At 38.3% G+C, this 123,623-nt stretch overlaps 1 pseudogene; it reads right to left on the reverse strand.

The window, feature by feature from the left end:
• Positions 1–13,681: 13,681 nt before the first annotated feature.
• Positions 13,682–80,132, reverse strand: LOC131400949 (guanylate-binding protein 4-like; annotated as a pseudogene).
• Positions 80,133–123,623: the final 43,491 nt, after the last annotated feature.

Here is a 123,623-nt window from a genome sequence, read left to right on the forward strand (position 1 = left end):
TGTTAATCTCTTCTATTCTTCTCCTATTCTTTATTCATTTATTTCTGCTCTACTGTTTATTAGATTAATGTTTATCCTTCTTTCTGTTAACTTCTGGCTCAGTATGTTCTTCTTACTTGGTATTACTTTTTTTTTTTGACATGTATGTTAGGTTATTTATTTGAGATTTATCTTTTTTTAATGTATGTGTTTATAGTTATGAACTTTCCCTTTATAATGCTTTTTCTGCATCTCTTAAGTATTGGTTAGTTGTGTTTCCATTTTCATTTGTCTTAAGATTTTCATATTCTCTTATATTTCATCTTTGATCCATTGGTTATTCAGCCCTGTGCTGTTTAATTTCCATGTATTTGTGAATTTTCCTGCTTTACTCCTGTCATCGGTTTCTATTTTCATAACATTGTTGTTAGAAAGATGCTTGACATAATTTCTGTCTTCTTGAATTTGTCGATACTTGATTTGTGCTCTAACATATTATCTATCCTGTAAATTTTTTCACGTGCACTTGAGAATGATGTGTATTCTTGTTCTGTTGGATGGAATGCTCTGTATATGTTTCTTAGGTCCATTTGGTCTGTGGTGGTGTTCTTTGTGAGTCTCTGCCCGCATGATCTGTCCTTATTGAGAGTGGAGTATTAAAGTCACCAACCACTAATTTTCTTGTTTTTTATTTCCTTTTTTAGTTCTGTTAGTACTGACTTTATAAATTTAGGTGCTCTGATGTCAGGTGTATAAATATTTACAATTGTTACATCTTCTTGAAGAATTCATCCCTTTCTCATTATATAATGCCCTTCTTTGTCTCTTGTCACCATTTTTAGCTTAAAGTCTATTTTCTCTAATGTAAGTACAGCTACCTCTGCTTTCTTTTGGTTAACATTTTCTACAAATATCTTTTTATACTTCTTTTCTCTCGTTTTATGTGTGTCCTTAAAGCTATACTTAATCTCTTGTAGGCAGCATATCATTGGATCTTCTTTTCATTTTTCCCCTTCAGCCATTCTATGTGTTTTGATATTAGAATTTCATTCATGTAGGTTTAAAGATTTTACATACAGGTTATGACTTACTATTGCCATTTTGTAATTGTTTTCTGGTTGTTTTGTAGTTCTTTTGTTCTTTCTTCCCCCCTGCTGCTTTTGTTTGTGATTTGATGACTTTTTGCAGTGGTACACTTTGATTCTTGTATCAAAATCTTTTGTGTATCTATTACCTGTTTTTCCTTTGTGTTTACCATGAGGCTTACATAAAATTTCTTATAGTTTTGCACGCTTTTTAAAGCTGATAACAACTTAACTTCAATAGCATACAGAAAATTTATACTTTTACTTCCCTTCCCCTCACGTTTTAGGTTATGATTGTTATAATTTTCATCTTTTCTATACTGATTACTCAATACAAATTATTGTAGTTATAGTTATTTTTAATATGTTTGTTTTTAACTTTTAAAGTAGAGTGAAATTGATTTGTGCTCCACCATTACAATATTACAGAATGTGACTTTGAATCTATATTTTTCTTTAGTGGTGAGTTTTACTCCCCCGTATACATATTTTTGAAGTTAAGTAGCATCCTTTCATTTCAGGTTGAATAACATCTTTTGGCATTTCTTGTGAGGAACGTGAAGTGGTGGTGAACTCTCCTAGTTTTGGTTTGTTTGGGAAAATTTTGATTTCTTCTTCATTTCTGAAGGACAGCTTTGCTGGGTATAGTATTCTTGGTTGACAGGTTTTTTCCTTTAAATATTGTGAAAATGTCATCTTGGTCTCTCCTGGCTTGCAATGTTTCTGTTGAGAAATGTGCTGATAGTCACACTTGTGTGTGGCAAGTCACTTTCTCTTGCTGCTGTCAAAATTCTGTCTTTGACTTTTGACAATTTAACTATAATGTCTCTCAGTGTAGCCCTTTTCAGGCTCAACCTACTTGGGGTCCTTAGCATTATGAATCTGGATGTCCATTTTTCTTCCTAAGTTTGGGAAGAATTCACCCATTATTTTCTAATAGACTTTCTGTCCCTTTCTCTTTCTCTTCTACTTCCATGATTCTCATAATGTGTATATTGTTCCCTCTATTTGGTCCCATCAGTCCTGTAGGCTTTCTTCACTATTTTTCATTTCTCCAATGACTGGGTAATTTCACATGACCTGTCTTTGAGTTCACTGATTGTTTCTTTTTCTTAGTCGAGTCTGTCATCAATGATTTCTATTTAATTCTTCAGTTCAGTCACTACATCCCTCAGTTTTAGGTTTTCTTTTTTTTTAATGGTTTCTTTTCCTTTGTTTAACTTCTCAATCTTTTTCATGCATAGTTTTCCTATTGGTTTGTTTTTCTATCTGTTTTTGCTCGTAGTTCACTGAACATCTTTAAGAGGATTAATGTGAATTCTCAGCCATAGTGTACACAGATTTCCATTCCTTCAGGGTCAGTTATTGGATATTTATTACTTTCCTTTGGTAGTGTCATGTTTACCTGATTTTTAACGATCCTTGTATGCTTATGCTGGTATATGCTCATTTAAGGAGGTGTTCTCCTCTCCCAGACTTTATAGGTTTGCTTCTGCAGGGAAAGACCTTCACCAGTCAATTCCATTTGGAGTACTAGAAAGGTCAGCTGGTAGCATCTGCAGGCAGTTGGGTCTTGTTATTGGGGTCTTTGGTTGGCCGAGGCCACTGGGGTCAGAGGAGGTGCCAATGGCTGGGCTCCATGTAGTGTGTTCCTGTTGGCTGTCCTCCAGTTTCAAGTGGGACTACTGGGTAGGCTCCCTGGTCTGGCAGGACTGCTGGTTATGTTCCACAGTCAGGTATGGTCACTAGCTGGACTGTGCAACAATATCAGATTGTGTGGGATTGTATGAACTGTTCTCTGGCAGGGAAATGACACTAGATGGACTACATGATTGGGCAGAGCTGTCGGCTGGACTCCAAAATTGCTCCTGGTTGGGTAGAGCCTCAGTCTATGCTCCTCAATTGGATGGTTGTACTTAATGGACTTCATTTTCAGATGGGGCTGTAAGCAGGGCTTTGCAGTTGGACAGGGCCTCAGGCTGTGCTCTGTGATCTGGAGGCTGGTTACTGAAGTTGGGTGGGGCCACACACTGGGCTTTGCATTTGAGTAGGTTGCTGGCTGTGGCCCTCTGTTGAGTCAGGTCACTGAACATGGCTCTAGTTGGTTGGGGTTTCCAGCTGTATCCTGCAGTTGCTTTGGATTGAAGAATATTCTCTGTAGTTGCGCTGGGTTGATGTCAATGTTTAAAGGTCAGTTGGGGCTGCAGGCTTTTCTCTGATTAGTGGGGTCACTGGCTGGCTCACTTCCTGGGCAAGACTGCAGGGTGTGTTCAGCAACAGGCAGGGCTGTAGGTTAGGCCATGCTGGTGTGTAGGGTTGTAGGCTGGGTTATGTGTTTGGGTGGTATTGTAGGCTAGGATCCAAGGCTGCCCAGATTCCTTTTTCAGGCTTCCTGGTCATGTGGGGCTAGAGGCTATGCTGAACAGTGGGCAAGTTTGCTGGCTAGATTCCCTGCCTTAGTGGTGCTGTAGGATGGGCTCCATGGCTGCCAAAGTTCTCTGGCCAGTGTCCTGGTTTGGCAGGACGAGAGGCTATGCTCAGAAGTTAGATGGGGCTGCTGCCTTGTTTCCCTTCCCTGGTAGGCCATAGAATATGCTCTGGGGTTGTCTGACATCTCAAGCCAGGCTTCTTGTTCAAACAGGGATGGAGGCTCTGCTCAGCAGTTGTGCAGGGCTTCAAATTTGCTTCCCTGCCTGGATGGGCCGTGGGCTGTACTTCACTGGGCCCAGGCTGCTGGGCATCTGTGGCCACACTTTCCAGTGGGGCAGGACTGGAGATTATAACCAGTGGCTTGGTAGGGCGTTAAATTTGATTCCCTTGCCTTATAGGGACATAGAATGGGCTCATCAGCTGGTACAGCCCAATGGTTGGGGACCCAAATCAGGCAGAACTGCCAACAAAGCTCCTTGGTCAGATGGGGGCCACCGGCTTGCCTCTGCATATGGGCAGGCCCACTGGCTGGGATCTCTGCTCAGACAGCACTGCAAGCAGGAAAATGGTCCCTCAAGATCTGAGTGCTGGTTGCTGTAAGCCCTACCCCTTTCTCCCTCTCTATCTGATGCTAGTTGTCAAACCTCCCAGGTTCCCTAGTGATCTCTGGAAAGCCAGACTCAATTGGGCTCCCCAGGAATCATCTCACATATTTGAGGAAGCTGGATGTCACCTGGGCTCTCTTTTTCCTACTGGAGAAACTGTAGACCCAGGGGGACCCTATTGATGTGGCTCTGTGCTGCCTGTGTGGGGGGGATGGAGTCAGGGTGTAGCTGCTACTCTTACTCTTCTAAGGTAGTCCTTCTTAGTCTTTGTGGTTCAAGGGCGTGCTTCATCCTTACCCCCAGGTTCTGAGATTTTCACAATAGTGTCTTTACTATATATAGCTGCTAGTTGGTCGTCATGTAAGGGAGACAGAGGTTTGGAACCAAGTATGTCACCATCTTGATGACATCACTCCTGGTTTATTTCTCTTACCATAATGTCCTCAAGATTCATCTATGTTGTTACATATGGTAGGATTTCCTTCTTTTTTAAGACTGAATAATATTCCATTGTCTGGAATATTTTCTTTTATCCATTCATTAGTCACTTGATATTTAGGTTATTTCCACCTCTTGGCTATTGTTTAATGTAAATAATGGTATAGTGAACATAGGAGTACAAATCATTCTTCAGGATCCTGATTCAATTCTTTTGGCTAAACACCCAGAAGTGGGATTGCTGGACCAAATGGTCCAGTTCAATTTTTAATTTTTCTTTGTAGAAACCTCCATACTGTTTTCCATAGTGGCTGCCCCATTTTACATTCCCAACAAAAGTTCACATTGGTTCCAGTTTCTTCATATCCTTGCCAACACTCATCATTTGTTTTCTTGATAACAGCCATCCCAATAGGTGTGACGTGTTATCTCATTTTGGTGTTGACTGCATTTCCCTCGTTATTAGTGATGTTGAGCATGTTGTCGTATACCTGTTGGTTATTTGTATGTCTTTGGAGAAATGTCTGTTCATGTCCTTTGTGTATTTTGCAATAGGATTATTTGTTTTTTGGCATTGAGTTGTGGGGGGCATTGAATTCCTTGTATATTCTGGAAATTAACTCTGTATCAGATATACGGTTTGCAGATACTTTCTTCCAATCTGTAGCATGCCTATTCACTCTGTTGATTATTTCCTTTGCTGCACAGAAGTTTTTTAGTTTGATGAAGTTCCACCAGTCTAGTTTTTCTTTTATTGCCTATGATAGAACATTTATTGAAACAGGATTTTAGCATTAGTATAATACTATTAACAAATCCATATACCTTATTTGCATTTCACCACTTTTCCCAATAATGTACTTTACTGCTCCAGGAGCCAATCCAGGATCCCTCATTGCATTTAGTCATTATGCTTCCTTAGTCTCCTCTCATCTTTATAGTTCTCAGTTTTACATTGTCTTTCACGACCTTGAAATTTTAAGAGTACTTGTCAATCACCTCGTAGAATATCTCTGAATTTGGGTATTTCTGATGTTTCCTCACGATTAGATGGAAGTTTTGCACTTTTGGCAAAAATAACACAGAAATGCATTGTCAGTGCATCATACAGTGGATTTTTGATGTTGATATGACTTATCCTGAAGTTATGACTTTAACTTTGATAATTTGGTTAAGATAGTGTCTGCTAGATTTCTCCACTATAAAGTTTCTTTTTACGTCTTTTTAATTAACAAGTACCATTTGGAGAGATACTTTTGAAACTACGGAAATAGAGTCTCATTAGACTTTCATATGCTTTTTTTCAGCTCCTCTATTAGCATGCATCGATGATTTGTTAGTAATAATTATTACTGTGATGTTTATTTAAAGATGATTTTCTATTTTCACCATTCCTTCAACATTTATTAATTTGACTTCTAATGTAAGCAAGAGCTGTCCTTTCTCCTCCACTTATTTATTTATGCATTCAGTTACTTGCTTGTATCAGTATGGACTCATAAATATTTGTTTTTATCTTGGACTTTAATACTCTACTATCATTATTTATTTTTTTCTCCACTTATCCTATATTTGTTCATTTAGTGCTCCTTCAAGCTGGCTCCTGGTTCTCTTTGGCATTTCCTTATATTACAGCAGAATAAGATATTCCTGATTTATTTTGCATTTTTCGGCTTCAACGCTAATAATGACCATTTCTCCAGTTAGCCTTGGTTGCCTTTATTGGATAACAGTACTTAGACCCCAAGATAGCACACTACGTGTGTGCATTACTTCTAGCCCTTTCAAGTGGCACAGCTAAGACATATATGGTATACGAGCACGTGCATAAACACATCTGCTTTTATTTCTTTATCCATTTCTATATATTACCATGATTTCCTGCTGATATTTCCAATTCCAATCCAACCCAACAGGATTAGAATGTATACATATTCTAATATGAAATTTATTCAATCTCCCCCCCATCATTTTTTTATCTCCTTCTCTGATTATGAGAGACCTGCCTCTCATTATCCATAATAAATTTACTTATTTGTTCAATCCCAGTATATGCATAAAGTAGTTTAAAATTGCTAATCCATACTCTGTGATAAATAAATTTACAAACAGGAGTACAATATTAGTGTCCAGTTTTTTTTTTGTCTTTAGCCTTATGTATATAGTCAGAACACTGTATTCCAAAGTTGCTTATTAGTTCTTTCTTTCCCCACCCTCTCCAGTGTAGTTAAATTACTCATTTGTCATAGAGTTAGGTTCATTTGTTTCTGCTTGTGTTCCATTTTGTCCTCCATCACATCTTGATTGGTTTTAAGTGTGTATTTATATTTTGAGTATGTGAAACATTATGTGGTTCTAAGACTCAGAGCTTTTCTAAAAGGTGTACTCAGAGAAATATCCCTTCTCCTTCATCTCGCGACTCCATTCTTGCTCTACCTTTCATTCTTTTCTCTCCGTATCATTCCCACTCATGATCTGTAGGTCCTCAATCTTCATAGTTTCTAGTTTATCCCTCTTGTATTTCCTTTTCACAAATGAGCAGCTCCATGTATATTTTCTTATATACATATTATAACATGAAATGTCACATAGCATAGATACATGGAAATCACTGCGTATTATGTCATAGAAAGCTTTCATGTTGTTTTTCAGCTGCCTACACCATTGTGTGGCTACACCATGGTTTATTCACACTCTCCTGTGTGTAGGTGTTTAGATTGTTTCCAATATTTTGCAATTTCAAACAATGCTGCAATGAATAACCTTGCCAATTTTGACCGTATTTATTTTCCTATTGTTACAGGTGTTTCTTTAGGGTAGATTCCTAGAAATGGGACTGCTATGTCGAGACAAGAACACATACTTTTGTTATGTATTTTCAATCCCTTTCCAGAAGTCTGTGCCAGACTGTAATCCCGGCAGTTTATTTTGTGTATCATTTCCCAGAAAATGAAAGTTTTTTTCTAGATGCCTCACATCATCTGACTTCAATACAAAAGTTCCCAGTAATCCTTTCACCTTCACATTTAGATCTTTGGAAAGGACAAGCACAGACACTATCTTAACTCAGGCTTGGACCTCATTTCTCCCAAGTTGCTTCTGGGCGGGATCTGGATCAGATGGAGGGATTCAGATTCACCAGTGACTTCCTCGTCTCACACTAGAGGAAGTATGGGAGCTGCCACAGCCCATCCCGCATACCCACTCACTGATTCTTAATCTTTGCTTTGCATCTGCATTCACATATTTTTCACCCAAGATTGATATCTCAAATCTGACTCTTACTCTGTTGATTTGACATATTTGTTACTAAATTTTGACCTTCCCGAGTTTCTAGATTGCTTCTTTATTATCTCCATTATATCAGCCTGTGTATTGCTTTAAATTCTTTCGGATAGTGGATCTACTGTCATGAATATTCTCTGAGGAATCATGATTGTTTTTTCTGTGTATTCTGCTTTACATAGTGTATTTATTTACACAAATGTAGGCATGGCCTCCTTAGCCAGGGCTTGATGATTTGATAATTTTGATAATTTTGGAGATTTAAAAGGAGTGAGAAGACCTCCTTTAATAATGTCTTCACTTTGTGCTTTTAACTTCAAAGTCTCAATCCCTATAACTTGAGGTGATCACGAGGTAACATTTGTTAGCTCTTTGAGATACAAACAACACAGACCATAGGCACCCTAGTTTTCAGTCTTATCCTATAATAAAGCACAATTTGATAGCTTTAGAGCTAATTGCTTCTGACTTATTCTTGCTGAGAACTTACATCTAATAGGATGCCAGTGCTGCCCCCTACTTGGCTTCCCAATTCGCCAGAGGAAGATGGCAAAAAAGCCATTTTTTTTTTCTATAGTCAGGACCCATTTCCACTTACAAGAGTTTCACAGAATCTGCTGGCCAAACTGAAAGTCTGTTCGATTTTACAGCATGAGAGATACCACAATAAGATTGGAATCAATGAATGATAGACTCAGAAATTGTGGGTTAGACTACTGAATGATGAAAGTCCAGGTGAAGACAAGTGTCAGAGTCTTCCAGCCATTCCCAGATAGTGGTGGAGGTTGTGCAATGTCCACCATCTCCTGTGAATTCACCAGTAGAATACAGCCACGTGAGTGAGGTCAGGCGAGACTAGGAAAAAAGCCACCTACCCGACTCTCACAACATTGAGAGTGAGAAATAAAGTAATTGTTGCTTTAAGCCAGTGGATATTGAATGTTTGCTAGGCAGCAACAGATAATGGAGTCAACCACTTTGGAAAACTGTTGGGCAGTATGTACTAAAGTTTAATATAGGTACTCCATGACTTGGTCATTTCATTCCCAAACATATTATTACCAGAAATGTATGCACATGCACAACAAAGAGAACGGAGAATGATCGCATCAGCAATACTTATTATACTTCAACACTGAAAATAACCCAGATGTCCATCAACAGTAAATGGATAAATAAATTGTGACGTATTTGTATAAAGGAAAGACTTATAACAGTGAAAATGACCAAATTACGCTTATATCCCACAACATCGATGAAATTCCCAGTCACAATGTAGAGTGAAAGGAAACAGACTCAATAGAATACGTATTGTTTAATTCCATTTATCTAAGGTTTTGATGTAAAGCAAATCTAATCTATGAGGTTAAAAGTCAGATAGTAATTATTTTTGAATTGGAGGGACGGGTTATTAATGAGAAGGGGATACAACAAAGTTTCTGGGGTATTGGGAGTGTTTTTTTTTTAGTCTTAACCTGGGTAGTAATTACAGGCCTATGTTTGGTTTGTGATATTTCATCTACTGTACACTTTTGAGCTGAGCATTTTCCTGTTCCTATGTCATATATTAATTACAAATTCATAAAACACCTTTGAGAGAAGCCCTTACACTCACAGAAGGGTCAGATGAGGCCTATAAATATCAGCGCTTTGTCTCAAAAACACAGAAAACTAAAACATCCCCTGAACTGCTGCTGCTTCTGTGTCACAGTCATTTAACAGAATTTGGACTCTTCTGCACAATCACTGAACAATTTAAGCCTGACGAAATTAAGATTCTTACCAAAGCTTTCAAGAAAATACAGTCAGAGACTAAAATGACAGGTCAGTGTGTCTATAGAGTTCAAGGCTATATTTAACTTTAATCTGAGAGAAATTGGGCAAGAATGCGCCCATTCTGCCTATCTCCCCCCTGGATTCACCTAACTTTCTCTGTCTGTCTGATTAATATCTTGTAAACGATAATGTCTAAATGTCACCCCCACCTTTCTTCACGAATGTAAAGTACTGATGTCAATTCAGGACTAAATCTGAAACCTATTTATGCTAAATATAAGTGAGATTGAAAGTGAAAATACAGCAGGAAGAGGATTAATGCTAAGAAATCAGCTGCTTATTATTCTGATCAATAAGGTTAATTGTTTATATCAGGGAACCAAAAAATGATTACAAGGGTAGTTGAATCTTTCCGTGATTTGTGTAAAATGTAAGGGTAAATAAAGGTGAATTCTTTATGTTGAAGTAAGCCCATTTCCCCGTCTCCTTTTTAGAGTATTTCTTTGGAGACAAGTGGGCCAGAGTCCTTTCTCTAAATTTTGAATGTCGATAAAACTCTGCAGGGGCCACAGAAAGGCAGTGGCACCTTTATACCCCAGAGATGTCTCCAAGTGTCTGGGCTCCATCCATTTTGGAATGTGAACACCCAGAAAGCCAGAGCTCCAGGCTCCCTGACACCTTGGGAGCTTAAACTGGGATCTATCTTGGCTGTAACCATTTCCTCTCAGGGAGATGAGAGAAGTTTGATTATTCTTTCAGATGAGGGCAATTAACCAAACAATGGCTACCTCACTTCCCAGGTCTACCTATATGCATGTACTAGTTTCTGCTTATTCAATAATATAACAAAATTCTTGTGTTTTTTTCTATTTTTTACATTTTTAAGGAGAGGACTTTCTCTGTTGACAACACTTAATTCACCACTAAGTTTAAGGAATGAATTTCCTGCCTATACTTGAAACCTCATTCCAGATGAACAAAGTCATCGTCTGCTGATAAATTTGGGCATGTTGGTTGAGGATAATTCAGTTAATTATAGGTACAAAATTACTCTATTTATGAAAACACGGAGAAATCCATAATAAATAGATAGGAAGCTTGAACATTATATACTCCAATATTAACCGCATTTCTACCTCATTAATAGGATTGTAGTTTACTTTTTATTTTTATACTTTTCTGTGAATAGTGAACTTTTTTAATGAATGTGGATTATTTTAAAATCATTGAAAAACAGATACACAATAAAATACTTTCTCTTTTCATAATCAAAAATCGTTTATTTCAAGGTACATTTTCTGCTGGGCATTGGGTATTGCAGTTCATGGTCATTCATTTGTTGGACAGGTATTTAGTAATTAATGATGATATACAAAGTCTGTCACATGTTGGTGTTCATTTGTGCACAGATGAGTTATTATATTAAGGTAGGTCAGATAGGAAAGGTGGCTGCAAAGGGATTTTACTAGTCCTCTTTGTATGGACAGAAACCAGGGGCAACTAATAAGTTGCAGGGTGCAATAAAATGGTATTTATCCTGATAAGCAAATAAGCAGACAAAACTTAGGACAATAGAGGTTGGAACTGGAGAAAATTAATTTATGGATGTTGTAATTATCTTTAAAATATTTCAGAATAAACAGTGTGCTGTGTTTGTTTAGATGCTGAGTCCAATATACATCCATGGGGTGTTTAAAGAGTGTGTGAATTGCCCTAAACTAGAATAATCACCTGAAGATTTGGTAATTTAATACAGGAAGCATTCTTTTCTGAATTTACAACAAAGAGTTTGTTAATTGGCATGAGAATCAGTAGGAATAATGGGGTGAGTGGGGTTTGAAATATGGGATGGGAGGCCGACCCCGTGGCGTAGCGGTTAAGTGCGTGCGTTCCGCTGTTGGTGGCCTGGGTTCGGATCCCGGGCGCACACTGATGCACTGCTTGTCAGGCCACGCTGTGGCGGCGTCCCATATAAAGTGGAGGAAGATGGGCACGGATGTTAGCCCAGGGCCAGTCTTCCTCGGCACAAAAACAAAAAAGAAAAAGAAAAAGAGGGAGTTTGGCATGGATGTTAGCTTAGGTCTGATCTTCCTCACAAAAACAAACAAACAAAAATATGGGATGGGTTACGAGAATCGAACAGGTCCCAGTATCCTGGTATGAACAAGACATACTGTATGGCAGGCCAGGTCACCTGCCCCTGCCAGCTGTGCGTGTTCCAGGGCTTGCACCTGTTGCTCTGCTTCTCCCCACTTCAGAGAGGACCCAGTCCTTGATATAACTTCAGGGTCAGAGAACCTGCCACAGAAGCTCCTGCAGCCACCATGGAGCGAGCCTTGCCTCATAGAGAAGGACATCTGCAGGCTGCAGACTGGTTGTTTCAACGTTCTTGCTCTTTGTTATAGTCAATGTACACATAACTGGCAGAATTTAACCTGAGTCTGAAGAGGCCAGAGGAGACCACCTGACACTGTCTTGTCAGTCTTCTTGCTTCCTTAACCTATGTCCTGTGTTCTTGGAGAGAACTCTTCTATATTTTTCTTTGCATTTCTAACAAGTTCCTGCATCCCATCCTCTCTGTACACTGAAGAGTTTCCTACATAAATAAATTCTGTGAGGACTATACAATACTAAGCTAACAGGTGAGAGAGTAACACACATGAGAGATGCTATAGACAAATCTAAGGGAGTGGAGAAAGGGGTGCAGAGATGACCAAAGCAGCTCACTTCTTACTGTACCAAATACTACATGAAAGAATGGTTGTGAAACTGCCTTCCTACAGAATTATTGAAAAAAGACTTGTATAAATCTTTGATTCTTATAATTTAATAATTATTTATCAATTTTCAAGGTTTGGAGGAAACTTTTTCCTGGAGCCTTATCTTGAGATGTCTACAAACTTTATTCCAACAGATGACAACTTATAAGGGAACTTGAAAGTGAGTTTTACTCTGCTTTTATTGTCCTTTACTCACCCTGGTCCCTTTTTTTGGTCTAAACTATGATTATTTCATGTCAACAGTCTCGTGTTCACTGTTTCTTTTTTGCATGGCTGGTCACGTGTGTTGGGGAGATTTGATGGAGTACCAGTACTCATCGTTGCCCCCTCATCCTCTTTAGTAGACCATCCAGACATACAGTATTCAGAGCACTCCTCTGGTGACACCACGGGGTCTTTGGGAACCGGGTCAGCGGCAGGACCTCTCATTCCCGTTCCCGTGGCTTTGGCTGGGAAAAATGTAAGACAACTGAGAATGAACTCACAGTCCCCAAGGAGGCAGAGCTGTGCCTATAGATTTCATCACTCGGTCAGCCTGTGGGTATGATGTTCAATGAGAAATTGGCCCTCATATCAAAAGCATAGTTTTATTTACAGAAGCTCCTTGAATGAATAGACGAATTATGGTGGAAACGAAAGGTCTGCAAGATAATGGCTCTTTTCTTACTATTTTAAATATCACAATTTTGCTGTAAGCCAAAGATGTTCACTTCCTTGCTGGGTAACTGTCACGGGAGAGAAGCTTGAGGAACCAGAGCACATGGAGTGTCTAGCCCCCAGAGAGAACAGGGCAGCAGGTTTAGGTGAGCGTGCATGTCCTTTCTGCCTCAATGAGTCCCTTCTGCACTAGTTCCTACGACTGACTCCTTTATTATGAGAACCTAGAGAACAGTTAATATCATGAGGACATGGTAATTTATGGTCCTCTAGGATGGTAGCTCATGTATAATCAACCACATTTTTTGAACATCTGTTTAATCTGACTTAAAAAGTGGTGGACTTGGTGGTAGATGCTAAAGATAAGACGACGAAGATCAAGTAGTTGAGATCGTGAGGCTGTAGGGGAGACAGCTGTAACTGGTCATTTCAATTTTACAATTATATAAAAAGTGCTATGGTAGGAGGGACAACATGGCACACTGGCGGGACAGAGGAGGGACACCTCATCCAATCTCAGAAAGTCAGGAAATAGGAGACCGTAAGGAGGAATGGAGGTGAGCGAATCAAGGGTCCAGGGTGAGGAGCTGGGATGGTTAAAGAAGTTTGTGTCCTGTGTGCAAATACCCAGAGTCAAGAGGCTATGTCCAGCTTGTGGAATCATAAGAAGCCTTTTATACTGTACTTCACAGGGATTTTCAGCATATTTAGGGGAGAAATTTCATCATTACAGTCATAATGCAAGAAGTCTCAGGTATACCATACACATCACAGTTATAGGAAGGATCACTAAAAGCACTAAAGAGCGATTGTTTCTACCATTTCCATTCTCTTTTTTTCGTCGATTTCCGTTGCTATTGAACTGAGATTTCTTTTTAAATCCTTCACTTTGGTCCTGTAAAAAGAAGAGTCTACTTTTGAAAATCCACAATTGTCAGGGCTTTGTATTTAACAACCTCAGCAGCTAAGCACGTGTGTCTATTTCTCTATCTCCTTAGATGCTCTTTGATGAGTCTGTCCAATATTTCCACATGTTTGGAGCTGAATAGTGGGAGTACCCACGGTTTACACCTTCCTATGATCCCTCAGCAACATCTCACTGGAGGAGGAAAGGAGTTGTGCCTACGTCACACCTGACAACTCTTCTAGTAATGTGTTCCAGCTCTAAGGATGAACTTTGAGGTGTAATATAGGTTTAATTCTAATGAATTCTCAGTTCTACCGAGGTAGCGTGACCACACATTTCTAACGATGGAAATTGCTGACTCTCTATAGAACACTGGTTATCAAGCTCAATGTTGGGACAAAGAATGCATTTTACTCTGGGTGTACACAATGAGTCCAGCAGACCTGGAAGCAAGTGCATCCAGTTTTAGAGCTTTCAGCATCCCATCTTTCCTATCAGGCACAATACGATACTCTCAAGACCATATGGATCTATTTCAGGTCTCTTTGATGATTGTATCAAGCATGCTAAGGACTAGAGGACTAAGGTCCTATTCACTTGGGGACACAATGAGACCCTATCACACAAACAGCAGTCTGGGAGCCTGGGGCATGTTATTTGTACCTCCCAAACTCTAACGCTACAGAAGGTGTTGGAGTTTTTTCGATTTAGAGCTTCAGCATAATCCAAATTTATCTGAAATTTCAGTGAATCATATGCTTTTTGGATTTCCCCCCAGGATCATGACTTTGGTTAAAATCTTTGCTCTTCCCTTCCTGAGGAACTAGGGTTTCTCCATCAGGCACTGCCCAGGCTCTGTGCAGACTTACCTTCCACTTGTTCCGCGTCCCTTCCCGCTGTCTCTGATGCTTTTCTCTTTCCTTCTCCTTCTCTTTCTGTTGGGCTATACATTCTTTGAAGATTCTCTTTTGATCGTCCATTTTTTGCTGCCGTTTCCTCAGTTCCTGTCTTAGCTGCTCTAGTTCCTTCCCAGCTGCCTGATTCTTGGCACGCTCAGCTGTTCCACAACGGTTTTACAAAGGGAAGCATATAACAGTTATGCCGAGCTGTACCCACCTGAGCTCAGAAACTAAAATTACTTTAAAATGGCAGGGTGGAATCTCTGAATTCTCCTAGGAGCCACACCAGGAAATGCACATTTCAGAATGTGATGGAAAGGCACTGATTGGCTGTAGGAGCGACCCAAACTCCCTTGGTGATTTTCAGATATAGCAGAGGGTGCGTTGCAGAGGAGAGGAAGCTCCTTGTTTCAGGAGGGTTTTGCTCTCACATATGTCAGAGGGCACTGCAGGAACCTACCCACCCCGCTGTGAGCCAAGCCCTCAACCTGTACCTGCCATGACCTTCTCTGCCTCAGTGAGGGCTCTGTCTGCCTGCAGGATGGATTCCTCTATTGCTGCCAGTGACTGCAGGAAGCTCTGGAGGACCTCGTTCGCCTGAGGAAACAACAGGGAGTGAAGACTTGTCAGGCAACAAAGATCTTGTCTCTTGCTGGGGAAATTATCGTTCAATAAAATCACAAATCAAACCCTGTAAGTTCTTTACCCTTCTTAGGATCCCACAGTGGTTCCTTTTCTTTAGTGGCCTAAACTAAGTCCAAGCTTTTTAGTGAGTTATGAAAACTCTCTACAGCAGCCTCTTTCCTAGCTCTCTAGCTGCCTCTCCTAATGAGGCCACCTGCCACCACCCCAGGTTACAGACAACCACATTCAAGTGCAGTTCTACCGACACATACCCTCCATCGCTTGCAAGATGTGCACATTCTTTTTCTCCTGACTAGATGCCCATCTACCCTTTCTTGACTAGAATATCATTTATTGATACTTCAACTTGTAACTCCTACCTCCTCTTCCAGGAAGCTTTCCTAAACTTTCTTCTGAGTTTTGAATGGCTGCCAAGTACACAGAGCTGCCCTACCAGCTCTACCATTTGATGGCTGTGTGTTCTCAGGCAACTTATTTACTTCTCAGAGCATCATATACCTGAATTTTATAATGGGTAAGACAGTAATACCTAATTAATATTATTCTGAGAATTAAATTGATAATCCCCACACCGGATCTAACAATACACTTAATTTAGGAAGTGAATGCTCTGTATACGTCAGCCATCAGCATTACAATGACCATCATCACCATCATCTTGAATGTATACCTGTATGATAACCATTATCTCACCATATCCAATTGACTATTTGTGCTTCTCAGCTAAGATCAAAAGCTTCTGGAGAACAACACTGTTTCTTTAATTATGTATCCCCTATACTTAGCACAAAAACTATTACATTATCTGCTAAATGACAGAAATGTTATATTTCATCTGGGGTTCTATAATAAATTCTATCTTTGGGAAGAAACATTTCTGGTTCATTTAAGAGATTCTAGGTAATTGTGGATATAAAAGCTAAAAATGTAGAAATATTGCCATGCTCTACTTTCTCTCCACAAATGGTGCTGTGGTCTGAGATTTTCAAAAGAACCACCAAAGACCCTCTGACTCCCTCTGCTGTTTGTCCCCACTCCCCTTATTTCTCACCTTGACTCCTTTCCTGGGCACCAGCTCATAGTCCTGTTCAATCTTCTTCCTTGCTTTTAAGTAAAGACTGTGTCCTCCAGGCACACAGAAAGTTCCTCTGGAAATATTTTCCAGCAGGGGCTTTGAAAACTGCCTAAGCTCAGCTTGGCAATATTTGACAGATGCCTCTTCATTCTGCAGCAAGAAATCCTTCTTTTTCTCTATGGTACACTGCCAGGGAAATATGGAGAAATCCAATAGAAAGAAGCTGTTAGAAGGGAAGGTCCAACTGTGTTCCTCTTAGAAGAAGCAGTCTGATATCATCAGGAACTACTAGGACCCAGAATAATAGACTGGGAGTCAGGAGGCTTGTTTTAGTTCTAGTTCAGACCAACTCTCTATGTGACCTGTGGAAAGTCCCTTAATTCCATTGGGCTCAGGCTATTGGTTGGTGGACGTTAACTCCATGGTTCCTTTTCACTTTTTTTTTTTTTTTTTGGTGAGGAAGATTAGCCCTGAGCTAATATCTGTTGCCTATCCTCCTCTTTTTGCTGAGGAAGACTGGCCTTGGGCTAACATCCATGCCCATCTTCCTCTACTTTATATGTGGGATGCCTGCCACAGCATGGCTTGATAAGTGGTGTTTAGGTCCGCGTCCAGGATCAAAATCTGCGAATCCCGGGCCGCCAAAGCAGAGCACGCGATCTTAACCACTACACTACTGGGCTGGCCCCACTTTTCACTTTTTTAATTGAGGTATAGTTGACTTATAACATTAGATCAGTTTCAGGTGTACAACATACTGATTTGATATTTGTATTTACTGCCAAAGGATCACCATAATAAGTCTGGTCAACATGTTTCCTTACATTGTTACAAAAAATGTTTTTTCTTTTGATGAGAACTTTTAAGAACTACTCTCTTAACACCTTTCAAATATGAAATACAATATTATCCATGGTTACTTTAATAGTAGTACGATTAACAGTGATCCATCTATCGACAATGAGCAACGGAAAGTTCAATATGACTAGAAGTTGACTTTGCTCTGCAAACTTTGGTTGCTATGGATAAAGATATAGACATAGCAAATCACCAAGCCAGCCCTGGTTGTCTGTGGTTAAGGTTCGGGGTTCTCACTGCTGTGGCCTGGGTTCGTTTCCCAGTCAGGGAAACACAGCACACATCTGTTGGTTGTCATGCTGCGGCGGTTGTGTGTTGCTATGACGCTGAAAGCTATGCCACTGGTATTTCAAATACCAGCAGGGTCACCCATGGTGGACAGGATTCAGTGGAACATCCAGACTAGACAGACTAGGAAGAAGGACCTGGCCACCACTTCTGAAGAAATTAGCCATGAAAACCCTATGAATAGCAGCGGAGCATTGTCTGATATAGCGCTGGAAGGTGAGAGGATGGTGCAAAAAAACAGACAGAGTTCTGCTCCGCTGTACATAACGTTGCTGGGAGTCAGAATTGACTCCACCACACTAACAACAGAGCAAATCACCTGCCGCTAATGAATTAAGTGGTCTTTCAACAGAGTTTTGAATCTTTCATGAATTTTTTCTAGTGAGGTGAGTGTGCAAAAATATAAAAGCAGAATTTTTTTGCTGTACTTGTAAATTACAAGCCAGTTGGCTTTCTTTCACACAAATGGAGAGATTTTTGTAACTTGTATGATGGTCAAAAGCAGACTCAAAGACAAACTTTTGGTGAAGGTGCCTATGGTGAGTAGAGTTATGATGTCCTTCAAGAGTTCTCTCCCCTGGTGTCCACACTCTACATAGTCCCTGGGTCTGTGAATACCATGAATATTAATCCCATGATTAGATTATGTTATATGGCACAGGGTGTCTTTAAGAAATAGAGATTACCCAGGTGGGCATGACCTAATCACATGAGCCCTTTAAAGCAGTATTCTCCAGTTGGTGGCAGAGAAGGTAGTCAGAGCGATTAGAAACAAGAGAAGGATACAACACACCATTGCTGGCTTGAAGGTGAAGAGAGTGCTCCCCAGAGCCTCCATATGATAATATAAGCCCATCTGAACCTTGTTTTCAGCTTGTGGTACACTGAGCAGAGCACCCATACACCTTGTGCTGGGATATGACCTGAAGAACTGTGAGCTAATGTGTGTGTTGTTGCTTGCACTGCTTGCCCTAAGGTAGACTACAAAGAAGGACCTGGCCACCCACATCCAAAAAAAAATTGGTCTTCTTCCAGAGGACTGAAAATATCCTTAAGTAAAGCTGAGCAGCGATCTGATGATAATTTCATGTTCTGTTTACAAAAGTCATCCCACTTTTTTTCTAGCTGGTCCTTTAATGTAAAAAGAGGAAGTAAAAAGGATAGGGAAAAGATGTTAGCTTGACCTCAGAATTTCTTAAAAGGCTTCTCAAAAAAAAGCGTTTATGACTCCTAGGCAAACTTAGAGGCACCTAGCAGGACCATATCCCTCTTCCTGATCCTGACTTTCTTCTGAAGTCCCTTTCTACTTGGAGGTGAAGTTCAGAGCAGAGATTACTAGTTTTATGCTACACCTTTAGAGATAAACTTCTGCTTTTCAGATTGGACCAAGGATTGCCTATGGAATAAAGGTGGCTCAACATAAGCCTGCTCAAGATAACTATGACTATAATTTTCTTGCTTTTGGCTAGAATGTCAAATCAATTTGATAACAGTGGGCATGTAACTTGATTAGAAGCTCTCACTGTTACTTATATGCATTAATTGAATTATGGGGAAGATTATTAGTTTATTTGTGAAAGAAAAAATGTTTTAAAACTTGGAGTCTATCATAATAAAATTGTTTCTTGTTATTATGATAATAACAAATAGTGGTTATCCTCATTTTAAAGACTAGTCAGAATTGCTTCTCTCAAAATAAATATCCATTTCATTTTCTAGTAGTACTTTGCTTTCTGAGACCCTATCCATATAAACTTGAGAAAAAAGTTACCACTAATTCCTCTTGAAATAAATGGTCTTCATCTTTGAAGGAACTCCTGAAGAAGACTTCGATGGTCTCTTTCTCACTGGCCCTGTGCAGGTCCAGCAGCTCCTGGAGGGTTTCCATGGGCAGCTGCACCTTCTGGCTCATCTGCTGGTCATAGTGGGCCACGGCCTTTTGCACTGCGGCCCAGTTCTCTATCTGGGCCAAGGTCAAGACTGCATTCTCCATGCAGGGCAGATCCCCACTTTGGTGGCATCAACAAAGGTCAGCACCAGGTTCTCCAGACCTACAAGTGGAAAAAAATGATGATGTTTGTTGTAGGTGGGGTGAGGAAACATTCTATTGTGTGTAATTCTGATGATGTCCATTACCACCCATTTGCCTCACAGCATCAATGTCTTTAGCATCACCTGAAAGCTTGCTAGAAATGCAGACTCTCAGCCTCTGCCCCAGATCAACTGAATTAGAACCTCTTTGGCAAGATCCTCAAGTGATATGTATGCACATCAAAGGTTGAGAACCTCTGTTGTAGATAGCATAGGCCTGTGTTCATTGAGTGTATCCACTTTATCCCTAAGCACCGTTAGGACAGGAACCGTACTTCTCTCATCTATGTCTATATCAACCCTGGTCCATGGTAAGCATTTGATCAATATTTGTGGAACAAACAAAAGGAGTCCTCCATTTTGTTTATTCTGGCAGAGCATTGTCCCAGAGAACTTTCTGTGATGATGAAAGTGTTGTATATGTACTGGCCCTTATAAACCCATTCCCACTTCTGCCTCAATCTTATCATAGGCTCCATTTCCCAGAGCAGAACTCCTTTAGTGCTCCATAGAAAGCTGCTTTGTGAGAAAATAGTAAGAATTCTTACCTGTTTTCTCCCCTCAGTTGATGTGGAGTGGTTATGCAATTTCTCTGTCTCTCACTGGAACGTTGGACTTTTATTTCAATCGTCCAATGTTGTCAGGTTTCTGGATTTCCTTTAGAGAACAGATACTTACAAGCAAAGCAACTTTTATAACAGATATAGAGGAATATGAAACTGAAAGCACTAAGTACAAACCAATAATTCAACAACCATAAAAGGAATTTATGGAAATTGTGTACAAGGGTTTAACACGATTTCTCAACTAGAATCTTTATATGTTTTTTTGAAAGAGATCTTAGAGATCATTTGCTATTAAAAAAATGTCCATTAGATGTTTAAATGTAGTAGAATGTATTTCAAGATTGGGGGTCAGTTTGAGAAGCCTAGAATGAGGAAGCATCATATTAATTTTTAGGTCTAATTTCCTTTAATAATGGTCACACTCAGAGTGGAACTGGTTCCTTATTTACACACGCAGTAAGTGAGGACAAGGACATGTCTTACACACTATGTCATAAACACCCAGCACCTAGCCCAGCACCTGGTACTGAATATCCAGTGCACAGGTAGGAGGGGCCTCCATGATTTACACACATGTTCCAGGCTCGGTACTGACTTCTTCACATGGCTTGTATAACCCATATCTCATAACAAACATTTCCCCATGATTTTTTAGAATCTGAAGCACAGAATGATTTAACGTCTTGTCTAAAATCATAGGACAAAAGTAATCTGAAGCGAATCGTTCTTGATCCCAAACCCTCCTGTTAAGCCACTTCACTATACGTTCTGCCTTTCTGTGTTTGCTGAGTGAATAGCAATAGTAGAAACAGCTTTATTTCCTGATTGTTTCCCAAGAGCTAGAGATGTTACAGGTCTAATTCTATCCTGACTATAGTCATGTGAAATAAGTGGCCTTGTCTCCATTTTACCTTGAAAACAGGGAAGCTGAGAGAGGGAGAACCAGAAATTGTAAGTAAGAAAGTTAATATAACAATCCCTAATAAATTTATTCTTTTTCCTTCAGCTTCCTTAAAAGACATAAAGTTATATAAATCAATAATTATAGCAACAGTATAGTATAACTCCAGTATAGTATTACTAGAGTTGTAACATATATATATATATGTCAGCACAAAAAGGGAGAAGAGGGGATAGAGTTATGGAGTTACAGGAGTAACAATTCTGTGTCTTACTGGAATTAATTTAGCATAAATTTGAGACATATTCTGAGAAGTTATATATATATATAAATGGTTAGCCCTGGAGCAACCACTAACAAAACAAGGGATCTCAAACTAATATCCATTCACTTTAAGACTCTGGTAAAAGAAGAGCAAACTAAATCTAAAGCAAGCAGAAGAAAGAAAATAATAAAGATTTTTGTAAATGAATGTAGTGAAATTAACAAAATAGAGATAGAGAAAAATCAATGAAACCTAAAGCAGGTTCTTTGAAAAGACCAACAAAATTGACAAACTTTTAGCTAAACTGGCCAAGCAAAAAAGAAGACTCAAATTAGGAATGAAATAGAGGACATTACTGTTGACTTTACAGAAATAAAAAAGATTATAAGGCAATACTGTGAACAACTGTATGCCAAAAACTGTATGCCAACAAATTAGTTTAAAAAAGTGGACAAATTCCTAGGAAGACACAAACTACCAAAACTGTCTCTAGAAGAAATAGCCCATCTGAATAGACATAACAAGTAAAGAGATTGAATTACTAATCAAAAAACTACCACCCAGAAATGTTCAGGCCCAAATGGCTTCACTGGTGAATTCCACCAAACATTTGAAGAAGAATTAATACCAATTCCTCACAAACTTGGCAAAAAATAGAAGAGGAATGTACCCCAATCCCCAAACTCTATCTTACCACGTTTACTTTCACTCTGGATGAACTATTTGAGAGTTAGTTAGTGACATATTCCATCTTTACTCCTAAATAATCCAGCATGTATTTTCTAAAAAAAAATTATTTTACAGAAGCATACTATATTTATGCAATGTTCTTCTGAGATCATACACTTTTTTGTAGGTGCTTTTGTAAAAAGCTGGAATTCTGCCCCTTCCCCTTGGGAAGGGACACCAAATGTCTGAACAGACATTTTAGACCTGTCATTGCAAATGTAAAATGGGCATGCAGCTCTAAGAAGTGAGTAGTTAATATCTTTTATCTATATGCCTATCTATGTTATTGTGAAATGATGAATGTTTGAATCAAGACTTGTAGCATCCTTTGGTATCCTTCTTTAAGCTTCTAAGTCGAGGGATTGGAGTCATTCTGTTAGGACTACTTACGTCTACATTTGTCCCTGAGCTAATAAACAATATTCAACTATTAAAAACTTTTCGAATGATTATGAGATCCTAGCTAGCCTATTCCAGAAGTAAAATTTTGCATATGGTGTTCAGTTAGTAAATTATTTTCACCAGGACAGGCGTTACTTATACGATGGTTCTCAACCTGGGTGAATATATCAAGAACCCTCAAATATGTTGAAGACTCTACAGGCTTGAGTTTACTTGAAAACCATGTAAACCAAATATAAAAGCATTTACCAGTGTCTTAAAATTCACTATTATTTTGAATGCGTTGTTGCAATTATTACATTTTAAAATGAGGTTTGCTCTACTGGAGACCATGATGAAAAGTGATGTTCTTCAAATAATGGAAATTTCATGGGAATCGTCAAACTACTTGCTGAATTTGATCCATTTATGCATGACTACTTGAAAAAAATGCCAAAATTAAAATAAACAAGTGTAGTACTTGTATCTAAAATAGATTATGATGAATTAGTCAAAATAAAAGGAAAACATGTATAAGGTGAAGTGTTAGAGTCCCAATACGACTCCATTGTTGTAGATTTTTCATGATTTTGAAAAATACTCATCAATTGGTGATTATTGTGTGTTTAAGTATTTTCAGAAAACCCTAAAAATTTTGTGTTTTCCCAACTGAAATAATTTATCTGTGACTTTATTCAGCAAAACGAAGCATCTTCTGGATAATGTAACTTGCCATTGAACAATATTTGTGGGCGTTAGTATGACTATGTCATATGACAATGCAGCTACTATGAAAAGCAAGGACAAAGGGCTGCATGCACTTTTTATACACAATAATAAATAGGTAGAATGTGCTATGTGGAGCTCACTAACTTTATCAGAGAATAAGCTAGACTTCTAGTACCTGAAGTTACTAAATCTTTAAGTATCTTTCCAGTTATGTTTTCTCCTTGGGTTAGTCTTGTGTTGTAGAAGGAATGTTTTAAGCACACAGCTCAACTTCTTTTCAATACCTTAAGTGGGATGAATGCTTACTTTTGGCTCTGACGAGGAAAATCTAGAATGGGTGGTGGAGGAGGGAGATGAAGGACATCAATTATAGCCTTGTGACAAATTGCAGGAGCAAAGTGTATGACATGTACCACTAGTTCATGTGTATTAAGTCCTTTATAGAATTGCAGATGGTCACCAACTTGAAGATGTAGTGATGGATTGAATTTAACACAGGGCACAGTGATCAGAGTGGTGCAAGGGGTGAACCATTTTAGAAGCATCTGGAGCACTGACTCACATCCTCTCAGTCTCACCTCTGATCCCAGCTGTGTCTGTAGTGGACAGTGCAGAGAAGGGCTGAACTCAGCTCAGGCTGACAGCATCTTGCTTTAGGATGTGTAACACCCATATCCTCACAAGAGATTACAGGGGTTATGAGATTGCAGTTTCCCACCCTCTAACTTCCCTCTCCTGAGAACATGCTAGGCATGAACTTTCCCTGGGTCCTTTGCACTTGGTGTTTCTTCTGTGACTTATGCTGTTTCCCCAGGTATCCAAGTGACCCATTCTCTTACAGCTTTAGGTCTTTGCTAGAATGTCAATTCATTGATGCTATTTCTGACCCCCTATATAAAAACTGGCGTACTCCAAATTGTCAGCACTTGCTCTCTTCTATCCCTGCTTCACTGTTCTGTATAGCAGTTGTCATCTGACACTCTGCATGTTTTACGTTTTAGTTTATTGCCTGCTAGAATGTTATCTCCATGAAGGCAGAGATTTTTGTCTCTTTTTGACCGCTGAATCCCTACTAATTCAAAACAGTGTCTGACACATAATAAGCCTTCAGTAAGTATTTGTTGATTGAATGAATCAAAACTGTGGAAGTGAACATATTGGTTAAAGGTTATATTCCTTTTTTTTTTTTTTTTCCTGAGGAAGATTCACCATGGGCTAACATCTGTCGCCAATCTCCCTTTTTTTGCTTGAGGAAGATTAGCCCTGGGCTAACATCTATTGCCAATCTTCTTCTACTTTGTATGTAGGTCGCTGCCACAACATGGCCACTGACGAGTGGTGTAGGTCCACACCTGGGAACCAAACCCAGGCTGCCAAAGCAGAGCATGCAGAACTTAACCACTAGGCTATGGGGACACCCTCAAGGTTCTGTTCCTTTTAAAGACTTTTGAGACAAATGAAATTTACCTCTGGGAATATTTACATCCCTCCTACTTCTCCAAGTGTGTATAAAAGCGTCTGTGCTCTCATATCCTCCTGAAGAGGTGGAATCACACTTTTTTCGTGTGTGTGCATGAGGAAGATCAGCCCTGAGCTAACATCCGATACCAATCCTCTTCTTTTTCTTTTTGCTGAGGAAGATTGGCCCTGGGCTAAGTCCCGTGCACATCTTCCTCTACTTTATATGGGACACTGCCACAACACAGCTTGACAAGCGGTGCATGGGTCCACGACCTGGAATGCGAACCCCCAGGCTGCTGAAGCGGAGTGCGTGAACTTAACTGCTATGCCACCGGGCCAGCCCCAGGACTTTTTCTTTTAAACGTTGGGTATAAGGAAGCTATATTTCCTCACTTTCCAGTGTACTTGGATTTGCAGTCTCGAGAATATTTATGTTATTCTAAAAGATAGTCACAGATCAAATTAATTTTCATGTTAGTATTATTACATTGAATATCCCTATATGTATACACGTTTAGTGGTTTCAAATGTCCAGAATTCTAGGTCCCAAGAACAGACTCTGAATTTCAAGTGTGGAATGTTTTTATATTAAGCTGCTTTTCATGTGAATAACTCCATGGAGCAGCTTCCAGGGTACTCAGCAGCAGGGACTCATTTATTCAACTGGGGTCACTGACTCACATTCAATGGAGGCAAGACCAGCAAGTTAGAAAAACAATCTGCAATAAGTGTATGTGTACAAAGAGTGTATGTATTGTGTGCACAGCACTGTGCTAGGTACTGAGGGATATATGAAGATTAGTTACATATAGTCATTGCCCTAGATATGACTTAATCTAGTGGGCGAGATTGACTTGCACTCAAATAATAAAAGCAAAGGAATGGATGGGAGAAGGAGGGAAGGGCAATGATGACTGAAGCAGCTAGTCTCAAGATCTCAAAATGGAACATTTGAAACTTTTACTTATGAAGAATTTACTTGGATGTCAGTTATATGAATTGGATTGAATTTTAATTTTTTAAAAAATGGATGACAGTGGTTCTTATTGATATTTAAATTTATTTCTCAATTATCTATTTTGTTCTGTTGTCTGTCTATCCTAGTAAACTCAGTACACACTTTATTTTTTTATTATTTTATTTTTTTTTATTGCAGTAACATTGGTTTATAACATTGTATAAATTTCAGGTGTACATTATTATATTTCTATTTCTGCATAGATTACGTCATGTTCACCACCCAAATACTGATTACAACCCATCACCCCACACATGTGCCGAATTATCCCTTTCGCCCTCCTCCCTCCCCGCTTCCCCTCTGGTAACCAGCAATCCAATCTCTGTCTCTGTGTGTTTGTTTGTTGTTGTTATTATCTACTACTTAATGAGGGAAATCATACGGTATTCAGTACACACTTTAAATGACTATCATTTATATTTTGTTTTAATAACAAAGTGGATTCTTTTCCAATGCATTGTTTTGGCTCCTCTTGCCAACCAATTTTTCCCCGTGAAAATTAGGATCACTTTGTGCAGTTCCTCCAGAATTGGGATTATATTGGATACAACAGGCAAATAAGAACTGATTGAGAGATATTATATTTAGTTAATTGCTTTCATTTTGAAATATGGATAATTGCTCTATTTATTTAAAACCCTTTTTTAGTCTTTCAGTATTATTCGGTAGTTTTCTATATTTCTATTCAAATTCAAATTATTTAAGTATATTGCTGCATTATTTTTCCTTTTCTCTAATTGTAGTTAAAAAACAAATAACATAAAATTTACCACCTTGAGTTTTCAAAACACGCTGGCTAGTGCCAGACACCAGAGGATGCAAGAATGAGCAACAAAAACAGACTCTCCCAGCTTTGCCTCTGCTCACCCCCAGCAGTGGCAGGTGGAACCTGCAACCAGAGGATTCAAGAACCACAGCAGAACTGGTGACCCCACCCCCACTGGTGGCACTCCCAACATCAGCTCCACCAGCAGCAGGTGCTGCAAACAAGCCCCCATGCCCCTGGGCCCCTGGCAGTGACAGTGACACCTGTGAAACCTGTGTCCCTGGCAGTGGTGCAATCAGCACCTCCAGACAACCTGAGAGAAGCAGCGCAGTTGGTGCATGGGGCCACAGCATCCAAGCCCATGGAGGACCAATGGAGAGCCAGCAGAGGAACAAGAGACCGAGGTGACCCTTGAAGCAGGAGAAGTGCTCACAGCCTGGTGACCCTGGAGGCAATACCTGAGACTGCAGTGATATCATAAGCAGCAAGTCCGCAGCAATCTCAGAGGCACAAACAGCACAAGGAGGGCACTGATGATGCCTCTAGCAGATGCAGTGGAGAGAGGAAAGTGCAGGCTCTCAAATACAACCAGAAGCAGCTCAGAAACAAAGTAACCAAAGCCATACCCAAAGAAAGGTGGTTACTACCACAAATGCCCCAGCAGAGGATCAATTCATCAAATACCATGAAGAAATACAGTGACATGGCAGAACAAAAAGAGAATGACAACTCTCTAGGAACCAAACTTGAAGTCACAGAAGACTACAATCTGACAGAGAATTCAAAATAGCTGTCATAAAGAAACTCAACAAGTTACAAGTAAACTCAGAAAGACAGTTCAATGAGCTCAGGAATAAAATTAATGAACAGAAGGAGTACTTCATCAAAGAGATTGAAACTCTAATAAAAAACCAATGAGAAATTCTGGAGATAAAGAAAACAAATAACGAGATGGGAAAGAATGTAGAAAGCATTAAAAATAAAGCAGACGATATGGAGGAGAGAATTAGTGAGCTCAAAGATAGACATCTAGAAAGGATTCAGTTGGAGGACGAGAGAGAACTAAGATTTTTTTAAAAAATGGAGAAATTCTTCAAGAAATATCTGACTCAATTAGGAAAAGTAACATAAGGATAATAGGTATACCAGAAGGAGAAGAGAGGGAGAAAGGAGCAGAGAGCTTATTTAGGGAAATAATAGCTGAGAACTTCCCAAACCTGGGGAAGGAATTAGACATGCAAGTACATGACGCTAATAGAACTCCTAATTACCTTAATGCAAAAAGACCTTCTCCAAGACATTCAATATTAAAACTATCAAAAGCCAATGACAAAGAAAAAATATTAAGGGCAGCAAGAGAGAAAAAAATAGACTACAAAAGAGCTCCCATTAGGCTTTTAGCAGATTTCTCAGCAGAAACCTTACAGGCTAGGAGAGAGTGGAATAACATATTTGAAAGACTGAAAGACAAAAACTATCAGCAAAGAATACTCTACTCAGTGAATTTGTCTTTCAGGTATGATGGAGAAATAAAAGCTTTCCCAGACAAATAAAAGCTGAGGGAGTTCATTGCCACCAGACCTGCCTTATAAGAATTGTTGAAAGGAGCCCTCGTACCCAAAACAAAAAGGCAAAGGTTTACAAAGCTTTGAGTAAGGGGATAAATAGACCGAATCAGAAAATTGAAGCTCTATCAGAATAGGTTAGTAAACACTTAATTATAACATAAAAGATAAAGGAAAAGAAATCATCAAAAATAACTATAGCCACTTTAATCCTGTCACAAACTCACAACACAAAAAAGGATAATTTGTGGCAACAAAAGCATAGAAGGGGGAGAGGGAAAGGACGGAACCTGCATAGGCTAATAGAGATAAGAGGATATCAGAAAAAGGACTATCTCATCTATGAGATCTTTTATACAAACCTCAGGGTAACAACAAAACAAAAATCACAGCAGAGTCACAAATCATAAATAAAAAGAGAACTGAGAAAAGCATCACAGAAAACCACCAAACTGAAACGGTAGTCAGAAATACAAGGGGAAATAAACAACGGAAATATAGAACAACTGGAAAACAAAAGATAAAATGGCAGTATTATGCCCTCATTTATCAATAATCACTCTAAATGTAAATAGATTGAATCCACCAATCAAAAGACACAGAGAGGCTGCATGGATTGAAAAACAAGATCCAATATATGCTACCTCCATGAAACACAGCTCAGCTCTAAAGACAAACATAGGCTCAGCGTGAAGGGATGGAAGATGATACTCCAAGCAAATGGCAAGCAAAAGAAAGCAGGTGTAGTCATAAATATATCAGACAAAACAGACTTCAAGACAAAAAAGATAACAAGAGATGAAGGTGGGAATTATATAATGATAAAAGGTAAATTCCATCAAGAAGATATAACACATCTTAATATATATGCAGCTAACACAGGGATACAAAAGTATATAAAACAACTATTAACAGACCAAAAAGGAAAAATTGACAGCAACACAATAATTGTAGGGGCCCTTACACCCCACTTACATCAATGGATAGATATTCCAGACAGAGAGACAATAAGGAAACAGTGGCCTTAAATGAAACACTAAACCAGATGAACTTAATAGATATATATAGAGTATGCCATCCCAAAAGAGCAGAATACACATTCTTCTGTAGTGCACATGGAACGTTCTCAAAGATAGACCATATGTTGGGAAACAAAGCAAGCCTCAATAAATTTAAGAAGATTGAAATCATATCAAGCATCTTTTCTGACAACAATGCTATGAAACAAGAAATCAACTATGAAAAAAGCTGGAAAAGTCACAAATATGTGGAGACTAAACAACATGCTACAGACCAACTATTGGATCAATGAAGAAAACAAAGGAGAAATAAAAAAATATCTAGCAACAAATGAAAATGAAAACACAACATACCAACTCTTAGGGGATGCAGCAAAAGTGGTCTTAAGAGGGAAGTTTATAGCAGTACAGGCCTACCTGAAGAAATAAGAAAAATTTAAAATAAGCAATCTTACACTATATCTAAAAGAAATAGAAAAGGAAGAATAAAAAAAGCCCAAAGTCGGTAGAAGGAAGGAAATAATAAAAATCAGAGCAGAAGTAAATGTAAAGAGACTAAAAAAACAGTAGAAAGAATCAATGAAACTACGAGCTGGTTCTTTGAAAAGATAAAAAAAATGATAAACCCTCATTCAGAGTCACTAAGAAAAAACTAGAGGAGACTCGAGTAAATAAAATCAGAAATGAAAGAGGAGAAATTACAATGGATATCATGGAAATGCAAAGGATTATAAAAGGATACTATGAAAAGCTATTTGCCAACAAATTGGATAACCTAGAAGAAATGGATAAATTCTTAGACTCATACAACCTCCCAAAACTAAATCAAGAAATAGAGAATCTGAATAGACCAATCACAAGTAAAGAGATTGATACAGTAATCAAAAACCTCCCAAAAAACAAAAGTCCAGGACCAGATGGCTTCTCTGATGAATTCTACCAAACAATAAAAGAAGATTTAATACCTATCTTTCTCAAACTCTTCCAGAAAATTGAAGAGCACAGGATGCTTCCTAACTCGTTTTATGAGGCCAACAGTATCCTGATACCAAAACCAGACAAGGACAACACAAAAAAGGAAAATTACAGGCCAATATTGCTGATGAACATAGATGCAAAAATTCTCAACAAAATGTGAGCAAATCAAATATAACAATACAGTAAAAAGATCATCCACCATGATCAACTGGGTCTTATTCCAGGGATGCAGGGATGGTTCAACATCCACAAATCAATCAATATGATACACCACATTAACAAAGTGAGGAAGAAAAGTCACATGATTATCTCAATAAATGCAGAGAAAGCATTTGACAGGATCCAACATCCTTTTATGATAAAAACTCTCAATAAAATGGGTGTATAAGGAAAGTACCTGAATATAATAAAGGCCGTATATCACAAACCCACTGCCAACATCATACTCAATGTTGAAAAACTGAAAACTATTCCTCAGAGAACAGGAATAAGACAAGGATGCCCATTATTGCCGCTCTTATTCAACATAGTACTAGAAGTTCTATCTGGAGAAATTAGGCAAGAAAAAGAAATAAAAGGATCCAAATTGGAAAGGAAGAAGTGAAACTGTGACTATTTGTGGATGACATGATTCTATATGAAGAAAACCCTAAGGAATCAACGAAAAAACTAGTAGAAATAATCAACAACTCCAGCAAAGTTGCAGGGGAAAATCAACATAAAAAATCAGTTGTATTCCTATACACTAACAATGAACTATCAGAAAGAGAAATCAAGAATATGATCCCATTTATAATCATAACAAAAAGAATAAAATATCTAGGAATAAATTTAACCAAGGAGATAAAAGACATATATTCTGAAAACTATAGGACATTATTGAAAGAAATTGAAGATGACATAAAGAAATGGAATGATATTTTGTGCTCATGGATTGGAAGAATAAACATAGTCAAAATTTCCATTTTACCTAAAGCAATGTACAGATTCAATGCAGTCCAAATCAGAATACCAGTGACATTCTTCACAGAAATAGAACAAGGAATCCTAAAGTTTATATGGAACAACAAAAGAGCCTAACAGCCAAAGCAATCCTGAGAAAAAGAAACAAAGTTGGAAGTATCACACTCCCTGAATTCAAAATATACTACAAAGCTATAGTAATCAAAACAGCATGGTACTGGCCCCAAAACAGGCACAGATCAATGGAACAGAATCAAGAGCCCCAAAATAAAACCACACATTTATGGATAGCTAATCTTTGACAAAGGAGCCAAGAATATACAACGGAGAAAGGAAAGTCTGCTCAATAAATTGTGTTGGAAAAACTGGACAACGGTGTGCAAAAGAATAAAAGTAGATCATTGTGTTACATCATACACAAAAATTACCTCAAAATGGATTAAAGCCTTGACTGTAAGACCTGAAACCATAAAACTCATAGAAGAAAATATAGGCAGTACACTTTTTGACATTGGTCTTAACAGTATCTTTTTGAATACCATATCTGATTGGGCAAGGGAGACAAAATAAAAAATAGACAAATGGGACTACATCAGATTGAAAAGATTCTGCATGGCAAAGAAAACCATCAAGAAAATGAAAAGACAACCCACCAACTGGGATAAAATATTTGCAAATCATATATCTGACAAGGGGTTAATTTCCAAAATAGATAAAGAACTCATACAACACACCAACAAAAAAACAACTTGATCAAAAAATGGGCAGAGGATATGAACAGACATTTTTCCAAAGAAGATATACATATGGCCAACAGGCACATGAAAAGATGTTCAACATCACTAATTATTAGGGAAATACAGATCAAAATTACAATGAGATATCACCTCACACTTGTCAGAATGGCTATAATTAACAAGACAAGAAACAAAAAGTGTTGGAGAGGATGTGGAGAAAAGGGAGCCCTCATACACTGCTGGTGGGAATGCAAACTGGTGAAGCCACTATGGGAAACAGTATAGAGATTTCTCAAAAGATTAAAAATAGAAATACGATATGATCCAGCTATCCTACTACTGGGTATCTATCCAAAGAACATGAAATCAGTAATTCAAAGAGATTTATGCATCCCTATGTTCATCGCAGCATTATTTACATTAGACAAGACGTGGAAGCAAGCCAAGTGTCCCTCAATGGACGAATGTATAAAGAAGATGTGGTATATATATATATATATATACATACACTGGAATACTACTCAGCCATAAAAAAGACAAAATTGTGTCATTTGCAACTACATGGATGGACCTTGAGGGTATTATGCTAAGTGAAATAAGTCACACAGACAAACACCACATGATTTCACTCATATATGGAAGATAAACAAACACATGGATAAAAACAACAGGTTAGTGGTTACCAAAGGGAGGGGGATGGGGAGAGGACATAAGGGGTAAGGCACATACGTATGGTGATGGACAAAAACTAGACTATTGGTGGTGAACATGACGCTGTCTATACAGAAGCTGAAATATAATAACATACACCTGAAACTTACACAATGTAATAAGCCAATATGACCTCCATAATATAAAATAATAATAATAATCAAAAAAGGAGAATGATGAAGTACAAAATAAATATTAGTGAGACAGAAAACTGGTCAAAACAAAACAGAAAAACAAATTTAAAAAATGGTCATATATTTTCAAAAGTTATGAAACTAAATACAATAATAAAACTAATTGTTAAAAAGTGAACTTTGCCATGTTGTCAAAGTTTAAAAACAATCTATAAGTCATAAAATATATCCATCAAACTAGAAAATGGGAGAAAGCAAGAAAACAGGCTAGACTTATGTTACATAGGGGATGGGTAGGCTATAGATATTTTGACACTAAAATTGAGAAAATAGGTTTAAATATGTGTTGTGTATATATGTAATATGCACATGAAATGAAATTCCTAATGGAACAAAAATTGGATATTTAACTTCCAAATTATTAGAGCAACTATGATAGATTCACCTATGTGGTTCATATAGCAAATGAGAGGGAAGTAAAAGAAATAGCAAGGATATATCTATCTCTTCTTCCAGAAACAAGGCCCTTCATGTTTTGGGCAGATCACTTCTATTCATTGCTGCATTGTATTTTATTCGGTACACCTGAAATTTACACAGTCTTATAAGCCAATATGACCTCAAGAAAATAATTTTAAAAATGTACAGCACGTTCATTTATGTACATAATACTTGATAATGATAATAAATGACCTGGTTAGAGGTTTATGCATTTACTATATTATACTTTTTATTGTTATATTAGAATGTACTTTATCTTATTTATAACACATGGACAGAGAGAACTGTTTGGTGGTTACCAGGGCCAAGGGAGTTGGGGGGTTGGCACAAGGGGTGAAGGGATACATTTTTATGGTGACTGACAAACAATAATGTACAACAAAAATTTCACAATAAAGAAAAAAGTTCATTGTAAAACATTATGCTGTGTTATGCTGGCAGAAGCCTCATACATCTCATGTTTACCATGTCTCTTGATTGCATCATTCTGTCTTGTGCTTGATTTAATCTAATGTTGTTATGTTCATCATGGCCCCTAAGTGTACAAACTCCACTGCTAATGTTGTCAGTCAGAGGCCACATTGAGTGATTGATCTGGAAATGAAATTAAAAGTGATGAAGGACTACAAAGTTGGAAAATCAGTGATGGTTATTGCTCATCAGATCCAGTCCACCATAGCTACGATCTTGAAGAATAAGAACAAAGTGATGGAAGCTCTTAAAGGATCTGCTTCACTGAAGGCAACGGACCAAGAAAAATTTGAGAAGGGCCGGAAGAGGAATGCATAGCTAAAGAAGAGGCAAGAGAAAAGGCAACAGCAGAAGAAAAAGAACTCCTAAGAAAATTCACAGTGAAGGGTTTAGCAGAAGCTTTTGCAGACCTCAACAAGATCCTTAAAAAGTTTGAAAACATGGACTTCCCATACTGAAAGGTTTTCATTAAAAGAGAGGAATGTTCATGGTGCATTATCTGCTTAGAAGCAAATCTATGATGAAAAAAAGAAACAAACCAAGCAAACCGCTATGGACATATTTCTAAAAAGAGTGACACCTCCTCAAGAAGAGCCTCAGGCTGGATCTTCAGGAGCTATTCCAGAAGAAGGCATTGTTATCATAGGAGATGACAGCTTTATGAGTGTTATTGCCCCTGAAGACCTTCCAGTAGGGGGGCAAGATGTGGAGGTGGGAGACAGTGATATTGATGTTCCTGACCCTGTGTAGGCCTAGGCTAATGTGCATGCTTGTGTCTTAGTTTTTAATTAAAAGGTTTAAAAAGTAAAAGAAATAAAAATTTTAGAAATAGAAAAAAACCTTATGAAATAAGGATACAGAGAAAGAAAATAGGGGCCGGCCTGGTGGAGCAAGCGGTTAAGTGCGCGTGCTCCACTGCGGCTGCCCGGGGTTCGCCGGTTCAGATCCTGGGCGGGCACCGACGCACCGCTTGTTAAGCCATGCTGTGGCAGCGTCACACGTAGAGTAGAGGAAGATGTTGAAGATGTAGAGTAGAGGGCATGGATGTTGGCCCGGGGCCAGTCTTCCTCAGCATAAATGAGGAGGATTGGCATTGGATTTTAGCTCAGGGCTGATCTTCCTCACAAAAAAAAAGAAAAGAAAGAAAATATTTTTGTAGAGCCTTACAATGTGTGTTTTACGCTAAGTGTTATGACAAAAGAGTCAAAAGGTAAAAAAATTTAAAGGTTTATAAAGTAAAAATTATAGTAAGCTAAGGTTAATGTTGAGATATAAAAAAATATATATATTTTTCATAAATTCAGTGTAGCCTTAGTGTACAGTGTTTATAAAGTCTACAATAGTATACAATAATGTCCTAAGGCCTTCATATTCACTCACCACTCGACTCACTGACTCACTCAGAGCAACTTCCAGTTCTGTAAGCTCCATAGATGGTAAATGTCCTATACAGGTGTACCATTTTTTAATCTTTTATACCATATTTTTACTGTACCATTTCTATGTTTAGGTATGCTTAGATACACAAATACGTACCATTGTGTTACATTTACTTACAGTATTCAGTACAGTAACATGGTATACAAGTTTATAGGCTAGGAGCAATTGGCTATATAGCCTAGGTGTGTAGCAGGCTATACCATCTAGGGGTGTGTAAGTACATTCTATGATGTTTGCACAACGATGAAATCACCTAATGCAACATTTCTCACAACATATCCCTGTAGTTAAGCAATGCATGACTGTATCTGTGCCTGATTTGGTATCAGGTAATTCTTGCCTCATAGAATGAATTTGGAAGTGATCTCTCCTTTTCAATTTTTTGGGAGAGTTTGCGAGAGATTCCTGTTAATTGTTCTTTAAATGTTTGGTAGATTTCACCCATGAAGCCACATGGTGCTGGGCTTTTCTTTGTTGGGAGGTTTTGATTGCTAATTCAATCTCCTTACTAGTTATTGGTCTGTTCAGGCTACTATTTCTTCTTGATTCAGTCTTGATAGGTTGTATCTTTCTAGGAGTTTATCCATTTATTTTAGGCTACCCAATTTTTTGATATAATTGTTCATAATTGCCTCTTATAATCCTTTTAATTTCTGTGGCATCAGTTGTAATATCTCCTCTTCCCTTTCTCATGTTAGTTATTTGAGTTTTCTATCTTTTTTCTTAGTTTAGCTAAGGGTTTGTTAATTTTCTTGATCTTTCAATAAAACACAGTTTTGTTGATTTTTCTATTGCTTTTCTACTTCTATTTTGCTTATCTCTGCTCACATCTTTATTCTATTCTTTATTCTGCTAACTTTGGGCTTAGTTTATTCTTCTTTTTCTAGCTCCTTGATGTATAAAATTTAGTTGTTGATTTGAGCTTTAATCTAAGCATTTACCACTCTAAAATCCCTTTTAGTACTGCTTTCACTAAATCCCATAGTTTTTGGTATGTTATGTTTTCCTTTTTGTCTCAAGATATTTTTTAATTTCTCTTGTGATTTCTTCTTTGACCATTGGTGTTTAAGAGTATGTTATTAGGGCCGGCCCCATGGCTTAGTGGTTAAGTGCACGCCCTCCGCTGCTGGCGGCCTGGGTTCGGATCCCGGGCACGCACCGACGCACCCCTTCTCTGGCCATGCTGAGGCCGCGTCCCACATACAGCAACTAGAAGGATGTGCAGCTATGACATACAACTATCTACTGGGGCGTTGGGGGAAAAAATAAATAAACAAATAAAATTGTAAAAAAAAAAGAGTATGTTGTTAAATTCCATAGTTGTTGATTTTCCAGTCTTTCTTGGAGGCTTATCCCTGTGTACTTGAAAAGAATGTATTCTGTTGTTGGGTGGAGTGTTCTATATGTCTGTTAGGTCCAATTAGTCTATAGTGTTGTTCAAGTCCTATCTTTTCTTATGGATCTCTGTCTAATTGCTATTTACATTTTTAAAAGTAAAGTGTTGATGTCATCTACTATTATTGTGTTGCTGTCTACTTCTCCCTTCAATTTTGTCAATGTTTGCTTCCTATATTTGGGAGCTCTGTTGTAAGGCATACATATATTTACAACTGTTATATCTTCTTGGTGAATTGACTTTTTACAATTATATAATTTCCTTCTTTGTCCAGTTTTTGATTTAAAGGGTATTTTGTCTGATACAAATATAGCCACTCCTGCTCTCTTTTGGTTACTATTTGCATGGAGCATCTTTTTCCATCCTTTTTCTTTTAGCCTATATGTATTCGTAGATCTAAAATGAGTCTTTTATAGCCAGCATATAGTTGGATCTTGCTTTTTTTAATCCATTAAGCCAATCTATGTCTTTTTATTGAAGAGTTTAATCAATTTCCATTTAAAGTAATTACTTACAGGGAAGGATTTACTATTGCCATTTAGTTGTTTTCTGTATGTCTTCTAACTAGTTTATCTCTCTTTTCCTCTCTGATTATGGTCTTTTTTGTTTCATTGGTTTTTTTGTTGTGGCATACTTTGATTCCCTTCTCATTTCCTTTGTGTATCTTCTACAGATATTTTCTTTGTGGTACCATGGAGAGTACATAAAACATCTTAAAGTTATAACAATCTATTTGAAACTGATATCAAGTTAACTTCAATTGCATATGAAAACTCTACTCCTTTTTATCTCTACTCCCCCATTTTATGTTATTAATGTGATAAATTACATCTTTTTGTATTATGTATCTGTATACATAGATTTACAGTTATTCTTATATTTTTGTCTTTTAAATTCTATACAAGAATTAAAAGAGCTTTATGCAGCAACATTACAATATTACAAGATTCTATATTTGTCCATATATTTACTTTTAGCAGAGATCTTTATATTTTCATGTTGTTTTGTGTTGCTATGTAGTTTCCTTTTGTTTCACTTTGAAGGACTTCCTCTAGCAGTTCTCATAAGGAAGGTCCAGTGGTGATGAACTCCCTCAGGTTTTATTTATCTGGGAAAGTCTTAATTTCTCCTTCATTTTTGAAGGATGTATTTTCTGAGTATATTATTCTTGATTTGCAATTTTTTAGTTTTAGTCCTTTGAATATATTTTGTATATATATACATATATATATATTTATTGCTTGTGGTTTTGGTGTTATACAAGACATTAGGGTTCACTCAGTTTTGTATGTTCTATTGGTTTGGACAAATATATAAGTGACATGTTTCTACCATTATAGTATCATACTGAATAGTTTCACTGCTCTAAAAGTCCTCTGTGCTCTGCCTATTCATCTCTCCCTAACTCTAACCCATGGCAACCACTGATGTTTTTACTTCTCACATAGTTTTGCTTTTCCGGAATGTCATATAGTTGGAATCATACTTTATGTAGCCTTTTATTATTGTCTTCTTTCACTCGCGTGCATTTAAGTTTCCTCCATGTCTATTCAAGGCTTGATAGCTCATCTGTTTTTGGTGCTCAATAACATTCCATCATCTGGACATATCACCGTTTATTTACCCACTCACTTCCTGGAGGACATCTTGGCTTCTTCCAAGTTTTGGAAATTATCAAGAAATCTGCCATAAATATCTGTGTGCAAGTTTTTGTGTATATGTAAGTCTTCAACTCCTTTGGGTAAATAGCAAAAAGCATGATAGCTGGATTGCATGTTAAGAGTAAGTTTAGTTTTGTAAGAAACTGCCAAGCTGTATCCAAAGTGGCTGTACCATTTTGCATTCCCACTAGCAATGGATGAAAGTTCCTCCTGCTCCACTGCCTCACCAGCATTTGGTATTGTCAATGTTTTGGTTTTTGGCCATTCTAGCATGAGTGTTTGTACCTCATTGTTGTTTTTAACTTGCATTTTCCTAATGACATGTGATGTGGAGCACCCTTTCATATGCATATTTACCATCTATCTATCTTCTTTGGTGAGGATTCTCTTTGGGTTTTGGGACTATTTTTTAAATTGAGTTGTTTTCTTATCATTGAATTTTAAGAGTTCTTTGCATATTTTGGATATCAGATATGCTTTTTGCAAATAATTTCTCCCTGTATTTTTCATTTCATTTTCTTGACAGTGTCTTTTGCAAAGCAGGTATTTTTAATCTTAATAAATTCAGCTTAATTCTTTCTTTCATGGATTGTGCCTTTGGTGTTTATCTAAAAATCCACTGTCGTACCCAAGGTCATCTAGGTTTTTCCTATATTATCATTTAGGAGTTTCTTATTTTTGCATTTTACATTTAGGTCCGTGATCCATTTTGAGTTACTTTTTGTGAAGGATTCAAGGTCTGTGCATAGGTTTATTTTTTTTGCACGTGGATGTTCAGTTGTTTCAGCACCATCTGTTGAAATGACCATCTTTGCTCCATTGTTTTGCCTTTGCTCATAATGGGAGAAATAGACAGCAAAGTGATAATATTAGGACACTTTTATCAATGGATAGGTCATCCAGGCAGAAAATCAATAAGAAAACATTGGCCCTAAACAACACATTAGACCCGAAGGATTAACAGACATATACAGAAAATTTGATCCAAAAGCAGCATAATACACATTCTTCTCAAGATACATGGAACATTCTCCAGGATAGATCATATGTTAGGCCACAAAGGAAATCTTAACAAACTTAAGAAGATTGAAATCATATCAAACATCTTTTTTTTTCATAGTCACATTTATTTTTGATACAAATGTACGTAACACATGTCTTGACAGTAGGTCCACCCACCACCACACAGGTAGAGCCTGGCCCACTGGCACAGAAGCAGGATGTGGAAAAGAGCTGGTAGGCACTGTCATCTGCATCTCCAGCCTTTGGAGGCTGCAGCCTAGGTTCCAGGTACCCAGAGACTGCAGGTGCTGGCATCTCAAAGGTTTCAGGGAGGAGGCTCTCGGTTGAGTTTCGGACTCTGGGGAGCCAGCCCCATGCTCAGGTGCTCTCAAGCATCTTTTGTAACCACAATGATATGAAACTAGAAACCACTTACAAGAAGACAACTGGAAAATTCACAGGTATGTGGATATTAAGCAACATGCTACTGGACAACCAATGAGTCAAACAAAAAATCAAAAGAAAAATAAAAAAATATCTTGAGACAAATGAAACATATCAAAAGTTATGGGATGCTGCCAAAGCAGTTCTAAGAGGGACGTTTATAGCAATAAATGCCTACATCAAAAAAAGAGACAGATCTCAAATAAACAACCTAACTTTACAACTCAAGGAACTAGAAAAAGTAGAACAAATTAAACCCAAAATTAGCCAAAGAAAGGAAATAACAAAGGTCAGAGCAGAAATAAATGAAATAGAGACTAAAAAGACAATAGAAAATATCAATTAAACTAAGAGCCAGTGTTTTCAATAGATATACAAAATAGACAAACCTTTAGTTAGATTCACCAGGAAAAAATGAGAGAAGATTCAAATAAATAAAATCAGAAATGAAAGAGGATACATTACAACTGATACCACAGAAATATAAAAGATCCTAGAGACTATGAACAATTATATGCCAACAAACTGGACAACCTAGAATAAATGGATAAATTCTTAGAAACATACAACCTATCAAGACTGAATCATGTAGAAATAGAAAATCTGAATAGACTGATTACTAGTAAGGAGATTGAATCAGTAATCAAAAACCTTCCAATGAGCAAAAGTCCAGGACCAGACGTCTTCACTGGTGACTTCTACCAAACATTTGAAAAAGAATTAATGCCAATCCTTCTCAAACTCTTCCAAAAATAAAATAGGAAGGAACACTTCCAACTCATTTTACGGGGCCAGCGTTACTGATACCAAAGCCAGATAAGGACACTACAAGAAAACTATAGACCAACATCCCTGATGAATACAGATGCAAAAATTCTCATCAAAATATTCACAAACCAAATTCAACAACACATTAAGAGGATCATACACCACGACCAAGTGGAATTTATTTCCAGGATGCAAGGATGCTTCAATATATGCAAATCAATCACTGTGACACATGACTTTAATAGAATGAAAAATAAAAATTGTATGATCATCTCAATGGATGCAGGAAAAGCATTTGACAAAATACATACTTTAACATAAGAAAGGCTTTATAGACAACAACCCACAGTTAAAATCACAGTCGATGGTGAAAATTGAAAGCTTTTCCTTTAAGATCGAGAACAAGACAAGGGTGCTTACTCTCATCACTCTTATTCAACATAGAACTGGAAGTCCTATCCTTGCCTTTTCGAGGCAAGACAAAGAAACAAAGACATACAAATTGGAAAGGAAGTAAAATTTATGTTATTTGCAAATAATACAATCCTACATATAGAAAATCCTAAAGACTCGACCAAAAATCTATTGGAATTATTCAATGGATTCAGTAAAGTTGCAAGATATAATATCAACATACAGAAATCTTAGATACAGGTGTACCTCAGAGATATTGTGGGTTTGGTTCCAGACCTTTGCAATAAAGCAATATTGCAATAAAGCAATATAGCAATAAAGTGAGTCATAAGAATTTTTTGGTTTCCCAGTGCATATAAAAGTTATGTTTACACTCTACTGTAGTTTATTAAGTGTATAATAGCATTATACCTGAAAAAAAATGTTCATGCCTTAATTTAAAAATGCTTTATTGCTAAAAAATGCTAACCATCATCTGAGCCTTCAGTGAGTTGTAATCCTTTTTGCTGGTGGAGGATCTTGCCTCAATGTTGATGGCTGCTGACTGATCAGGGTGCTGGCTGCTGAAAGTTCAGAAGGCTGTGGCAATTTCTTAAAGTAAGACAATAATGAAGTTTGCTGTATTGCTTGACTCTTCGTTTCATGAATGACTTCTCTGTAGCATGTGATGCTGTTTGATAGCATTTTACCCGCGGTAGAACTTCTTTCAAAATGGGAGTCAATCCTCTCCAACCCTTTATCAAGTAAGGTTATGTTATATTATAAATCTTTTGTTGTCACTTCAAGACTCTTCACAGCATCTTCACCAGGAGTAGATTCCATCTCAAGAAACCACTTTCTTTGCTCATCCATAAAAAGCAATTCCTTATCTGTTAAAATTTTATCATGATATTGCAACAATTTAGTCACATTTTCAGAGTCCACTTCTAATTCTAGCTCTCTTGCTAGTTCTACCATATCTATAGTTACTTCCTCCACTGAAGTCTTGAACCCTTCAAAGTCATCCATGAGGATTGAATTCAACTTTTTCCAAACTCCTGATAATGTTGATATTTTGATCTCTTCCCATGAATCATGAATGTTCTTAATGGCATCTAGAATGGTGAAACTTTCCAGAAGGTTTTCTATTTGCTCTGTCCAGATCCATCAGTGGAATTACTATCTATGGAAGCTATAGCCTTATGAAATGTATTTCTTAAGTAAGAAGACTTGAAAGCAAAAATTGCTCCTTGATCCATGGACTGCAGAATAGATGTTGTGTTAGCAGGCATGAAAACAACATTAATCTCATTGTGCATCTCTATCTGAGCTCTTGGGTGACCAGGTGCATTTCAAAGAGCAGTAATATTTTGAAATAAATCGTTTTATTCTGAGCAGTAGTTCTCAACAGTGGGCTTAAAATATTCAGTACACCGTGTTGTAAACAGATGAGTCATCCAGATTTTGTTGCTCCATTTATAAAGCACAGGCAGAATAGATTTAGCATAATTCCTAAGGCCCCTAGGATTTTTGGAATGAGCAATGACTTCAACTTAAAGTCACCAGCTACATTAGTTGCTATCAAGAGAGTCAGTGTGTCCTTTGAAGCTTTGAAGCCAGGCATTGTCTTCTCCTCTCTAGCTATGAAAGTCCTACATGGCATTTTCTTCCAATATAAGGCTGTTTTGTCTACACTGAAAATTTGTTGTTTGGTGTAGCCACCTTCATTAATTATCTTAGCTAGATCTTCTGGATAACTCGCTGCAACTTCTACATAAGCACTGGCCACTTCTCTTTGCACTTTTATGTTTTGGAGATGGCTTCTTTCCTTAAACCTTATGAATCCACCTCTGCTAGCATCACACTTTTCTTCTGTAGCTTTCTCACCTCTCTCAGCCCTTGTATAATTGAAGAGAGTTAGAGTCTTGCTCTGGATTAGTCTCTGGATTAAGGGAATGTTGTTGGCTGGTTTGATTGTCTATCCAGACCACTAAAACTTTCTCCATATCATCAAGGAGGCTGTTTCCCTTTCTCATCATTTGTGTGTTCACTGGAGTAGCACTTTTAATTTCCTTCAAGAACTTTTGTATTCACAACTTGGCTAACTGTTTGGCACAAGAGGCCTAGCTTTCAACCTGTCTTGGCTTTCACCATGCCTTCCTTACTAAGCCTAATTATTTCTGGCTTTTGATTTAAAGTGAGAGATGTGCGATTCTTCCGTTCACTTGAACACCTAGACACCATTGTAGGGTTATTAATTGGCCTAATTTAAATATTGTTGTTTCTCAGGGAATAGGGAAGCCTAAGGAGAGGGAGAGAGATGGGGGAAGAGCCAGTTGGCAGAGAAGTCATAATGCACACAGCATTTATCAATTAAGTTCACCATCTCATCTGGATGCAGCTCATGGTGCCCGAAAACAATTACAATAGTGACATCAAACATAATTGGTCACAGATTACCAAATAAATATAGTAATAAGGAAAAATTTGAAATATTGTAAGAATTACCAAAATATGACACAGAAATATGAAGTGAGAAAATGCCGTTTGCAAAATGACACCAATAGACTTGCTCAATGCAGGGTTGCCACAAATCTTCAATTTGTGAAAAAAACACAGTATCTGCAAAGTGCAATAAAATAAAGTGCACTAAAATGAGGTATGGGTGTATGTCATCAAATGGTGAGAGCCAAAAATAATAATTTTTGACCATGCCATTCCCCTTGGCAATAGGTTCACCTGCAGCTTCATAAAATGACTGGCTCTCTGTAGAAAGATGTAAGAGAATTGACTGCCTTGTAGTTGCTCTTGAAAAAGAACAACAGCAAAAGGAAGGCGCTGGAACTCTCAAATATGCTGTTTCTCCCATGGACCCCTCCAAATTGCATATACTTCCTTTCCTTATGTTTTACAACGGTCTTATATAAAGGGTTTCCAGCCAGAGAAACAATCTCTTAGTTGAATTCAAGGCTACTGGAAATGGTATTTCCTATAATTGTAATTCTGTTTGAAACTGAAAGCAATGAAGAGCTGCTTATACAATAGGCTCATTTATAAGATCTGCTCCTTTTCTGTTGTAGTAAAACTAGAATTTAATTTTTAAAAATATAAACTCATAGCGACTGCATGAGAAGCATCCAATGAGAACTAAATAAACCATTGTTCCTGAAGATGTCTTCAGATCTGGCATCCTTCTTGCACTGAGTTCTACCTCCATTTCATGGTCCATGACAGTTGAATGGCATGTGCAGCCGCTGCTTGCTTGGAAATTCACCAAAGCCTCAGAGCCTCAAAGTGCCTAATTTACTTTAGGCTGTGTGCCTCTGTCTGCTTGTGACATATTTTGCCATGGAGTTTCCAAAGCAATATTGCCTGTGCACTATTTGCGACTCTTAACAGTTTTTACACACAGCCTTCTTGTCACTTGTAGGAGAACAGCTATTGGGATAACATATAAAAAGGTAAAACAATGATTTATTATGTTAATATCTGGCCCTAAAGTCATTGATGGAGAGGGAAATGTGTGTGTTTGTAAACATACTTTGAAATACTTTTTGAAGCGGAGAGGTGACTCCAAGGATATAAGTACAGATCTTCCTCCACTTACAATGGGGTTACATCCTGATAAACTCACTGTAAGTTGGAAATATCATAAGTTGAAAATGCATTTAATACCCCTAACCTACCAAACATCATAGCTTAGCCTAGCCTACCTTAAACGTGCTCAGAACACTTACATTAGCCTACGGTTGGGCAAAGTCATCTAACACAAAGCCTATTTTATAATAAAGTGTTGAATATCCCATGTAATTTATTGAATACTGAACTGAAAGTGAAAAACAGAATGGGTGTATGGGTACAGAACGGTCGTTAAGTGTATTGGTTGTTTACCCCCGTGATCGTGTGGCTAACAGGGAGCTGTGGCTTGCTGCCACTGCCTAGCATCACAAGAGAGCATCATAGCGCATATTTCTAGCCCAGGGAAAGACCAAAATTCACAATTCAAAGTACAGTTTCTATGGAATGCATATTGCTTTTGCACCATGGGAAGTCGGGGACCATCTGTATCAGCCCAAAATCAAGCAATAAAAAAAGGACGGTTAAATAACCTTGTTAGAGAAATTTTGCTTATAAAAGCAAAGTAGTGAGAAGAGGAAAGAAAACCGAATATGGTATAGGTGAGAGTAGAGTCAGCAAGGCAGAAAAAGGCATTATGGGTTTTTGCGGACTGAACAGCTGTGGTTTCCCTCCAAGTTTTGCCAGGCAAAGAAATCTTAGGACAAAGATATCTTCCCCCACCCACAGCTTCAATAAAATTTAGTACACTCATACTTGCTTTATGGATTGTCTTGCATTTGTGAGTGGGCATTATAGGAGGACCTACATACAGCTCTGTCTCAGATTAAATTACCAACATTCACCATGATTGGCAAAAGTCATGCGGCAAGGGATCAGACAATGACCCAGCATGGTCTCAGCTAGCCCTTGAAAACACCCAAATGTCACAGGGAAACAATGAAAATTACTCCTTGATCTGCTTTCTGTTTTGGGAAGGCATGCAGTTTAGATGTTATGTTTGAGTTAGAGAAATGTGTGTTTGTTCCAATAGGTGATCCTAGGAGAGCAAAGAAATCTGTCAGGAACCAGCGCATGAAAGAGAGCTCTGAAAGTGAATTTCCAGGGAAAGGAATTGAGGTCCATGCCAGATATTCATGGACTGCTCTAAGTTCTTCACTCTGTCTCATGCATCAAAACAGAATGTACTTGATATTGGGTTCATTGTATGAGATTTCCTCTGAAATCAGACAATATTGGAGGATAAGCTCTAGCCAAAAATGAAAGGTTGTCGTAAGTAGATATTTTTGTGTATATATATATACAAACACACACACACAAACACATGCAGATATAAAGATCTCCCCCCAAGAAATGATTACATGAAAAAGGATGTAGAAAACAGATACATACATAAATGACATCATTTTCTTAACAAAAATAACAAAAGGTAATATCAAAGTGGCCAGTACATGATTATTGAGTCATAAAAATGGTTCAATTATATGAATCATTAAAAACCACAACATGCAACTATCACACATCTGCAAGATGGAAAAAAAGTCAGACAATATTGAGATTTTAGGAGCTGGTGGAGCACTTGGAATGCTCATACGTTAATGATATGAATATAAATTAGTACAACTCTAAAACTGATGGTCAGTATCCATATGTGGTCAACACATGCCTTTTATAGCAACCCATTCCCGTAAATATAAACACAAAGAATATGCACGTATGTGAACCAAAAAATATATACAAGAATGTTCATAACAGTGCTATTCATAATAGCCATAAAAATGAAAGCAGTCAAATGTTCATCACCAGTCGAGTGGATAAATAATTTATGAGATATTCATACAATAAATACTATAAATGATCTACAGCTACATGCAAAAATGTAGACTAATGTCACAAGTATAATATCGAGTAAAAGTTACTAGATACTGAAGAGTACATACCTTAGGATTCCATTTATATAATGAAGAAGTAGGGTAGTGGTTACTCTTGACGGGACAGGGGAAGTGTTAGAGGCTGGTTGGGAGCAAGAAAAGGGCTTTAGGGAAACTATCATGTTCTGATTTTTTATTTGGCTGTTGGCAATGTGAATATGTCTACTTTGTGAAAATTCATAGACCTGTACATTTAGGAAGTGTGCAGTTTTTAATATGTATATTTACGCTGCAAAGAAGTTTATTTAAAAACATATCTAGGAATAAATCTAACAAAATATGCGAGGAATGTATGCTGAAAAATATAAAATATTACTGAAAGATTTAAAAGGGCAAATAAATTGTGGGACATATCATGCTCATGAATTGAAACTATTTTTTGTGTGTCATTTCTTCAAATATTTATCTATGGAATTAATACAATTCCTAGATTCACACATGTAAGGAGAATTGACTCATGACAACTGTAGCAAAAGAATAGTCTTCCCAATAAATGCTGCTAGGCCAATATTACATACACATGAAAAAGAATTAAACTTGATCCTTATCTTCTGACATTAAAAAATTAATTCTGGGTGGACTGTAAATCCCAATGTGGAAGACAAAACTATAAAGCGTTTAGAAGGAAAACAAAGAGATTATTTTCATGTCCTCCAGGTCACGAAATAGGACAAAAAAATCAATAACTTGAAAACAAATAATTGAGAAATTTAATGTGTTAATTTTAATAATTCCTGTTCATTCTAAGACACCATTAAGAGAATAAAAGAGAAAATTAAATATTAGCAGAAAAAATGATAGAATACAGGATATATAAAGCAGTCTCCAAATCAAGGGAAAAAAAAGACAACCCATTAGAAATATAAGCAAGAGTACTGAATAGACACATCAAAAGAAAGATATGCAAAAAGCAGTAGACATGAAAAGGTATTCAACCTCCCTCATTATCACAAATTAATAAAGAAAAGAAAATTAATCCTGCAATTAAAACTACACACCAGAATGACTAAAACTTACAAGTCTAGCATTTCTAAGTCATGAGAATGTGGAGTATTGGGAATTCTTACGCATTGCTCCTGAGTGTATAAATTTGGACAGTCACATTGAAAAACAGATATTACCAACCATAAAATGAACAAATACTTACCTTATGACCAAATAATTTCACTCACAGTTATATGGGGAAATATTGTTACTAAACCCAAGAACTTGGGTGAATCTAAAAATATAATGCCAAAATAAGATGACTCATCCTGTATAATTCAATTTATGTAAAGACAAAAAGAGACAATAGCAATCTATGGTGTTAGAAGTCAGATAAACGTTTCTGTACGAGTTATGTTACCGCATAACAAATTTCCTCAAATCTTAGCAGCTTGAAATAATATTTATAATCTCAAAGCTTCCTTAGGTCACAAGAATCTGGGTGTGGTTCAGCTGGGTCCTCTGCTTCAGTGTCATTTACAGACTGTAATCAGGGTGCCTACTGGGACTGCAGTCATCTCAAGGCTCAATGGGGAAGGATCCGCTTCCCGAGGTCACTGATGTGGTTGTTGGCAGGGCTCATTTCATTATGGGTTGTTGAACCTCAATTTCTTGCAGAGTGTTGCCTGAAGGCCACCCTCAATTCATTACCAAGTGGGCCTCTCCACCGTGGTAACTTGCTTCCTCCATGTGAGCAAGCCAAGAAAGAGAGAGCATGAGAGAGAGAGAGAGAGAAAAGAGAAAGAGCAGGGGGAGAGAGAGAAAGAGAGGCAGCAAGAGAGAGAGTGTGTTATCAATATGGAAGTCGAGTGTTATCAATATGTTACTAGTCATAGAAGTAACATCTCATACTGTTTATGATATTCTAGTCATTAGAGGCAATTCACTAGGTTGAGCTCACACTCAAGGGGGAGGCGACTGCACAAGCGTGTGAATAATAGGAGGCAGGGAACACTGGGAACCAGTGTCAGAAATCGCACACTACAGTTTCTTTGTGGAAGGGAAGGAGTTCAAGCTTCTGGGAGTATTTATAAAATCTTATTCCTTGACTGATATGATGGCAAGGACACGTCTACTTTTGAAAATCATCTACTGTAATAGTATAATTTGGCTACTCTTTATACATGTGAAATTTTGATTAATGATTTAGAAAAAAAAATGCTAAGAGTAGATAAGATCTAAGAGGGTAAGAGTGAACATCATTGGCAAGTTCGGAGTCTAGTATAGAATTCCAGGTGAGTGATGATATGGACTTGAACTAGAAACAGTGAGATTTTTGTCTGACTTTAGATGTGTGTCAAATTTAGAGTTGACAGGACTTGCTGTTGGACTGAATTTGAGGCCTGAGAGAAAAATGGGAATCAAGGATGAACTGAAGTAGTTATTATTCACCAAGATGGGGGAAACTGTGAGGATTAGATTTAGGATCACAGGAGACAATCAAAAGTTTTAGTTTGGATATGTTAAGCTTGAGATACTTATAGGACAAGATGTGGGGACGTCAAACAGGGAATTGAATTTAAATGCTTGAAACACAGGAGTGAATTTAGAGCCGAAAATATAAATTCAGGCATCATTTTTACAGATTTACTCCAGCCCTGGAACTGGAGGACTGGATTAAAGAAAAAAAGCCTCAAAACAGAAGAGCCACAAAATTTGGAGATCAAGAAGTAGAGTAAATCCAGAAAAGGAAACTGAAAAAGAATGTCCAGTGAAATGGAGAAACAAAAGAGTATATGATAGAAAAGCAGCCAGAAAAATAAGATGCACCAAGAAGGAAGTGATTAATATCTTCACCAAATGTGGCTAAAATATAAAATAAGATGAGGACTGGCAAATCGATAATTTGATGTAGCAACCTGGAGGAGGTGTGGAGCGGGGCTGATTGTGGGGGATGCTCCACACTGAGATTATGAAGGAGTTGTGGTTACTGGCAAGGAAAATGTCCAGGCTGAGATAAAATGATGGAAAGACTTTGTTTTTTTGTTTTTGTTTTTTTTCCGGTTCTTCGTTGTTTATTAGCATCCCTGCACAGAGCAACGTGCAGGAGCCGGCCCCTTGCTGGGGTGGGGCACAGTGCCCAGGGGACCCGGGGAGACAGACAGACGCAGCCCCCAGCCCCATGTGGGAGGGGACAGGCTGCTTTGGCAGCAGACTTTAGACGGTTGCGTTTTGGCTGATCGGCTGCTGGGGACCTTGCGGGGGCTCGTGGTCCACACAGAACAGAGCCCCGGAGGACACACAGCACAGCCTGCCTCTGCCCAGCGAGCCGCGAGGGGAGGGCGCGGACGGCCTGAGGGACACTGCACACTCCCTGAAGACAGCAGCACCCTCTCGGCGCTGAGAGGTTTTGGAGAAACTCTTTGTTAAAGCAGCTGGGGTTTGGGTGGCCGCGGGGAGGGGCGGGCGGGGCGGTTTGGGGGGCTTGCCCCACAAACCCTCCTGGGCACTCAAATTCTGCACCTGCGTCATTTGTTCACTGGATGGGAGCTGTGGGGGGCACGGCTATCTTTGAGAATGTTGTAAAAGCGTTAGTCCCTCTCCTAAGATCAAAAGTGCACGTGCACACACAAAATTTGGTGAGCAACGCTAGGGGTCCACACTCCGCTACTCTGCCACCCAAGTCCTCGATGGAAGCTGCTGGAAGACTATGCTGTGGGCCTGGAGCAGCTGCTCACTGAAAGGATGAAACCTCGGAGGGCTGGAGGAGAAAGAACAGGAGACTCGAGAAAGACTAGACAGGCTGCCCCTCCCACCTGCAGTGTTAACTGCCTGCTCGCGGAGCGGAGAGAAAACCAACCCGGGCCTGGACACCTGCCCTCCAGGATTGTACTTCTAATATGCATGTCACTGTATTTAATGTAAAATTTAGAAAATTAATGTAATATAATATATAAATTATAGACATATATAACGTAATTATACAACATAAGTTAATATATAATTATATATAATTGTTTATTAATTATGGCATACTTTTCGGTAATATATAACATAGTAGTATTTTTATTTAAATATATAGTATATATACACTATAATCATATATATAATTTTTAAAAATTATATAATTTTAAATAATTACATGATATGTAATTATATAGTATATATAATTTTTATATAATACATAATATAGATGTATTACTTATATATACATAATATAGATGTATTATAATATATATAAGTAAATGCCCAGGCCGAGATGAAATGATGGAAAATATGAGGAGGTTGAGGAACTGAGAGGTGAGGGTATTCGATGATTGTGTACGGGATGCTAAATGCCCCAAGATTTACACTAAGAGATACGGTGAAGAGAGAACAGCCAGGGGCTAAAATCTGCAGTGAACGAAGGGGTTGGGAGATCCAGGATACCTGGAATAAGGAGTAAGAAGTAGTATAGTCCAGTGATATGTGCTGTGAAGACACTTTGTATGTTTTGTTCTTGTTGTTTTGTGTTGGTTTTTTGAGGGGGGGATGGAGAGATTAAAGAAAGAGGATTAATGATCTGGAAGCCAAAATGAGGAGCAAGAAGGGCATCTAATCTACTTCGCTTCCAGCTCTGTCAAATTAGGAATGTGGAGAAAAAACACTTGAGGGAGCTGTGGGTAAACCAAGTCTGCAAACCCATTCTGCTCCGCATCAGCCTCATCAGTTCTCTATGCATTACTTCACCATCTTCTCAATGGGTATATTAATATCCAATTCATAATGATTTGTGAGAGATAATTGAGATAATGTGTATAAAACTCTTATCACATTGTTATGGTCATTAGCGTTTAAAAATTACCTCTTAATTAACAATTAAATAACAAAGATATTTCCTCGATTTGATACTTAAGTTTTCAGGTTACAAATTTGTAATAATTCATGATCCTTTATGTTGTTATTATTAATTCTTTGATTAATTTCTCTTTTCATAATTCATACACTTGTAAAATGTCTAATTAGGATTAGAGGATACACAGTGATCTTACTATATAGCTTTACTTCTCTGTTAAATAAAAGTGAATTAAATAAAATTGTCACAGCTTCTGAAAGTTGTACTCTTTAACTCCCCTCCTCCCTCATGTGTTTGATATCATATCTAACCTCTTTGTTGTGCATTTGTATCCATTACGTTCTAATCATGGAAATAGATAATTTTTCCTATTTGTGGTCTTTTCTTTTCCCCTTAAATGAGTCCCTTTAACATTTCTTGTAGCACTGGTTTCTTGGTGACAAACTCCTTTAATTTTTGCTTATCTGGGAAAATTTTGATCTCTCCTTCCATTTTGAATGATAACCTTGCTGGGTAGAGTATTCTTGGCTGTAAGTTTTTTCCTTTTAGCACTTTAAATATATCGTGCCATTCTTACATACACAATGGAATACTACTCAGTCATAAGAAACGATGAAATCCAGCCATTTGTGACATCATGGATGGACATTGAGGGTATAATGCAAAGTGAAAAAAGTCAGAGGGAGAAGGTCAAATACCGCATGATTTCCTTCATTATGTAGTAGATAATAACAACAATAAACAAACACATAGGGACAGAGATTGGATTGGTGGTTACCAGAGGGGGAGGGGGGAGGGAGGAGGGTGAAAGAGATAATTCGGTACATGTGTGTGGTGATGAGCTGTAATTAGTATTTTGGTGGTGAACATGATGTAATCTATGCAGAAATAGAAGTACAATGATGTACACCTGAAATTTTTACAATGTTATAAACCAATGTTACTGCAATAAACAAAAAATTAAAAAAAAATAAAATAAAATTAAAAATAAATAAATACATATTACATATGTATATACTTATACATATGTATATTAATCCTGTAAAAAAATAAAAAATAAAATTATCAGATCCATGGCTTGACAAACACCATATTCTAATCAAATGACTTCTCTGTTTTTGTCCAGTGCTCACACTGTGTGAACAGTGTAGGGGCACAGGGCAGTGAAGACTTCAAAAATGTTGAAATTATCCTTTATTAGAATTTTATCCTCGTACAATGTTGGGTGATCAGTCTGGATTTGGTCGGGAAAACAGGGTCACTACCAAGCATTACAGCAGGAATTATGTGAATATAGGGCTAACTTAAATGACAAAGGGATCCAGGGGTATGAAGTTCTGGAAAGAGGAGATTCGGGGGAGGATAAAGAAATGATTACTAACCAGTACAGCCTGAAGCATTAATGAGGATAGACAGTTGTAGTTTGTGGAGAAGTCTGAATATTGTGCCATCTGGTGCCAAAGGGAGCCTGGAAAGGTCTGCTGAAACATGGCATCTGACTGCCGCTGTGTATGAAGCCACAACTGCTCAAGAATAACTGTGCTGTCTCTACTTCCATCTTCCAACTCTCCTTTGATGCTTTTGTGTAGAATGTATAAAGAACTCTTACAACTTAATAATAAAATACAAATAACCCAACTAAAAAATGAGCAAAGGATCGGAATAGACATTATTCCAAAAATATATATATATATAAATGCCAATAAGCACATGAAAAGATGCTCAAAATCATTGCTCGAGAGGGAAATGTAAATCAAAACCACAATGAGATACCATTTTATACCCACTAAGATGGATATAAGCACAACGACAGATTAGGAAAAGTGCTGGCAAGGATGTGGAGAAATCAGAACCTTCATACACTGCTGGTGGGAATATAAAATGATATAGCCACTTTGAAAAGCAGTCTGGCAGTTTCTCAAAAGTTCAAACATGAGAGTTACTATATGACCCAGTAATTCTGCTCCTAGGTATATACCCTTGAGAAATGAAGCCAGTTACAAAAGACCTATGTATAATTATAAAGACCTATAATTCTATTTTAATATGAAATGTCCAAAGTAGGCAAATCCACAGAGAGTGAAAGCTGATTAGTGGTTGCCCAGGGCTGGAGGTTGAGGAGAACTTCTGGTAATAGGATACTAGGTTTGTTTTTGGGGTGATGAAAATTTCTATAACTGACTATAGTGATGGTTGCACAACTCGATGCATATACTAAAAACCATTGAATTGTACCTTTTGAGTTTGTGTTATGCGATTTATATCCCAACAAAGCTGTTACTTTTTTAAAAGGTCATGTAAACTGCAATCATACATACTGCTACCTCTTTCCACTCCTCTCCGTCTCGTTTTTCCTTGTGTCATATGGCATTGGATTGGCTTTGGAATTTTTGTGTATTTGCTAAGGACAGTTGAGGTTAAGATACGTTTCGTTTGGGTTCAGTGGGATGTATTTTTTGGGTTTGCAATTACTTTCATAAATAGTGAAATCTTTTCTAGCTGTCCCAGTGTAGTAATGGTTTGCAGGAATTTTCCTACTGCTGATTGTGTATTATGATGTGAAGGTGCAAGGCCAGAGGCCACCTATGGGACCACAACTTAAGGTACTCAGCACTAGTGATATGTGAGTAGTGGATGCAAAACAAGGTTTGAAATGTAAAGAACCACAGCCAGGCTGTGCAAAAATTTTCCAATCCTAAGTTTTATAACCTCTTAAATGAGGAAATCAGTTCTTCTTACCAATGTTTGATCAAAAATGGAAATTTGGTAAAAAATGGACGTTTCTTATCAGGAATACATTCAATAATGCAGTATATACAAATGTAGGTTCACCACATATTATTCCTTTGTGAATGGCAACTGTAGACTAGAACTCACCCTAATTCCTGTGTTTATAGTTCACAGACCTCTGCTAGTTCTATGAAAGCAAGTATGCTTGTGTGTAAAGTAGTTTTTATTCTTCCCAACCAAATTGGATTCTGTCCGTTGCACACGTAAAACTCGCAGCAGAGCAGCAAAACCATCTGCCAAAGAAATGTTCCTAAGATAAGGTTTCTACACATACCTTTGGGAAAATACTGAGGAGCGTGATTGCTGGATTACCTTGTAGTGTATGTTGAGTTTTATAACAAACTGCCTTCCAAAGTGCCTGTATCATTTTGCATTCCCGCTAGCAATGGATGAGAGTTCTTGTTATGCCACATCCTTGCTGTCATTTGGTGAAATCGGTGTTTTAGATTTTGTGCATTCTAGTAGGTGTTAGTGGTATCTCATTTTTTTAATTTGCAATTTGCTAATGACATATGATGTTAAGTATCTTTTCATATGCTTATTTGCTATCTGTATACCTTCTTTGGTGAGGTGTCTCTTTGGGTCTTTTGCCCAGTTTTGAATTGGGTTGTTCATCATCTTATTGTTGAGTTTTGAGAGTTCTTTGTATATTTTGGAAAATAGTCTTTTATCAGATATATCTTTTGCAAATATTTTCTTCCAGTCTGTGGCTTGTCTTCTCATTTTCTTGAAGCAATATCTTTTTTTTTTATCATGCTGTGGCCAACTTCTTTTAAATTTTTGTAAGAATTTTTAAATGTGTTTAGCCTTTGTCTTGAAAGAAATTTTTATGTATAAAAATAATGCAAGCACAAGCAAAATTTAATAATTTGGGAAATAAAATTAGAAGACTACTTAAAATGGCCTGTTATAGGATATCTATAACACAATCCTCAAGAAATCTAAAGGTAGGGGCTGGCCTGGTGGCGTAGTGGTTATGTTTGTGTGCTCTGCTTCAGCGGCCCAGGGTTTGTGGGTTCGGATGCCAGGCGCAGATCTATACATCGCTCATCAAGCCACGGTGTAGCGGCATCCCACATACAAAAAATAGAGGAAGATTGGCACAGATTTAGCTCAGGGATTTAGCACCCCCACCCCCCAAAAAAAAGAAATCTGAAAGTAGGTCATTAAAGGTAGTCGTTACATGTGCAGCTCAAAGAGCCTCGTTAATGATCCAGCTTTATTTTTACTTTATTCTCTGACTACCTCATTTTTATTTTCCTGACTCAGCTCCCTGCATGTTCCCAAAATGATAGCTATAGTTCTAGGCATCACATTTTCACTCAACATACTGAGAATGAAAAGGTACTGTTTTTCCCAAGTTTTCATTATTCTCCTTGAAGAAAATATTTCCCCAGAAGCCTTCCAACAGGCCTGGGCCCCAGTGCAGAGGAATAAAATGACTACAATAGACATCAACTGAATCCAATTTGTTATTTTCTGTGTGTCTTTTCACTTTAATAAAAACAAATTTGGACTTAGACAAGGTGAGACTTCATTCAGATGAAAGACTGTTAAAATCAAGAGAACACTTTGATCTCAGGAATCTGCAAATTTCTCAATATCAAACAGACAAAGGCTTTTCTTTTTTAGGGTAGGGAGGGGTAAGGCATGCTTTACAGAAACTTTTAGGGAATTGGGCAAGCAAGAGGAAATGACCAGCAAAGTCTGGTTCTGCTGTGATTCTCAGGACATGCTGATAAGGGAGCATTTTTCAGTTCTTAGTATTTGCTCAGGGTTGGGGGAAAGCAGAGTTCAGGGACCTGTAGGGAGGAGAAACGGCTGACTAAAATTAGGTTAAGACAAAGCAGAGGGTAAAAAATGGGTAATTTTGAACCGTTGGTCAACTTCCTGCTTTATTGAGTGAGGAAACTAGTACCTCCATACATTCCTCCTGTAGGGCAGCAGAATTTGCTACTGCCAAATGTGTTTCTTTGGCTTGATTATTTTTAAGAACAAAAGACTCAGGGAAAAACTTTGACCTCTCCCCTAACTATGTAAAAGAATTTAAGATAAAAGGCCTGTTCCAGAAAGGAGCTAATACCATAGATAATTATAGTATAATATGAACTAGGTGTGGTAGACAGGGAGGAACTTAGCAAGGCCCATACCAAATATTTTCTTTTGCATCTCCTGTGAATTGCCTTTCTCCCCTTTGAAGTCCCAAACCACTAACCTTCACATCCTCCTTTGTCTTTAGGTGAAGATGATGGATTCAGCCATTTTGGCCAGTTACTCAGTTTTCCCGGGTTTCTCCCATGTATACATGATATTAAATTCATTTGATTTTCTCCTGTTATTCTGTCTCATTGTCAGTTTAATTCTTAGACCAGCCAGAAGAGCCTAGAAGGGCAGAGGAATATTTCTTCCTTCCCTACACTCCCCTGCCTTTCTCTTGATGCCAAAACTCAGCTTCACAATCAAAGAATATTACATTATGAAAATGGGTTTATTCTTTTATTTTGAGAAGGAAAGACCAAAGTCTTTAAATCATCACTTTGTAAGGCCTGATTAAATTCTGAAAGAATTGAAGATATACCTCTAGCTCATTCCCTGAGTGGGTAGGATGGGGTCTTTGTCCAGTTATATCTAAAAGCATCCATGATCAACGTTGTCTCCACTTGATTTTCTCAGCATGTTTTGCTGTTTGAGTAGAAACTGGTCACTGCCTGACCATAACCTCCTTTATACCTACAGGCAGGATTCTCGATATATTCTAGTAGACTGATCACTGTGTAACAATGGCTTTACACTGAGTTTTATCTCTTATTTTTTTTATCTCAGCGAGTCATATGCTCTTCTAAACTGCATCATATAAGCTTCTCAGCCCAACTTCCACTTTTGTCAAAATTGACCTTATTGGAGCCATTTTAGAATGGAGTCAGAGCTACCTTTCCAGAGAAACTGCCTTGCTGTCTTGGACCTTGAGCTGGGCCAAACCTTTAGACTGGGCTAAAATGGCAATTATTTTAAAAGCAATTGTTTGAGATGTTAGTAGGAGAATGGATATCCTGATAACAAAGGCTGAGGATTGTGGACTTTCTGAAGATAGAATCAATATTCAATCAATGTTTAGCCAAGACTAGCTCTATCTTTGTAATACCACATCTCTTATTATCCCTTAAAAGCCCCTGAATTTTCCTCCCTAGCAGGACAGTATTTGGGTTTCTACCTGAATCTGTGCTCCCAGAATTGCAATTCTTTGATCCCAGATAAACACTTTGGCTCTTAAACTGGCTTCTGTTTCTGCAGGTTGACACTTTGATAGGCATGGTCACACAGATATGAGTGCTTAGTTCTAGCAAAAGTAAATTTGATTTGTGGATCTCTATTGGGCAGTAGACCTATGAAGGGTTCGTTCATCTTTGTACGAACGATTGACAGAGAAACTCAAAGGTAAGATGTAAGAATTAGAGAGGACTTTTTACTCTCTCCGAGACATGAGACTTGAGTCTCCTGCATATTGATTTCTCCACCCTGGATGTGACCTGCCACCACAGCTCCCCTTTTACCCCTTTTTCCCAGCTTGTACACCATCCTAATTCCTTCTTCTGGAGTTCCACTTAAATAGGACAGTTGTGTTTAAGTTTAAACTTTACTCAAAGTTTTGGTGGTGGTGGGTGATTTTGTCAATCTAGTCATCTTTTGAGGCCTCTTTTTTCTCTCTAAGGCCATTCTTTTCTCTACCTCCAATCTCCAAATTACTATTCACTTTTTATGTGCAGCAGTTTAGGTGGTCAGTAGGTGACTAGTCCATTACTCCAAACCAGGCTCCTGTCCTACCTTTTTATATTCAACAACTCATTAATGTATTCTAGTAAACAAAAGGTCATCTTCTCTAAATCATCATGCTTTATACAAAATCTTCCCAAATTAGCACACCTCTGCTTGCACAGTATAAGTCTCATCCTTGAAGTCACTGCGGGATTCGATCAGATTCCATGGTGAACTATTTGAGTATAATGAATGGGGCTGGTTCTGTACCTAAATGTATTCACCCACGAAATCCATTTGCGTATTGCAATTTGTATCTCTCTCACAATTTGCATATTGCATATTGTGTCTCTTCTAGTAGAAAGAGAGTGTAACTACATGACCAGGTACATTACTGTTGCTCCAAAGCCAAGGAATTAAGAGACTACTTATTCTCTATACATTGGCACAAGTAAGAAACCATCTTCCTTACTTTCATTCCTTTTTTCAACTTATTTTGTCTACTTGCATTTGATAATCAGACTTTAAATAATGGCAGGGTAGATATAGGGAAAAACCTTTCCCCTACAAAACATCCATAAATGCCAAAAGAAATGTTACTAACATTTTGAAATGTATAGCTGAGTTCACAAGAACATAAATGAAGGTCCCAGAAATCAAATATAAAAAATAAGAAGAAAACCATGGTAGTAAGTGGAATCAGATGCTGTGACCGCCCTGAGGTCATGTGCCAATCTAGATGTTAGTATCCTTGACTCTTTTTTTTTTTAATTTTATTTATTTATTTTTCCCCCAAAGCCCCAGTAGATAGTTGTATGTCATAGCTGCACATCCTTCTAGTTGCTGTATGTGGGACGTGGCCTCAGCATGGCGGGAGAAGTGCTGCGTCGGTGCGCGCCCGAGATCCAAACCCGGGGCCACCAGCAGCGGAGCGTGCGCACTTAACTGCTAAGCCACAGGGCCAGCCCTCCTTGACTCTTAATGACCATAAAAAAAGCAGATGATGCAGTCTTGGAGCAGAGATAGGTAGATTTTGGTAATTGGAAATTTAGAATAATTTGGGGATCTTTAAGGACTTCCAGGAAAGGATCAGTCAATAAATATCTATCTATAGCAGAGGGCTATTTTGGCCTACCTTAGAATTTAAAAATGAAAGCCTTCCCTCATGGTTTTGGACTGAATTTACGCTACCAGTGTGGTTTAGGAAACTACTTAGATTGGGCTGAAGTTGCTGGGGCTCCAGGGCTCCTGACAGCAGCACGTCCTGTTTGTAAGGCTGTCTTCAACTTGGACTCCTAGGATTCCCACAGATACTGTCCAGAGAAACATGGGGTCAACGTGAAAACTAACAAGGCAGGCATCCCCCATAAGCAATAGTTATTGAGAGCAACAAACAGCAGAAACATCCACAGGATTCTGCACACTAATTTTGAACTCACATTATAAAATAAACTGTTTACACTGTTTAAAAATATGACAAAGCAGAAAAATAAGCAAGAAACAAGATATCATAAAATACTACTAGACAGATTTTGAAAAAGAAGTAAAATTTTCTCTTAAGTGAATAATAGAGTTAATGTTGACAGTTAAATGAGAAAATAAGATAATTCTGGAAATAACAATTGTGAAAATGGTTCTCAATAAATTATCAAGAATGCAGTACAGAGTCAAAGATCTGGTAAATGTGAAAGGGTAGGGAGACTGGATCAGAAGATCTAAGTAGCATTCCAAAGAGAAAGGGAGGAAAAGTATTCAAAGAAATAATAACTGGAATTTTCCAGAATTGGCTAATGACATGAATATTCAGCTTAAAAAGTTACTGTGAATCCTAAAAACAAATGAAAAGAAATCCATACCTAGATACATCACAGAGAAACAAGGACAATGATATGATGTCAAAGCAGCCACAGACAAATGATACATTCCTTAAAAGAGTGAATCATACTTTAATGAGATTTTCAACAAAAATTGTGAGGTCGGAGTATTTTTGAAGTGTTGGGAAAAAATAACTGTCAACCTGGATTTCATACCCAGGCAAACTAAACCATCAAGGAGCTGTTAGGGTAAAATAAAGACATTCCCAGATATGCAAAAACAGAGGCAGTTATTCCTGTTAAGAAATTCTCAGGTGCTTTCAAAAGACAAATTTCAAGATCAAGTAGATGATGCTAACAGGAAGGCTTGAGGTGTAGTAAGTAACCAAGAAGAAAGATAACAGCAAATATATGGGTACATGTAAACATATGTAATAGGACTTTAAGAGCAATTTTTTTCTCATTTCTTGGAGTTTTAACAGACGGAAGCTCCAAAGAATGTAAGCCATGGACGCAATATCACTATGCTTAATCTTCTAAGATTGCGAAACATTTTTGTATCCCTGTGAGATAATAGAAAATATATATTGGTCTCTGCCCTTGGCTCCCGAAACGCTTGTAATTTCCTGGGTGATACGAGTGTCTTTTTTTTCTAATGAGGCAACTCTGGTGGGCTCACAGATGGCTCCTGGATGAGGGCTGGTCACTGGAAAGGCCAAGCTATGATTAGAAGCTTGAATTTCTCAGCCCTGCCCCCCATTCTCTTGAGAAGAGTCAAGGGCTGAAAGTGGAATTAATGATCCATCATGACTATATGATGAATCCTCCCTAAACATCCCAAAATTACAGGGTTCAGAGAGCTTCCAGGTTAATGAACAAGTGGAGATACCGGGAGAGTGGCGCACCCGGAGAGTGCATGGAAGCTCTGTGCCCCTTTCCACATACCTTTCCCTATGCATCTCTTCCATCTGGATGTTCATCTGTATTCTTTATCATATCTTTTTATAATAAACTGGTAAATGGAAGTAAATGTTTTCCTGAGTTCTGTGAGCCACTCCAGCAAGTTAAGCAAATCCCAGAAGGAGGTCATTGGAACCTCCAATCTATGGCCAGTTGGTCAGAGGCACAGGTGATAACTGGGCTTGCGACCAGCATGTGGAGTGTGTATGTGTGGTGGGGAGTGGGGGAAGGGAGAGAAATCTTGTGGGACTGAGCCCTTCACCTGTGGGGCCTTACGCTATCTGTGGGTAGATAGTGTCGGAATTGAGTTAAATTGTAGGACACTCAGCTAGTGTCACAGAGAATTGCTTGGTGTGGGGAAAATCCTCCATACATTTGGTGACTAGAAGTGTCAGAAATGAAGTGTTCTATGTGAAAGTAAAGGACACACACAGGGAGGAAACACACAGTAGGAAAGAACCGGGTTTGTTCATACACAGGAAAAGGAAAAAACTGAGTTTTCTCACATTAATCTTTTAGACCAAATTCCAACTTTGGTGTATGTGAACAGAGCTGAAGAGACTAATCAAAAGTAATTAGTAGTGGAGAATTCCACTGAAGAGAGTTATTGGTGTATTTGCTACCCAATCCCCCCCCCTTTCTCCTTATACCTTCCGAATGGCATGTTGAGGGATATTGCTTTCCCTCCCTCTCCATTGCTAAGTAGAGTTGGAACTTCAAAGATCCTCTTGAAAGCTGACACGTGCTCCCTGGAGTGTATAGACACTGAGAGTTGTGCCTGAGTCATGTCTAAAATCATCTAAAGATCAGAGGCTGGCTGAAGTGGTTTGTGGCAACAGAAGGAAGGGAGAGGGTGAGAGCTGGGAGTAGCCTGCCTTTCCAGGCTAGGTCAGTGTGCATACATTTTTCTCCTGGGTGGATCACTGGGGATTCTCTAGACTTGAGTCATCTTTTTTTTCTTTTAATAAGATTGGTTTTTATTAAAGTCTGCAATTGTTCTTATACTGGCAATGGCATAAGCACTGAATTAGGGTCATATCCTAGAATAATAGCATTTCTGAAATCCTTGGATTTTTTCTTTACCTCCTCAGTTTTATTGAGATACATTGGTATATAATGTTATATTAATTTTATGTATAACATAATGATTTGACACATATATATTGTGAAATTATCACCACAATAAGTCTAGGTAACATCCATCACCTCATATAGTTACAATTTTCTTTTCTTGTGATAAGAACTTTTAAGAGCTATTCTCTTAGCAACTTTCAAATATACAATACATATTGTTAACTATAATCACCATGCTGTACATTACATCCTCAGACCTTATTTATCTTGTAACTGGAAGTTTGTACCTTTTGACTCCCTTCACTTTTTTGCCCATCGCCCTAGACATGCATCATCTTGAAAAGAACTCTGCCCTATACATCTACATGGCAAGGTGCATTGACCTCAACATAGAGAGTGCATGGGATGAGCGGATCCCTAGAAGTCAGGGTTTGAGGAAAGGAGTCAAAGTGGACCACAGTAGGAAACTGCTGGTGGAAGGACCCAGCAGGGGGATCTGCAAAGAACTCATTAATCGTTTCATAGAGGGAGAGGACCTAAGTCACCACCAGAGGGCTCCAACATCATATTGCTAATGTGTCATGTTAGGGGGTCTCCTTTCCCCTGATTTCTTGCACATCATGGACACAATGGAAGGTATCATGAACAGGAGCTAGTGTGCCCAGGGGGAAGGAGAGCTGGGAACGAGAAGATAAAACCATTCCTCTTCCTCATTGTGTGCCTGTAAAGCTGAGTCAGGCCTCGACTGTATGAAAGAGTGGGATGGCGGTAGCAGGCAAGGCAGAAGCATGGAGGGTGGGTCAAATCTAAGAGGGAGATTTTTTATTTTAATTAGATAGAAAATGTCTTTTTTATTTTGAAAAAGACACTGTTCGTTTTCCTTGAATTACTAATGAACTATGGAGGAGAGGCTGATCCTATAATTTAAATTAAAGGGGCAGTTATTGAGAAAGGATAAAGTTGCTTTCTGCTTAGATATAAGAAGATACAGAATATTAACTTCATAAAAAGTGAGAAAAATGCCCAATTTGAAGAGTAGAAATAAGATGATAGCTAAATGCAGAGCAAAATAATATGTTAGACAGGGACAGGAGTGTACTTGTATAAATGTTAAAAGTCAAGAGTAATCTAAAGGACGTAATGATGTGTTTACCTTACAAACCAATACAGGGAAAAATTAGAAGTATTATAGAGATACCATGGCAAAGAGAAAAAGTAAAAAAAAAGAGTGCTGTATGTGATGTGCATTAAAATATTAAAAAGACCCTTATATTATTCCCAATTTAAAGTGGACATCCCAACTCAGTGGTCTACATGGGCAGAGTGGATGACCTTAATGTGGATGAAAATTTTCCCCATTATCAGTCTTTATTTCCAAAAATAGATGACAGACAACTCTCATTCCTAGACGCTCCCATGGGGAGGCATATGATTTAGATTCTGCCTAGCGGATCCACTTCCGTGAGACTTAGATGCAGATATGAGTCACCCAGAGATGGTATTTTTCATGGGGTAGCTGGTTTTCTACAAATGTGAAGATGCAAGAGTCCAGTTCCTCAGAGCTGACCCTGGTAGAGCTTCTGGCATTTGATATGGAGATCATGGTGCCAGGTGGCAGGTTCTGTGGTGTTTTCTCTTGAGATGCCTTCATTGTATGGAGTGTATTGCTCCTTGCTGAAGAGCTATATAGTCTGACTTTCTCCCCATCCTGGAGAATCTGTGTACTAGTTAACAGTCTTAAATTCTTTTTTACTTAAAAATCAGTGCCAATTTTGTTTGCACCAAAGAATTCTGAGTGATATACATCCTTAAATAGTGGGGTTTACTAATAGTTTTGTATTAATAAATTGTTCTTGTTTTTTCCTTCTATTGTCTTGTACTTCTTACCCAGGCATTTTGTTCTCAATGGCTTCCAGGAAATAATGTCATAACAGAAATGCAGAGAGAAAATGGAGTCAAATAATAGGATTTTAGGAGTTCATAATATTCCAATCCCATTCCATGACAAGAGTAAAAATTTTAGTTAGAGCATGGGCTGAGGATATCTGAAAAGGTGATGTGGATGAGGAAGAAAATGTCTACCCTGAATAAAACCTGTCTGATCCATCTCCATTGTAAAATGCATCCCAATGACACAATTAACAATCTCTCCAGAGTAAATGTGAACGATTTAAAATATATAGTCTTAATGAATTTAAGAAGAGAAATTATATCAAGCATTAACCATAAGGTATGAAACTAGAAATCAACTGCAAGAAGAAAACTGGAAAATTCACAAACATGTAGAGATTAAAAAACAACCTACTGAAAAACCATTGGGTCAAAGGAAAAAATCAAAAGAGAAATCGAAAAATACTGTGAGATAAATCAAAATGGAAATAAAACACATCAAGACATATGGGATGATGCAAAAATGGTTCTAAGAGTGAAGTTCATAGAGATAATTGCCTACATCAAGGAACAGGGAAGATCTCAAGTAAATAATCTAACTTTACAGCTCAAGGAACTAGAAAAAGAAGAACAAATGAGCCCAAAGTTAGTAGATGAAGGAAATAACAAAGAGCAGAGTGGAAAGAAATGAAATAGAAACTAAAAAGATAATAGAAAAGATCAATGAAACTAAGAGCTGGTTTTTGAAAAGATAAACAAAATTGACAAACCTTTAGCTAGACTCACCAGGAAAAAAAGAGAGAGGACTCAAATAAATCAAATCAGAAATGAAAGAGAAGACATTACAACTGATGCCACAGAATACAAAGGATCATAAGAGACTACTGTGGACAACTATATGTCAACAAATTGGACAACATGGAAGAAATTCCTAGAAACACAACCTACGAAGACTCAATCAGGAAGAAATAAAAAATCGGAACAGACTGACTATTAGTAAAGAGATTGAATTGGTAATCAAAAACTTCCCAACAATCCGGTTTACAATTGCATCAAAAAGAATAAAATGCCTAGGAATAAATTTAACCAAAGAGAGGAAAGACTTGTACACTGAAAACTATAAGACATTGATGAAAGTAATTGAAGAAGACACAACTAAATGGAAATTATCCAATGTGCATGGACTGGAAGAATTAATATTGTCAAAATGTTCGCACTACCCAAAGGAATCTACAGTTTCAATGTGACCCCTATCAAAATTCCAATGGCATTTTTCACAGAAATAGAACAATTTAAAAATTTGTATGGAACTGCAAAAGACCAAAGCAATCCTGTGAAAGAAGAACAAAACTGGAGACTCCACACTACCTGATGTCAAAGCTCCTTTATATTACAAAGCTGTAGTAATCAAAATGGCATGGTATTGGCATAAAAACAGACACACAGAGCAACAAAACAGAATAGAGAGCCCAGAATTAAACCTATGCATATGTGGTCAACTAATTTATGACAAAGAATCCAAGAATATACAATGGGCAAAGGGCACTCTCTCCAATAACTGGTATTGAAAAAACTGGACAGCCACATACAAGAGAATAAAATTGGACCAGTATCTTAGACCATAAACAAAAATTAACTCAAAATGGATTAAAGACTTGAATGTAAGATCTGACATCATAAAACTTCTAGAAGAAAACATAGGTGATAAGCTCCTTGACATCAGTTTTGGCGATGATTTTTTGGATTTGACACCAAAAGCAAATGCAACAAAAGCAAAAATAAATTGGACTACAAACTAAAAAGCTTCTGCACAGCAAAAGAAACCATCAACACAATGAAAAGGCAACCTATGGAATGGGAGAAAATATTTACAAATCATATATCTGATAATATATAAAGAACTCATACAACTCAATAGCAAAGAAACAAACTATCTGATTAGAAAACGGGCAGAGGGTCTGAATAGACATTATTCCACAGAACACATACAAATGATCAAAGATACATGGAAAGGTGCTCAACATCACTAATCATCAGGAAAATGCAATTCAGAAGTCACAAGGTTCAGGTAGCACAGGTAGCTAACACTCTGCTAGCTGCATCCAGGATCTGTGAATGTCTTGAAGGCCCATTGTTTTAGTTCTTTCAATCTCTTCTTTTAGTTCATTTATCTCTTTACTTAACTCTTCAGATTTCTTTTTAAATCCTTCAGTAAGTAGTTCTTTTGGGACCTGTAAAAAGAAGAGAGCCTACTTTTGAAAATCCCCAATTATCAGCGTTTTGTATTTAACAACCTCAGCAGCTAAGCACCTGTGTCTATTTCTCTATCACCCTGGAACACTCTTTGAGGAGTCTGTCCAATATTTCCACCTGAGTAGTGGGAGCATCTATGGTTTACATTTTCCTATGATCCCTCAGCACCATATCACTGGAGGAAGAGAGGAGTTGGCACTAGGTGAGGCCCGACAGCTCTTTCAGTAATGTGTTCCAGCTCTAAGGATGCACTTGGAGGTGGAATATAGATTGAATTCTAATGAATTCTCAGTTCCACCGAGGTAGAAAGACCACACATTTCTAACGATGGAAACTGTTGACTCTCTATAGAACACTGGTCATCAAGCTTAAAGTTGGAACAAACAATGCATTTTACTGTAGGTGTATACAATGAATCAGGCAGACCTGGAAGCAAGTGCATCAAGTTTTAGAGCTTTCAGCACCCCACATTTCCCATCAGGCACAATATGATACTCTCAAGACCATATGGATCTATTTCAGGTCTCTTTGAAGATTGTACTAAGCATGTTAAGGACTATAGGACTAAGGTCCTATTCACTTGGGGGCACAAAGAGACCCTATGTCACCACAAACAGCAGTCCGGGAGCCTGAGGCGTGTTATTTGTGCCCTCCAAACTCTAAAGCTACAGAAGGTGCTGGAGTCTTATAGATTTAGGGCTTCAGCACAATCCACGTTTATTTGACGTTTCAGTGAATCACATGCCTTTGGATTTCCCTCCAGGATCATGAGGGTTAAAATTTTGATTTGGTTAAAATTTTTCTTCTTCTCTTCCTGAGGAACTAGTGTTTCTCAATCAGGCACTGCCCAGGCTCTGTGTAGACTTATCTTCAGCTTCTGTTCCAGTATCCTTTCCTGCTCACTCAGAAGGTTTTCTCTTTCCCTCTCCATCTTCTCTTGCAGTTGGGCTATGTTTTCTTGGAAGGTTCTATTTTGAGCCTCCATTATTTGCTGCAGTTCCTTCAGTTTCTGTCTTAGCAGCTCCTGCTCCTTCTCAGTTGCCTGATTCTTGGCATGCTCAGCTGTTCCACAATGGTGTTACAGAGGGAAGCAAATAACAGTTATGTAGAGCTGTACCCTCCTGAGATCAGAGACTAAAATGACTTTAAATTGGCAGAGAGGAATCTCTGAATTCTCCTAGGAGCCACACCAGTAAAGCACATTTTAGAATGTGATGGAAAGGCACTGATTGACTGTATGAACAACCCAAACTCCCCGGGTTATTTTCAGATACAGCAGAGTGTGCATTGCAAGGTAGAGGAAGCCTCTTGTTTCAGGAAGGTTTTGCTCTCACACCTGTCGGGGGGAATGCAGGAACCTACCCACCCTGCTGTGAGCCAAGCCCTAACGCTGTACCTGCTATGACATTCTCCCCATCAGTGAGGGCTTTGTCTGCCTGCAGGATGGATTCCTTTATTGCTGCCAGTGACTGCAGGAAGCTCTGGAGGACCTTGTTCACCTGAGGAAACAACAAGGAACAAAGACTCATCAGACAACAAAGATCTAGTCTCTTGCTGGGGAAATTGTTGTTCAATAAAATGGCAAATTGGACCCTGTAAATTCTTCATCCTTCTTACTATCCCACTGTGGATCCTTTGCTTCAGTGGTCTAAACTAATTCCAACCTTTTTAGAGCTGTGAAAACTCTCTAGAGCAGCCTCTCTCCTAGCTCTCTAGCTTCATCTCCTAATGAGACCACCTACCACCCTCCCCAAGTTACGGACAACCACATATATGTGCAGTTCTAGAGCTGCCCTACCAGCCCTGCCACTTGATGGTTGTGTGTTCTTAGGCAATTTATTAACTTCTCAGTGCATCACATCTCTCAATTTTATAATGAGGATGACAGTTGTACCTAACTCAGGGTTAAATTGATAACCCAAACACAGCATCTAAGAATATACTTAATTTAGGATGTGAAAGCCCAGTATATGTCAGCCATCACCATTTACCATCACTGTCATCACCACCATCATCATCATCATGACCATCACTACCAGTGTGTATCTGTATGATAACCATTATCCCGCCATATCCAATTGATTATTCACCTGTCCTTCTCAGGTAAGATCATAAGCTTCTTGAGAACAACGTTGTTTCTTTAATTATGTACCCCCTATACTTGGCACAAAAACTATTGTGTTGTTTGCTAAATGAAAGGAATATTTCTTTCTTCTGGATTCCTGATAATAAATCCTATATTTGGAAAGAAATATTTCTCGTTTATTAAGAGTATCTAACTAATTGTGGATATAAAAGCTAAAAATGTAGTGATGTCACCATGCTGTGCTTTCTCTCCACAAATGGTGCTCTGGTCTGAGATTTTCAAAAGAACCAACAAAGACCATCTGACTCCACTGTGCTGTTCTTTCCCATTTCCCTTATTTCTCACCTTAACTCCTTTCCTGGACACCAGCTCATAGTCCCATTCAACCTTGTTTTTGGCTTCCATGTAGAGATTGTGCCCTCCAGGCACAGAGAAAGTTCCTCTCAAAATGCTTTCCACCAGGGGCCCTGAAATCTGCCTAAGTTCAGCCTGGCAATATTTGACAGGTGCCTCTGCATTCTGCAGGAAGAAATTCTCCTTCTTTTTCTATATGGTGCCCTGCCAGGGAAATGTGGAGAAATCCAATAGGAAGAAGCTGTTAGAAGGGAAGGTCTGGGTGTGATTGTCTTGGAAGACGCAATCTGATGGTATCAGGGGAGACTGGGACCTTGAATAATAGACAGGGAGTCAAGAGGCTTGTTTTAGCCCCAGTTTAGTTCAATTCTCTGTGTGACCTGTGGAAAGTCCCTGAATTCCCTTGGGCTCAGGCTCAAGATCTTGAAATGATGGGGTTGATAGACATGAACTCCATGGTTCCTTTTAATTTTATAATTGAGGTGCAATTGACATACAACATTATGTTAGTTTCAGACTAAGAAGAAGGACTTGGCGACCCACTTCTGAAAACAAAAATTGGTTGTGAAAACTCTGTGAATAGCAGTGGAGCATTGTCTGATACAGTGGTGGAAGATGAGAGGATGGTGCAAGAAGACGAGGCAGGGTTCCGCTTTGTTGCACACAGTGTTGCCAGGAGTCAGAATCGACTTGATGGCACAAACAAGGAAACAAATGGCACATAGTAATTTGTTTTGCCATATTAGAAAATAAGAGCCAATTTTTTAGAAAAAGGATGAACTGTAGCCTGTAGAGACCTGTCACTCATAAGAATCCAAGCTCTTTTTATAGGGAGAAGCACATGCATCATGAGGTCAAAAAAGGGGAGTCAAGGATCATTCTAGAAGGACAGGAATCAGAAAGGATATATGCTAAGGCACATTACCATGAGCTTCTTCTGGTGCTCTCGCTTGTTATTGTTGAAAGAGTGCTCCATGAAGGTTGCAATGGCTTCCCCCTCACAGGCCGCATGCACAGCCAGCAGCTCCTGGAGTGTGTCTGTGGGGAACCTCACTTGCTGGGCCCTCTGCTCCCTGTAGTGCTCAGCTGCCTTCTGCACAGCTGCTGAGTTCTCTCACTTGGCCAGAGTTATCACTGCATTTTCCACACAAGGAACTGCTCCACCGTTGATGGCCTCTACGTAGGTCACCACCAGAGTCGCTAGTTCTGAATGACACACAATATTAGGGAATAGACCGAAAGTTGTCACTCATTATTTTATAAGCTATAAAGATCCACATTCTAAAATTCACCAAAATGTTATTGAAATGAAGTTTTGCATTTTCTCTTTCTTCTTCTCCTCTTTATCTTCCTCCTTTTCCTCCTCCTGGTCTCTTCCTCCTTCCTGTTCCACGAATCCACTTCCTTGTAATAACATCACTCTGTAGTCTACTCACTCTCTCTTTTATGGCTTTAAAATTCATCACATTATAAATTAATAATCTCAACTAATATGTTCAAGGGTTTCCCAGAACAGTTTTGCATTGTAACAAAATAAAAAAGAGCTTATTACACAAGTAAATAAATTACAGAATTTTTGAGCATGATTTCTAAATGAAAATATGGGTCCCCAAGTAAAAAATTCATCAAAAATTTCAGGACAGTGACACAAACATTAAACCAAGCTTGGGTCCACCTCCGCACAGGGCACTGTGTGACTACTGAGGTCAGATGTCCACGAAGCCATCCCTATACATAAGATTAAATTTAAATTTTTTCCTCAAACTTTCAACGAGCTAGCTGAGATTCATGGCATATGATTTATTTTCTAACTGGTGTAAATTCACAAAATATCTTGTGTATTTTCACAGAGGAACATTTATCCCATTGGATTTCTCATCACCATGCAAATTTCTATCCTTAGTAGCTGCTTGTGCTTATGTTATTAGTCTATTAGTTTCATGAGATATACAGTAGGCTGCAGTAAACCTTCATATAGGGAAACTTTAATGAAGGAACATGTATTTATATATGTGGCATGAATATCTGCTTCTCCACACATACAGAAGGAAACAAAATTACTGACAAACCCAGACAGTAATCAAGCTTCATCACACACGCTGAACCCCAGAGAGGCATGCTGTAACAAAAGAGACTCACCATTCCCAGTGACAATGATTCCCTCTCCTAGGGTCTCGATTTTTGCCTTGGTGAAGATACATGAATAGAAATTTTTTGATTGAACCTGGAAGTCCCATTCCATTTGGTTTTCTGATTCTTCCTCGATATGGAGTAATAGTTTTCCAGCACTTGTAGGCCGGTCAAAGACAAAAAACTTTGTTCTGGAAAGAACTTCCTGATACACTCTCTAGACATGCCGGAATTTTGGATTTGGGGATTGTCACCTGCAGAGATGGAAAAAGATCATTAAAGAGACAGCCTTCAGTCAAGGGGGCTGAGGACTTTCATTTCCAGGGATCTTTGCCTCATTGTAACTCCTGTGCCTGTAAATCTACTTTTTTTAAATCATGCAAATCAACCTTATGATCATCTACTCAAGGCATGGAAAACCCTGATTTGGTACAGAGTCAAGGTGAAGAAATTACTTCTGGGGAGGAAAGGGAGGCATCCATCCCAAGTGAAGAAACTTATGATCGTTTCCCTAGCCCTTGCGTGGTGTGCAGTGCATCGACCAGGTATTAGATGTTTGTTGAATGATAGATTAATCCAAGAAATTGTCAGAAATACTGTTCTGATATTACAGTTCTCACATCAGAAATGAAATATGGGCTCTAAAGTAAAGTAATGGTAGAAATAAGGATTTAGAGCAATACAGGCCTATCTCAACAACAAGAAAAATCTCAAATAAACAATCTAACAATGCACCTAAAGGAACTGGAAAAAGAAGGACAAACAAAGCCCAAAATCAGTAGAAGAAGGCAAATCATAAAAATCAGAGCAGAAATAAATGAAATAGAGACCTAAAAAACAATAGAAAAAATTAATAAAACCAAGAGCTGGTTCTTTGAAAAGATCAACAAAATTGACAAACCTTTAGCTAGACTCACCAAGAAAAAAAGAGAGAAGGCACAAATAAGTAAAATCAGAAATGAAAGAGGAGAGGTTACAACAGACAACTCAGAAATACAAAAGATTATAAGAGAATACTATGAAAAGCTATATGCCAACCAATTCGACAATCTGGAACAAATGGATAAATTCTTAGAATCATACAACCTTCCAAAACTGGATCAAGAAGAAGTAGAGAATTTCAATAGACCAATCACCAGTAAGGAGATCGAAACTGTAATCACAAACCTCCCCAAAAATCAAAGTCCAGGACCAGACGGCTTCCCTGGTGAATTCTACCAAACATTCAAAGAAGACTTAATACCTATCCTTCTCAAACTCTTCCAAAAAATTGAGTAGGGGGGAAGCTCCCTAACTCATTCTACGAAGCCGACATTACCCTGATACCAAAACCAGACAAGGACAACACAAAAAAAGAAAATTACAGGACAATATCACTGATGAACATCGATGCAAAAATCCTCAACAAAATACTAGCAAATCGCATACGACAATACGTTAAAAAGGTTATACACCATGATCAAGTGGGATTTATTCCAGGGATGCAGGGATGGTTTAACATTTGCAAATCAATCAACGTGATACACCACATTAATAAAATGAAGACTAAAGATCACATGATCATCTCAATAGATGCAGAGAAAGCATTAGACAAGATACAGCATCCATTTGTGATAAAAACTCTGAATAAAATGGCTATAGAAGGAAAGTACCTCAACATAATAAAGACCATATATGAGAAACCCACAGCTAATATCATCCTCAATGGTGAAAAACTCAAAGCTGTCCCTCTAAGAACAGGAACCAGACAAGGATGCCCACTGTCACCACTCCTATTTAACATAGTACTGGAAGTCCTAGCCAGAGCAATCAGGCAAGAGAAAGAAATAAAAGGGATCCAAATTGGAAAGGAAGAAGTGAAACTGTCACTATTTGCAGATGACATGATTTTATATACAGAAAACCCTAAAGAATCCACCAGAAAACTTTTAGAAGTAATAAACAAATATGGTAAAGTTGCAAGATACAAAATCAACATACAAAAATCAGTTGCATTTCTGTACACCAACAACGAAGTAGCAGAAAGAGAAATTCAGAATACCATCCCATTTACAATTGCAACAAAAAGAATAAAATACCTAGGAATAAACTTAACCAAAGAGGTGAAAGATCTGTACACCGAAAACTATAAAACATTTCTGAAAGAAATTGAAGAAGACACAAAGAAATGGAAAGATATTCCGTGCTCTTGGATTGGAAGAATTAACATAGTTAAAATGTCCATACTTCCTAAAGCCATCTATAGATTCAATGCAATCCCTATCAAAGTTCCAACAACATTTTTCACAGAAATAGAACAAAGAATCCTAAAATTTATATGGAACAACAAAAGACCCCGAACAGCTAAAGGAATCCTGAGAAAAAAGAACAAAGCTGGAGGTATCACACTTCCTGATTTCAAAATATACTACAAAGCTATAGTAACCAAAACAGCATGGTACTGGCACAAAAACAGACACACAGATCAATGGAATAGAATCGAAAGCCCAGAAATAAACCCACACATCTATGGACAGCTAATCTTTGACAAAGGAGCCAAGAACATACAATGGGGAAAAGAAAGTCTCTTCAACACATGGTGTTGGGAAAACTGGACAGCCACGTGCCAAAAAATGAAAGTAGACCCTTACCTTACACCATACACAAAAATTAACTCCAAGTGGATTAAAGACTTGAATGTAAGACCTGAAACTGTGAAACTTCTAGAAGAAAACATAGGCAGTACGCTCTTCGACATAGGTCTTAGCAACATCTTTTCAAACACCATGTCTGACCGGGCAAGAGAAACAATGGAAAAAATAAACAAATGGGACTACATCAAACTAAAAAGCTTCTGCACAGCAAAGGAAACCTTCAACAAACGAAAAGACAACCTAACAATTGGGAGAAGATATTTGCAAGCCATACATCTGATAAGGGCTTAATCTCCAAAATATACAAAGAACTCATGCATCTCAACAACAAAAAAACTACCAACCCAATTAAAAAATGGGCAAAAGACCTGAACAGACATTTCTCCAAAGAAGATATACTGATGGCCAACAAGCACATGAAAAGATGTTCAAAATCACTAACTATCAGGGAAATAAAATCAAACTACAATGAGCTATCACCTCACACCCCTCAGAATGGCTATAATTAACAAGACAGGAAAACAACATGTGTTGGAGAGGATGTGGAGAGAAGGGAACTCTCATACACTGCTGGTGGGAGTGCAAACTGGTGCAGCCACTGTGGAAAACAGTATGGAGATTCCTCAAAAAATCAAGGATAGAACTACCATATGATCCAGCTATTCCACTGTTGGGTATTTATCCAAAGAACTTGAAAACACCGATGCGTAAAGATACATGCACCTCTGTGTTCATTGCAGCGTTATTCACAATAGCCAAGACTTGGAAGCAGCCTAAGTGCTCACCAAGGGACGAATGGCTAAAGAAGATGTGGTATATATACACAATGGAATACTACTCAGCCATAAGAAACAATCAAATCCAGCCGTTTGTGACAACATGGATGGAGATTGAGTATATTATGCAAAGTGAAATAAGTCAGAGGGGGAAGGTCAAATACCATATGATTTCCTTCATTAAGTAGTAGATAACAACAACAATAAACAAACACATAGAGACAGAGATTGGATTGATGGTTACCAGAGGGAAAGGGGGGAGGGAGGAGGGCGAAAGGGATAATTCGGCACATGTGTGTGGTGATGGGTTGTAATTAGTATATGGGTGGTGAGCATGATGCAATCGATGCAGAAATAGAAGTTTAATGATGTACACCTGAAATTTATACAATGTTATAAACCAATGTTACTGCAATAAACAAAATATTTTAAAAAAAAAAGAAATAAGGATATTTATGATATTGCTGGGGACAATACCATGTAGAGGACAGATGATACTGAGTAAGTAAAGAAAAGCTTTATAAAATCAGAGTGAAAAATCATACATACACACATTAGAAATATGTTTAGAGATTCCTTTAGCAGACATCACAAAACAATAAGGTTAACCTAAATGTACCTTGCAGACCTCACCAGTTCTCTATATCAGATTATATCAGACATGACAATGTCACACAGAGGGGTTCTGGGCATATTCTAGCTGTTCAGTAAATATTTGTGGAAAGAATAAATAAATGATTAAATAAACAAAAAAAAACTTTGCTTCTAGGTATGACTCATTATCCTCTCTGCTGAATATAATCCATGTAATGAATTTATTATATGAACATGACGATACTGTGTAAGGCTGTAGAACGAAGAGGGTGATGTTACGAGAATGAGCAAATGAAGGATTTGACAGTCGTACTGGAAGGACATGTCAATGCCTTTCTTTCTTTTTTTTTTTTTAACTATTTAGAGTATAAATATCCTGTCTATGAAGGCTGTAACTGTGTGGGTTAGAGAAATATACTGTGTGAAATATATTTCAAAAATATATTTACCTTGTGATTCTGTGTTTACCAAGTTCCAATCTGATAGGTTATTTTGCTTGAAATAGAAGAGGAAGAACACTTAATATATAGTACAAGTATGTGAGCCTTTTTCTACATGGTATCAATTTTTCTAAAATCATTTGGTCCTATATTGCATCCTAAGTTTCCTCAGTGATCTTAAACTCAATTTGCTAGAGTTTTTCAAGTAATAATAATGACTGAAACCATACCCTCTCGTCAATCACCAATAACTTTAGCATGGGTCTCAATCCAATCTAATGTAAAGGTTGACATCGAGTGCTGAACGACAGGGCTTAGTTGATCCTATCCCCTTCTGAGCCTTCCGCCACCCAGGCCATGCTCTGATACCTGGAATCAACTTCAAGGTATTCTCCAGGTACTCATCAGAAGTGATGGGGTGTCCGTGTAACTCCAGCTCCAGCATGAAATCCCACACGAGTCCAAACAAAGTCTGGAAAAAAACTCACAAACTTGGCTGAGTCATCTACTTCACCAGAGCTGGGAGAGGATCTTGTCTTAATTAGCTTTGTTAGTTCAGTCACATAGCTGGGATCTTAGCAAAGGAATGAGAAGTGCTCTACACCACAATTTCCAGATCACACCCAGAAACAAGTTTAAAAACATTCCCATTTGCCCTGTGTCCTCTTCTCCTCCACCAGGAGAAATGAGTCACAAGAAGGAAGAAACTGTCTCAGTTGCCATTCCCGGAAACTCAAAAAAATACAGTGGTTAGTTTCTGGAAGGATACTGCCGCTGCTCCAGGGCCTGGTGGTTGATGGTGCTCATGCTGTTGTAGACAAATGGCTCAGAAGCACGGCCAGTGAAAAGATCCACATGTCATTCTTAGAGTCACCCTAAAAAGTACATTACAGCAGGGACTTGGGAGTCTACTCTTCGTTCACTCATTCAGTTGTTCACTCATTATGTCGGCTGTACTACAATAGTAGGACAAATAACATAAATTTTGAAGACAATGCTAAATTCAAACCTCATTTTGGGTATTGACATTGACCACTCTCAGGACTTCAGTTTCTTTAGCTATTACAGAAGTGAATGACACTGGAAATGTATGTCAAATATTTAATACAGCATAGAACAAGGAAAGTGTGCAATAATAAGTGGGCAATGATTCCTTTGCAAATATTTCTTGATTATGGGCTGTATTAGGGACACAAATGCTATTCACTTAAATTCACCAACTATTCCTTGTGTATGTACAAAATGCCATAAACTGGCATTGCTTGTGTGGATATAAAGTTCCATATGACAGTCCCTGCTCTCGAGAGATGACTTTCTGGAGGGGCAGATATACATGTCAACATATAAATGCCTCCAAGATGATAAACTCTGCCAGGAATGGAATCAAATGTCATGCCATAAAAGACAAAGGTGGAATGACAATAAACCAGAAAAGTATTATATGAATTCAGAGCAACAAGTGATTATGTCTGACAGCAATACGATGACATTAGGTTGAAAACAGCTAGGCTTTAAATAATTGATGGAATGTGGAATTGTGGAGATAAATGGATCATAGGTGGAAGGACAACAGAGGCCAATCAGAATTGTCAGACAGTGTATTCATTTAAAGGTATTACAGGGTTATTTTACCTGACTGAAGTAGTGGTTATATGTGTGGGAATAGATGAGTCTTAAAAGGAGAGTCAGGGCAAGTCGTGAGGGACATGGTAACAGCGTTAGAGAAGACCTGAATACGCTACAGGTGTAAGGGCAGCAAGTAGTTCTGCTGCCACCACTTTACAATTTGTTGTGTTTTGGTTCCCTGGCCAATAAAATTAGACAAAAAGGAGAAGGTTTATGCAAACTATAGTTTACTGGGAATCCATAAGCCATTTCGGCTTTACACTGAGGGGATTACTGAATACTTTAACCTGAATTTTTAAATTCAGAATTTCTGAATTCATGCCCCAACTCTTTTTGCAGTAATGGAAGCCAAAGATCCACTGCTGTTCCTTTCAATTTAGACTCAGACTAATAAAAATAAGGAGAAAAGACTGATTGCAACTAACACTACGAAGGTAAAATATCTAAAATTAGGCCGTTTACAATGCTTTTGGTAGGTCTAGCTCATGTTTTTATAGATGTCAATGAAGAATTATTCTCTGATGCTCAGAGACTTGAACTAAAACTTTAGTGAATGTTCCTGTTGTAGCTGAAGCTTTTCTGGAGATTATTTAAATAGATTATTTCACTGAAACTCTATTTTCATGGTTCCTACCTCCAACCCCATCAACTCCACACACCTTAACTATTAGAGCCCATTTATCTCAAGGGTTAAAACTTCCTCCAAGATGTTTTTCTTAACCTGAATGACTGGGTTACATTCTCACTTTTTGTATCCATGGTACCCTATACTGATGACACTGCTAATTTCTTTATCCCCAGGTAGGCTCTGGGCCTTATCACATTCACTGCAATATCATAGGATGGTACACAAAGCCCTGGAATTCAGCTGCACAATGAGTACTTGTTAACTTGTATCTTTCACTCCAGTGTTAAAAATAAGAAGATATAGCTCTAATTACCAAAGTATTAAGCTTGAAAAGGAAGTAAATTCAAGGAACAGAATTTAGCCTCATTATTCAGAAATGGATTTGCAGTTTACAGGATATGTCATAAAAGTTGAACTGAGGTGGCAAATTAAAATGTAAGGGAAATATCAAGAGCAAAGGAGCCTTTCTGTCTTGCCTTTTCCATGTTGCTCAGGCCCTCGTGTCCAGAAGGACCAGGGCGTGGTTTGGCTTGGAGGGGTGGGTTACACACCACACCCAGATGCCCTTGGTTTCAGACCTCACAGTGGAGCCCAGACGGAAACATGCAAAGAAAGAAGAGAAAGCAACATACAGTCACAGCAGATAGTCCAGGCTGTCGACAGGTTATAGTTATCCAACATGTCAGAATGTAAGTGCCTGTCTGGGAGGAGGGTTGCTCCATTTCAGCAAGGACGGCTGATCCAAACTTTATGCATATTAACAACTTTCTCAAGAAATACTTTGTGTCCTCTATTCATCTCCTACCATCAATGGCTCAAACTATGTCACCCTGCAGACCTAATGTAAACTCCATTAACCTTTCTATTTTTCCCTGACACTGAAGAGCTCCCTTGTACTCCAATTTCTGATGGAGTTCAACGAGTGGGAGGCACCAGCAGGAGACCAGAAGTGGGTGTGTGTTCCCCTAGGTTCCACCCTGGTGAGCGACAGTGTCCCAGTGCCTCTGCTCCACTACCTTGGGTCACAGCTCCTCTCATTTAGCTCCACCCAATAGCTCTGCTCTTTGCCACGTTCTGGTGTCCACTCATTGCTTGCCTCTTCTGGCTGTAGGATTTATAATAGCTACCTGCCGTTTTTATTGCCACTCTTTGGGTGCTTCCTCATTCCTCATTGGTTCCCTTTGCCCTGCTTATGCCCTTGTAAATAGTCCCTGCGTTAGACACTCTTAAATTGCCCCTTGAGTAGGTCGTCTGTGTCCTGCCGGGACCTGGTCTGATACATCAGCTTTTGTTGGAATCTTTCCTTCATTTTTTCCCTGTATTTTCCTCATTTCTTTTCTCCTTTTTAAGCAAATCATGAATTTCTTGTTCTTTGCCTCGGATGGGCATATAACAGAAGGGAAAGCAGAGAAGACTTGTGAGACTTGCTTGCCCCTCTTTCCAAAGGCTTAAACCCACAGGAGGAGAGGATATGAAGTATATGCCCAGAAATCTGCCAGTGATATATCTTGTCCAACAGTCCAAGATTTTGACCCTCTGCCATATGCTGACGCTTCCTTCAACCGAGGATAGAAATGGACTTGATAAATTACCAATGGGAACATGGTTCTGCATGACTCAGGCCATTCAATTTCCACACCCTGTGTGTTCTCCACAGAGAGGGTATAAAGCCTGAGATGGTCTGTACTCCTCTATATCGTGGTAGTATTTGATTGCTTGCTGATTAATACAGAGTAATCTGAACTCCTAGTTCCCCCAGCGAAATAGGACATGGTATAATTGGATGTTATCACTTTCAGTCATGAGTCATGAAAACATGCAAAGCAAGTCATCACGCAGGAGAGAGAGTAGTGGCCTGGCTCTGCTCATGGACCTTGACTGGACACCAGTCTCTTTCTTTTTGTTATTCCTATGATATGAGTGCAGTGGTAGAGTCACAATTCAGGTGTTTTAAAACATTTTGAGGGTAGGGACATTATCAACAACGAGAAATCACCTCGTTATAACCTGATATTATCTTGAGTAGAATAAAACAGGACATTGTTGAGGTTCCTTGAATCATATCTCCCTTAGGGTCCTCAATCTTTAATCCTTCAAAATTGAGTTATTAATTAATTTAGGCAAGGCAAGGAAAGTGTGTTTCCTGACTGCTGGTCAGAAATTCCCTAAAAGAAAGAAAAAGACAATGATTTGGGCTTTTGGGTGTTGGTAATATTTTATTTCTTGATCTGGGCAGTGATTACACAGATGATCACTTTATTAACTTAATTGTACATGTATGTTCTATGAACTCTTCTGAATGTTTAATAGTTAACTTATTAGAAAGACTAAATAGAGAAAGAAAATGAGGTATAATTTATCAAAGTTTTGCTATGAATTGAAGCAAAAATATTGGATAGTAGCCCCATTGAGATATGAGATATACAGGGGTGGTGCTCCTCTTCTTCCTTCTACCCCTTTTTAAAAACAGAACATATTAAACAGTATTTGAGTGCCGCATGAAATGACCCTGTAGTATAGGTCAAAAGTGATGTAGGAGAAAGGAAGGGAATAGTTGCTGGAGCTGAGCTCCTGAGCAGATGAGAGTGGTTGGGGGTCAAGACCGATGTGGTGGGGGGCCGGCCCGGTGGCTCAAGCGGTTAAGTGCTCGTGCTCCGCTACGGCAGCCCGGGGTTCGCTGGTTCGGATCTCGGCCGTGCACCGACGCACCACTTGGCAAGCCACGCTGTGGCGGCGTCCCAAACAAAGTGGAGGAAGATGGGCACGGATGTTAGCCCAGGGCCAGTCTTTCTCAGCAAAAAAAGAGGAGGATTGGCAGATGTTAGCACAGGGCTAATCTTCCTCACACACACACACACAAAAACCAATGTAGTGGATCTTTTGATAGCATTGGGGAACTCTTCATTACTGGGCAGAAGGGTGAAATTTTATGGACAGATGGGGTTGAAGTTATAAATTTTGCAGTGAGAATTAGAAGTTTTCTTCCATGGGAGGAGTTTTCTTCATCTCTTGCTGAAGATGACCCTAAAGGAGGTGTGATCAGCCTGTGCTATTACTGCTTCCAAGCATATGGCCCAGCCCCAGGACAACACTCACTATGGCTCTGTCCTGCCAGGCAGTTCATTAGGTAGGATTTCCCTGTCTGATAGAGCCCAGCAATGGCCACCACCACCACCACAGGCTGTGATATGTCGTCAAGAATCTTTAGTGCTTCTCGATTTATTGTCAGCTGATTTTTCTGGTTTTGCACAAGACAAATGGGGCTCATCATGGCGTATCCAGATGCCACGGTAAGCTACAACCCAGAGGAAGAACTCAGTAGAATACAGGATCCCCAAATCGTCTCTAATTGTTATACAAGTAACCTGCATGTCAGCTTTTTGCTTATGGAAATTATTTATCAATTTTCTCTATTTTGTATGTTTCTAAAAGATAAGTATTTAGCCTCGAGTGTCACGACCTGGTACAGACACCTAATGTACCTTGTCTTATTGATCCTCAAATGAATCCTAAAACAACCTTGCCCACTTCATGCATAAAATGAATAGAATGAGAAAAACAAACCGCTGATGATGGAGCCTTGAGTACGTTAACATTTTGGGGGTAAGGAGAAGCAGAATGGGACGTGAAGGAGACGAAGAATGCCAGAGAAGTTTTCAGGAGTTCCAGAATGATTTGGTCCCTCATCAATTGCACAAATATTTATTGACTACCTACCACGTGCTGCACACTGCTCTAGGTGCTCAGTATCAAGCAGTGAACAAAGTGGATAGAAACCCCTGCCTCACAGAGCTCTATTCTAGTGGGAGGAGACAGATACTAAAGAAAGCAAAGAAGCAAAATACACATCTGTATATTAGATGATGGTAAATGCTCAGAAGAAAATAAGCGGGGAGTGGGGATAGGGAGTGTTGGGGGTTGAATTTACATAGAGGGTAGTCAGGGAAGACCTCTCTGAGAAACAGAACGTGAATGTGATCAGCAACCTTGATGAGGACAGGTTAGTGAATGGTGGGAGCAGGAGCAGGCTGGAGGAGGAGTGACTGTAGAGAAAGAAGAGATGAAGAATGTAGCTCTCTCCAAACACAACAGGACAGATCCTTACAGAACCGAGACAAAATTATGGGTGCAGAAGTTAATTTATTTAACTGGAATAAAACAATATTTCTTATAGGCTGCCAGGGAAGAGAGGCAGTAGCCAGGGTGTTTTAGGGTCTGCCCAGAACTGCCAGAGTCCCTCACCCAGCTGAGGCTCTACTTTCAATATTTTCATCGCAATGATTGGGCGTCTCATGAAATCAAAAACAGGACAGCAGTCAAAGAGCTTTGACTGTCCCTTTATTTTCTCAAAGCCAATGCTAAGCAGCGTTCACAGGTTCCCATACTCTATAAGCTGTGTGATCAATGGAAAGATTATTAATTTCTCTGTGCCTCAGTTTTTTCTTCTTTAAAGTGGCAACACTAACAGTAACAATGTATTGATCATTAAAGTCATCAGGAAGATTACATATCTCATAATATTTATAATGCTCTTAAAATCTTGCCGGTACATAGTAAATCCTATGTAAGTGTTGATTAAAAACTGAGTGTTTTAGAAGAAGAAGGCAGGGTGGGTAATTTCTAAATGAAGGTGAAGGATCGGCTTTGGACTGAAACAGTAACGCTTCTCTCCCAGGTTGCAAGCAAGCGGGAGGACACATCCCATGAGGAGGATGAGCAGGCAGGAGACCAGCAGTAACAGCTGAGCAGGGGGACACTGATGGAGGATGCATCAGACTGGATGAACCCAGAGCTGCCCTGGGATGTCAGGGCACAGATTCTGGAGTCAGGCTGCCAGGATCCAAAGCTGAGGGTTCAAGTCACTTATTTTCTGTGAGACCTTGAAAAAGGAACTACCTCTGTAAGCCTCCATTGTCTTATCAGTAATATAGGTAAAACAATAATTCCTGCCTGACACAGGCTGGTAAGAAACTCTTAATACTGTACTTTAATTGTCCTGGGTTAATATACTGTTTCAACAATGAGCAAGTTAGGCAATGTGTTAAAATGTGTCAATAGGTTCTGTTAGCTGCAAATTGCCAAGAAATATAAGGTATTAAAATCCTTGTGTCAGAAAATAACATCAATGTAACAGACTTCCTCTGTACAATTTCTCTTCTTTTTCTATACTTGATTGCGAGCAGAGTTGGGGGACTAAAACATGACCCTTTTAGTGTGGTGTTATTAGCAGGAGGAATTGTACAGTTTATTTCTTAGACTGAATAATTAAAAAGGTTTAGGTAGGAATAGATGAGTTTTTAACTTTTTTTCAATGATTCTTTATTACTTTTTTTCCAGTTTTATTGAGATATAATTGATGTACAGCACTGTATAAGTTTAAGGTGTACAGGACAATGATTTAACTTACACATATTATGAAATGGTTACCACAATAAGTTTAGTTAACATCAATTATTTCACATAGATACCGAAAAAAAGAAAAAGAAGAAAAGTGCCTTTTTTCCCTTGTGAAGAGAACTCTTTGGATCTACTCTCTTAACAACTTTCAAATATACCATACAGCAGTGATAACCAAAGTCAGCATGTTATACATTACATCTCTAGTACTTATTTATCTGTTTTTCACTTATACTTCTGGAAATATTTCTTTTTTATCTTACTCTATTTTTGAGGTAACATTGGTTTATAACATTATATAAATTTCAGGTGTACATCATTATATTTCAATATCTGTGTAGACACCATGTTCACCAGCCAAAGACTAATTACCATTTATCACCGTACATAGGTTCCGTGTCACCTCTTTTACCCTCCCACCTCTCCCTCTGGTAACCAATCTAATCTCTGATTCTATGTGTTTGTTTGTTGTTGTTTTTCTCTTCTACTTATGAGTGAGATCATACAGTAGTTGACTTTCTCTGTCTGACTTACTTCACTTAGCATAATACCCACAAGGTCCATCCATGTTGTTGCAAATGGCAAGACTTCATCTTTTTTTATGGCTGAGTGGTATTCCATTGTGTATATATACCACATCTTCTTTATCCATTCTTCCGTTGGTGGGCACTTAGGTTGTTTCCACGTCTTGGCTATTGTGAATAATGCTGCAATGAACATAGAGGTGCATATATCTTTACACATTCATGTTTTCATGTTCTTTGGATAAATACCTAGTGGTGGAATAGCTGGATCATATGGTCATTCTATTCTTAATTTTTTGAGGAATCTCCATACTGTTTTCCATAATGGCTGTACCAGTTTACATTCCCACCAGTGATGTATGAGAGTTCCCTTTTTTTCACAACCTCTCCAACACTTGTTATTTCTTGTCTTGTTAATTATAGCCATTCTATGGGCATGAGGTGATATCTCATCGTAGTTTTGATTTGCATTTCCCTGATAATTAGTGATGTTGAATATCTTTTCATATGCCTATTGGCCATCTGTATATCCTCTTTGGAAAAATGTCTGTTCAGATCTTTTGCCCATTTTTTAATTGGGTTGTTTGTTTCTGGTTGTTGAGATGTATGTGTTCTTTATATATTTTGGATATTAACCCCTTATCAGACACATGGTTTGCAAATATCTTCTCCCAATTGTTAGGTTGTCTTTTCGTTTTGTTGATGGTTTCCTTTTGCTGTGCAGAAGCTTTTTAGTTTGATAAAGTCCCATTTGTTTATTTTCTCCTTTGTTGCCCTCGCCTGGTCAGACATGATGTTTGAAAATATGCTGCTAAGACCCATGTTGAAGAGCGTACTGCCTATGTTTTCTTTTAGAAGTTTTATATTTGCAAGTCTTACATTCAAATCTTTAATCCATTTTGAGTTAATTTTTGTGTATGGTATAGGGCAATGGGCTGCTTTCATTCTTTTGGATGTGGCTATTCAGGTTTCCAAACACCATTTACTGAAGAGATTTTTCCTTTCTCCATTGTATGTTCTTGGCTCCCTTGTGGAAAATTACCTGTCCATAAATGTGTGCGTTTATTTCTGGGCTCTCAATTCTGCTCCACTGTTCTGTGTGTCTGTTTTTGTGCTACTACCATGCTATTTTGGTTATTGTATCTTTGTAGTATATTTTGAAATCAGGGAGTGTGATATCTCCAGCTTTGTTCTTTTTTCTCAGGATTCCTTTGGCCATTTGGGGTCTTTTGTTGTTCCATATAAATTTTAGCATCCTTTGTTCTATATCTGTGAAAAATGTTTTTAGAACTTTGGTAGAGATTGCATTGAATCTGTAGATTGCTTTAGGAAGTATGGATAGTTTAATTACGTCAATTTTTCCAGTCCAAGAGCACAGAATATTTTTCGATTTCTTTGTGTCGTCTTCAATTTCTTTCAATAATGTTTTATAGTTTTAAGCATACAAGTCCTGTATGAGTCTAAGAATTTATCCATTTATTTTCGATTATCCAATTTGTTGGCATATAGCTTTCCATAGTATTCTCTTATCATCTTTTGTATTTCTGAGGTGTCCATTGTAATTACTCCTCTTTAATTTCTGATTTTATTCATTTGAGCCATCTCTCTTTTTTGCTTGGTGAGTCTAGCTGAAGTTTTGTCAATTTTGTTTATCTTTTCAAAGAACCAGCTCTTAGTTTCATTGATTTTTTTCTATTGTCATTTTTTTAAATTGATGTCATCATAGTTTATAACATTGTGATATTTTAGTTGTACATTATTGTTTTTCACTCACCATATAAATGTGTCGCTTCACCCCAGGTGCCCACCTCCCAACCCCCTTCCCCCTGGTAACCACCAAACTGTTCTCTCTGTCCTGTCTGTGTTAGTTTATCTTCCACATATGAGTGAAATCACATGGTATTTGTCTTTCTCTGTCTGGCTTATTTTGCGCAACATAATACCATCCAGGTCCATCCATGTTGTTGCAAACGGGATGATTTTGTCTTTTTTTTATGGCTGAGTGGTATTCCATTGTATATATATACCACATCTTCTTTATCCAATCATCAGCCGAGGGATGCTTAGGTTGCTTTCACTTCTTGGCTATGGTGAATAATGCTGCAATGAACATAGCGGTGCATAAGCCTCTTTGGGTTGTTGATTTCAGGTTCTTTGGATAGATACCCAGTAGTGGGATAGCTGGATCATAAGGTCTTTCTATTTCTAATTTTTTGAGGAATCTCCATACTGCTTTCCATACAGGCTGTATGAGTTTGCATTCCCACCAGCAGTGAATGAGGGTTCCCTTTTCTCCATAACTTCTCCAACATTTGTTATTTTTTGTCTTGGTGATTATAGCCATTCTCAGGGTGTAAGGTGATATCTTAGTGTTGTTTTGATTTGCATTTCCCTGATGATTAGTGATGTTGAACATCTCTTCATGTGCCTATTGGCCATCTGTATATCTTCCTTGGAAAAATGTCTGTTCATATCCTCTCCCCATTTGTTGATTGGGTTATTTGTTTTTTTGTTGTTCAGTTGTGTGAGTTCTTTATATATTATGGAGATTAACCCCTTGTTGGATATATGGTTTACAAATACTTTCTCCCAGCTTGTGGGTTGTTTTTTCATTTTCATTCTGGTTTCATTTGCCTTGCAGAAGCTCTTTAGTCTGATGAAGTCCCATTTGTTTATTTTTTCTTTTGTTTCCCTTGTCCGTGTAGACACGGAATTCGAAAAGATCCCTCTATGACCCATGTCAAAGAGTGTACTGCTTATACTTTCTTTCAAGAGTTTTGTAGTTTCAGGTCTTACCTTCAAGTCTTAGGCCCATTTTGAGTTAATTTTTGTGTATGGTGAAAGAAGATGGTCTACTTTCTCTCTTTTGCATGTGGCTGTCCAGTTTTCCCAGCACCATTTATTGAAGAGACTTTGCTTTCTCTCCATTGTATGTTCTTATCTCCTTTGCCGAAGATTAGCTGCCCATATTTCTGGGCTTTCAATTCTGTTCCACTGATCTGTGTGTCTGTTTTTGTACCAGTATCACCCTGTTTTAATTATTATAGCTTTGTAGTATATTTTGAAGTCAGGGACTGTGATACCTCCAGCTTTTTTGTTTTTTTTTCATTTTTTAGGTTTTTTTTCCCTTTTTTTGTTTTTGTTTTTTTTTGAGGAAGATTGGCCCTGAGCTATCTGTTGCCAATCTTCCTCTTTCCTTCTTTTTTCTCCCCAAAGCCCCCAGTACATACTATGTAGTTGTATATCCCAGTTGTAGGTTCTTCTAGTTCTTCTATGTGGGACGCCACCTCAGCATGGTTTGATGACTGGTGAATAGGTAAGCACCCAGGATCCAAAGTAGCAAACCCCAGGCCACTGAAGCAGAATGCGTGAACTTAACCGCTACACCACCAGGCTGGCCCCATGATGTCTCCAGCTTTTGTTCTTTTTGCTTAGGATTGCTTTGGCTATTCGGGATCTTTTGTTGCTCCATATGAATTTTAGTATTCTTTGGTCTATTTCCGTGAAGAATGCCATTGAGATTCTGATTGAGATTGCATTGAATCTGTAGATTGCTTTAGGTAGTATGGACATTTTCACTATGTTTATTCTGATCCATGTGCATGGGATGTCGTTCCATTTCTCTCTGTTATCATCCATTTCTTCCAATAATATCTTATAGTTTTCATTGTATAGGTCTTTCACCTCCATGTTTAAATATATTCCTAGATATTTAATTCTTTTTGTTGCAATTCTAAGTGGGATTGTCTTCTTGAGTTGCCTTTCTGTTAGTTTGTTATTAGAGTATAGAAATGCAATTGATTTTTGTAAGTTGATGTTGTACCCTACAACTTTGCTGTAGTTGTTGATTATTTCTAATAGTTTTCCAATGGATTCTTTAGGGTTTTCTATATATAAAAATCATGTCATCTGCAAACAGTGAGATTTCACTTCTTCGTTGCCTATTTGGATTCCTTTTGATTCCTTTCTCTTGCCTAATTGTTATGGCCAAAACTTCCAGTACTTTGCTGAATAAGAGCGGCGCGAGTGGACACCCTTGTCTTCTTCCTGTTCTCAGAAATTGGCTTTCGGTTTTTTCCTGTTGAGTATGATGTTTGCTGTGGGTTTGTCATATATGGCCTTTATTATGTTGAGGTACTTTCCCTCTATACCCGTATTGTTGAGAGTTTTTATCATAAATGGATGTTGTATCTTGTCAAATGCCTTTTCTGCATCTATTGAGATGATCATGTGGTTTTTATTCCTTGTTCTGTTAATGTGGTGTATCACATTGATTGATTTGCAGATGTTGAACCATCCCTGTGTCCCTGGTATAAATCCCACTTGGTCATGGTGTGTGATCTTTTTAATGTATTGTTGTATTTGGTTTGCCAATGTTTTGTTGAGGATTTTTTGCATCTACGTTCATCAGGGATATTGGCTTGTAATTTTACTTCTTTGTATTGTCCTTGTCCGGCTTTGGTATCAAGGTGATGTTGGCTTCATAGAATGTGTCAGGAAGATTTCCATCTTCCTCTATTTGCGGAATAGTTTGAGAAGGATATGTATTAAATATTCTTTAAATGTTTGGTAAAATTCTCCACAGAAGCCATCTGGTACCGGACTTTTATTTTTTGGCAGGATTTTGATTACTGTTTCAACCTCTTTCCTTGTGATTGGTCTGTTCAGGTTCTCTATTTCTTCTTGACTCAGTTTTGGGAGGTTGTATGAGTCTAAGAATTTATCCTTTTCCTCTAGATTGTCCAATTTGTTGGAATATAGTTTTTCACAGTAGTCTCTTATAATCCTTTGCATTTCTGTGGTGTCTGTTGTAATTTCTCCTCTTTCATTTCTAATTTTATTTATTTGAGCCTTTTTTCTTTTTTCTTAGTGAGTCTGGCTAAGGGTTTGTCAATTTCATTTATCTTCTCAAAGAACCAGCTCTTTGTTTCATCGATCTTTTCTACTGTCCTTTTGGTTTCAATTTCATTTATTTATGCTCTAATTTTTATTATTTCCCTCCTTTTGCTGACTTTAGGCTTTGTTTGGTCTTCCTTTTCTACTTCGGTTAGGTGTAGTTTAAGGTTGGTTATTTGGGATTTTTCTTGTTTGTTGAGGTGGGCCTGTATTGCTACGAGTTTCCCTCTCAGGACCACTTTAACTGCATCCCATATGAGTTGGTATGGTGTATTTACATTTTCATTTGTCACCAGATATTCTTTGATTTCTCCTTTAATTTTTTCAGTGATCCATTGGTTGTTCAGTAGCATGTGGTTTAGTCTCCACATCTTTGTCACTTTCCCAATTTTTTTTATTGTAGTTGATTTCAAGTTTCATAGCGTTATGGAGAGAAAAGATGTTTGTTAAGATTTTGATTTTCTTAAATTTATAGAGGCTTGCCTTGTTTCCCAACATATGGTCTATCCCTGAGAATGATATTTACGCACTTGAGAAGAATGTGTAATCTGCTGTGTTTGGATGGAGTGCTCTGTATATATCTATCAAGTCCATCTTGTCTAGTTTTTCATTTAAGTCCACTATTTCCTTACTGACTTTCTGTCTGGATGATCTACCCATTGATTAAGTGGGATGTTAAGATCCCCTACTATTATTGTGTTGTTGTTAATATTTCCTTTCAGGTTTGTTAATAGATGCTTTATGTACTTTGGTGCTCCTATGTTGGGTGCATATATATTTATAAGTGATATGTCTTCTTGGTGGAGTGTCCCTTTTATCATCATACATTGCCCCTCTTTGTCTCTCATTAGCTGTTTTATCTTGAAGTCTACTTTGTCTGATATAAGTATGGCAACACCTGCTTTCTTTTGTTTGCCATTAGGTTGGAACATTGTCTTCCCTCCTTTCACTCTGAGCCTGTGTTTATGTGTAGAGCTGAGATGTGTTTCCTGGAGGCAGCATATTTTTGGATCTTATTTTTTAATCCAGCCAGCCACTCTGTGTCTTTTGATTGGAGAATTCAATCCATTTGCATTTAGAGTGATTTTTGATATATGAGGACTTAATGTTGCTATTTTATCACTCATTTTCCAGTTCTTTTGCATTTGCTTTGTTTCTCGTCCTGTGTGTTTCAGACTAACAATTCAGTTTGGTAGTTCTGTATGATGGTTTTCTTAGCTTTCTATTTATTTATTGTATGTGTCTCTATTCTGTTTGTTTGTTTAGTGGTTACCATGAGGTTTGTATAAAAAATCTCATAGATGAGATAGTCCATTTTCTGATGGCCTATTTCCTTAGACTAAGTCAATTCGATCCTTTTCCTCTTCTCCTTCTAAGTTATTATTGTCACAAATTATCCCATCTTGTGTTGTGAATTTGTGTTTAAAGTGATGAGGTTATATTTACTTTTAGGATTTTCCTTCCCTTAATCTTTGATGTTATAATTAAGTGTTTGCTAACCTCTCCTGATAGAGAGCTGCAATTTTTCTGATTTTGTCTACCTGTTTTTCTCCTTGCTCAAAGCTTTGTATCTCTTTTCCATTTTTTTTTTCAGGCATGAGGACCTTCTTGAGCATTTCGTGTAGGGGGGTCTTGTGGCAAAGAACTCCCTTAGCTTTTGTTTATCTGGGATAGTTATTACTTCTCCATCATATCTGAAGGATATTTTTGCTGGATTGAGTATTCTTGGCAGAAAGTTTTTGTCTTTCAGAATTTTGAATATATCATTCCACTCTCTCCTAGCCTGTAGAGTTTCTGCCAAGAAATTGGCTGACAGCCTGATTGGGATTCCTTTTTACATTATTTTTTTTGTCTTTCTGACCTAAATTTCTTTTCCTTGTCATTGACTTTTGCCAGTTTTACTACTATATGCCTTTGAGAGGGTCTTTTCATGTTGATATATTTTGGAGATCTATTGCCTTAATTCACTTGTATTTCCAGCTCCTTCTCCAGGTTTGGGAAGTTCTCATCTATTATTTCTTTGCACAAGCTCTCTGCTCCTTTTTCCCTTTCTTCTCTCTCTGAAATGCCTATAATCCTTAAGTTGCATGTCCGAATTGAGTCGGATATTTCTCAGAGAATTTCTTCATTTCTTTTTAGTAACAATTCTCTCTCCTCCTCCATCTGGAGCATTTCTGCATTCCTATCCTCAATAAAGCTCATTCTTTCCTCCATATTGTCAGCTCTATTCTTTAAAGGTTCCAGATTTTTCTTTATCTCCTCCATTGTGTTTTTCATCTTCAACATTTCTGATTGGTTTTCCTGTATAGTTTCAATCTCTTTTGTGAAGAAGTTCCTTATTTCATTAAATTGTCTATCTGTAGTTTCTTGTAATTCATTGAGCTTTTTTGTGATAGCTATTTTGAATTCTCTGTCATTTAGGTTACAAATTTCTGTGCCTTCAGGATTGATTTCTGGGTGCTTGTCATTTTCCTTATGGTCTGGAGATTTAATATATTTTTGCATACTGCTTGAGGGTGTGGGGCTTATTTTTCCTCATTCTGAAAATATCTAGTCATAGCTGCCACCTGCCGCCACTAGGTGGGGGTCAAGAGCTATGTATTCTGAGCCTGCTGCAATCTGAAGGCTCTGCAGCCAACCTGTTGTGCTGGGGTGCTGGGCGGGGGGAGGCCTCTTTCTTTTGCCTGCGCGATCCATGGGGTTCTTGTGCTTCCCTCGCTATCTGCACTCCTGCAGTGCTTGCTTGATGAAGGCACCCCCGTAACAGTTCAGTCCCCTCCATATGGAACTTTCCCACAGGCTGTGAGAGAACTTAGAGAGAGAGAGTTTTCCCGTGTAGAGCTTCCCCCCCCCCCGCCCCCCGGAAGGGCCGCATCGACCTGGTCCCAGGGTTGCTGTCATTCAGGAAAGAGAAGAGTTCTCCTTACCTCCTTCCACTTCCTCTGGGGGTTCCAGCACCTCCACCTTCAGACGTATGGCTGTGTGGGCCTCTCAGGTATCTTTTTTGTTGTGTGAATGTCCTCTGTTGGTATATGAATGTCCTTTTTGTTGTATCTTAGAGAGGAGAGTCTACAGGGAAAGCTCACTCTGCCATGATACTGACGTCACTCAATTCCTTCTGTTTTCTTTTTAGTCTCTATTTCATTTATTTCCACTCTGATTTTTATTATTTCCTTCCCTTTACCGATTTTGGGCTTTGTTTGTTCTCCTTTGTCCAGTTCCTTTAGCTGCACTGTGAGATTGTTTATTTGAGATTTTTCTTGTTCGTTGAGGTAGGCCTGTATTGCTATAGACTTCCCTCTTAGAACTGCTTTTCTTGTATCACATAAATTTTGGCATGTCATATTTTCATTTTCATTTGTCTCCAGGTACTTTTTGATTTCTCCTTTGATTTCTTCATTGACCCAATAGTTGTTCAGTAACATTTTGTTTAATCTCCACATACTTGTGCCTTTTCCAGTTTTCTTTCATACAGTTGATTTCTAGTTTCATACCATTGTGGTCACAAAAGCAAGATTTTTTTTTTTTTACTGCACACGTACTGAGCTACACAAAGCCAGAAGCTATTAACTCCAAATAAACAAGTGGAATGAAATAGGTCTATTAGGTGGAGACATGATCAACAATTTCCAAAGTTTACTGTTCATGAGAATAATTTGGAATGATGGTTAAAAATACTTCAAATTGCTGGGAAGATGGCGGTGTAGGAGGACTCTGAACTCCCCTCCTCCCAGGGACACCACAAATTTACAACTACATGTGGGACAATTACCCCTGAGAGAGAACCAGAAGCTGGATAAAAAGAACCCCAAGAAGGGACAGAACTGACTGAGGTGGAAGAGGCAGAAATACTTTTCTGGAGAGGAAAAAGCCACATTGCAGCTGCACCACTTCACAGCTAGGAGCAATCTTAAGGTATGAAGCTTTTCCTGGAGGAGCAGGAGATCTGAGATGGAGAACTTTGCCACAACATGCAGCTTTTGAACTCAGCACAACTGAGATGAGTGTCATAATATTTGGCTTTGCTGGCTGTTAAAAACAACAAGGAATACCCCCAGAAAAGCTGTTGAACATAAGCGAAAGAAGAGCCTGCACTTAAAGGGTCCAGGCACAAATTCACCTGTTCTGGAAAGCAACATAAAATCACCAGGAAGAAAGGAACACAGTCCTTTGGTGAAAGAGACTCACTTGATAGGCTCTAGGCACATCTCAGGGAGGCAGGAGGTGCCTGGAACCACGTCCTCAGGGACTGGGACACTGGTGAGCCATTATTGTGACCTAGTACAGGCATGCTGACACAGAGGCTGGCAGATGCCATTAGATTACTTCCCCTGGCCTGTTAGCCCAGGGATTTGCCCAGCCCACTAGGGCACTGATTTAATCCAGTTCAGCCAGGGCAGGCAGCATGCCCTAGAACTGGCACCACCAATCAGCAAGCCCACAGGCAACGTGTGGGCCCACAGAGATGGGATGTGTGGGACCTCTGCAGCAGGTGAGTGGGTCTGTCCCTATGGGGCAGGGCATGTACAAGGGGTGAGCCTGTTTTGGCTGTGTGTGGGGGGCTTCTGCAGTGGGCCAAGTTGGTCCCCTTCAGCTGCATGGGGCATGTGCATGGGACATGACTGTGTTGACGTTGACAGAGTGTGTAGGCCTCAGGAGGTGAGACTTGTGAGCTGCAGCAGACTTGTGCTTTCCAGTTCCTTCTCCAGGTTTGGGAAATTCTCAGCTATTATTTCTTTGAACAAGCTCTCTGATCCTTTCTCCCTCACATCTCCCTCTGGAATACCTATAATATTTATGTTGCATTTTCTTGGAGAATTTCTTCATTTCTTTTTAGTCTTAGTTCTCTCTCCTCCTCTATCTGAAGCATTTCTATATTTCTGTCTTCCAAATTACTAATTCTGTCCTCCATAATATCAGCTCTGTTATTTAAGGATTTCAGATTTTTCTTTATCTCATCCATTGTGTTTTTCATCTCCAACATTTCGGATTGTTTTTTTTTTTATAGTTCCAATCTCTTTTGTGAAGAATTCCCTCTGTTCATTAATTTTATTCCTGATTCCATTGAACCGTCTTTCTGGGTTTTCTTGTAACTTGTTGAGTTTCTTTATGATAACTATTTTGAATTCTCTATCATTTAGATTGTAAATTTCTGTGACTTCAGGATTGATTTCTGGGTCTTGTCATTTTCCTCCTGGTCTGGAGTGTTAATATACCTCTTCATGTTATTTGACGGAGTGGATTTGTGCCATCACATAGTGGTAGTATCTGGTAACAGATTCCACTTGCCAGCACTTGAGGCGGGGAGGAGCTGTGTATTCTGAACATGCTGTGATACCTGGCAGCTGTTCCTGTCCTTTAGAAGCTGGCTGACTGGGGCCTGTCTGCGCTTGCCTGCTGGCGAGTGTTGTGTTACACATGTACATGCACAGGCACTCTGGCGGGGTTCCCCTGCTCTGGCCTAGGGCAGAGCTGGTGCACCATCCGGGGGGGGCGGTGCTTTCTTTCACATGTGTGATCCCAGGAGTGCTTCCACTCTGCACCCACTGTCTGCCCTCCTGGGCTACTCAGCTTGGTGAAGACGCCCCCATGAATGCTTAACCTCCTTGGAATGTTCCCATGGGCAGGGAGGCAGCTTTGAGAGCAAAGTATTCCAGCAGAGGGCTTCCCTTTTCCCCCTCTCCTCTCAGAGTCATGTGCTGGCTGCCGTGCACACGATCCTGTGCCCTGGATTGCTGCCACTTTGGGAGGGAGAGGAAATCCCTTTACCTACTTCCACTGCCTCCCAGAGGGTCCAGCACCTCCACCTTCAGATGTATGGCTGCGTGGATCTCTCAGACATCTATTGTGTTCTGTGAATATCCTCTGTTGGCTTATGAATGTCATTTCTGTCGTATCTTAGGGTGGAGAGACTAAAGGAAGAGCTCACTCAGCCATATGCTGACATCACTCTCCCAGACTTGTGCTTCTCAAACAGCCACATAAGGGATCTGCCCCACCCTCCAGAGACTGAAATAATTGTGTGCTGCCGTGCCTGGGGCCAGCCCCACCCAGCTGTGCTCCTGAGAAAGCTGACAACAGCTTCACAGGCCAGAGTCCTACAACAATTGTGAGCCCCTGAGCCTAGCAACCAGCCATGCTGGGGGCCTGCTCACTTAACAACCAAACAGCAGCCAGTATGTGCTATTAGACCTTGCAGCCAGCTGTACTGGGGCTCCCCATGCCCAGTAAAGTGACAAAAGGGACCATAGCAGCTGCTCACAGTGGAGCTTTATGACCAGCTGGCCAGGGGGACAGTGTAGCCTTCCCGTGCACCTGTAGTAAGAGCAACCCTGACACAACAGAAAGGCACATGTATCCCACACACGATACACAGGGGACACTCCTGGAACATTTGGAACTGGTGACAAGAGGGAAGCACGTTCCTGGGCCTCATAAGGCATCTCTTACATAAGCCCACTTTTCCAATATCAGGAGATGTAGCTGATCTGCCTAATACATAGATATAAGCACAGAGAAATTGGCAAAATGAGGAGACAAAGGAATATGTTCCAAATAACAAAACAGGACAAATTCTCAGAAAAAGAACTAAATGAAACAGATAAACAATTTACCTGATAAACAAATATAAACTAACAGTTATAAGGATGCTCACTGATCTTGGCATAATAGACAAACACAGTGAGAACTTCAACAAAGAATTGGAAAGTATAAAAAAGAACCAATCAGAACTGAAGAATACAATAATAGAAATGAAAAATTCACTAGAGGGAATCAATAGCAGAGTAGATGACAAAGAAGAACGGACTAGTGAGCTGGGTGAAAGAGTAGAGGAAATCACCCAAGCTGAACAGAAAAAAGAAAAAAGAATTATAAAGGACGAGGACAGTCTAAGGGATCTCTGGGACAACATCAAGCATACTAACATCCGTATTATAGGTGTCCCAGAAGGAGAAGAGAGAGAAAGGGACAGAGAACATATTTTAAGAAATAATAGCTTTCTTCAAAAACTTTCCCAATCTAAAGAAGGAAACAGACATCCAGGTACAGAAAGCACAGAGAGCACCAAACAAGATGAACCCCAGGAGGCCCACACTAAGACACATCAAAATTAAAATGTCAAGAATTAAAGATAAAGAGAGAATCCTAAAAGCTGCAAGAGAAAGACAACAAGTTACATAAAAAGCACTAACCTTACAGGCTAGAAGGCAGTGGCATGATACATTTAAGGTGCCGAAAGGAAAAAAACCTACAGCCAAGAATACTTTCCCTGGCAAGGTTATCATTCAGAATGGAAGGAGAGAGAAAAAGTTTTCCAGACAAGAAAAAACTAAAGGAGTTTATCACCAAGAAACCAGCCTTACAAGAAATGCTAAAGGGACTTATCTAAGTGTAAAAGAAAAGACCACAAATAGGAATAAGATAATTATAAAAAAAAAATTCACTGGTAAAGGTAGATATACAATAAATGTAGCAGATCAATCACCTATGAAGCTAATATGAAAGTCAAAAGACAAAAGAACTAAAATTATCTATTTCCATGATAAGAAGTTAATGGATACACACACACAAGGAAGAAGTTAAATATGATATCAAAAACACAAAATGTGAGGGGAGGGGAGTAAAAGAGTAGAGCTTTTTGCAAGAGGTCAAACTTAAGAGACCATCAACTTAACATAGATTGTTATTTACATAGGTTATTATATATGAACCTCATGGTAATCACAAACCAGAAACCTGTAATAAATACAGAAAAAAATTAACAGAAAGAAACCTAAACATAATACTAAAGAAAGCCATCAAACCAGAAGGCAAGAGAGCAAGAAAAGAAGAAAGAAACAGAGAAGAACTACTAAAATACCCAGAAAAAAAGTAACAAAATGGCAATAAGTACATACTTATCAAGAGCTACTTTAAATGTCAATGGACTAAAGGCTCCAATCCAAAGACATACAATGGCTGAGTGGATAAAGAAACATGACCCATATATATGCTGCATATAAGAGACACACTTCAGACCTAAAGACATTCACAAACTGAAAGTGGAGTGATGGAAAAAGATACTTCATGCAAATAGCAATGAAAATAAAGCTGGGGTAGCAATACTTATATCAGACAAAATAGACTTTAAAACAAAAACTGTAACAAGAGACAAAGAAGGGCACTACATAATAATAAAGGGACCAATCCATGAAGAGGACAGAATATTTATAGAAATTTTCTATTGTACTTTTTGATTTATTTGTGTCTTCTTCAATTTCTTCCATCAATATCTTGTAGTTTTCAATGTAAAGATCTTTCACCTTCTTGTTAAATTTATTCCTAAGTATTTTGTTGTTTTTGATGCCATTGTAAATTGCATTGTTTTCTTTATTTTTTTTTCAGATGTTTCATTGCTAGTGTATAGAAATGCTACTGTTATTTGTATGTTAATTTTTTATCCTGCAACTTTACTGAATGTGTTGATTAGATCTAAGAGTTTTTGGGGGGAATCTTTAGGATTTTCTCTACGTAAAATTGTGTCACCTGCAAATAGAGACATCTTTTCTTCTTCCTTTCTAATTGTGATGTATTGTATTTCTTTTTCTTGCCTGATTGCTCTGGCTACTTCCAGTACCATGATGACTAGGAGTAGTGATAGTGGGCTACCTTGTCTTGTTCCTGATCTTAGAGGGAAAGCTTTCGATATTTTATAATAAGTATAACGCTAGCTGTGGGCTTGTCATAAATGGCCTTTATTATGTTGTGGTATGTTTCTTCTCTACCTAATTTGTTAAGAGTTTCTATCATGAACGCATGTTGAATTTTGTCAAATGCTTTTTTTTGCATCTCTTGAGAAGATTGTATCATTTTTTTCTTTCATTCTATAATGTTGTGTATCACACTGATCGATTTGCTGAATACATATGCTCAACTAATATGTTGAACTATCCTTGCAGCCACTTGATCATAGTGAATGATCGTGGTATATAAAACCCACTTGATCTTGGTGGATGATTCTTTTAATGTGCTGCTGAATACAGTTTGCTAGTATTTTATTCAGAATTTTTGTATCTATATTCATTATGGACTTTGGCCTGCAGGTTTTTTTTCTTGTAGTGTCTTTTCCTGTCTTTGGTATCAGGGTAATGCTGGCCTCATAAAATGAGTTTGGGAGTTTTACCTCCTCTTCGACTTTTTTGGAAAAATTTGAGAAGGATTGGCATTAATTCTTTTTTAAACGTTTGGTAAAATTCACCAGGGAAGGCATCTGGTCCTGGGCTTTTCTTCGTTTGGAGATTTTTGATTACTGATTCAGTTTCCTTACTAATAATTGGTTGTTCATACTTACTATTTCTTCCTGATTCAGTTTTGGTAGGTTGTGTGTTTTTCAGAAGTTTTCCATTTCCTTTAGGTTGTTCGTTTTATTGGTGTATAGTTATTCTTAGCAGCTTTTTATAATTCCTTCCATTTCCGTGGTATCCATTGTGATATCTCCTCTTCCATTTATAATTTTGTTGACTTGGGATGTCTCCCTTTTTTCCTTGGTTAGTCTAGTAAAGGCTGTTTATTATGTTAATCTCTTCAAAGAAACAACTCCTAGTTTTGTTAATGTTTGCTATTGTTTTCCTATTCTCTAATTCATTTGTTTCTGCTCTAATCTTTATTAACTTTTTACATCTGCTTACTTTTGGCTCAGTTTGTTCTTTTTCTAGTTCCTTGAGGTATAGAGTTAGGTAGTTTTTTTGAGATCTTTCCTGTTTCTTAATGTGGACATTTGTTGCTGTAAAATTCCCTTTTAGACCTACTTTTGCTGCAACCCATAAGTTTTGGTATGTTGTGTTTCAAAATTCGTTTTTCTAATTATACTTTTTAATTCCCCTTCAATTTCTTCTTTGATCCATTGATTGTTCAGGAGAGTGTTTTTTAATTTCCTTGTACTCATGAGTTTTCCTCCTGTTTTTGATTTCTAGTTTCATACCAATGTGGACAAAGTAGATACCTGATTTGATTTCAATCTCCTTGAATTGTTAAGACTTATTCTGTGGATGAACACGTGGTCTGCTCTAGAAAGTGTTCCATGTATGCTTGTGAAAAATGTGTATTCTGCTATTTTTGGATAGAGTGTTCTGTATATGTCTTTTGATATGTCCATTTGGTCTATTTGTTGTTAGTGCCTTTGGGTCAATTCATACTCCTAGCAACCCTGTGTACAGCAGAGCAGAAGCCTGCCTTGTCTTTTTGTGCCATTTCTTGTCTTCTGGCTCTGTGTCAGACGATGCTCTGCTGCTGTTGTAGGGTTTTCATGGCCATTTGTTTTCAGAAGTGGGTGGCTAGGTCCTTCTTCTTAGCCTTAGTCTGGAAGCTCTACTGAAACCTGTCCACCATGGGTGACCCTGCTGATATTTGAAACACTGGTAGCATAGCTTTCAGCATCACAGCTACATGCAGCCACCAGAGTATGGCAACCGATGGATGGTGTGCTTCCCTGACTGGGAAACAAACCTGGGCTTCAGTGGTGAAAGCGGCAAATCTTAACTACTAGACCACCAGGGCTGGGTATACACCACCATTTGGTTTATGGTGGAGTTTAAATCTGTGCTTTCCTTATTGAGTCTCTGTCTGTGATCTATCCTTACCCAATATTGAGAGTGGACTATTAATGTCCCCAAGTATTAATATTGCTGTCTATTACTCCTTTTAGCTCTGGTAGTTATTGCTTTACATATTTAGTTGCTCCAATGTTGGCTTCATAAGTATTTATAACTGTTATATCTTGATGGATTGACCCCTTTTATCGTTATATAATGACCTTCTTTGTCTCTTTTTACCATTTTTAGGTTAAAGTCTATTTTGTCTGAGATAAGTACAGATACCCCTTTTTTCCAGCTAAAATGTAGATCCATTGTTCCATGCTTCATATCCTGCTGTGTTTTTCTGTGTTTTTATGTCTTTTGGTATCAGTGTGCTTTGACCTCTTTATTTTTTTGAGTGTGGTTTTCCCTTTTGGTTACCACGAGGCTCACATGAAATATATTAAAATTATAATACCCTATTTTAAACTGATAATGACTTAAATTAGCATGCCTAAACTTTACACTTTTATTTCCCCTTCCTCTCATATTTTAGGTTACTGTGGTAACAGTTTACATATTTTTAGTGTCATGTGTCCAATTACAGAGTATTGTAGTTACGGTTATTTTTATTATATTTGATTTTTTAAAGCTTTTAATCTAGAGTTGGAAGTGAATTATGTACTACCATTACGTTACACCATATTACAGAATCTAATTTTGACTAAATATTTACCATTTCCAATGAGTTTTATGCTGCCTTTTGATGTTTCTATGATGTTAATTAACATCCTTTACCTCCACTAAAAACTCCTTTTAGCATTTCTTGTAAGCCAAGTGTGGTGGTGCTCAACTCCCTCAGTATCTGTTTGCTGGGAAAGTCTTTTATCTCTCCTTCATTTGTGAAGGACAGCTTTACCAGATATAGAATTCTTGGTTGACAATTTTGCTTTTTCGGTATTTTGAGTATATCATCCCAATCTCTTGGCCTGAAAAGTTTCTGTTTGAGAAGCCCACTGATAGTCTTATGGGGGTTTCCTTGTATGAAACTTCTCTCATTTCTCTTGCTCCTTTAAAAATTCTATTTTTATCTTTGAGAGTCGACAATGTAATAATAATGTTTCTCAGTGTAGCCCTATTTGCATTCAATGTATTTGGGTTCCATTGGACCTCATGGATCCAGATGCCCATTTCTCTCCTCTGGTATGAGAAGTTTTCATCCATTATTAATTTAAATACACTTTCTGTCTCTTTCTATTTCTCTTCTCCTTCTAGAATTCCCATAATGTGGATATTTTTCTTTTGAATGTGTCCCATAATTCCCTTAGGCTTTCTTCACCATTTTTCACTCTTTTTTTTTCAGTCCTCTGACTGTATAATTTCAAAATATACTGTCTTTTTTTTTTGTGAGGAAGATTAGCTCTGAGGTAACATCTGTTGCCAATCCTCTTTTTGCTGAGGAAGATTGGCCCTCAGCTAACATCTGTGCCCATCTTCCTCTTCTTTATATGGGATGCTGCCACAGCACGGCTTGATAGGCAGTGCATCAATCTGTGCCCAGGATCCGAACCCACAAACCCCAGGTTGCCAAAGTGGAGCACACAAACCTAACCACTACGCCACTGGGCCGCCCCCCCCAAAATGTCATGTCTTCTATGTCAGTGATTCTTTGACATGGTTGAGTCTGTTTTTGAAGCTCTATTGAGTTCTTCAGCTCAGTCCTTGTATTTTTCAGCGCTAGGATTTCTGTTTGCTTTTTGGTGGTCTCTATTTCTTTGTTGAATTTCTCATTTTGTTCATGCATTTTTGTTAAATTTTGTTTAGTTGTCATTGTGTCTGTATAGATCACTAACCTTCCTTAAGAAAATTTTTCTGTATTCTTTGTATGACAGTTCATAAATCTCTATTTCTTTAGGATCAGTTTTTGGAGCCTTATTAGTTTACTTTGGTGGTTTCATATTTACCTATTTTTCTTGATCCTTGATTCCTTACATTAGTATCTGTACATTTGAGTAAGCTGTCTTTTTTTCCAGACAGTACAGGTGCACTTTGGGAGAGAGAGTTCTTCACCACTCAGCTCAGTTTGGGTTTCTAGATGTGTCCACTGGTAATGACCTTGGATAGCTGACCTTGCTATCAGTGTGTATTTTTGGGTAAGGTCACTGCTCAAGCCCTGAGGTTGGGGGGATGCTGCTGGCTTAGAACATTTGGATAGGATTACTGGCTTGGTTTCCTGCCCAAGCTATGCTTAAGATAGGTTCCACAGATTACTGGGTTCTCTGGTCAGACTTCCTATATGGTCAGGATTGGTTACTTTACTCAGTAATAGGTAGGGCTATGAATTAGCTTGTCTGCCCTAGCAGGGCAACAGAACAGGCCCCAAAGCCTGCAGGGCCCATTGTTTGCGGGAACTGAGTCAGGCAAAACTGTGCACTGACTTTCCAGGCCACTGGTTTTGCTGTATAGACAGTGAAAGCCATGAGCAGTACTCTCTATTCAATTGGCAAGGAAAGCAGGGATGTTGGATGGGCTCCTAAGCTTCCCATGTGCTGTGGTTAGGTTCCCACATCAGTTGGGCTAAGATTCTATTCAGCAAAGGGCCAGGCTATGAATTAATTTCATTGCCTAGACAGAGTGGAAGAACTGGCACCAAGGCCAGCAAGGCTCATTGCTTGAGGTCTTGACTCAAGATGACCTGTTCTCCAAGTTCCTTTGTAAAATGTGGCCAATGCCTTTGCTCTGTTGGCAATCAGCTCTGCATGTTGTACTTTCTGCTCAAGTGTAAATGGGTTATGCAATATTCTAGGTGTTCTGACCAGGCTTTCTGGTTGAGTGGGGCCAGGAGCTATACTCAGTAGTGGGTTGGGTTATGAATTAGCACTTCTGCCCAGGCTGAGTGGGTGGTCTGGGTCCAATTAGGCTCTCATGTGTTTCTGTCAGGCTTTCTGGTCAGGATGGGCTGGGAGCCACACTCAGCAGTGGGTGGGGCTATGAATTAGTTTCCTTCTCTGGGAAGAGGAGGAGAAACAGCTCCAAGCCTGAGAAGGTTCTTTGTTTGTGGTATTAACTCAAGCTGATTTTCATCCCTGGCTGAATTGTGCCTCTGGCTTTTCTCTGCTGACCATTAGTTCTGCCTACTGATTGGGATTTGCTGGGCTACACAACTTCCAGGTGTCTGGCCAGGCTCTCTTGTTGGGTAAAGCTGGGAGCTCCACTCATCAGTGGGTCAAGCTATGACTCAGTTTCCCTGCCTAGGCAGAGGTGGGAAGACCAGTCTCTAGACCCAGCAAGGCTCTTCATTTAGGGACCCAAATCAGGTGGACCTGCACCTTTTCCATTTCTGTGGTCAGATAGTGCTACTGTGTTGGCTCTGCCAACGAGCAAAGCCACAGGTCGGGACGCCTGCTTGGATGTTGCAGGTAGGAAATTGGACTTCCAAGATTCAAGTGCCGGTTGTTTCAAGCCCCTCCCCTCTCCATCATAATCAGATTTCTAGTGGTCAAGCCCTGCATATTCCCTTACCATACCCATGAGGCAAAATGGATTGGGAGACCCAAGAATTTACCCACAATGATGGGGGAGCTGGATGTCAACCCCGGGCTCTCTTTTCCCCTGGAGGAACTGTAGGCTTGGGGAGACCTCTCAGCATGGTGCTGTGCTGGCCTGGGGGAGGAGAAATGTGGTCAGTGTGTAGCTACTCATTTTACCCTTCTAAAACAGCCTGTCTTGCTCTCCGTGCTTCAGGGGAGTGCTTCAGCCTTTCCCCTGTATTCTAGGATTTTCTCAGTTGTGTTGTCCAGGAAGAGTTGTTAGTTGTTCTTGTGAGGGTGAGTAAAGTTGGAAATGTCCTATGTCACCATCTGGGATGTCATCTCCCAAACTTGTTCTACTTTTTCAGGATTGTTTTGATTATTTGGGGTCCCTTGAGATTCCATATGGATTTTAGAATGTTTTTTTTTTTTTATTTCTCCAAAAAGTGTCTTTGGGATTATGATAGGGATTGCATTGAATCTGTAGATCATTTTGGGTAATATTGACATTTTAACAATATTAAATCTTCTAATTCATGAACACAAAATGTGTTTCCATTTACTTATACCTTCTTTAATTTATTTCAGTAATTTTTTGTGGTTTTTGTTGTACAAATCTTTCAGCAGCTTTGTTAATTCCTGTTTTGATTCTCTTTGACGCTATGCAAATGGAATTGTTTTTGTAGTTTACTTTTTAGATTGTTCATTGTTTGTGTATAGAAATGCAATGAACTTTTATGTGCTGACTTTGTATCCTGCTACTTTGCTGTAATCATTTATTAGTTCTACTAGTTTTTGGGGGGACACTTTAGAATTTTCTAAATGTAAGATTATATCATCTGCAGAGATAATTTGACTTCTCTCTTACCAATTTGTAGGCCATTTATTTCTTTTTCTTGCCTAATTACTCTGGCTAAAACTTCCAATACTATGTTGATTGGAAGTGGTGATAGTGGGCATCCTTGCCTTGTTCCTGATCTTAGAGGAAAAGCTTCCAGTCTTCCATTAAGTATGATGTTTGCAGTAAGTTTGTTATACATGGCTTTTATTTTGTTAAGGTAGTTTATTTCTCTTCCATTTTGTTGAGTGTTTTTATCATGAAAGGGTGTTGAACTTTGTCATATAGTTTTTCTGCATCAACTCAGATCATCATGTGGTTTTTCCTTTCGTTCTGTTGATAGGGTGCATTACATTCCTCAATTTTCCTATGTAAATCATTCCTTGCCTTACAGGAATAAATCCCAGTTGGTCATGGTGTATAATTCTTTTACCATGCTGCTGAATTCAGTTTTCTAGTATTTTGCTGAGAATTTTGGCATCATGTTCATAAGGAATATCTGTAGTTCTTGGTATTGGTCTGTAGTTCTCTTTTCTTGTAGTTTATTTGTCTGGTTTTGGTTTAAGGGTAATGCTATCCTTGTAGCATGAGTTAGGAAGTATTTCCTCTTCTTCCATTTTTTGGAGAAGTTTTAATTGAATTGGTGGTAGTTCTTTGTGAAATGTTTGGTAGAATTCACTGGTGAAGTCATCAGGCCCAGGGCTTTTCTTTGTTGGGGAGTTTTTGATTACTGATTCCATATCCTTACTAGTTTTAGGTCTATTCATATTTTTTGTTTCTTTGTGATTTAGTTTTGGTAGGTTTATTATTTCTAGGAATTTGTCCATTTCATCTAAGTTATCCAATTTGTTGCCGTAAAATTGTTCATAGTACTCTCTTATAATCCTTTTTATTTCTGTAAAATCAGTAGAAATGTCCTCACTTTCGTATCTGATTTTGGTAATTTGAGTCTTCCTCTCTTTTATCCTTAGTCCGTTTAGCTAAAAGTTTGTCTGTTTTGTTTATCTTTTCAAAGAATCAACATTTGGTTTCATTGATTTTTTCTTTTGTTTTTCTACTTGGTATTCCATTCATCTCTGTTCTAATATTTATTATTTTCTTCCTTCTGTTAGATTTGGATTTAGTTGTTCCTCTCTTTCTAATTCTTTAAGTTGTTTTATTGTAAGTGCTCATAACTATAAATTTCCTCTTTAAATTGCTTTTGCTGTGTCCAATAAGTTTCGACATGTTGTGTTTTTGTTTTGTCTCTAAATGTTTTCTAATTTCCCTTGTGATTTCATCTTTCATCTAGTAGTCGTTTAAAAGTGTGTTTGATTTCCAGAAATAATGAATTTTCCAGTTGTCTTTTTTTAAATTGATTTGTAACTTAGTCTCACTGTGGTCAGAGGAGATACTTTGTATGATAGCTATCTTTTTAAATCTACAAAACTGAATTTGTGGCATTACATGTGGTCTATCCTGGAAAATGTCTCATGTGTAGTTGAGAAGAATACGTATTCTGTTGTTTTTGGGTAGAGCGTTTCGTATATATCCTTTAGATATAGTTGGTTTATGATGTTTTTATGTCCTCTATTGCTGTTCTTATTCTCTGTCTGGTTGTTCTATTATTGTTAGTAGGGTATTGAAGTCTGCAAATGCTATTGTAGAACTCTGTATTTCTCCCTTTAATTCTCTCAGGGTTTGCTTCATATGTTTTGATGGTCTGTTGTTAGGTGCATAAATGTATCTAATCATTATATCTTATTGCTATTTGAACCTGTTGTTAATATACAATGTCCTTTTTGATGCAAATCACATCCATCCACTAATTCCATCTCTGATACTCCTCCAACACCTTAGTTACAAAATACTGAGTTGAATGATTTCAAGTACAAATTAGATAATTTTATCTCTGTCCAAAATCCATCAATATCCCCCCATTTAGTTAGACTATACTATAAACTCCTTGAAGTCATCTACCAGGGCTTTCAACGACTGGCCCCCTGCATACTACTGCAATCACGGTGCCATTCTTGTTCAGTCTACTTTTGTTTGAATCACACTGTGTTTCTGTTATTTCCCTGAAATTGTAGAGTTCTTTTATGCCTCAGGCCTTCTCACATAATATTTACTCTCTCTGTAAGGCTATTTCTCCCCATTCTGTTTAACTCCCATCCATTTTTAAGTTCTCATCTTATGAGAACTTTCACAAATAATGTGTATCGCCCTGTCTAAGTTATATCCCATCTGCCTAGACCCCTTACTCATACATAGCAAACTTTTATTTTGATTTATTGTTCTTATAGCTATTTATCATTATGAATTTTTTTTACTTTCTTTTGCTCCAGTGAGGAGCACTTTGTAAGTAATTTCAGATGCTGAAATAAGGCTAGAAATCACATTTTTAATCTACCATTAAGATAGTGGTTGGTACATCGCGTGCATTCCCTTAATATTTTTGAATTGATGAACAAGAGAATTGTGTCACAGTTAGTGGCAAAGCCTTACATACATGTAATATTTGCCTTTTCCTAACTATGTCACTCAGTATAGGTCTCCTGGAAGTATATTTAATAAATCAGGAGTTGAAAAGTTGGTTGAGAAGGTTACCATATTAGAACTGGATTCTGGTTCTTTTCCTTTTTTGCCCTGCTGTTATGAATATTAGATGACATTTGAAATAATTTTAGTTCCTGGTTGTTGTGTTTTCCTTGGCATTATTATACTATGCATTTTTCAGAAACAATCCTTATAACCTCTTCTTTTAATCTCAACAGTGGGAAGAAGGAAAGTCCAGGCAAGAAGTGGGGGGCGAGAGAGACTCAGGAATCCCATTGACTGTGATTGTACCTGAGTCTTGGCCTTGCAATGACTGAGGATATAGGAGCAGAAGTCTGCAGTTTGGTCTATGTATTCAGAATTCAGTTCTTCTTCCTGTAGCTGCCCAGGGTGGGCATGGTATTTCCCCTGAGTGGGCTGGTCAATGATGAAGCTGTTTCTTTGGGGATAACTTCCAGATGCACAACTGAGGCTCATTAAAGTTTTTACTTTTGTGATCAGTACTTGGAGGAATGAAAATTAGAAATAATACAACTTCAAAAAACTACCTCAAATATATGATGCACTCAACTTCATACATTTCACAAAGTCTACAGAGATAAAGGTTAATTAATATTGGGTGAGAAATAAAATATTTAAAAGAGTATAGAAAAGGAAGGTTTTCCAAGAACAGAGAAGCAATGTGATTTAAAATTAGAGACATTTGATTCAGCACAGTAATGTCTTTGTTTCCTCTAACAGGACAGCCAAGAGAACACAGTTACAAAATTATAATTTCAGCAACTACACAGAAATGGCCATTGTGATATTATTATCACTTTGTTATCTAACCATCAGTCCCATTAACCTTGTTATGGCTTCACCAGAATTTCCAGGTATTACTAATCAGCAATGACGGGTTGTTCAATTGCATCCAGCTCTAGAAAGAATTCTCTTTGAGTCTACACAAAAGTTGGGAAGAAGCTCACAATGTCAGCTGAGCCATCAATCTCACTGTTACCAGGTAAGGATTTTAACCTAACTCAATCTGTCAAGTCTGTCACATAGTGAGATGCTACTGTAGGAAATCTGCAGAAAATAGAAGCACTTTTTATGATATATCTTCTTCCAATGCTTATCTAAACAATACCTATTAATACTAAATAATACTTATATAAAATATTAATTTTCTCTTCATTGGACCAATCATTTATTCACTTTAAGATGATCTTAAGAAAAGCTAATAGAATGCTGTGTTGAAATTAAGTTTATGGAAATGTTGAAGTTGTTGATAAGGAGCAAGTGTAGGTAATGCAGAACGGGAGAGGATAAAGACATGAGAAAATGATGGAACTTAGAGACCAGAGTGTCTCTAAAAAGGCACCAAACTAGGAACTAAAGTCTTTAACAAATAAAGAGTGCCTTTACTGGGAAGTTGGTAGATGACTGAAGCAAGTAGGGTGGTGTTGTCTGAGGGCAGGGGTTTCAAAGGGGGGAACCCTTTATTGGAGAAAATGTGAAGTGTCTGTTAACTGTAGTAAGAAGCAAGGAGGTTATCCAACTCTTCTCTGGGACCTATGACATGCAAAGTATGGGAGAAAAAAATAATAATCACTTAAGACCACTTGAGTGTCTATAGAGGAAACAATGTCCATAAGGTATAGGCAGAACACTTAGAGAAGGTGATAAGGATATAGGGATTTGCTGAAATGAATTCTAGAGAAAAATATGTGTTTGGAGATGGAGAGGAGATTAAGTCAGATAAGGGATGTATGGAGTTTTGTCCAACTAAGTGTCTGAAGATGCTGTGTGACTGGAAATGCTTGAACTCTTGGAGGTGACTGAGGTAAACTGGAATGTCGAGTCTAATGGGATTCGTTAAGGAGGCAAATTTTGAATTCATCTGGTTGCCCACCTCTGTACCTGGTGAACAAATGAAGCTGTTCTTTGCCAGATTTTGTGTTGTTCTGGACCACAAAAAAGATAGTATGTTTGGTCCATGCTCTGCTGGTTGAAGATTCCTATGTTGTTGTATACAAAGGTGCTGCTAAGGAGAACTGCCAGGGCCAAGATCCAGGAGTCATTCTAGTTGTCTCCCTAGAAGTCATCATAGAAGCCACATAGTATAGTGAGGAAGAGCGCATGCTTTCGGTTCAGATAGACAAAGTCTGAACTCCAGCTCTGTCTTTGGTTAGCTGTGGAAACTTAGGTGAGTCATTTCCCTAAGCAATTTTTTCTCCATCTGTAGAAAAATTTAGGAACATTCAATTCATAGTGTTGTGAAATTTAAATAGGACATTTTATAGCGTTTGTTTTCTGTTATCTTTTTGGTGATAGTCAATTTGACAGGTGTGAGGTGATATCTCATCATCATGGTTCTGATTTGCATTTCCCTCATAATTCTTGATGTTGAGCACTTTTTCATGTATCTGTTGGCCATTTGTGTATCTTGGTTGGAAAAATGTCTATCACGGTCAATTGCCCAAATTTTAATCAGACTATTATTATTTTTTGGTATTGAGTTGTAGAGGCTCTTTGTATATTTGGATATTACTGCTTATCAGATGTCTGGTTTGCAAATATTTTCTCCCATTTAACAGGATGCCTTTCCTTTTGTTGATTGCTTTTTTACTGTGTCAGCTGTTTAGTTTGAAGTAGTCCCACTTTTTAGTTTTTCCTTTTGTTGCCTCTTCTTTTGGTTTCATATCCCAAAAATTTTTGTCAAGACAAATGTCAAGGAGATTACTGCCTATGTTTTCTTCTAGGAGTTTTATGGTTTCAGGTGTTACATTGATGTTTTTAACTCATTTTACATTAATTTTTTGTGAGCGGTGTAAGATACAGGTCCAATTTAATTTTTTGCATGCGAATATCCAGTTTTCCCAACATTGTTTATTGAAGAGAGTATCTTTTCCCCATTGAGTATTCTTGGCTCTCTTTTCAAAGATTTATTGACCACGTATGCATGTTTTGATTATGATAGCATTGTAATATAGTTTGAAATCAGAAATAATTTTACTTCTCCTTTCCCATTTTGGATGTCTTTTATTTCTTTTTCTTGCCTAATTACTCTGGCTTGAACCTCAGTACTATGCTGAATAGGGGTGGGGAGAGTGGGCACCTTTGTCTTGTTCCTGATGTTAGAGGGAAGGCTTTCAACCTTCAACTGTTGAGTATGGTATTAGCTGTGGGCTTGTCATATACGGCCTTTATTATGTTGAGGTACGTTCCTTCTTCACCTAATTTATTGAGAGTTTTTATCATGAAAGGATGTTGAATTTTGTCAAATGCTTTTTCCGCATCTATTGAGAAGACCATATGATTTTATCCTACATTCCATTAATGTGATGCATCACATTTATTAATCTGCGTAGTTGAACCATCCTTGCATCTCAGGGATGAATCCCACTTGATCATGACGTATGATCCTTTCAATGTGCTGTTGAATTCAGTTTGGTAGTATATTGTTGAGAATATTTGCATCCATATTCATCACGGATATTGGACTGTAGTTTTCCTTTCTGTAGTGTTCTTATGTGGCTTTGGTATCAGGGTAATGAAGGCTTTCTAAAATGAGTTTGGGAATTTTCCCTCCTCTTCAATTTTTTGGTAGATTTTGGGAATGATTGGCATTAAATCCTTAAATGTTTGGTAGAAGTTACTGGTTAAATCATATTGTCCTCGGCTTTTCTTTGTTGGGTTTTTGATTATTTATTCAGTGTCTTTACTCATTATTGATTTGTTCAAATGTTCTATTCCTTCATGATTCAATCTTGGTAGGTTGTATGTTTCTACTTATTTCTCCATTTCTTCTAGATTTCAATTTGTTGGCTATAATTGTTCACAGTAGTTTCTTATGATTTTATTTTTGTATTTCTGTGGTATCAATTGTAATGTTTCCTGTTCCATTAATAATTTTATTTGTTTGCATTCTCATCTTTTTTTCTCAGTTAGTCTAGCTAAAGTTTTGTCAATTTATCTTTTCAAAGGTCCGACTCTTACTTTTGTTAATCTCTTCTATTCTTTTCCTATTCTTTATTCATTTATTTCTGCTCTACTGTTTATTAGATTAATGTTTATCCTTCTTTCTGTTAACTTTTGGCTCAGTATGTTCTTCTTACTTGGTATTTCTTTTTTTTTTTTTGACATGTATGTTAGGTTATTTATTTGAGATTTATCTTTTATTAATGTATGTGTTTATAGTTATGAACTTTCCCTTTATAATGCTTTTTCTGCCGCCCTTAAGTATTGGTAAGTTGTGTTTCCATTTTCATTTGTCTTAAGATTTTCATATTCCCTTATATTTCATCTTTGATCCATTGGTTATTCAGCCCTGTGCTGTTTAATTTCCATGTATGTGTGAATTTTCCTGCTTTACGCCTGTCATCGGTTTCTATTTTCATAACATTGTTGTTAGAAAGATGCTTGATATAATTTCTGTCTTCTTGAATTTGTCAATACTTGATTTGTGCTCTAACATATTATCTATCCTGTAAATTTTTTCACGTGCACTTGAGAATGATGTGTATTCTTGTTCTGTTGGATGGAATGCTCTGTATATGTTTCTTAGGTCCATTTGGTCTGTGGTGGTGTTCTTTGTGAGTCTCTGTCTGCATGATCTGTCCTTATTGAGAGTGGAGTATTAAAGTCACCAACTACTAATTTTCTTGTTTTTTATTTCCTTTTTTAGTTCTGTTAGTACTGACTTTATAAATTTAGGTGCTCTGACGTCAGGTGTATAAATATTTACAATTGTTATATCTTCTTGAAGAATTCATCCCTTTCTCATTATATAATGCCCTTCTTTGTCTCTTGTCACCATTTTTAGCTTAAAGTCTATTTTCTCTAATGTAAGTACAGCTACCTCTGCTTTCTTTTGGTTAACATTTTCTACAAATATCTTTTTATACTTCTTTTCTCTTGTTTTATGTGTCCTTAAAGCTATATTTAATCTCTTGTAGGCAGCATATCATTGGATCTTCTTTTCATTTTTCCCCTTCAGGCATTCTATGTGTTTTGATTTTAGAATTTCATTCATGTAGGTTTAAAGATTTTACACACAGGTTATGACTTACTATTGCCATTTTGTAATTGTTTTCTGGTTGTTTTGTAGTTCTTTTGTTCTTTCTTCCCCCCTGCTGCTTTTGTTTGTGATTTGATGACTTTTTGCAGTGGTACACTTTGATTCTTGTATCAAAATCTTTTGTGTATCTATTACCTGTTTTTCCTTTGTGTTTACCATGAGGCTTACATAAAATTTCTTATAGTTTTGCACGCTTTTTAAAGCTGATAACAACTTAACTTCAATAGCATACAGAAAATTTATACTTTTACTTCCCTTCCCCTCACGTTTTAGGTTATGATTGTTATAATTTTCATCTTTTCTATACTGATTACCCAATACAAATTATTGTAGTTATAGTTATTTTTAATATGTTTGTTTTTAACTTTTAAAGTAGAGTGAAAGTGATTTGTGCTCCACCATTACAATATTAGAGAATGTGACTTTGAATCTATATTTTTCTTTAGTGGTGAGTTTTACTCCCCCGTATACATATTTTTGAAGTTAAGTAGCATCCTTTCATTTCAGGTTGAATAACATCTTTTGGCATTTCTTGTGAGGAACGTGAAGTGGTGGTGAACTCTCCTAGTTTTGGTTTGTTTGGGAAAATTTTGATTTCTTCTTCATTTCTGAAGGACAGCTTTGCTGGGTATAGTATTCTTGGTTGACAGGTTTTTTCCTTTAAATATTGTGAAAATGTCATCTTGGTCTCTCCTGGCTTGCAATGTTTCTGTTGAGAAATGTGCTGATAGTCACACTTGTGTGTGGCAAGTCACTTTCTCTCGCTGCTGTCAAAATTCTGTCTTTGATTTTTGACAATTTAACTATAATGTCTCTCAGTGTAGCCCTTTTCAGGCTCAACCTACTTGGGGTCCTTAGCATTATGAATCTGGATTTCCATTTTTCTTCCTAAGTTTGGGAAGATTTCATCCATTATTTTCTAATAGGCTTTCTGTCCCTTTCTCTTTCTCTTCTACTTCCATGATTCTCATAATGTGTATATTGTTCCCTCTATTTGGTCCCATCAGTCCTGTAGGCTTTCTTCACTATTTTTAATTTCTCCAATGACTGGGTAATTTCACATGACCTGTCTTTGAGTTCACTGATTGTTTCTTTTTCTTAGTCGAGTCTGTCATCAATGATTTCTATTTAATTCTTCAGTTCCGTCACTACATCCCTCAGTTTTAGGTTTTCTTTTTTTTAAATGGTTTCTTTTCCTTTGTTTAACTTCTCAATCTTTTTCATGCATAGTTTTCCTATTGGTTTGTTTTTCTATCTGTTTTTGCTCGTAGTTCACTGAACATCTTTAAGAGGATTAATGTGAATTCTCAGCCATAGTGTACACAGATTTCCATTCCTTCAGGGTCAGTTATTGGATATTTATTACTTTCCTTTGGTAGTGTCATGTTTACCTGATTTTTAACGATCCTTGTATGCTTATGCTGGTATATGCTCATTTAAGGAGGTGTTCTCCTCTCCCAGACTTTATAGGTTTGCTTCTGCAGGGAAAGACCTTCACCAGTCAATTCCATTTGGAGTACTAGAAAGGTCAGCTGGTAGCATCTGCAGGCAGTTGGGTCTTGTTATTGGGGTCTTTGGTTGGCCGAGGCCACTGGGGTCAGAGGAGGTGCCAATGGCTGGGCTCCATGTAGTGTGTTCCTGTTGGCTGTCCTCCAGTTTCAAGTGGGACTACTGGGTAGGCTCCCTGGTCTGGCAGGACTGCTGGTTATGTTCCACAGTCAGGGATGGTCACTAGCTGGACTGTGCAACAACATCAGATTGTGTGGGATTGTATGAACTGTTCTCTGGCAGGGAAATGACACTAGATGGACTACATGATTGGGCAGAGCTGTCGGCTGGACTCCAAAATTGCTCCTGGTTGGGTAGAGCCTCAGTCTATGCTCCTCAATTGGATGGTTGTACTTGCTGGACTTCATTTTCAGATGGGGCTGTAAGCAGGGCTTTGCAGTTGGACATGGCCTCAGGCTGTGCTCTGTGATCTGGAGGCTGGTTACTGAAGTTGGGTGGGGCCACACACTGGGCTTTGCATTTGAGTAGGTTGCTGGCTGTGGCCCTCTGTTGAGTGAGGTCACTGAACATGGCTCTAGTTGGTTGGGGCTTCCAGCTGTATCCTGCAGTTGCTTTGGATTGAAGAATATGCTCTGTAGTTGCGCTGGGTTGATGTCAATGTTTAAAGGTCAGTTGGGGCTGCAGGCTTTTCTCTGATTAGTGGGGTCACTGGCTGGCTCACTTCCTGGGCAAGACTGCAGGGTGTGTTCAGCAACAGGCAGGGCTGTAGGTTAGGCCATGCTGGTGTGTAGGGTTGTAGGCTGGGTTATGCGTTTGGGTGGTATTGTTGGCTAGGATCCAAGGCTGCCCAGATTCCTTTTTCAGGCTTCCTGGTCATGTGGGGCTAGAGGCTATGCTGAACAGTGGGCAAGTTTGCTGGCTAGATTCCCTGCCTTAGTGGTGCTGTAGGATGGGCTCCATGGCTGCCAAAGTTCTCTGGCCAGTGTCCTGGTTTGGCAGGACGAGAGGCTATGCTCAGAAGTTAGATGGGGCTGCTGCCTTGTTTCCCTTCCCTGGTAGGCCATAGAATATGCTCTGGGGTTGTCTGACATCTCAAGCCAGGCTTCTTGTTCAAACAGGGATGGAGGCTCTGCTCAGCAGTTGTGCAGGGCTTCAAATTTGCTTCCCTGCCTGGATGGGCCGTGGGCTGTACTTCACTGGGCCCAGGCTGCTGGGCATCTGTGGCCACACTTTCCAGTGGGGCAGGACTGGAGATTATAACCAGTGGCTTGGTAGGGCGTTAAATTTGATTCCCTTGCCTTATAGGGACATAGAATGGGCTCATCAGCTGGTACAGCCCAATGGTTGGGGACCCAAATCAGGCAGAACTGCCAACAAAGCTCCTTGGTCAGATGGGGGCCACCGGCTTGCCTCTGCATATGGGCAGGTCCACTGGCTGGGATCTCTGCTCAGACAGCACTGCAAGCAGGAAAATGGTCCCTCAAGATCTGAGTGCTGGTTGCTGTAAGCCCTACCCCTTTCTCCCTCTCTATCTGATGCTAGTTGTCAAACCTCCCAGGTTCCCTAGTGATCTCTGGAAAGCCAGACTCAATTGGGCTCCCCAGGAATCATCTCACATGTTTGAGGAAGCTGGATGTCACCTGGGCTCTCTTTTTCCTACTGGAGAAACTGTAGACCCAGGGGGACCCTATTGATGTGGCTCTGTGCTGCCTGTGTGGGGGGGATGGAGTCAGGGTGTAGCTGCTACTCTTACTCTTCTAAGGTAGTCCTTCTTAGTCTTTGTGGTTCAAGGGCATGCTTCATCCTTACCCCCAGGTTCTGAGATTTTCACAATAGTGTCTTTACTATATATAGCTGCTAGTTGGTCGTCATGTAAGGGAGACAGAGGTTTGGAACCAAGTATGTCACCATCTTGATGACATCACTCCTGGTTTATTTCTCTTACCATAATGTCCTCAAGATTCATCTATGTTGTTACATATGGTAGGATTTCCTTCTTTTTTAAGACTGAATAATATTCCATTGTCTGGAATATTTTCTTTTATCCATTCATTAGTCACTTGATATTTAGGTTATTTCCACCTCTTGGCTATTGTTTAATGTAAATAATGGTATAGTGAACATAGGAGTACAAATCATTCTTCAAGATCCTGATTCAATTCTTTTGGCTAAACACCCAGAAGTGGGATTGCTGGACCAAATGGTCCAGTTCAATTTTTAATTTTTCTTTGTAGAAACCTCCATACTGTTTTCCATAGTGGCTGCCCCATTTTACATTCCCAACAAAAGTTCACATTGGTTCCAGTTTCTTCATATCCTTGCCAACACTCATCATTTGTTTTCTTGATAACAGCCATCCCAACAGGTGTGACGTATTATCTCATTTTGGTGTTGACTGCATTTCCCTCGTTATTAGTGATGTTGAGCATACTGTCGTATACCTGTTGGTTATTTGTATGTCTTTGGAGAAATGTCTGTTCATGTCCTTTGTGTATTTTGCAATAGGATTATTTGTTTTTTGGCATTGAGTTGTGGGGGGCATTGAATTCCTTGTATATTCTGGAAATTAACTCTGTATCAGATATACGGTTTGCAGATACTTTCTTCCAATCTGTAGCATGCCTATTCACTCCGTTGATTATTTCCTTTGCTGCGCAGAAGTTTTTTAGTTTGATGAAGTTCCACCAGTCTAGTTTTTCTTTTATTGCCTATGATAGAACATTTATTGAAACAGGATTTTAGCATTAGTATAATACTATTAACAAATCCATATACCTTATTTGCATTTCACCACTTTTCCCAATAATGTACTTTACTGCTCCAGGAGCCAATCCAGGATCCCTCATTGCATTTAGTCATTATGCTTCCTTAGTCTCCTCTCATCTTTATAGTTCTCAGTTTTACATTGTCTTTCACGACCTTGAAATTTTAAGAGTACTTGTCAATCACCTCGTAGAATATCTCTGAATTTGGGTATTTCTGATGTTTCCTCACGATTAGATGGAAGTTTTGCACTTTTGGCAAAAATGACACAGAAATGCATTGTCAGTGCATCATACAGTGGATTTTTGATGTTGATATGACTTATTCTGAAGTTATGACTTTAACTTTGATAATTTGGTTAAGATAGTGTCTGCTAGATTTCTCCGCTATAAAGTTTCTTTTTACTTCTTTCTAATTAACAAGTACCATTTGGAGAGAGACTTTTGAAACTATGGAAATAGGGTCTCATTAGACTTTCATATGCTTTTTTTCAGCTCCTCTTTTAGCATGCATCGATGATTTGTTAGTAATAATTATTAATGTGATGTTTATTTAAAGATGATTTTCTATTTTCACCATTCCTTCAACATTTATTAATTTGACTTCTAATGTAAGCAAGAGCTGTCCTTTCTCCTCCACTTATTTATTTATGCATTCAGTTAATTACTTGTATCAGTATGGACTCATAAATATTTGTTTTTATCTTGGACTTTAATACTCTACTATCATTATTTATTTTTTTCTCCACTTATCCTATATTTGTTCATTTAGTGTTCCTCAAGCTGGCTCCTGGTTCTCTTTGGCATTTCCTTATATTACAGCAGAATAAGATATTCCTGATTTATTTTGCATTTTTTTGGCTTCAACGCTAATATTGACCATTTCTCCAGTTAGCCTTGGTTGCCTTTATTGGATAACAGTACTTAGACCCCAAGATAGCACACTATGTGTGTGCATTACTTCTAGCCCTTTCAAGTGGCACAGCTAAGACATATATGGTATACGAGCACGTGCATAAACACATCTGTTTTTATTTCTTTATCCATTTCTATATATTACCATGATTTCCTGCTGGTATTTCCAATTCCAATCCAACCCAACAGGATTAGAATATATACATATTCTAATATGAAATTTATTCAATCTCCCCCCCATCATTATTTTATCTCCTTCTCTGATTATGAGAGACCTGCCTCTCATTATCCATAATAAATTTACTTATTTGTTCAATCCCAGTATATGCATAAAGTAGTTTAAAATTGCTAATCCATACTCTGTGATAAATAAATTTACTAACAGGAGTACAATATTAGTGTACAGTTTTTTTTTTTGTCTTTAGCCTTATGTATATAGTCAGAACACTGTATTCCAAAGTTGCTTATTAGTTCTTTCTTTCCCCACCCTCTCCAGTGTAGTTAAATTACTCATTTGTCATAGAGTTAGGTTCATTTGTTCCTGCTTGTGTTCCATTTTGTCCTCCATCACATCTTGATTGGTTTCAAGTGTGTATTTATATTTTGAGTATGTGAAACATTATGTGGTTCTAAGACTCAGAGCTTTTCTAAAAGGTGTACTCAGAGAAATATCCCTTCTCCTTCATCTCGCGACTCCATTCTTGCTCTACCTTTCATTCTTTTCTCTCTGTATCATTCCCACTCATGATCTGTAGGTCCTCAATCTTCACAGTTTCTAGTTTATCCCTCTTGTATTTCCTTTTCACAAATGAGCAGCTCCATGTATATTTTCTTATATACATATTATAACATGAAATGTCACATAGCATAGATACATGGAAATCACGGCATATTATGGCATAGAAAGCTTTCATGTTGTTTTTCAGCTGCCTACACCATTGTGTGGCTACACCATGGTTTATTCACACTCTCCTGTGTGTAGGTGTTTAGATTGTTTCCAATATTTTGCAATTTCAAACAATGCTGCAATGAATAACCTTGCCAATTTTGACCGTATTTATTTTCCTATTGTTACAGGTGTTTCTTTAGGGTAGATTCCTAGAAATGGGACTGCTATGTCGAGACAAGAACACATACTTTTGTTATGTATTTTCAATTCCTTTCCAGAAGTCTGTGCCAGACTGTAATCCCGGCAGTTTATTTTGTGTGTCATTTCCCAGAAAATGAAAGTTTTTTTCTAGATGCCTCACATCTTCTGACTTCAATACAAAAGTTCCCATGTAATCCTTTCACCTTCACATTTAGATCTTTGGAAAGGACAAGCACAGACACTATCTTAACTCAGGCTTGGACCTCATTTCTCCCAAGTTGCTTCTGGGCGGGATCTGGATCAGATGGAGGGATTCAGATTCACCAGTGGCTTCCTCCTCTCACACTAGAGGAAGTATGGGAGCTGCCACAGCCCATCCCGCATACCCACTCACTGATTCTTAATCTTTGCTTTGCATCTGCATTCACATATTTTTCACCCAAGATTGATATCTCAAATCTGACTCTTACTCTGTTGATTTGACATATTTGTTACTAAATTTTGACCTTCCTGTGTTTCTAGATTGCTTCTTTATTATCTCCATTATATCAACCTGTGTATTGCTTTAAATTCTTTCAGATAATGGATCTACTGTCATGAATATTCTCTGAGGAATCATGATTGTTTTTTCTGTGTATTCTGCTTTACATAGTGTATTTATTTACACAATTGTAGGCATGGCCTCCTCAACCAGAGCTTGATGATTTGATAATTTTGGAGATTTAAAAGGAGTGAGAAGACCTCCTTTAATAATGTCTTCACTTTGTGCTTTTAACTTCAAAGTCTCAATCCCTATAACTTGAGGTGATCACGAGGTAACATTTGTTAGCTCTTTGAGATACAAACAACACAGACCATAGGCACCCTAGTTTTCAGTCTTATCCTATAATAAAGCACAATTTGATAGCTTCAGAGCTAATTGCTTCTGACTTATTCTTGCTAAGAACTTACATCTAATGGGATGCCAGTGCTGCCCCCTACTTGGCTTCCCAATTCGCCAGAGGAAGATGGCAAAAAAGCCATTTTTTTTTTCTATACTCAGGACCCATTTCCACTTACAAGACTTTCACAGAATCTGCTGGCCAAACTGAAAGTCTGTTGGATTTTACAGCATGAGAGATACCACAATAAGATTGGAATCAATGAATGATAGACTCAGAAATTGTGGGTTAGACTACTGAATGATGAAAGTCCAGGTGAAGACAAGTGTCAGAGTCTTCCAGCCATTCCCAGATAGTGGTGGAGGTTGTGCAATGTCCACCATCTCCTGTGAATTCACCAGTAGAATACAGCCACGTGAGTGAGGTCAGGCGAGACTAGGAAAAAAGCCACCTACCCGACTCTCACAACATTGAGAGTGAGAAATAAAGTAATTGTTGCTTTAAGCCAGTGGATATTGAATGTTCGTTAGGCAGCAACAGATAATGGAGTCAACCGCTTGGGAAAACTGTTGGGCAGTATGTACTAAAGTTTAATATAGGTACTCCATGACTTGGTCATTTCATTCCCAAACATATTATTACCAGAAATGTATGCACATGCACAACAAAGAGAACGGAGAATGATCGCATCAGCAATACTTATTATACTTCAACACTGAAAATAACCCAGATGTCCATCAACAGTAAATGGATAAATAAATTGTGACGTATTTGTATAAAGGAAAGACTTATAACAGTGAAAATGACCAAATTACGCTTATATCCCACAACATCGATGAAATTCCCAGTCACAATGTAGAGTGAAAGGAAACAGACTCAATAGAATACGTATTGTTTAATTCCATTTATCTAAGGTTTTGATGTAAAGCAAATCTAATCTATGAGGTTAAAAGTCAGATAGTAATTATTTTTGAATTGGAGGGACGGGTTATTAATGAGAAGGGGATACAACAAAGTTTCTGGGGTATTGGGAGTGTTTTTTTTTTAGTCTTAACCTGGGTAGTAATTACAGGCCTATGTTTGGTTTGTGATATTTCATCTACTGTACACTTTTGAGCTGAGCATTTTCCTGTTCCTATGTCATATATTAATTACAAATTCATAAAACACCTTTGAGAGAAGCCCTTACACTCACAGAAGGGTCAGATGAGGCCTATAAATATCAGCGCTTTGTCTCAAAAACACAGAAAACTAAAACATCCCCTGAACTGCTGCTGCTTCTGTGTCACAGTCATTTAACAGAATTTGGACTCTTTTGCACAATCACTGAACAATTTAAGCCTGATGAAATTAAGATTCTTACCAAAGCTTTCAAGAAAATACAGTCAGAGACTAAAATGACAGGTCAGTGTGTCTATAGAGTTCAAGGCTATATTTAACTTTAATCTGAGAGAAATTGGGCAAGAATGCGCCCATTCTGCCTATCTCCCCCCTGGATTCCCCTAACTTTCTCTGTCTGTCTGATTAATATTTTGTAAACGATAATGTCTAAATGTCACCCCCACCTTTCTTCACGAATGTAAAGTACTGATGTCAATTCAGGACTAAATCTGAAACCTATTTATGCTAAATATAAGTGAGATTGAAGTGAAAATACAGTAGGAAGAGGATTAATGCTAAGAAATCAGCTGCTTATTATTCTGATCAATAAGGTTAATTGTTTATATCAGGGAACCAAAAAATGATTACAAGGGTAGTTGAATCTTTCCGTGATTTGTGTAAAATGTAAGGGTAAATAAAGGTGAATTCTTTATGTTGAGGTAAGCCCATTTCCCCGTCTCCTTTTTAGAGTATTTCTTTGGAGACAAGTGGGCCAGAGTCCTTTCTCTAAATTTTGAATGTCGATAAAACTCTCCAGGGGCCACAGAAAGGCAGTGGCACCTTTATACCCCAGAGATGTCTCCAAGTGTCTGGGCTCCATCCATTTTGGAATGTGAACACCCAGAAAGCCAGAGCTCCAGGCTCCCTGACACCTTGGGAGCTTAAACTGGGATCTATCTTGGCTGTAACCATTTCCTCTCAGGGAGATGAGAGAAGTTTGATTATTCTTTCAGATGAGGGCAATTAACCAAACAATGGCTACCTCACTTCCCAGGTCTACCTATATGCATGTACTAGTTTCTGCTTATTCAATAATATAACAAAATTCTTGTGTTTTTTTCTATTTTTTACATTTTTAAGGAGAGGACTTTCTCTGTTGACAACACTTAATTCACCACTAAGTTTAAGGAATGAATTTCCTGCCTATACTTGAAACCTCATTCCAGATGAACAAAGTCATCGTCTGCTGATAAATTTGGGCATGTTGGTTGAGGATAATTCAGTTAATTATAGGTACAAAATTACTCTATTTATGAAAACACGGAGAAATCCATAATAAATAGATAGGAAGCTTGAACATTATATACTCCAATATTAACCGCATTTCTACCTCATTAATAGGATTGTAGTTTACTTTTTATTTTTATACTTTTCTGTGAATAGTGAACTTTTTTAATGAATGTGGATTATTTTAAAATCATTGAAAAACAAATACACAATAAAATACTTTCTCTTTTCATAATCAAAAATCGTTTATTTCAAGGTACATTTTCTGCTGGGCATTGGGTATTGCAGTTCATGGTCATTCATTTGTTGGACAGGTATTTAGTAATTAATGATGATATACAAAGTCTGTCACATGTTGGTGTTCATTTGTGCACAGATGAGTTATTATATTAAGGTAGGTCAGATAGGAAAGGTGGCTGCAAAGGGATTTTACTAGTCCTCTTTGTATGGACAGAAACCAGGGGCAACTAATAAGTTGCAGGGTGCAATAAAATGGTATTTATCCTGATAAGCAAATAAGCAGACAAAACTTAGGACAATAGAGGTTGGAACTGGAGAAAATTAATTTATGGATGTTGTAATTATCTTTAAAATATTTCAGAATAAACAGTGTGCTGTGTTTGTTTAGATGCTGAGTCCAATATACATCCATGGGGTGTTTAAAGAGTGTGTGAATTGCCCTAAACTAGAATAATCACCTGAAGATTTGGTAATTTAATACAGGAAGCATTCTTTTCTGAATTTACAACAAAGAGTTTGTTAATTGGCATGAGAATCAGTAGGAATAATGGGGTGAGTGGGGTTTGAAATATGGGATGGGAGGCCGACCCCGTGGCGTAGCGGTTAAGTGCGTGCGTTCCGCTGTTGGTTCCGCCTGGGTTCGGATCCCGGGCGCACACTGATGCACTGCTTGTCAGGCCACGCTGTGGCGGCGTCCCATATAAAGTGGAGGAAGATGGGCACGGATGTTAGCCCAGGGCCAGTCTTCCTCGGCACAAAAACAAAAAAGAAAAAGAAAAAGAGGGAGTTTGGCATGGATGTTAGCTTAGGTCTGATCTTCCTCACAAAAACAAACAAACAAAAATATGGGATGGGTTACGAGAATCGAACAGGTCCCAGTATCCTGGTATGAACAAGACATACTGTATGGCAGGCCAGGTCACCTGCCCCTGCCAGCTGTGCGTGTTCCAGGGCTTGCACCTGTTGCCCTGCTTCTCCCCACTTCAGAGAGGACCCAGTCCTTGATATAACTTCAGGGTCAGAGAACCTGCCACAGAAGCTCCTGCAGCCACCATGGAGCGAGCCTTGCCTCACAGAGAAGGACATCTGCAGGCTGCAGACTGGTTGTTTCAACGTTCTTGCTCTTTGTTATAGTCAATGTACACATAACTGGCAGAATTTAACCTGAGTCTGAAGAGGCCAGAGGAGACCACCTGACACTGTCTTGTCAGTCTTCTTGCTTCCTTAACCTATGTCCTGTGTTCTTGGAGAGAACTCTTCTATATTTTTCTTTGCATTTCTAACAAGTTCCTGCATCCCATCCTCTCTGTACACTGAAGAGTTTCCTACATAAATAAATTCTGTGAGGACTATACAATACTAAGCTAACAGGTGAGAGAGTAACACTCATGAGAGACGCTATAGACAAATCTAAGGGAGTGGAGAAAGGGGTGCAGAGATGACCAAAGCAGCTCACTTCTTACTGTGCCAAATACTACATGAAAGAATGGTTGTGAAACTGCCTTCCTACAGTATTATTGAAAAAAGACTTGTATAAATCTTTGATTCTTATAATTTAATAATTATTTATCAATTTTCAAGGATTGGAGGAGACTTTTTCCTGGAGCCTTATCGTGAGATGTCTACAAACTTTATTCCACCAGATGACAACTTATAAGGGAACTTCAAAGTGAGTTTTACTCTGCTTTTATTGTCCTTTACTCACCCTGGTCCCTTTCTTTGGTCTAAACTATGATTATTTCATGTCAACAGTCTCGTGTTCACTGTTTCTTTTCTGCATGGCTGGTCACGTGTGTTGGGGAGATTTGATGGAGTACCAGTACTCATCGTTGCCCCCTCATCCCCTTTAGTAGACCATCCAGACATACAGTATTCAGAGCTCTCCTCTGGTGACACCACGGGGTCTTTGGGAACCGGGTCAGCGGCAGGACCTCTCATCCCCGTTCCCGTGGCTTTGGCTGGGAAAAACGTAAGACAACTGAGAATGAACTCACAGTCCCCAAGGAGGCAGAGCTGTGCCTATAGATTTCATCACTCTGTCAGCCTGTGGGTATGATGTTCAATGAGAAATTGGCCCTCATATCAAAAGCATAGTTTTATTTACAGAAGCTCCTTGAATGAATAGACGAATTATGGTGGAAACGAAAGGTCTGCAAGATAATGGCTCTTTTTTTACTATTTTAAATATCACAATTTTGCTGTAAGCCAAAGATGTTCACTTCCTTGCTGGGTAACTGTCACGGGAGAGAAGCTTGAGGAACCAGAGCACATGGAGTGTCTAGCCCCCAGAGAGAACAGGGCAGCAGGTTTAGGTGAGCGTGCATGTCCTTTCTGCCTCAATGAGTCCCTTCTGCACTAGTTCCTATGACTGACTCCTTTATTATGAGAACCTAGAGAACAGTTAATATCATGAGGACATGGTAATTTATGGTCCTCTAGGATGGTAGCTCATGTATAATCAACCACATTTTTTGAACATCTGTTGTTTAAGTGGTGGACTTGGTGGTAGATGCTAAAGATAAGACGACGAAGATCAAGTAGTTGAGATCGTGAGGCTGTAGGGGAGACAGCTGTAACTGGTCATTTCAATTTTACAATTATATAAAAAGTGCTATGGTAGGAGGGACAACATGGCACACTGGCGGGACAGAGGAGGGACACCTCATCCAATCTCAGAAAGTCAGGAAATAGGAGACCGTAAGGAGGAATGGAGGTGAGCGAATCAAGGGTCCAGGGTGAGGAGCTGGGATGGTTAAAGAAGTTTGTGTCCTGTGTGCAAATACCCAGAGTCAAGAGGATATGTCCAGCTTGCGGAATCATAAGAAGCCTTTTATACTGTACTTCACAGAGATTTTCAGCATATTTAGGGGAGAAATTTCATCATTACAGTCATAATGCAAGAAGTCTCAGGTATACCATACACATCACAGTTATAGGAAGGATCACTAAAAGCACTAAAGAGCGATTGTTTCTACCATTTCCATTCTCTTTTTTTCGTCGATTTCCGTTGCTATTGAACTGAGATTTCTTTTTAAATCCTTCACTTTGGTCCTGTAAAAAGAAGAGTCTACTTTTGAAAATCCACAATTATCAGGGCTTTGTATTTAACAACCTCAGCAGCTAAGCACGTGTGTCTATTTCTCTATCTCCTTAGATGCTCTTTGATGAGTCTGTCCAATATTTCCACATGTTTGGAGCTGAATAGTGGGAGTACCCACGGTTTACACCTTCCTATGATCCCTCAGCAACATCTCACTGGAGGAGGAAAGGAGTTGTGCCTACGTCACACCTGACAACTCTTCTAGTAATGTGTTCCAGCTCTAAGGATGAACTTTGAGGTGTAATATAGGTTTAATTCTAATGAATTCTCAGTTCTACCGAGGTAGCGTGACCACACATTTCTAACGATGGAAATTGCTCACTCTCTATAGAACACTGGTTATCAAGCTCAATGTTGGGACAAAGAATGCATTTTACTCTGGGTGTACACAATGAGTCCAGCAGACCTGGAAGCAAGTGCATCCAGTTTTAGAGCTTTCAGCATCCCATCTTTCCTATCAGGCACAATATGATACTCTCAAGACCATATGGATGTATATCAGGTCTCTTTGATGATTGTATCAAGCATGCTAAGGA

Source organism: Diceros bicornis, chromosome 4 (assembly GCF_020826845.1).
Source record: "Diceros bicornis minor isolate mBicDic1 chromosome 4, mDicBic1.mat.cur, whole genome shotgun sequence".
NCBI classification, from domain to species: Eukaryota; Metazoa; Chordata; class Mammalia; order Perissodactyla; family Rhinocerotidae; genus Diceros; species Diceros bicornis.